The 141,768-nt window shown below is 42.0% G+C and overlaps 11 protein-coding genes, 1 long non-coding RNA gene and 1 pseudogene across 21 annotated transcripts; 5 read left to right on the forward strand and 8 right to left on the reverse strand.

Moving 5' to 3' along the window:
* The first annotated feature begins 10,060 nt into the window (after positions 1 to 10,060).
* LOC127785144 (disease resistance RPP13-like protein 4) lies at positions 10,061 to 19,149 on the forward strand. The gene is made up of 3 exons (XM_052312568.1): positions 10,061 to 10,215; positions 10,754 to 11,084; positions 15,480 to 19,149. Exons 2-3 carry the CDS (start codon positions 10,797 to 10,799, stop codon positions 18,354 to 18,356), a joined length of 3,165 nt encoding a protein of 1,054 aa, XP_052168528.1. The 5' UTR covers positions 10,061 to 10,215; positions 10,754 to 10,796; the 3' UTR covers positions 18,357 to 19,149.
* Positions 19,150 to 31,820: 12,671 nt separating this feature from the next.
* LOC127785199 (uncharacterized) lies at positions 31,821 to 34,909 on the forward strand. Of its 3 annotated transcripts, none has more exons than XR_008019687.1 (4): positions 31,821 to 31,906; positions 32,241 to 33,477; positions 33,722 to 33,808; positions 33,901 to 34,909. It is a non-coding gene; the product is annotated as an uncharacterized LOC127785199 (long non-coding RNA). The 3 variants fall into 3 exon arrangements; XR_008019686.1 differs by having other exon boundaries at positions 32,241 to 32,470; XR_008019685.1 differs by having other exon boundaries at positions 32,241 to 33,808.
* A 1,176-nt stretch (positions 34,910 to 36,085) lies between these two features.
* LOC127784913 (uncharacterized) lies at positions 36,086 to 39,373 on the reverse strand. Of its 3 annotated transcripts, none has more exons than XM_052312327.1 (4): positions 38,614 to 39,373; positions 37,054 to 38,544; positions 36,652 to 36,927; positions 36,086 to 36,506 (listed from the first exon to the last, which is right to left on the reverse strand). In XM_052312327.1, exons 1-4 carry the CDS (start codon positions 38,623 to 38,625, stop codon positions 36,318 to 36,320), a joined length of 1,968 nt encoding a protein of 655 aa, XP_052168287.1. In that variant the 5' UTR covers positions 38,626 to 39,373; the 3' UTR covers positions 36,086 to 36,317. The 3 variants fall into 3 exon arrangements, with proteins under 3 accessions (XP_052168287.1, XP_052168288.1, XP_052168286.1); XM_052312328.1 differs by having other exon boundaries at positions 37,054 to 38,317; positions 38,424 to 39,373; XM_052312326.1 differs by having other exon boundaries at positions 37,054 to 39,373.
* Positions 39,374 to 40,543: 1,170 nt separating this feature from the next.
* On the forward strand, positions 40,544 to 46,443 carry LOC127784014 (putative disease resistance RPP13-like protein 1). Of its 5 annotated transcripts, none has more exons than XM_052311189.1 (5): positions 40,544 to 43,974; positions 44,711 to 44,839; positions 45,121 to 45,291; positions 45,805 to 45,887; positions 45,959 to 46,171. In XM_052311189.1, the coding sequence occupies exon 1, from the start codon at positions 40,837 to 40,839 to the stop codon at positions 42,808 to 42,810; it is 1,974 nt and encodes a 657-aa protein (XP_052167149.1). In that variant the 5' UTR covers positions 40,544 to 40,836; the 3' UTR covers positions 42,811 to 43,974; positions 44,711 to 44,839; positions 45,121 to 45,291; positions 45,805 to 45,887; positions 45,959 to 46,171. The 5 variants fall into 5 exon arrangements, with proteins under 5 accessions (XP_052167149.1, XP_052167148.1, XP_052167147.1 ...); XM_052311188.1 differs by having other exon boundaries at positions 45,966 to 46,171; XM_052311187.1 differs by having other exon boundaries at positions 45,974 to 46,171.
* On the reverse strand, positions 46,101 to 47,057 carry LOC127784735 (coleoptile phototropism protein 1-like). The gene has a single exon (XM_052312083.1). The coding sequence runs from the start codon at positions 46,767 to 46,769 to the stop codon at positions 46,101 to 46,103; it is 669 nt and encodes a 222-aa protein (XP_052168043.1). The 5' UTR covers positions 46,770 to 47,057.
* Positions 47,058 to 50,082: 3,025 nt separating this feature from the next.
* On the forward strand, positions 50,083 to 54,125 carry LOC127784085 (peroxisome biogenesis protein 3-1-like). The gene is made up of 7 exons (XM_052311272.1): positions 50,083 to 50,312; positions 50,450 to 50,611; positions 51,232 to 51,437; positions 51,541 to 51,671; positions 51,863 to 51,990; positions 52,558 to 52,797; positions 53,467 to 54,125. The coding sequence occupies exons 1-7, from the start codon at positions 50,296 to 50,298 to the stop codon at positions 53,723 to 53,725; spliced, it is 1,143 nt and encodes a 380-aa protein (XP_052167232.1). The 5' UTR covers positions 50,083 to 50,295; the 3' UTR covers positions 53,726 to 54,125.
* Positions 54,126 to 54,707: 582 nt separating this feature from the next.
* On the reverse strand, positions 54,708 to 57,174 carry LOC127784086 (GDP-fucose transporter 1-like). Its single transcript, XM_052311274.1, has 2 exons — positions 57,029 to 57,174; positions 54,708 to 56,047 (listed from the first exon to the last, which is right to left on the reverse strand). Exon 2 carries the CDS (start codon positions 56,027 to 56,029, stop codon positions 54,998 to 55,000), a length of 1,032 nt encoding a protein of 343 aa, XP_052167234.1. The 5' UTR covers positions 56,030 to 56,047; positions 57,029 to 57,174; the 3' UTR covers positions 54,708 to 54,997.
* A 5,929-nt stretch (positions 57,175 to 63,103) lies between these two features.
* Positions 63,104 to 69,815, reverse strand: LOC127784084 (probable protein phosphatase 2C 67). 2 transcript variants are annotated; one of them, XM_052311270.1, is made up of 11 exons: positions 69,711 to 69,815; positions 68,907 to 69,334; positions 68,728 to 68,836; positions 68,357 to 68,393; positions 67,280 to 67,324; positions 66,246 to 66,298; positions 65,636 to 65,797; positions 64,995 to 65,078; positions 64,391 to 64,480; positions 64,234 to 64,281; positions 63,104 to 63,896 (listed from the first exon to the last, which is right to left on the reverse strand). In XM_052311270.1, exons 1-11 carry the CDS (start codon positions 69,711 to 69,713, stop codon positions 63,789 to 63,791), a joined length of 1,167 nt encoding a protein of 388 aa, XP_052167230.1. In that variant the 5' UTR covers positions 69,714 to 69,815; the 3' UTR covers positions 63,104 to 63,788. The 2 variants fall into 2 exon arrangements, with proteins under 2 accessions (XP_052167230.1, XP_052167231.1); XM_052311271.1 differs by having other exon boundaries at positions 63,105 to 63,896; positions 69,719 to 69,815.
* A 3,978-nt stretch (positions 69,816 to 73,793) lies between these two features.
* On the forward strand, positions 73,794 to 79,034 carry LOC127785335 (polyadenylate-binding protein-interacting protein 8-like). Its single transcript, XM_052312767.1, has 10 exons — positions 73,794 to 74,272; positions 76,178 to 76,300; positions 76,451 to 76,495; positions 77,129 to 77,204; positions 77,312 to 77,424; positions 77,532 to 77,591; positions 77,688 to 77,735; positions 78,015 to 78,083; positions 78,747 to 78,808; positions 78,904 to 79,034. The coding sequence occupies exons 1-10, from the start codon at positions 73,874 to 73,876 to the stop codon at positions 78,980 to 78,982; spliced, it is 1,074 nt and encodes a 357-aa protein (XP_052168727.1). The 5' UTR covers positions 73,794 to 73,873; the 3' UTR covers positions 78,983 to 79,034.
* Positions 79,035 to 86,437: 7,403 nt separating this feature from the next.
* LOC127784736 (L-type lectin-domain containing receptor kinase SIT2-like) lies at positions 86,438 to 88,561 on the reverse strand (annotated as a pseudogene).
* Positions 88,562 to 89,291: 730 nt separating this feature from the next.
* Positions 89,292 to 94,536, reverse strand: LOC127784473 (phosphoenolpyruvate carboxylase 2). Its single transcript, XM_052311788.1, has 10 exons — positions 94,145 to 94,536; positions 92,891 to 93,282; positions 92,721 to 92,805; positions 92,384 to 92,606; positions 92,126 to 92,229; positions 91,953 to 92,040; positions 91,688 to 91,842; positions 90,601 to 91,599; positions 89,902 to 90,288; positions 89,292 to 89,776 (listed from the first exon to the last, which is right to left on the reverse strand). The coding sequence occupies exons 1-10, from the start codon at positions 94,340 to 94,342 to the stop codon at positions 89,480 to 89,482; spliced, it is 2,928 nt and encodes a 975-aa protein (XP_052167748.1). The 5' UTR covers positions 94,343 to 94,536; the 3' UTR covers positions 89,292 to 89,479.
* A 12,658-nt stretch (positions 94,537 to 107,194) lies between these two features.
* Positions 107,195 to 113,933, reverse strand: LOC127784791 (uncharacterized). The gene is made up of 8 exons (XM_052312167.1): positions 113,389 to 113,933; positions 112,486 to 112,620; positions 110,813 to 111,001; positions 110,557 to 110,618; positions 110,061 to 110,218; positions 109,839 to 109,987; positions 107,675 to 107,815; positions 107,195 to 107,525 (listed from the first exon to the last, which is right to left on the reverse strand). The coding sequence occupies exons 1-8, from the start codon at positions 113,779 to 113,781 to the stop codon at positions 107,343 to 107,345; spliced, it is 1,410 nt and encodes a 469-aa protein (XP_052168127.1). The 5' UTR covers positions 113,782 to 113,933; the 3' UTR covers positions 107,195 to 107,342.
* A 3,521-nt stretch (positions 113,934 to 117,454) lies between these two features.
* Positions 117,455 to 120,484, reverse strand: LOC127784239 (plant cysteine oxidase 5-like). The gene is made up of 6 exons (XM_052311432.1): positions 120,396 to 120,484; positions 119,530 to 119,735; positions 118,841 to 118,989; positions 118,500 to 118,650; positions 117,944 to 118,147; positions 117,455 to 117,852 (listed from the first exon to the last, which is right to left on the reverse strand). Exons 2-6 carry the CDS (start codon positions 119,627 to 119,629, stop codon positions 117,737 to 117,739), a joined length of 720 nt encoding a protein of 239 aa, XP_052167392.1. The 5' UTR covers positions 119,630 to 119,735; positions 120,396 to 120,484; the 3' UTR covers positions 117,455 to 117,736.
* Between the last annotated feature and the right edge of the window lie 21,284 nt (positions 120,485 to 141,768).

Below are 141,768 nucleotides of genomic sequence, written 5' to 3' on the forward strand. Positions count from 1 at the left end.
GAAATAGTAAATAAGAATTATTTGGTGTAATATTTTATAATTTTTGTATGAATAATGATATGTCATTATTGTATGACTGTTGAAAGAGTTTGTAGTTATTTTATAATTATTGTATGACTGCCATTATTGTAAGAATAATTATTTGTGTACGATATTTTTTCATGTCATGTAGATGGATCGGCAATGGATGTACGCTGACCAGCGGTCCAAAGAGTTTATTAACGGCGTGCATTATTTTTTGCGAGTGGCCGAAGCTAACAGGCATAAGGGTTTTGGGTTTTATTTGTTGTCCATGTAATAAGTGTAAGAATCAAAAGGAGTATTCTACATCCAGGACTATTCATATCCATTTGTTTGAGTCGGGGTTCATGCCAAGCTATAATTGTTGGACATCCCACGGAGAGCAAGGTGTTGAAATGGAAGAAGATGAAGTGGAAGACGACAATATTCCGGACTTTGCTCAGTACGTTGGATTTGAAGGAAATCAAACGGGCGAGGAGGAAAGGGATGCTGATGGTAACGACGATGCGGATGATCTTGGTCAGATGTTGCAGGACGCCAAGGAGGACTACGAAAGTGAAAAGGGGGCCCATAAATTGGACAAGATGTTAGAGGACCACAGAACGTCGTTGTTCCCAGGTAGCGAGCAGGGGCATAAAAAGTTGGATACCACTCTGGAGTTCTTGCAATGGAAGGCAAAAAATGGTGTTAGTGACAAGACATTTGGCGATTTATTGAAACTCGTCAAGAACATTCTTTCGGAGGGAAACAAATTGCCCGAGACAACATACGAGGCTAAGAAGATAGTCTGCCCTCTAGGACTGGAAGTTCAGAAGATTCACGCATGTCCGAATGATTGTATCCTATATTGCGGTAAGCAGTACGAGAACCTAGAAGCATTCCCTGTTTGCAAAGCACTACGATACAAGATTAGACGAGACGATCCAGGAGAAGTTGACGGGCAGCTAACAAAGAAGAGAATTCCTGCTAAGGTGATGTGGCATTTCCCTATAATACCACGGCTAAGGCGTTTGTTCAGGAACAAGGGGAATGCTAGAATGATGCGATGGCACGCTGAAGAGCGTCAACAGGACGGAATGCTGAGACACCCCGCCGATGTTCGCAGTGGCGAAACATCGATAGAAAATTTAAAGACTTTGGAAAGGACGCATGAAACATACGGTTTGGTTTGAGTATGGATGGCATGAGTCCTTTTGGAGAGATGAGCAGCGGCCATAGCACTTGGCCCGTTACGATGTGTATCTACAACCTCCCCCCTGGCTATGCATGAAGAGGAAGTACATAATGATGCCGATTATTATTCAAGGCCCCAAGCAACCTGGTAACGACATCGATGTGTACCTAAGGCCACTGGTCGAAGATCTTAAACTGTTGTGGAAAAAGGAAGATGTCCCCGTGTGGGACGAGGACAAACAGGAGAAGTTTAACCTATGAGCGCTGCTGTCCGTAACCATCAACGATTGGCCTGCATGTAGCAACCTTTCCGGTTAGTCCAACAAGGGGTACAAGGCTTGCACTCACTGTATAAATGAAACAGAAAGTACGTATCTTAAGCACTCACTGTATTCTCGGGCCTGTGTACCTACACAACATGTTTCCTTTCGAGAGGTACATGGGCGTTCTGAAGAAGTATGTTCGTAACCGTGCTCGTCCAGAGGCAAGCATCGCCAAGGGGTATGGAACAGAGGAGGTCATCGAATTTTGCGTAGAATTTATTGAAGACCTTCGCCCAATCGGGGTACCTGAATCACGCCATGAAGGGAGACTACGGGGAAAGGGAACTCTCGGAAGGAAAGCAATAATGACAGTAGACAACAATTTATTCTGTAAAGCCCATTTCACGGTTGTGCAACAATCTTCATTGGTAGCTCCTTACATCGAGGAGCACTTGGCTCTAGTTCGCGTCAGAAACATCGGTAAGTCCGATGCATGTATTACACGGCATCACATTGATACTTTCCCCGCGTGGCTACGACAATATCTCATGGGTAACGAGACGATCAACCAACAACTGGCCTTCCTGGCGAGGGGACCATCTGGGTCGATCGCGACATTCCAGGGATATGAGATCAATGGGTACACATTCTACACGAGAGCCCAAGACATGAAGAGCACGAACCAAAACAACGCTGTTCGTATCGATGCCATGGGACACGATGGAACAACTGGCACGTATTACGGTGCCATCGTGAACATATGGGAACTTGACTATGGTCTGCTGAAGGTCCCTCTGTTCCGGTGCCAATGGGTTAGGTTGACTGGTGGATGCGTAATGATTGATGACAGTGGGATGACAACGTTGACCTTAACAAGGTTGGATACTCGGACGAACCTTTTGTCCTTGCCAATGATGTAACGCAAGTCTTTTACGTGAAGGACATGTCTAGTAAAGGAAAGAAGGGCAGAGGGCCTGATGAGCCGAAGCGTCACGTGGTTCTCCCAGGGAAAAGAAAAATCGTCGGAGTTGAGGACAAGACTGACGAGGATTACAATCAGTTGGATGGGCAACCCCCTTTCACGGTGACGATTGACCCTAGCATCCTCCTATCAAATGAAGACACCCCTTACTCACATAGCGATCACAAGGAGGGAACAATAGTGAGGAGAAAGTATGTGCGGTCAACTGTCACCGCCGATGTATTGCAGTAATTATTGTGTACACGATGTAAACTATTTTGGATGTATTGGTTATCCATATAAATCAATTGTTGTATGGCATATGTTAATTTGCGTACGATTATTAGAGGTTTTAACAATTTTTAATCATGTAATTGCTAGTTATATGCGATAATTAGAATTTTTTAAAGTTTTAAATCATGCATGTGGCATTTACATATGTTACTTAGAGTTTTTAACAATTTTAAATCATGCATATGCTAGTTATATGCAATAATTAGAATTTTTAAAAGTTTTAAGTCATGCATGTGGCATTTACATATGTTACTTAGAGTTTTTAACAATTTTAAATCATGCATATGCTAGTTATATGCGATAATTAGGATTTTTAAAAGTTTTAAATCATGCATGTGGCATTTACATATGTTAATTAGAGTTTGTAACAATTAATTTAATATCATTCATATGCTAATTATATATGATTATTCGAATTTTTATTAATTTTAAATCATGCATGTCGTATGTATTTACATATGTTAATTAGAGTTTTTAACAATTAATTTAATATCATTCATAAGCTAATTATATATGATTATTAGAATTTTTATTAATTTTAAATCATGCATGTTGTATGTATATACATATGTTAATTAGAGTTTTTAACAATTAATTTAATATCATTCATATGCTAATTATATATGATTATTAGAATTTTTATTAATTTTAAATCATGCATGTCGTATGTATATACATATGTTAATTACAATTTTTAACAATTTAATATCATTCATATGCTAAGCATATATGATTATTAGACATTTTATTAATTTTAAATCATATATTTGCTTATTATGTTTTATCCACTTAATTTACTACAGACAACAATAATTTTTCAAAGTAATTGTCATTAATTTTTTGACTTTAAATAATTTTAATGCATTATTTTCTATTTTAGAATCACATATGTAATAGAAATTAATATTCAGTGCGTTTATCAGTAGTCTCGGGTTTAAAAAGAATTTGGGAATAGCAGGAAAATATCTTTAGTCCCGGTTGATGAGAACAACCGGGAGTAAAATATCTTTACTCCCGGTTGTTCTCATCAACCGGGACTAAAGATCTAGGGATATATATATTCCCGATGCGCGCCCTCGTCTTCTCCACCAACACTTAGAAGTTTTTTCCCTGATCGATCTCTCTCGGCTTCTCCTTCGCCGCCACTGCCAAGGGCATCCCCGCGCCGACACCGCCGTCGTATCTCGCCGTCGTCTCGCGCGCGTCGTTGTCGCTGCCTCCGCCGCCGCCGCATCTCTGGGGTGAGAGCTGCCACCGCCTCCCTCTCTCTCTCTCCGACCTCGATCTCTCTCTCTCTCCCCAAACCGCCGCCGGCCGCCTCGTTGCCGACTCCGCCGCCGACGTCATCGCGGCCGAACATGACTCCGCCGCGCCAACGATGCCGACCCCGACCTCGATGCGGCCGGTACCGGCAACCACGTCGCGCTGGTAGTGCCGAGAAGCCGCGCCATGACGCCGGGACTCCACGACACCGCCACGGCACGCCACCGCCGCGCCGCCACGCCGCCGCCGCGCAACGCCGCCGCCGCGCCACGCCGATGCCGCGCCGCCGCGCCGCCACGCCGCCGCTCCGCTGCCACCGCGTGAACGACCGAATGATCGTGAACGAAAACGAACGAACGAACATGAACGAGAACGTGAACGAACGAACGAACGAACGTGAACGAGAACGTGAACGTGAACGAACGAATGAACGAGAACGAGAACGCGAACGAACGAATGTGAATGAGAACGTGAACGAACGTGAACGAACGTTAACCTAACGTGAACGTGAACGAACGTGAACTTAACGTTGTATGTGAACGTACGTAAACGAACGAACGTGCGTGAACGAAAAGTGAACTTAACAAGAACGCGAACATTACTTAACGTACGTTAACGTGAACGCACGTGAACGAACGAACGTAGGTGAATGAAACGTGAACTTAATGAGAACGCGAACGTGAACGATCGTGACGAAACGTGAACTTAACGAGAACACAAACGTGAAATACAATATATGTTACTTTGCGTTTATCCTAATACATCTTTTTGTATGTTGCAGAAAAGACATTGTCGTCGTTGTCCCTCAAGCCGGAGTGGTAGCTAGCCCTCGAAGGAATTCGCGCAGGCAAGTGATGTAAATATATGATTGTTAGATTTTTAATGCAATTAAGACTATTAGATTTAATATACGACACTTAGACTTAGCATTATAATTAGAGTTTTAATACAATATTATTTGAGTTTTAATATAATATTATTATAGTTTTAATATAAGATTATTAGATTTGTAATTAGACTTAGCATATAAGATTGTGTAGGGTTCTAATATACGACAGTTAGACTTAGCATATATGACTATTTGAGTTTTAATATAAGATTATTAGAGTTCTAATACAAGATTATTTGAGTTTTAATATAAGATTATTAGAGTTCTAATACAAGATTATTTGATTTTTAATATAAGATAGACTTAGTATATAATTATTGTCTAGGGTCCTAATATACGTCACTTAGACTTAGCATAGTTGACTATTAGAGTTTTAATACAATATTATTTGAGTTTTAATATAAGATTATTAGAGTTTTAATATAAGATTATTAGAATTGTAATAAGACTTAGCATATATGACTTAGCATATATGATTGTTAGCATATAAGATTGTTAAAGCAAAAATGACCTATAGACTTAGCAACTATTTCTTGTATGAACAGATGGCTAATCGCGATGAGGAACAGATATTGTACGATACAATCGCGGAGGGAAGCAGCCAGTACTGGAACGAAGAAGAGGGGAACGAGGATCCATACCAGTACTTGAACGAGAAAGGGAACGTGGAGAGGGATGCGGAGGGGAACCAGGAGGGGAACGTGGAGAGGGATGTGGAGGGGAACTAGGAGGAGGAGGCTAGTGGAAATCAACCCTCCGCTGGACAGAAGAGGGCACGCGGGCAACGAGGTGCCGCGAAGAAGCTAGAGGGTCGGCACATCATAACGAAAGTGGACGAAGACGTCCGACCTAGTTCCTCGGAGGAAGCAGCCAAGAACTACGTACGACACAGCGGTTGGGTTGTGCGGGATAACGTGCCTGTCAGTACGGTATACTGGCGCAGAACAAGGGCACGCGGAGATCATGAGAGCTTTGTCCCAGATTCGGAGAAAGAGATACTGTGGACCACAATGCTCGAGACATTCACCCTTCCCGCGGGTACAGAGGACAAAGTGAAAAGGTGGACTCTAAAGAAAATGGCAGAACAGTTTCAGAGCTTCAAGGAAGATCTGTACCAGAAATATATCCTGAAGGGGCAGACACCGAACTTCAACACATTCCCAAAGCTAAGGGATCACTGGGATGAGTTCATTGCATATAAGGTAGGTCAACAAGTGCAAGCGATGATGGAAAGAAACAAAGAAAATGCCGCCAAGAAGAAGTACCATCACCACTTGGGGTCAGGCGGCTATAGCGTCGCGATGCCGAAGTGGGAGGAGATGGAGGCAAGCTTGCTTGAGAGGGGTATCGAACCGGCCACCGCTAAATGGCCGGATCGATTGAAGTTCTGGTACTATGGTCACGGTGGAACGCTCAATCTAGTTGATGGCTCCCTGGTCTTCAGCGATCAGATACGCGAGGCTGCGTGTCGACTAACGGACGCAGTGGAAGGCTCTTCTCAGGGCACGTTCCGACCCGACAGAGAGAAGGACGAGCTGTCACTCGCCCTACAGACTCCAGAGCATCCAGGACGAACACGAGGGAAAGGGGTGATTCCTTGGAAGATTGGGTTCAAGGAGGACATCCACACGTACAGGAGTCGGATGAGGAGCAAGAGAGATACCGAAGCGAAGATTGTAGATCTTGAGTACAGGGTATCGAGCTACGAGCTCAGCATGCAAGAGGAGGTGGCAAGGAAGGTTGATGAACGCATGGCCGCACATCGGTCCCATGATCCCCAGCCGACCATTCCTCCTGCAATGGTGAGCCCTTCAGGAAATCGTAGCAGCTGCGCCTCAACGGGGCATGTAGGAACACAGAGCATGGACGCCATGCAAACCCAGGACGAAACCACCTGCCCCGTTGATGACATCACTCAGCGGACACCATGTGAGCTGCATATTCCCTTCAAGAACTTATCAATAAAGGTAAGCTCGTAGTTTGTAGATTTTATATTTGTCCATTCCGCTAGTTGCTGCTTATATATGTTGATTACTAATAAATAACCTCTCACCACGTGAAGGTGGCGTCGGGCATGGCCATCCCAACGGACCCTTCAGGTACTTACCACTGCAGGCCGATTCCAACAGGATACTCCAAGGTCGAAGTTGAGTTGGTCGAAGGCGCACACGAGGACCTCGAGTTGGATTACCCTGGAGGAGACGGTGAGACGCATCTACGAGACACAAGCCACGCCATTATACTATGGCGCAAGCGGTACATCATCCTCCTTGGGCGACAAGCGGCGTCTCGTGCACCATCTCCTCCGGCTCCGCCATCTTCTCCTCAGGATCCTGCACCGTCTCCTCCTCATGCTCCAGCACCGTCTCCACCTCAGGCTCCTGCACTGACTCCTCCTCAGGCTCCTGCACCGACTCCTCCGCAAGCTCCTCGTCCGGCACTTTCCAAGTCAAGGGCCCCCCAAGCTCCACCGCCTGCCCCCACAAGGGCAACGAAGAAGGCGAAAGTTGACGCCGCCAAGAACAAGGACCCGGGGTACGATTGCACGCAAGAGGAGCTTGACGCTTATGTGGCATCAGAAGTCAGGAGACAGTTGAAGCCTCGATGTCCAGAAAAGAAGATTCCTATAGACCCGAGTGTCAGGAACTTCTTCAGGGGTATGTCTGCACCTGCCAAGGAGGCCATAAAGCTATCGGACTATGAACGAACACTCAAGAAAGCATCTTCTGGAAAGTCCAAACCAGTCCCTCAGCTTGGAGAGCAACCAAACTAGGAGATGAGCCATTGATGACCGGTGAAGATTTTGGAATACAAGAATTTATTAATGACACCGGGCTAACTACGGATCAATTGCTACGAGGCGCACCAATCGAAAAGGTTGAAGTCAAATACATGTATGAACTCGGTAAACCGCTTGTCAAGCCTGAGCAGCTGCAGTCCCTACCCACACAACTGTACAAGTTCCATCAACTGTACATGGAGATGAGCACCACCGGTAGAGAGATGATCGGAGCGAGGATCAGGGACACGGACTTCTTGCAAGGAGATGACATTCTCTGGATCAATTTCAAGGGTATCTACGAACTATACCAGCTGGACGCCCTCGACGTCTCTATTATGAGTTGCTGGATTTTGTAAGTATCATTCAATTAGATTTCTTATTACGTTTCCTTTAATTAATTAGGTCCTTGTATATAAGTAGACTATATATAATATATACTTCCTTTTATCGTTGTAGAATGGAGATTCAAAGGGCCCAACGGCGGGGGGTTTTCGATACTGGATTCATCAACCCTCGGAAAGTAAATGTCGCAATGCTCGACCAGTATCCGCAAGCCACAGAGGACAATCTCGTCCATCTCCTGAAGGCGCAGCATTACAAGACGTTCATACTGTTGCCGTACAACACAGAGTTAGTTTAATTTTACTGTCTTCCTATACCAAATTTCATTCCCGTACGAACATGCTAAGTGTTTCATATGTAATGCATCCCACGCACATTGCAGATTCCACTGGGTCCTTTTACTCTTCGACCTGGAGGCCTGCACCATCAACGTATATGACTCAATGGATAAAAAAGAGTCTACGTTTGACAAGGTTTTCGAACTTATAGACAGGTACTGTCATAAGTTCCTATGTTAATTAAGAATCTTGTTATAATTAATTGCTACTACGAATCATAGCTTTAAACTCCATGTAGGGCTTGGTATCGGTTCCGTCATTTGGTCCGCGGCAAATGGAGAGAAAGACTTAGGCGGAAGTTTAATTTTCCTGTGAGTACACATGCTCTACATTTATATTGAATCTCCTATTCAAATACATACAAGTGTATATTAATTAGATCTCTCGCTGTTTGTCATTTATTTATAGTGCGCAAAGCAAAAGCAGGGAACTAACTTGTGCGGCTACTACGTGTGCGAGTATTGCCACTGCCTTGCAGACCAAATCATCACTACAAGAGAGCTCGATGTACGTACAAATAAATTCAAAATTTCATTGCGTACGTATCGATTTGTTGTTTAATTACTAATTAATTTCATATATTCATATAGTTTATTCCCATGAGGGATAACTTGATCACACACAAGGAATTTATCGCGGCGGTTCAAGAACAACTCATGGGATTCATCAACGAACAAATCCTTGATCTCAAGGGTGAATTCTACTACGACGGAAATACAATTCATAGGTCCTTAGCTTCTGAGATAACGACTACTACTACGCCAAAATTGTAGCTAGCTAGGACATCATAATGGATTGTAATTAATACATGTCTATTTTTCTATATGCATGTACACATTTTCTTTAATGTATATATATATATGCACATAAAATGTTAAGTGCTTTCATACATACATATATATATATACACACACATATGCATTTGCATAACATATATATGTATAAATACATATATAAATATAATATATATATATATATATGCATATATATGTATTGAAACATATATATGCATGGTTTATATATATATATATATATATATATATATATATATATATATATATATATATAAACCATGCAGCAACAGGTCCATGCAAAAAAAAAAAGGTCAGCTCGATCCTTACCAACCGGGATTAAAGATGGCTCAGCCGGCCACGTGGCTGAGCCATCTTTAGTCCCGGATTGGTAGTCCCGGTTTGAAAACCGGGACTAAGGGGGGTTACGAACCGGGACTACAAACGCTTTCTCCACCAGCGCATAGAGTAATCTTACCATCCAGCATTTTGTATCTCGAGATACCACAAAATTTTGGTACCTCGAGATATCAAAATTTCATGTGTAAAATATGGTATCTCGAGATACCGAATGTTGGATGGCTCTTAACCATAATGACATCTAATAAGGATAATCAAACATGGTCACTCAAATGTGATATTCGGCGAGCACATGTGACATGTGCATGTTCTTATTTTTCTTGCATTGGACACTTAAAAGTATTGTAGATGTGGACGACGGTAGAGTTAATTTCAGTGTCACGGGGGGTGCATGGTAGGTGGTTCAAAGGTAACCTATCTGCCATTAATCACTGACTCGTACATCTGTCTTGCTAGAGTCTTTCACAAGATTACAAATTTCACATAACACGAAGGAATCATCGCATGAGAGCGATGTGCTGATCAGTTGACCTGGCAGTAGTTGACTTGAGACGAAGATGAACACAGGCCTAATAAGAGCGTCAATACTTCTAAGATGTGCCACACTTCAATTCCTTGCGAGCTGAAACTGAAGCTAAGGTTGAAGCCATGGGATATTGCTTCAAATTTTGAAGTTAATGAAGAAGCCAAAGTTTCTTGTTCAGTGAGAAGAACATTTCTGTCAGAGTTATTCACAAGGTAACTAACTAGTAATCCCCATTCTTGCTGTTCTTTGAATGCTGCAAGAGTGTGTTGTTTCGATTGCCTTGAAAGAAACGAATTTACAGCTCCTTTATGTCTAGATATAGTTATCTGCTAGCTAGAACAGAGCACGAGATTACTAGTTAGCAGAAACGAGTACTGTTACATGAGCAAATTCTTAACACACACTCCATGGGCCATGGCTTAGGGTCTCAGACACTCACAGTGTCTTATCACCAATTAGGTACATGAGCAAAGATTTGATTTAACCTTTGAGATACATTAATTCGTGCAAATTGCTATGAAAAATTAAAAAAATATTTTATAACTTAGCTTGTGTTGTATTGTAGCTTAAGACACAATTCGTATAAGTAGAACAAAAGAGATGCCATTATAAAATTAAAAAATAGTGTTGAACAACATGGGAGCAAATGCCGCACAAATTTAGAGTGTACTGGTGTAATTTTGCCAAAACAGTTTGCCCATATTCCTGAGCACTTCCTTTCTAAAAGTTTCATAAAATCGCCATCTGCAGAACGAAGAGAAGGATATCTTTGAATATATCTTAGTGGGATATTATGGAGGCAGCAATTGTATCAGGGATCACCAAAGAGGTTATCACGTCACTGAAAACTTCAGCCGTTAATGAGATAGCTAAATTGGTGTGTGTCAAAAAGGAGATCAAGAACCTCACCGTAACATTTGACGATATCTGTGCTCAAATAAGAGGCGCAGACCAGATTGTTGCACACTCTGAAGCAACAAACTACAGGCTCAAGCTGCTGAGAGAATATGCCTATGAGGCAGAAAACATCATCGATCTCTTCAGTATTGAACTTGGGGGAATGCAAGAACCACGACTGCAGGTCAGAAACATATCATCCTTCCCATGCACTCCTCTTCTCTTATGCCCTGTTTAGTTCTCAAAACAAAAAATTTCACGCTATCACATTAAATACTTGAAACATGCATGGAGTATTAAATATAGAAAAAAAACAATTACACAGATTACGTGTAAATTGCAAGACGAATCTTTTAAGTCTAATTGCGCCATGATTTGACAATGTGGTGCTACAGTAAATATATGCTAATGACAGATTAATTAGGCTTAATAAATTCGTCTCGTATTTTTTTGGAGGAATATGTAATTTGTTTTGTTATTAGACTACGTTTAATACTTCAAATATGTATCCGTATATCCGATGTGACAACCAAACCCAAAAATTTTCCCCAACTAAATAAGGCCTTACTCTCTTGGGTTGATATATTATGCGAAGAGAACAACATACTTGAAACTTGAATTGACCCCGGAGCATAACTTTAGAGAGCATTTAAACTATTCACCCAATGATGAAAATGGCATTGTACCCAAGCCCCTAGATTGACCATAGTATTTTACCTAAACCCATTTAACTACATATACAATGATGGATTCAACCGAATCCACTCTTTTGTGATGGTACATATACAATTTTCCCACCCTTAAACCCAATTAAAAGTGGATTTGTGAAGAACCCTTTCCACCTCATTGTCACTGGTGAGAAAGAGGGGAGAGATAGAGGAGAGGAAGGAGGAGGAAGAATACTGGTGGAAAGAAAGGTAAAAAAATATATGATGAGGGTTGTTATGCTACAGGATACCATCCGGACGGGATGATACCAGTTAAATATCAAGTTCTGATACGGATCAGTATTAGATGATACCTATAAGGTATTAGGTGTGATACTTGTGAGGTATGTGCGATACTTGCTAAGTATCAGACTGATACCCATAGGAATCGACTTATTCTTGTCTGATACTAGTGGCAAGGAGGAAAGCTAGATGTACATACATGTTGCCGGTGGGGAGGAAGAGAACCAAATCTTGTGCATCCGGTCGCCGGTGGCAAAGATGAAGAGAGAGAAGGGGAGGACAAAATTTGTACTTCCAGCCAAGAGAAAGACCACCAGATCTCACGCATCATGGACAACCAATGCTGAAATCCTGATGGTCTCTGCCATCATGAGCGCCCCAAAGCTCACCGACCTCCAAGAGACGCGAGCTGCGGCTTTAGGTGCCCTCACACAGTCACGCGGTGCACAAAAATATATAGACTGCGTGAGGTCTAGTTCTACCGTTGCCACCACCAAAGTCGAGCAAGGTTTGACTTTGCCAGTCGACACGTGGTCCGCCTCTTTATGCATTGAGATCTGAAGAAGGTGGGAGGAAGCAGTTTGATGGAGGAGATGGGGGAAGGATGAGAGCGAAGTGATAGAAAGGTATGTGCGTGGGAGGGGGGGTGGGGGGTGGGGATCCCGTCTGAAATAGCTAGAACGGTGTCCAAGTTAGTAGCATTTGCATAAAAAATAGAGTTAATTTCATTTTGGATCATCTTTTGTTACTGATGTTTTATTTTGAATCACCCTTTAACCAACGTTTTTATTTTGTGCCAAGCATTTTTACCTTTGTGACACTTAAAACTACTCTTAACTCATTTATCTATCTACATCTAATTTATCATATGTCAAATAAATTATCTTGCATATAGTTGTGATAGTTAATTGACGAGTAGGAGTGGACATACTTGACTCGGTAGTCTAAATTGAAACAAATGTAAGATTATCTAGTCTAAAATGAAAACCACCATTAGTTAAGGGGTGATCTAAATTCCAAAGTAACCATTTTTAAAAGGCCATTTTTAGTTCCCACCAAAAATTTTACACCCTGCCACATCGAACTTTTGAACACCTGTATAAAGTTTTAAATATAGGCTAAAAAATAACTAATTACATAGATTGCGACTAATTTGCGAGACGAATCTTTCAAGCCTAATTGCTCCATAATTTGATAATGTGATGCTACGGTAAATATTTGCTAATGATAGATTAATTAGGCTTAATAAATTTGTTTCGTTGCTTATTGACGGTTTATGTAATTAGTTTTTTATTAGTATCCGAACACCCTTTACAGCACCCTCTATAATATACTCGACGTGACATGCTCGGATCTAAACACCCCAAAACGTGACACAAAGGGAAATTTTTTACTTTTAAAAAAAAAGAGAACATTTCGCCCCCATCTTTCGTAGAAGAAGAGAGAATATTCTCCATAACAGGTGACCTCATCGACGACCTCGCCGGAGACCTCACCGGCGAGTGGGCGACCGCGCGCTGATGGGCGGCGACGGTGACCCCCCTCACCTCGTCTTCTTCCTCCCGGACCACGTTCTCGTCTTCCTCCTTTCAGATCCTGGCATCTCCATCCTCTCCGCGCCGGCTAGGCTACCTCTCGAGGCCACCGCCTCCACCGGAGCTCATGCCGACCGCCGTTGCAGCCGGAGCATCCCACTACGACCGCCGCCGGCGCTGCCGGATCTACTGGGGGCCTGCTTCTGGTTCGTTTCTTTGCCCACACCAATTCATTTGCAACAGTTGCATCCCAACAGAGATTGAATCGAAATGCGGCCTCCATTTCCGTCCCCGATTTCTGTGGCAACCACAAACTAAAATTGGAACTAAGAGCTGATTTAATTCAGTTTGGATTTGAATTGGAGGCTCATTTCAATTATTCTAGTCCAATTCCATAAAACCAACTGGAGCCAATAAATCTGTTCGCCTTTTTTCTCTAGCCAATAATTTTTTTTTTTTTGAGAAACACAGTACAAACGCAAATATGTTCCCAAGTATTCCACGAAATTCATCAGTGTGGAATATTTATGCAATGCATGCATGAAAACTTCAAATATCCATGTCATCAATAACCAAAGAGATAAGTAGATAAAATTTTAAGAGTAAATTAACCATCATATCTATATAATTTTTTTTACTATTTCCCCAGCAAGTTCACGTATTGACAAACTGCCATTTACAGTCAAATTGTGCAATATGTAAAATAGTAGACCATGGAAAAATGTATAAGCTTAATATGTGCCAAACTACATAGCCGTGTCATTTGTTCTGTTCTTTTCTTTCCTACTAAAGCCCATCGGCATGTGTGTAAATATGGCCATCAGGATCTAGACCCTACTAGGTGCTATTGACAGTTATTATGTACCACTTAAATGATGATGGATTTAGACGGCAGTTAAGAAATATCATGCAATGATAAAGTGTGACTCAACAAAGATATTGTTTCAACCACTTCAAAGAAAATATTTGAAGGACGGTTAGTGATGTAGTTAGCAAAATCAACAGTTCAGGTGACAAATTGCTATAAATTAAATGGACATATTGATGGCTGCTTTTGGCTCAGGTTGATTGTATGGCGTCATTAGTAACATTCATCTCTATGATTTGCATCAACTAAAATGGTTCCAATTCAAAACTACATTGACTAAATTATGCACATTTAAATTATATTAAAATTATATAATCATGATCTAATCATCCTTGTTAACACTAACTATTGTTATTCATTACTTATTTGTGTAAAACCCACATTATTATTCGGTAATTAACCCTAAACATGGTAATTATCACTATTCATGGTTAATTTGTGCGGGGCGGAGCTAGAACGAAATGGAGGGGGGTGCCATTTGCTTAATGTACTCTACTTTATATTGAGTTTAAGCTAATGCGGGTACCTAAATTTGTATCGAGAGTAGTGTATACATGGTGAAAATAGGCGAGTTCTAGCTACGAAATTTTCTTAACCGGGTTTCTGGGCACCCCCCCCCCCCTCTTCAATACCCTAGCTCTGCCCCTGATTTGCCCTTAATGAACCATCCTGAATCTAAGTACTACGATTTTTGGGACAATACTGTCATCAACATAACGGGAATATTCCCTAAGTAGAAGGAATGAAGACAAGTACCCAAAACACCTTTATATGCCATTGCTGTCTACCCTCCATATTAGCCTCACTGTTGAGTGCAGATGAAGGTAGAAAAACACCGAAGACACTAATATTTCCACGTGATGTAAGTCCACAAGCCAGGAAAAGAACAACAGAGAAGGCATAAACCCTTGGTTGTCCCACCCAACCTCACTCTTCGATTTGGTGTGTCAAGATGTCATCCAGTAAAAAATCACTTATTTGTCACATAGTTGGGTGCTGTCCTCAATTTTTCTACAAAGTTTATTGGCTTTGCTGAAATCAGTACTAAACTTGAAGTTTTGCGATAGGTGGTTTTCGTGTTGAAATAGTTTTGTCGAAGTATGTGTATTTTTGCTAAACTACTCTTCATGTACTGTAGTATGTTGAGTTGCATTATATAAGCATGTGTATACAGTTTTGACATGTAGCCATGTACTAAGACAAAACTGAACAATATTTCTGTGCAGGAACGAAATGCTTCATCTGTATGTAGATGCTGCAGAGAAGTTGGTGTCAGATACAAGGTGGCAAATGATATCCAAGAACTAAACAAGAAATTGGAGAGAATTACACCAACACTGCTCCAGGAACTGTTTAGAGAAGATCGACAAAGCAATATTACTACTCCTCAACATGATGAGTTCATTACTATTGGCAGAAATATCGCAAACGAGTGCGATAATCTCTTCAGGCTACTGCGAGGTAACCAAGCCGGTCAATGCCTTTTTGCTATAGTTGGTGCTGTTGGAGTTGGCAAGACCACACTCGCTCAAAAGATATACCATGATACAAGGAATAATTTTAGAACCAGGTTATGGGTGCACGTCTCGAACGACTCAAGGAACCTGGGGATATGGCGGGGGGAGAGTTTCTTGGGAACAGGAGAAACTGCAGTGCAAAGAGTGGTGTTGCGTGAATATTTAATAAATGACAGATACAGAAGGCTGTTGCTAGTGATCGATAATGTGTGGGAAGAGAATGGCTGGAACCAGTTCTTGGGGCAGGATTTCTGTCACGGTGGAGACACAGTGCTGCTTGTGACTACACGACATGAGTGTGTTGCGAGAACCATGGGGATAGCCCGTTGTCACCGTATAAGAAGGCTCAGCGAGGACGATGGTTGGTTGCTGCTTCGCACAACGGCTAACCTTAGAGAAACAGAGGCTACAGGCAACATTCAAGATGTTGGGAGAAGAATCGTGCAAAAATGCAGTGGCCTTCCGGTTGCAGTAAGGACAATCGGGTATCACCTCAGGGGAAAGACCCTAGAAGATGAATGGGAGAGTGTGTACTTGGAGGATTTTGTTGCCACTTACCCAGAGATACGGAACAGCATCGATGCAAGCTACATGAAGTTATCTTATCTCCTCAAGCGTTGTTTCCTTTACTGCTCACTGTACCCAGAGGGTTATGTGATAGAAAAGCAATGCATCATGCAGCAGTGGATTGCAGAGGGGTTCTTTTCTGAAGTACTACTACAAGTACAAGAAGAGGAAGCTGAAAGATGTTACCAGGAACTGATAGACAGATGCCTTCTTCTGCCAGAGGACGAAGCTCATGGTGTGACGGGGGCTAAGATGCTAAACCTCTTCAGATCATTTGCAATTTATCGGTCACAAGATGAGAACTACGTGAGCAATCCTCGTAATATCGGCAGAAATTTCAAACCATGGCGCCTGTGTGTCACAAATGGAGGTAGAGTAGAAGACATCCCAGATGACGCTACAAGCTTAAGGTCACTCTTTTTGTTTGGGAGTCCACAGATTAATGGAAAATCCTTGGAATTTATCTTCAGTAAGTTAACAAGCCTAAGAGTTCTGGACCTTAGACATACACAAGTTGATAATATTAGCACCTATCTCAAAAAACTACACAAACTCAAGCAACTCAGGTATCTAAACCTTTCTAATACTAGGATAAGCTCACTTCCTGCTAGCATTGGGAGTTTGACAATGCTACAATTTTTAATCCTTAAAAATTGCCCACTTCTAAAGTCTCTACCAAGATGTGTTGGCCACTTGAAAAAACTGAGAAGCCTTGATATCTCAGGAACTCCAATGCTAAATGTCATCCAATTCAACCTTCTCGAACTTACAGAACTCAACTGCTTGCAAGGTTTTGTCCCAACCACCTCAGTACAGCAAAACAATAATGGGGATGGTTGGAAATTTGAGGAGGTAAGACCCCTGGGTAATCTGAGGAGCCTCCAGATGGTAAAGCTAGAGAGAGCTTCATTGAGCAGAGATGACCTGGGCCAATCGAATCTGCATGGAAAGCCCAATCTCAAAGAGCTCGAGTTATGTTGCAGCTCTGCTGATCCTCAAAACAGAGACCGTGATGCAGAGCATATAAAAGCTGTCTTTGAGGCACTTAAGCCTGCTCAATGCCTCGTTTCTCTTAAGATAGCTAACTATTATGGCGATCAGTTTCCATCTTGGTTTTCAAATTCCCATCTGACAGTGCTGCAGCGGCTAACCCTTGACCTTGATGACTGCTTACCTAGTTTGGATCTACCACCCCTAGGTCAGATGATGAATCTCAAGTTCCTGAAAATAACAGCTTCCAATCTCTTACCTGATGCCAATAACAGACAACTTCGAGGTGAACCAAGAAACGGCGTGGCATTTCCACGGCTGGAGCAACTGGTTCTAGGCAAGATGGAAAGCCTGGCACCATGGTCGGTTCTTCAGGAGGATGACTTGCCTTTGCTTCGTGTTTTCCACCTTGATGGATGCTCACAGCTGAATTCAATTCCTTCATGGCTCCAGAGCTGCGGCAAATTGACAAGCATGAAGATAAAAAATATTGATACTCTTCAAGAAATTGCTAGCCTGCCTTCACTCAAGGAACTAGAGGTTCACAATAGTGGCAGGCTACAAACAGTCCTCAACATCCGCAGGCTTGAGGATCTCACAATTTCTGACTGCCCAGTTCTTGCAACTGTGGATGGTGTTCCTTTGCTGTGCTCTGTGCACATCAAAGAACAGTCGGCCCAGCTACCACAGTGGCTGCAGCAGAAATCGTTCGTACTCAGGAGATTGGATATCATTGGCACCGAGGAGCTACTCGACAGATGCTCCTCGCCTATTGCTCAGTACGGGTCTATCATTCAAGCTACTGCTGAACATGTTTATGCGAAACTGGTTGATGGTTCCCTCTACTTCTCCTACAACAAAAGTACCGGTAGTTTCCAGAGAAGCCGACGATGCATTGAGCGCCTTACAGTGGATGGTTTACATAACAATGCTGTGCCTCCGTATAATTGGAGAGCATGGATGGTGTACACGCTTTACGCTATCCTGGTGATTGCTTCTTGTTTCCTATTCAATGGATTTCCGAGATAAGTGGATAAAACTTCGCAGCATCCGCAATGAAGAAGCGCTTCACGGTGTCAAGCATGCAAGAGCAAAGCATGCTGCAGTTGGGACAAGCTACGTACAGGTAGCAGATGAAGTTCAGTGCCAAGCATGCATGGTTGGAGCCTTGGAGGAATCAGGCTGGACTACTGTCTACTGCGATGAATTTTCGATGAATTGGCTTCTTTAAAAGTCTAAGCAGCTAAAGTTTTGTTTTGTTCCCGTGTTGCAGTAACTCTGTAACTGTGGTCAGGTGTCCTTCTGGTTTTGTGTCAGGGTTGCTTGACCTTTGCTAACATGTACTATCAGGAAATGATAAAGGAAGAAGGATAACTTTGCCATTTTTACCAGCATAAAAATATAAAATTTGGCAACGAGTGAATTTCCAACGAACACTCTAGTTAATTATCTCAGGATTCAGTCTGTTCCATATTTTGGTTCTTCTTGTTTTTGCCTTCCTTTTCTTTTTGTTAACCTCATTGCTGTAGATGTGGATTCAAGGATTGGAGAGTGCATACAGACCATTTTGTAATCCACATTCAGAGAGATTGAAATTGATAGTTTGGAATTTTGATCTGGAGTCAGGCTTTGGCAAGATCTAGCTAGGCAAATCTCTTGTTCTCTTCTTGATAAAGTTCCTGATATATGATGCATTTTTAGTTGTGTTCCTAATGTCAGTATTCTCCAAATTCATTAATACAGAATGGAGTTGAACTGGCTGCTGCCTTTCTAATATCAGAAAACAATACTACCTTTAAAAGTCTAAAAGTTTGACCGTCCTAAACATCAAACTTCAAAGGTTTCATGGGACATATATAAATGAAGATAGATAGAGCAATATATATAGACATTTCCAATTAGAGATGGCCTAATCAAACTAATTGAATACACCTAGATCAATAGTACTTTCGGAGTAGCTTTTCAATTATCAGAAAACAATACTAGCTTTTTTAGCATTGCCAAAAAAAACCGAATCTACTAGAGAATCTTACCAAATTTTGATATTAATAGAGACCTCAAATGAACTCATACCGCCTGAGTAAACGAAAGAAGCTCACAACACTTGTGCCTGCAGTTTTTGGTTTCAAGAGTTTAGACGGGCTGCTGGCTACCCCAACCACGCCATCCCCTCTCCCTTGGAATGGGGAATGGCAGATCGGCAGGGCGACGGCAAACGCCACCTCCGGCCGGTGAGCCCAACCGGCGCTTCCCACACCACCCCCTTCTTCCTCCTCCTCCTCACCTTTCCTGCAGTGTTTTCTTCTTCTCGCCGTGGATCTTTTTTTTTTAACGACTCGCACGATATGGTGCGAAGTTTTATTGATAGAGAAAAAAAATTACAAGATTACAACCCTGGAAGATCGTAACTAGAAAAAAAAAGTAAAACCCGCGCCAACAGGTCCGGGAAAAGGCTGGCACCGATATATTTGTGTGAGACTAGCTTTTAGGTTCCTGTGCTCTCAGTCCGTGTGTGCGCGCCACTTGGGTTCGTCTGCCCGGTTTGATTGAGCTACTGCTAATCAAGACCTTGTTAATCGAGCTCAACGCTCACCTCACGCTAGCACTAGTGTTTTTATGCTATTTTTTCATGTTCTGGAAATCGCAGTTCTTCTTCCTCATTTCTGTAATGAAATGGATTAGGAAAGCTAGCTTTGGGGAAGTTAACACCTGGATTGTTCTTTACTCTTGAGTTACTTGGATGAATGCAGGGAAGGACGGCTGCAACAATCCAGCATCACGGGGGCGGTACTAGCATTTCTTATTGGAAAAAAATCTACGTTACCCCCTAAACTATTGGTGTTTGTCTACTTAACACCTAAAATATGAAACCAACACTATTACAGATCCTTTCATCTGTGACGGCCCATAACAAGACTGGAATTTGCGGGCCGTCACAAGGAAGTAATCTCAATCGGGCCGAAGTTTCGGCCGATTGAGATATGGTCGCACAGCCATGGTATATCGGCATAAAACTAAAGTCCGTCACGGATGACACTTATCTGTGACGGGCTATAGTTGAGGCCCGATTGAGATGAGGGTTCCATATCTCAATCGGGCCCTAAAAGAAGCCCGTCACAGATGAGGGACAGATGACACTCTTTTTTGACGGGCTTTTATTAAGGCCCAATAGAGATTACTTGTATGCCTGTCACGGTTGATTGTTTTAGGGCCGTTACAGATATTTGTTGCACAATATAAATACCCCCCACCACCTAGTGTAACTGTATCCCACTGTTCACTATTTTGGTGGGAGGCTGTAGGGGGCGATTTTTTGTCCTTTTTCCAAGGAAAACAGTAATTAAATTCCCAAAAGTGATCAAAATGGATCAATCAAGTGAGTAATATTAATCATTAATTGAGCAATTTCATCACGTCTTACTTTTGCAATACTGATCTTATAATATGTGCCTCTAATTTGTTTTTTTATTTTGTAGCAATTGATCGAAGTTGGATGTATGCGAAAAATTTGAAACGTCATTCTACGGAATACAGAAAGGGCGTAATAAATTTTATGAACGCCGCGGAGGAGGATCGGATAAGAAGAAACAGTGATTACATGTGTTGTCCATGTGCAAATTGCAAGAATGAGAATATGTTTGATAGCGGAGAGGACGTACACGGTCATCTGATACAACAAGGATTCATGGAGGGCTATACATGTTGGGTGAAGCATGGAGAGTAAGAATCAGGAAGTGGAGCAGCAGCAGACAGAAGTAGTGCGCATAATCAGGAAGATGAAGATGAGCATGACATGTTTATACCTTCTCCATTGGGCGGTGAAATGGTTGATGTGGATCACGATCTGCTGCAAGACATGTTACGTGACGTTGAGGACCCAACCCAGAATGAGAGAGATGGAATGAAGTTCAGCAGGTTGGTCAGTGATTCCGAGACGCCTCTGTACGCTGGATGCAAAGCAAAAACACTAAGTTGTCAGTTACTTTGGACCTAATGAAGCTGAAGGCAAGTAGTGGATGGACAGACAAGAGTTTCACAGATCTTTTAGGAATTTTGAAGGCTATGCTTCCTGTTGAGAACACATTGCCCGAGACGACATACGAAGCAAAGCAGGTTCTGTGTCCACTGGGGTTAGAGGTCCGTAGAATTCACGCTTGTCCCAACGACTGCACATTGTACCACAAGCAATATGTGGACTTGGATGCTTGTCCTGTCTGCAAGGCTTCTCGATACAAGCGAAAGAAAAGTGCTGACGAAGGAAATAAGTCAAAGAGGGGTGGTCCGGCAAAGGTTGTGTGGTATCTACCTATCATTGATCGTTTCAAGAGAATCTTTGCTAACCCGAATGAAGCAAAGTTAGTACGTTGGCACGCCACGGAGAGAAGGAATGACGGTATGCTTAGACACCCAGCAGATTTGATTCAATGGAGGAATATCGATTGAAAACACAAAGACTTTGCTGCCGACCCTAGAAACATGAGGATATGTCTGTGTACGGATGGCATGAATCCTTTCGGTGACATGAGTAGTACTCACAGCACTTGGCCAGTTCTTATTGCGAACTATAACCTCCCGCTATGGTTATGCTTTAAACGGAAATATATTATGTTGTGCTTGTTAATCCAAGGTCCGAGGCAATCCGGCAATGATATCGATGTATTCCTGGAGCTTGTTATCGACGATCTGGAGATTCTTTGGAAAGAAGGTGTGGAAACTTGGGATGCATATGGTCAAGAGAACTTCAAGCTAAGAGTTCTATTGCTCTGCACCATTAATGACTACCCTGCACTCGGTAATCTTTCCGGACAAACTATAAAAGGAAAGAAGGCATGCTCCGATTGCAAGGAACATACACGAAGCCGGTGGCTGAAGAAATCACGAAAGATGGTATACATGGGTCACCGGAGGTGGCTCCCGCTATGTCACGCATTTAGAAGAAAGAAGAAAATTTTTAACGATAAGAGAGAACTTCAGCTTGCTCCCAAAGATTTGTCCGGAGATGAGGTCCACAATATGGTCAAGGACATAAGCAATGAGTTTGGGAAGAAAAGAAAACGTAGCAAGACAAAGGAAAAGGGTATGTGGAAGAAAAAATCCATATTTTGGCGGCTACCTTACTGGAAAGATCTTGATGTCCGTCGTTGCATTGATTTCATGCATGTAGAAAAGAATGTGTGTGAGAGTTTGGTTGGCCTGATGTTGAATATTCCCGGGAAGACAAAGGACGGGTTGAACGCGTGCCTTGATCTACAGGACATGAATATTCGCAGTGAACTCTAGCCCATACAAGATGCAGAGACAAGTAGAGTGTACCTCCCTCCAGCCTGCCACACACTGTCGAAGGATAAGAAGATTGCAATGTTATAATGCTTGAAGGATATTAAAGTTCCATCGGGCTATTCAGCGAGGATAAGTAAGTATGTTAAATTGGACGATCTAAAACTTGTTGGAATGAAGTCTCACGATTGCCACGTGCTAATCACACAAATCTTGCCAGTTGCTATCAGAGGCATTCTACCACCAAAAGTGCGTCACATGATCCAAAGTCTGTGCGCCTTCTTCAATGCAATTGGACAGAAGGTTATAGATCCAGAAGATCTAGATGGATTGCAGACCGATATTGTGAATACCCTCTGTCACCTGGAGATGTTTTTCCCACTGTCTTTCTTTGATATAATGGTTCATCTCCCTGTTCATCTGGTGAAGCAAACAAAACTATGTGGCCCGGCTTTTCTAAGGGAAATGTGGCCGTTTGAAAAGTACATGGGAGTTCTGAAGTCGTACGTTCGTAACAGAGCTAAACCCGAAGGGAGCATCATTGAAGGTTACACGACCGAGGAGGCTATTGAGTTCTGTGTCAATTACATGTCCGATGTCGATCCTATCGGAGTTCCTGCGTCTCGTCACGAGGGAAGGTTGTCAGGTGTTGGCACAATCGGAAGGAAAAGAATTAGGCCCGATCAAGCGTCGTACGCGTAGGCTCATTACGCTGTGCTCCAACATATGGCAGAAGTTGGCCCATACTTTGAGGAGCACTTAGCGAAAATCCGAGATGAGAACTTGGGGCGATCTGATGCATGGATTAACAGAGAACATAATTCTCGGTTCAACGAATGGTTCAAGAATCGTGTGACAATGTCCACGGATGTCCCAAATGAGACAGTACAGTTGTTGGGGATGGGACCGTCTTGGACCGTAAACACATGGCAAGGATACGATATAAATGGATACACATTTTACACCGTCAAACAAGATGACAAAATCACAGTGCAAAACAGCAGCGTCCGTATAGATGCATTCCAGGATCAAGTTGGGTCAAACACATACTACGGCCGCATTGAGGAGATCTGGGAGCTAAACTACGTCAAGTTCAAGGTTCCTTTGTTCCGTTGCCGTTGGGTGAATCTACGCACTGGTGTCAAAGCCGACAAGGAAGGTTTCACTTTAGTAGATCTATCCAAGGTGGGATACGCCGATGAACCATTTGTACTTGCGAAACAGGTCGAGCAGATATTCTACATAAAAGACCCTTCAAACAAGAAGATGCACATCGTGAGGGATGGAAAGCACCGAATTGTAGGAGTTGACAACGTCGTCGATGAAGAAGAATACAACCATAATCTTCATGTAAGACCTCACATTGACCTTGACAATGATCCCCAAGAGCCTGTGCCATATGCTCGTTCAGATCATACAGAAGGCATAACCTTGTAACTGATGCATTTGTACTTATCTATTGTAGATCCTGATGAGAGGATCAACTTTGTTGTTGACCATATTTCAATCTGAAATCATTTAGTATTTACAAATGATGTTAATTAGATTTGTCATATTGTCAAAATCAATTTCAAGCTGTTGGGAAAAAATTATATATAAAAATGACCAAAATAGAACTAGTAGATCTTGAAAGGCTCTACAACTTTGTTGTTGACCATATTTCCATTTGAAATCATTTACTATCCAAAAATGTATTATAGCTAATAAAATGAATTATTACACAGCAGCTATAAATTTTGCACTCACAACAAATGAAAGATGAAAAATGAGTCATCGGTGACGGGCCTTAGTTTACGGCCGATAGAGATTAATCTATCTCAATCGGGCTTTGCGGTAGGGCCCGTCACAGATGACTCATCGGTGACGGGCTCCATACTAATGCCCGATTGAGATGACATTCAGGCCCGTCACGGATGACTCATATGTGACGGGCCCTAAGATAATGCCCGATAGAGATAGATAATCTCTATTGGGCTTGAACTAAGGCCCGTTACCGATGACTATTTTTCCATTTTTCCAGACAAGTCTTTATATTTGTGAGTACAACAAATATAGCCGGTGTATAATAATTCATTTTATTAGTCATAATACATTTTTGGTTACTAAATGATTTCAAATGGAAATATGGTCAACAACAAAGTTGATCCTCTCATCAAGATCTACAACTTTTATTTTGGTCATTTGTCTATATAACTTTGTTTCCAACAGCTTGAAATTGATTTTGACAATATGACAAATCTAAACAGCATTTGTAAATAATAAATGATTTCAAATGGGAAAGCCATAAACAGCTAACTTGTACAACTTATCAAGATCTACAACTTTTATTTTGGTCACTTCTTCATCCAACAAAGTGATAGTACCAATGTTTACAAAATTGACATATTTGTGTTGATATTTATAAACTAGATGAGAGAAATGTGATTTTTGTGAATAGTATAACTATCACTTTGTCGGATGAAGAAGTGACCAAAATAAAAGTTGTAGATCTTGATAAGAGGATCAACTTTGGTGTTGACCATATTTCCATTTGAAATCATGTAGTATTTACAAATGCTGTTTAGATTTGTCATATTGTCAAAATCAATTTCAAGCTGTTGGAAACAAAGTTATATAGACAAATGACAAAAATAAAAGTTGTAGATCCTGATGAGAGGATCAACTTTGTTTTTGACCATATTTCCATTTGAAATCATTTAGTATTTACAAATGCTATTTAGATTTGTCATATTGTCAAAATCAATTTCAAGCTGTTGGAAACAAAGTTATATAGACAAATGACCAAAATAAAAGTTGTAGATCTTGATAACCTCTACAATTTTGTTGTTGACCATATTTTGATTTGAAATCATTTACTATCCGAAAATGTATTATGACTAATAAAATGAATTATTATACAGCAGCTATATATTTTGTACTCACAAATATAAAGACTTGTCTGGAAAAATGGAAAAATAGTTATCGGTGACGGGCCTTAGTTCAAACCCGATAAAGATTAATCTATCTCTATCGGGCATTATCTTAGGGCAGTCATCCGTGACGGGCCTGAATGTCATCTCAATCGGGCATTAGTATGGAGCCCTTCACCGATGAGTCATATGTGACGGGCCCTGCGGCAAAGCCCGATTGAGATGACTCATCACTCTACTATAACTAGGGTTTCTCAGATCGGATCGAAAATTTTTCTAAGTCCCGCTACAGTTTCCCGCCTCCTTAGAACCCTAGCGCCGCCGTCGTCCTCCCTCGCCAAGCCCGCCGCCGTCGTCACCGAGCCCGCCGCCACCGCCGTCGTCCTCCCTCGCGGAGCCTGCCGCCGTCGCCACCGACGCCGAGGCCGAGGCCACCGCCTCCCTCGCTGAGCCCGCGGCCGCCACCACTGAGCCTCCTCACCGACGACCCCCACCGAGCCCGCCGCCGCCACCACCGAGCCTCTACACCGACCGGACCGGTGTCGGCCTTCCTCGTCGTCGCCAATGTCTCAGCAAGGCGAACCAATGTCGACGACAACTAGTGGGTCCTCAAGGGCACGTACTCCTAGGACAGGGAACAAATTCCCTAAGGAACGGTTTCGCACAACAGCGGTGGATGCCGTAGGGTTGCCGACATCTCCAAGGAAAATATTGAGCCGATTTAGGTCTATCTGCGGGGTCATAGGGAGGCAGAAATTCAATATTCTGCAAGATGACATCAAACTCGTGCCGGCCGCAGAGAAGGACATTGCTTGGCTAACGTTTAAGGAGAGCTTCGATTATCCTACGGAGCATGAGGACCATCTCAGGCGGGCTGCTTTCAAGGTTATGGGCAATGCTTGGAAGAACTTCAAGACTAAGCTAGTCGGCGAGTTCGTCTACAACCTGGCGGCGAATCCAGATCCAAGAGAGAAATTTCCTTGGATCACGGAACAGGTCTGGGAGGAATTCCATGCGAAGAAGTCGACCCCCGAGTCCAGAGCTAGAGCGAGGCATATCGCTTGCTCCAGACCAGGAACCAGCATCCGCACTGGCTTGGCACCGCCGGATATGCCGGTAAGGAAGAGGAATGGCAGCGTGAGGATGAAGAAGCGGAGGAATCGAACACGCCGCTCGTGTTTGGCGATATCCCACACCCTCGGGCTAGGAACTGGGCCAGGGCCAGGTACCAGAAGAATGATGATGGCACAATCTTCATGCCAAATGCAGAAGATCAACAAGTGTACGAAGCTATAGTAAGTGTCTAGTCAAACTAGATGTTCGCATTGTTTCCCATCGTGCAGTTTATTTAACCCCACTAAATTGTAATGCAGAAGGAGTTGGTTGCCGAGCAACAAGCCTCGCAAGAGGCCTGCTCTCAAAGACGCGAGGACGACCTCCTCACGAAAGCGTTGGGCAACAAGGAACACCGTGGACGGACACGGGGCGTTGGGTCTTCTGTTCCTTGGAAGTATGGATTTCCAGACTACGTGTGGCAGTACAAGAAGCGGACTTCCAACAAGGTGGAGAAAGATGCACGCCTTGAAGCCAAGATCCAGGCGTCGATAAGAGCTGAGCTGACATCTGAATTCGACAAAAAGCTCGAGTCGATGAGGGCCAAGATTAGGCAAGAGATCCGAGAAGAGCAACAGAACCCCCAGGCCGTCGCCGCTGCTGCGCACGAAGAGTTAGGAAGTCCCACTCAAAAACGCAGCAGTTGCGCATCAATTGAGTTGGCGGAAAATCCAACATCGGTCGACACCGCCGTCGACAACATAACGGTAAAAGTGAACTTACTCAATACATGAAAGACTTAACGAATCCATATGATATATAATATTCTAAAAAAATTGATTAATCTATCGCAGGAACCAACGAGCTGCACCCTCACAGTTAGGGTGATGCCGACCTTCACGGTTCCAGCAGCCGAGGGACTTGCGTACAAGCCGACCCCAGAGACAAGAGTGCATGGAGTGCAACTCAGGGCCGACTGTGCAAAAGTTCAAGTCGACTCGGTGAAGCCCGAATACGAGCTGTTCCCTCTGAAGTATCCACCGAACGACGAGGTCCTCTCACTAGGAAATGCCTGTGTTACCTTCATCCAATGGCCCAAGGACCTCATTGAGATCAGGGTTACAGCGAGGCCAACCACTGCACCAGGCGGTCGTCCACCAAAGAGACCCGCCTCTGCTCCTTTAGCCCCTCCTGCTCAAGATTGTCATGCACAATCTTACGATGTGCAGTTGCAGTATGACACGGATTTTGGGGAGGACCGAACGGAGGCCGATAGCAAGGTGATTCATGAACCCCCACCGATGAAGAAGAGCAGGAAGGCACACTCTTCCCCTCAGAGAATTACTCTCGATAAACCCGAAGCAAAGGAGAGAGGAAGGGGAGGAAAGGTGCAGGCCTCACTTCTAGCTCCAAGGAAGCTAGATCTTGGCAAGGGCCAGGAAGAGACTAAGGGCAAAGAGGTCAAGAAGAAATACGTCGCTCCACAGGAGTTCCAACTAGGCATGCCATTGGTTGGAGATGATGTGCTTGCCGCAATGGGCACCACTTGTAAGGACCTTCACTTATACTACATGGAGAAATCTAACGCCAGGAAGCCAAGTAAAGCTACCGATATCCTTGGAGAGCACGATGGAAATCCATTCCTTGGTCCAACAAATTATATCGTGGCCGATTTCAAGGATCTTTTTGACCTCTACAGGCTCCGAGCGGTGGACACAAGCCTCCTTAAGTGCTACTCCTTGTAAGTATTGTCGCCCAACTCAATCTGAAAATAACAATCGGTTTAACTTGCTTACAAGATCGTTTATCCTGTGTGTAGGTTAAGTTGGCAATGGTGTCAGAAGCATGCACCGGAAGTTTCCTTCCTTGATCCACAAGTGGTCACTGTCACAAATCTCCAGAATGACCGTCAAGGAATGGTCAACTACATCTACGATACCTTGTGGTCCCGCCGAGACAAGGAGTACATTATGTGCGCCTATAATCAATAGTAAGTGTGTTATCTAAATATACACAACAGCATGACACATTCCTTGAGTACTTAATTAACTTTCACTATATTAATGCTGCAGTGCCCATTGGATCCTTCTGGTCATAACACCTAAGTGGAGTACATGTCACTACCTGAACTCTAGAATTGATAAGAACGCATATGATTGGACCCCAATTCAACTAGCGATAGATGAAGTGTGGGCCCAATACGTGCAAAGAGGAGGCCTCAGGAAGACAGGACATGACACCCTCATCCACAAAAAAGACTTCCCGGTGGACCAACAAATAGGTGACCAGTGCGGATTCCATGTGTGCCACAACATGCGCCTTCTATATAGAGAAAAGGTGAAGACCTTAGCTGAGTTTGAGGTCGGTGGTCTCAATTGTGATAGACTAACTACATTTTAGTACTTATATATGATCGATCAACTAATCTGGAATTATGACAATGTAGGGCACAATAACCAAGTCTCTGCCTACCAGCTTTGAGGAGGTTCGCGAGGAGATAGCCAGCTTCATCCTCCGCAAAATAATTAACCCCAAAGGAATGTTTAGGCTTAAACTAAAATGATGAACACTTATTATGCAATTGTGATGATGTAACTGTGATGCTTATATTTATGTATATATATCTCATATGTTTATGTTAAGACTTGCTAAATAAATATTTGATCCAATTAACTCGGTTTTGCAGGTGAAATATGATAAATATTTGAATGGATGTGAAATATGATATGGTTGTGAATGTGTGGTTGTGTGAAATATGTTGATGTCTGTGTATGTGAATGCATATGTATATGAATGGGTGATGCTGAGGAGCTGGGGATATTGGATATCTGTGTTTGTTTCTGTCATTTTTGCAGCGGGCATGGCTAGCAAAGGCCTGAGGCTAGCCAACAAACAAAATTTATTTTTTTTGTGGATTATAGCCATCTGTGACGGACCATAACTAAATGCCCGATTGAGATGAGGTCATCTGTGACGGGCTCTAGTTGAGGCCCGATTGAGGTCAGTAGTCATCTGTGACGGGCTCTAGTTTAGACCCGATTGAGGTCAGTAGTCATCTGTGACGGGCTCTATTTTAGGCCCGATTGAGGTCATCAGTCATCTGTGATGGGCTATAGTTTAGACCCGATTGAGATGAGTATCATCTGTGACGGGCTCTAGTTTAGGCCCGATAAAGGTTAGTAGTCATCTGTGACGGGCTAGTTGTGGCCCGATAGAGATAGGTCATCTGTGACGGGCTATAGTTTGACTGGTCGTCTGGGTCAAAGCTATCGGTGACAGGCTTTACTTAGGGCCCGATTGAGATAGATTCATTCGTGACGGCCGTTTGCCCGATTGAGATAACTCTTCACATCAGTGACTTCTAGCATGTGACGGACACTGTGCCCGATTGAGATGGGGCTTACCGCCCGATTGAGATGAGGATATCCATTCTAGTGCAAGTATTCTATCCTCTGAAGTAATGTAAACTGGATGGAATACCCCTATGTAGTGGTTTTGTAGGTGGTTTTGCCACGTAGATGATAACAATGCAGTGCTATTGCTTGCATGACACAAGATCGGTCCATATGGATTAAGCCCAAGTTGATCCAACCCTTTTTTTTTCTTCACTGATTGACAAACCAAAAAAATTACAGATTAGCACTAATGTAAATCATTGTCAAACTGTTCTACTTGTGAAAAATACTTAACCCGCTTTGTAACCATGTCACTGTCCCATATATAGTCCACATGGCCAAAACCACCGGTCCACCGCCATGCCATCGTATAAACAACAAAACCACCTATAAAACAGCTCTAGGGTTTATTTCTACTAGTTTCTATACTTTAGGGAGTATATAATATCCAGTTTCATACTTAAAGGGATTAAGTAAATCAATACTTTACGGGGCGAAGTAGATTTTTTACTTTCTTGTTTAAATTAATCTTTGAACAAGCAGAGTTCTGCTATTCCAATTGATAGAAGGAGAGCAAAGTTTTCAAGAAGCATACTCTATATATATTATTTGCAAAGCCAAAGGCGGCTTTAGAAATCCATTGCCTGGTGTAAGTGTAACGCGCACTTGCAAATTTGTGCGATTAACATCACGCTTCTGCATCAAATTGTTCTAGGTGCTTGTGCAGAGATTAAACTGTTTCAGGATGATGATGCTATCATAACCTTGTAATTCACTTGAAATCAGCATCACCAGTATGTGTACTAGTGGTTCCTTATAAGGCTGTGGTCGGCAGTGAAGGGATGGAACCCCATCCATCCCTCTGCATGTAAAATGGAGCAGCCTTTTAACACGTAATTAATTAAGTATTAGCTATTTTTTTTTAAATAGATCAATATGACTTTTTAAAGCAACTTTCGTATAGAAAATCTTTTTGGAAAAAACGTACCGTTTAGTAGTTTGAAAAGCGTGCGCACGGAAAACGAGATTAATGGGTTGAGAAGATGGAGTGCCGAATTCAATCTTAGGGCCCCTTTGATTTGGAGAAAAAATATAAAAATTTTGGAGGATTTTAATCCTATAGAAAAATTTCCTATGAGGCCATTTGAAACAAAAGATTGAATCCTATCAAATCCTTTGAAATTCCGATGGAATGGACAATCCTACAGAGATTTGGAGAAAATTTAGTAAGAGCTTCAACCTCTTGGTAACTTTCTTTTCAGTCTATCTCTTCATCCAATTCCTACGTTTTTCCTGTGGTTCAATCAAACGGTCATTCCAGTGTTTTCCTTGCGTTTTGCAATTCTTTGTTTTACGCTTGCATTCCTATCAAAATCCTATGTTTTCTCAATCCTACGATTCAAAAGGGTCCTAAAAAGTGTTTTTGTCCTCTTTCACGGTCCTTGTTCTCCGGATTTTTTTATGCCAGAACAATTCTTTCATCTCATAAATATATTCCAGTAGTACTTTTTCATCTCTCTCCTATTTTTTCAGTTGAGAACTCTCTCACTTCAGCTTGCATGTCCAAGTTGTTTAATTGTATTTTAGGCCTCAGGGTATCCTTTTCTCTCTAGTCAGCTCTGCTCATGTTCATGCCCCATTCTCTCAAAAACCTTGTCAAACTGGATTGTTTCTTACCTTATTCTAGTACTCAAGGATATAGGAATCATCTCTTTCCAACATCTCATTTTTCTCAAGCGCCAACTCTCTGAAACCATCTCCCCAACATCCAGGAATATGTGCCCTTGTTGGGCCTAAATTTTCTTAGGCCCATGAAGAAAATGCAGAGCCCTGCCTGTGAAGACCTAAGGAACTCGCAGCAAAGTCTGTCGTCTAGATGGGCCGCCGCCCGCCGGCCAACACAACCTCGCCACCCTCGTCGCCGGCGCCGGCGCCGCCTCCGCTGGTGAGCCCCTCCCCCCACACTCCCGCAGTCTGTTCATCTTGTCGCGAATCGTGGATCTGGTCCGCCGGGCAGGTTCCTGTTGTCGGTGTGCGCCACGGGAGTCTTCTGCTCGGTTGTTTTGACGGCTAGTTCAACTGCTGCTGCTGTTGCTAATCAAGCCCTTGTTGATTGAGCTCAGTGCTCACCTAGCACTGTTTTTTGAGCTGTTTTTCATATTCTGGAATCGCAGTTCTCCTCCTTCGTTTTCGTAACGAGAAAGGATTAGGCAAGTTTGGGGAAATCTATACTAATATCTGGATTATTCTTGACTATTGAGTTACTTGGATTAATGCAGGGAAGGAAACGCAACAGCAATGCAGCATCACGGGGACAGTACCAGCATTTCCTTGAAATTCCACCGGCAACAATAATTTTCAGTCAAGATTTTTCATGAATTCGAACTACTTGCTTGAGTTTTCCTGTTGCTGATATTCGACAGGCACCATATCGCGCAAGAACCATATTATATATATTATCTGGATCATTCTTGACTCTTGAGTTAATTGGTTGAATCAGCGGACAACGGTAACTATATTGCTTTTTTTTTTTTGAAACGAAAAGCGGCAAAAGACTTGCCGAATATATTAGAGGGAATAAAAGGTCAGAATACATAAACAGAAACGCAGAGACTGTCTAGCGGTCGAACGAAGAGGCTTGCCAACTAGGCAAAAACCTCAAGATACAAGCAACTTAAAGAACAACAACATTTAACATCTGGACAAATTAATTTGGCTTATATTTTCCTTGATTAAGGAGGCCACCTGGTTCTCGTTTTGTGAAGAGTGACAGAAAATCCTTCTGTTTCGTTCTAGCCAAATATTCCACCACGTTATTGCAAGGTCTGCAAGAATTAGCTTCCTTGTAGCTACATGCCTTACCTTGCATAATGATTCCCACCAATTTTTGAAGGTGCAAGATGAGCTCTGAAGAGTATAGGCATTATGTCCTTGCCAAAGGCAAATTTTGTTCCATACCATAGCTGTGAAAGGGCATTCTTTGGCTAGATGATTAGCATCTTCAAAGGCATTCCTGCATAAGCAACAGATCCAATCGCATGGCCAATGTCTTTTTAGTAAATTATCAGCCGTAAGTGCTTTCTGATGTAGGAGCAGCCATCCGAAAAAACGTTGTTTCGGTTCAGCAGTCGCTGTCCAGAGGGGTAAGAAACTTGTGTTTACAGTCCCTCCTTGAAATTGTGTTAAGTAAGCGCTCTTTGCTGAGTATTGGCCATTTGCAGTCCATTTCCACGCGATGTCATCTGTTGTATTTGAGTTCAAAGTAATATTCTGTAAGATGTTTCCCAGCTGCACTAATTCATCAATTTGATCAATCGAGATGATAGAATGAAGTGACGTCATCCAGTGATTATTATCTAGCCCCTTTTTCAACGATGTTGTTTTCCTTTTTGCTAGAGAGAAGATCGCAGGCACTATTTCTTTGAAACATTGTCCTTGCAGCCAGTGATCTGTCCAGAATCTGGCTTTCTCTCCATTTCCAATGGTGATGGTAGTACTTGCACGGAAAAGATCTCGGTCAGTGTTATTGCATGGCGTTTCCATGTTTGCCCATGGCTTGGTGTCCTCCTTCCAGCTCTGCCATAGCCATCGAACTCTTAAAGCTCGCGCAAATTTTTCTAGATTTAGAATTCCTAGGCCTCCCAACTCCTTTGGCTTGCAAACACAATTCCAATTGACTAGAGAACTGCCTGCACTTACGTTGTCTGGATCTTCTCCTTTCCAGAGAAAGGCCCTCCTGAAAAGATCAATTCTTTTGTAGAGCCATTTGTTTTGATGAAGGACAGTGAGATGGTAAATTGGGGCCGCTGACAAAGAAGATTTGACTAGGACTTCGCGACCGGCCGAGGTAAAGAATCGACCTTTCCATCCAGGGATCCTTGATCCAATTTTATCTACCAAAGGTTGCAAATCAACTTTCCTTAATTTCCTAATATGCAGAGGAATGCCCAGGTATTTGCAAGGAAAGGTCTTTTTGTTTCCCGGGAAGGAGGGCAAGATTTCTTCTAGAATCTCCTCTGTGCAGCAAATTGGGTAAATTTCTGTTTTAGTCATATTTGTGTGCAGCCCGCTAATGTCCGCAAAGAAAAGAAGAATCTGTCTCAGCACGGTGAGTTCTTCCTCTGAAGATTTAGCAAAAATGGCAACGTCATCTGCGTAAAGGGGACATCGGAACCTTTGCTGTCTTCGAAATAAAGCAGGAAGAATATTTGCATCTTCCACCTCCTTCATAATTTGCTGAAGTGGTTCCATAGCAAGAATGAAAAGCATAGGTGACAGAGGGTCACCTTGCCTTAGTCCTTGCGCATGGTATACATGGTCTCCGGGCGCACCATTAAGCAGGATTCTAGAAGAGGAGGTTCCCAACAGATTTGCTATCCAATTGCACCATTTCGGACCAAAACCAAAGTTTTGGAGAGTTCCAAGTAGAAAGGCCCAGCTTACAGTATCAAAGGCTTTGGAGATATCTACTTTGATAAAGAGGGTAGGTTTCTTTTGTCGATGGAGCAATCTGACCATATTTTGAACATAAAGGAAGTTGTCATGGATCGCCCTTTTGTGGATGAAAGCACTTTGGTTTTGGGAAATTAGGAGGTTAAGCTTTGGGGCTAATCTGTTTGCCAAAATTTTTGCAAGGATCTTGGCAAAGCTGTGCATAAGACTGATTGGCCGATAGTCTTCCACTTTGTAGGCTTCTTCTTTTTTTGGAATTAAGCAAATGTTCGCCGAGTTCAAATCTTGAAGCCTATCTAAATTTTGATGACCGAAATGAAGGATTGCCTGTGTTAGATCAAACTTAATGATTTCCCAGGCTCTCTTGAAGAAAATGCCAATGAAGCCGTCAGGCCCCGGCGCCTTTTCTGGCGCAAGGTTGGAAACAGCCTCCTTTATTTCCTCTTCATCAAAGTCTGCATCCAAATCTGTGAGGTCGATTTCTGGCAACCGAAGTCTTTCCCAGTTTAAGCATTTTGTTCTTGGTGAAGGAACTCCTAGTCTTTGATTAAAGAAACGTTGAAGCTCGGCTTTCTTTTGGTCGCATGTAACTGCAATTCCAGTAGGAGTTTCCAGACTGTGAATGAAGTTTTTTCTTTTTCTCAAATTTGCTTTCATGTGAAAAAATTTTGAGTTAACATCTCCGCATTTTAGCCAAGTTAGTCTCGAACGTTGATGGATTCTTATCTTTTCTAAGCTTGCTAGGCCAAGGACCTTCAATTTTAAATCCTTTCTAAGCCACAATTCATCGTCAGAGAGGGGTCTCGTTTCTTGGGCCACATCAAGCTGAAAAATCACCTCATTTGAAATTGCTAGTCTCAATCGAAGATCACCAATACCCATCTTCGGATATCTCATGCTAGGAGGCAAAGTTTTAAATGAAACTTGGCAAAAGGATTGGTGGATCCAATTGGTCTATTCCAGGAGTTTGAAACCACTTCCAAGAAGTCCGGCATTTTGAGCTAGTAAGCTTCAAAGCGAAAACTTATGTTAATTTCTCTTTGTTCACATCCCACAATGAAGAGGGGTGCATGGTCCGAACTAGAAGAAGATAGGGCTGACATTTGAGCAGATCCAAAAATAAAATCCCAATTGGGGGTATAGAAAGCTCGATCAATCTTAGTTTGGGTTGGGTTCAAACCATCTTTGGCCCAAGTGAAGCGTCTACCTGAAAGCGGCAGCTCTTTAATTCCAAGCCTGTCAATTGTTCCTTTGAAACGTTGCATCATTCTTCTGTTCAAACGATCATTGTTCTTGTCAGACGCTTTGTAAATCAGGTTAAAATCGCCGATATTAGCCATGCTGAGTTCATGACAGGTTCCAAGTTCTGAAGTTCATCAAGGAAGAGAATCTTCTGCTCTTCTGACTGTGGACCATAAACCACAGTTATCGACCAAGTAATGTTTTCATTCTTCATTGTAATCGAAGCAGACAGGCTGAAATCTTTGATTAGAACATCTGAAAGGTTGAAATAGTTGCTGTCACAAGCCAAAATAATACCTCCTCTGGTGCCGAGCGCAGGAAGAAAAGTATAGTTTGAGATAAAGCGACCTCCAAGTGTTTGGAGCACCACAGAGTCTGAGACATCTGCTAATTTTGTTTCCTGAAGACAAACAAGTGTGGCTCTCATGTCATCAACTAAGAATTTAACATTAGCTTTCTTGGCCGGGTTGTTAAGCCCCCTTACATTCCAGTTGAGAATAAAGCAATTTTGCTGAGACATTGACAAAAGGAACAGCAGCTAGCATCTCGAATAATTGTCGAGGAGGTCTGGGTAGGAGGAAGATACATGCATTCATCTCTGAAACACAGCCAATACAATTGACAGAAACACAAAGAGATGTCATATGCACTGGGGACTTCCATCAAAGGCCAGCATCTTCTACAGTGCATGAGCATTGGCGCGGTCGTCTTTGAAGCTTTAAACTTCTTAAGGCTGGGACGACAGTTGACTTCTTCTTCGCCCCACCAAGGCGAATCGATTTGCAGCCCCCCTTCTCCACCAGTGCCGCAATAGTCTTCACTGCAGCGGGTGAAAGAGGCTTCTTGTAGTGCTGTAGATAAAGAGATTTAATATGTGCATCAAGTTTTTTGTTGTCATCAAGAACACCAAATTTATTTGCAAGAATTTCTTGTGCAATGATTTCAAGCTTTGTGTTTTTCTAGACGCACGCTGTGTCGCTATGAGGAGATTGTCACCTTATTGCGGCATGGGCGGCGAGTCTTATCTCCTGGGGCTAGAAGCAGAGGTTGCTGCATGGGCGTTATTAGCTCTTCCAAGAAAACATCAACTAGTTTCTCCCCTTTCCACTCCGGCTTTGCGATTGCAGCATTCCCTGCAGTAGAAAGCACAAACACAGGAGAGACCGGCCTAGGAAGAGAAGTGTCAGGAGAGTATAAAGAGTGAGCCATCTCTGCTTCATGCACCATCGGGTCCAAGTGCTTCTCCAAGAGCTCAAGCACAGTGCCCGGATCCTGCATGAAGTGGACCAGGTCATGTGAGGAAGAGTCAGTAGCTGGAGGAACAGAAAGAGAAGGTGTTGAGCCCGCATCTGGACTCTTGCTTCTACTGCTGTGCAGGATCTTGCAAGGGGAATCGACCTTTGAGGCGGTCTGCGAAGACGGTGGGCCTTGCTGATCAGGTGCTGCTGCTTGACGTTGAAGCCTTGTTTCACCAGGCTCCTGCGAGTGAGAGAGATTGCGGCTTCGGCTTCTACTCATGCTGTCCGCACGCTCTCTTTGTCGCCCTCTGTTTTCTTCATTGAAACCTCCCCTGTCCCCACGATCCGGCTCTCTGCTCCTGCTGGAGGAACGGCCGCCCAACCGTCCCCAGAGCGATCGGCTTCTATGCCTCTGTCTTGAGCGCTGGTCACGGTGGTCATCTTCATCATCAGAGCGATGTTCTGGCGCCGGAAGGGTTCTGCAAGGGTCGAAAGGGGCAAAGATCATTCTTGCTCTTGTAGCATCATCTGGCACGCCATATCGCCACTGGTAACCCCTGCAGACACGCGCCACCAAGTCTTGGACTGAGTCCACATGGATGATGATGGGATAGGTGAGGCCTTTCTTGTCTTCTCTTGGCACTGGCTGTTGTGGCTCCAGGTCCGGGAAGGGGGTGTCAACCGGCGGGCTCTCTGCATCAGGACGAAGGATGGTGAGGCTTTCGGCTTTCGGAATGGAACTAGGGTCCAACGTCCAAACCCAGGCATCAAAAGTCTTATTGTAGTTCCTTCGGCGGGAGTACTCTTCCACATAATGCACAGAGCTCTTGGGGTCGATGAGCTTCGTCACCGCTTCAACTGATCTGCCATGCATCGGGATTCCTTCAATGCAGATGCGAACTCTGAAGCGAACGTTGGCCACCTCAGCACCTCTTCGATCATCCCAAGGACGGAAGAAGTATTCACGACCGCTGCGAGTCACCAATCTTGGCTGCTGCAGAACTGCTTCTCGGTCGCCATGGTTGGTGAAGGTGAGGAAGAAATCTTCTGGGTGGAACTTTGTGACTTGAATGTCGCTTCGGTGGATGCGGTGAGCAGCACGAACATCATCAGCGAAGGTGTTAAGGTCAACACGCTCTCCTTCTGTCGTCCATGCCACCACAGAGCGTGCGGCGAAAAGGGCTCGCAGACACTCAGATTCAGCTGTCGCTGCCACCATAGCATGGCCCGAATCCGGCCTGGAGACCAGGTCACTGGGGACCCCAGCCATGGAGGAAGGGGCTGCACGGACTTCTTGCGGAGCAGGGGCACTGGGAAATGAAGAAGAGGTGTTCTTGGTGGTGGAAGTGTTTGCACTGAGGGGAGGGAAGTCAGATGTTGTGGGGGGTACTTGTTGCTGATCCTGCAATTTATAGCGCCTTTTCCTACAAGAGGAGGAGAGATGGCCAAAACCCAGACAGAACCAGCAACGAAGGGGATCTCTGCAATCAATCACCTTATGTGAAGTACTGAGACAACGGAAACATTTACCTTCCATATGGCTAAGAAAGCGTTGTTTCCTTGAATGCTCGTCCTTCTGGTTGTTGGAAGAAATGAAGTTTGAGGGGATCGATGCTTCTCCTCTCCTCCACCAAAATTTTGGTTTGACTATCTGCCAGGCTTCATTCATGGAGGGATCAACTCTTCTTGAGGAAAAGTGTTGCTGAGATATAACTCTTACCTTCCTTTCCATCTGCCTCCCTACTCTAGAGAAGCGATAATGCACAGGCAGCCGGGAAGAGGGTGGCTGATCATCAAGACTTTGGTCAGAGGATCTGCTTCCATAACGTTACAAGATCTTGCTTGGAAAACGCTGGATTTGACGCGACGGCTGAGGGATTGCAGCGATTGGGGGGGCATCCTTGCTCAGTACAAAGGAGTAAAGCTCACGATCTTTACTTGAGTGGCCTCGGATTTCCCCTAGCGAAGCGGATCTTGAGTGATGAGAAGGAACTGCTGTAGATCTATCACCAGCTGTCTTCTTCAAATCTTGAAGATTTGAAAAAACTGGCGCTGCGGAGCAGTAAAGTCCCGAGTCACTTCCTTGGGGGCGACACCACCATTGATGGCGGACGAAACTCTACTGATCTTGAGGAGGGTAGCTGAAGCGGGTGGAATCCCAGACTTCAGAGATTGGGGCGGCGGGAACTCCGCCTGGGAATCGCTCACGGGGGGGATTGGATCTGGGATTAGTTCGCCCTCCTCAGGTTGAGAGCAGGCTAAGACAGGGAACAGCTGGGCAGAGTGGTTTGGAGAGACAGTGGCGGAGGAGAAACGCTCAAGAACTGGAGTGGAAAGAGGGAGGCAGGCTGCTGGGGAGGAGACGGAGGTGGTCGCCGCCGGTCGGCGGCGGTGGTGGGTGTCGGGGCTAGGAGACTCCATGGTGTGTGATGAATCTTGAAAATGTTAGTGGAAAGGATGAAGCCACATAGTCGAAGTTGCATCAGAAAACTCGTCTTAGAGGTTTACGGTAACTATATTGCAGGGCAGTTGTAGCATAGTACTAACATCTCTTGTTTAATTTCAGTTAAGATTTTTCTGGAATGCTAACTACTTACTTGAATTTTTTCTGTTGCTGGAACTTTGTATATTCCACCGACGTAACAGGGCACAAGAAGCATATTATATATTACTCCTTCCGCTTCTAAATATTTGGCACCGTTGACTTTTTAGCACATGTTTGACCATTTATCTTATTCAAAAACTTTTGTGAAATATATAAAACTATATGTATACATATAAGTATATTTAACAATGAATCAAATGATAGAAAAACAATTAATAATAACTTAAATTTTTTTAATAAGACGAACGGTCAAATATATTTTAAAAAGTCAACGGCGTCAAATATTTAGAAACGGAGGGAGTACCTACAAAAGCCTAATACAACTGTAGAGAATTCATTTACCTGGTCTAACATGTACATGAAAATTTATTTGTGATTAACATCACTGCTTCTGCATCAAATTGTTCTAGGTGCTTGTACATAGATTAACCTGTTTCAGGATGATGCTGATTTTAGTAACCTTACAATTTACTTGAAGTCAGCATCACCGGTATGTACTAGTTGCTCCTTATGACTTTCCTAGTAGCCGCTTGGTGGTCACTGGTCAGCATCACTAACATGTATTAGTTGGTCCTTATGACTTTTCAGGCCCAAATCAACTTCAAATTCTGGTTTCTCTGCAGCCTGCAGGTAACCACCCATTTCTCACTTCCTGCCACCATTTTGTCTGCTGAAAGGGGATAATTCCAACCATGGAAATAAAATTCAATCTAAAACAACACCGATGCTTTATATTTGCAATTTCCAGGAACATTATGTGGCCTTATCCTGTATTCCTGTACCATGCCCTCATTGAGAGGTCAGAATATATGAATTCGCAGTTTTACCGCCGTGCAATAGTTTTCTACAGACTCATAGGAGCTTGTTGAATATTGCAAAAAATATATTTTAGTCGCATGCTTAGGGGCAACACCGTAAAAGCTCATTTTTTTTGGATCGGAGCCAGGCCAGGCATTGACTTGACCCAAACGACATTTTCCTTATATCAGTTTCTTGATCTGAAGATCATATCATATTAAATCTTTAGTTTTCCTCGGCCACTATCGACAGTAAATCGGTCCCTGAGAGGCCTCTGATCTGCTACAGTATAATAGTACCCTTTCCCCACATCAGCCGTCCGATCCGGCAGTCACGGCACATCACAACCGTCCACCTCCCCATCACCTCCCCCAATTCCCAGTCGGTCGTGCCCTAATCCCTCATTTCCTCTCCCCTTCCTACGCGCCGCCGCCGCCGCCACCGCGACTCCTCGCATTCGTCCCCACCACATCCGAGCCAGCGGCCGCCCGCCCGCCGTCGCTACCTCCTCCTCGAGTTTTAGTATTTCTCTTTGAGTTCATGATGTCTTCCTCACTGTTCTCCTACATTTTTGGGATGAAACCCAGAATATTATCACCTGCGCTTCCTCAACAATCATATCTGTCATCAGCTGAACTACCATCTCTGACTGATCATGTCAACGAGGAGGTGGCCAAGCTCGACAGAACTGTGCGTCGAATCACTGTGGTTTTGGTTGATGCAGATGAGAGGGAAATCGCTGATGAGACTATGAAGCTTTGGATCTCTGAGCTCAAGCAAGTGACATGGGAAGCTGAGGGGATACTTGAAGATTACAGCTATGAGTTGCTCTGCAGCACCACTGTCCAGGAAGAAAAGGTAACAGATTATACAGACTTTCCAGTAAACAATCCCTCATTTCAACAGAATATACTAGACAGGATAAGCAAGGTTAGGAAATTTCTTGATGAGATCTGTCGTGATCGTGTAGACCTTGGGCTAATTGATCAGGAAGGATTGTGTAGGAAAGAATCTAGGATTAGTAGGTGCACCAGTTCTTTGCTTGATCCATTGGAGGTCTATGGCCGGGAGGATGAGAAAAAACTAATAATATCTTCTTTGCTTGATGGGTGCCTTACATTTAAGAAGAGAAGATTGAAGGAACATGAATATGAAACTTGTAAAGCTGGTGCTGTAAGGCTTATTTCTATAGTTGCCATGGGTGGAATGGGGAAGACAACACTTGCTAGGCTCGTCTATAATGACGCAAGGGTTCAAAATCACTTTGATATACAAGCATGGGTTTGGGTTTCAGAAGTATTCGATGAAGTCAGACTAACCAAAGCAGCAATCGAGTCGGTCACCACTAAACCCTGTGATCTGACTGAGCTAGAGCCACTCCAGAGGCAATTGCACAAGGAGGTCAAGGGTAAGAAGATATTGCTTGTGTTTGACGATGTTTGGAATGAGGACACCATCAAATGGGAGACGATGAAACGGCCATTTTCTGCTGTTGCTACAGGGAGCCACATGATCATCACTACTCGCAACGAGAATGTCTCCACAATTGTGCAGGCGAAGAAGGTAATTCATCTAGGTGGGTTGCAAAAAGATGACAGTTGGGCGTTGTTCTGTAAATTGTCATTCCCTGACAATGCTTGTAGAGAAACAGAGTTGGGACCAATCGGGCGGAAAATAGTAGAAAAGAGTGATGGAGTGCCACTAGTCCTGAAGACTCTAGGTGCAATGTTATCTTTAGACACAAGCTTGGAGTTCTGGAATTATGTACTGACAAGTGATCTCTGGGAGCTGGGCCCTGGATGGGACCACATCCTTCCAATTCTGAAATTGAGCTATTACAGTCTGCCTGCAATTCTGAAGCAATGCTTCACATTTCTTGCTGCCTTTCCGAGAGGTCACAAGTTTGACTTAGAGGAGCTGGTCCATATGTGGTGTGCTTTGGGTTTCATTCAGGAGGACGGTGCGAAAAGGATGGAAGAAATTGGGCACTTGTATGTAAATGAATTGGTTCGGAGATCATTTCTTCAAAATTTGCAGTTGGCTGGTTCACGGGAGAAGTTTGTCATAGTGCACGACCTCATTCATGACCTTGCTAAATCAATTGGGGGTAAAGAGATCCTTGTCAAAAAGTGTTGTGGTTCATCTGTTGGTGATTGCAATACTAGTGCCAATAATCATCTTCGATATTTAGCTGTTCTTGTTGGAACAACGCCCTTCTACTCAGACAATAAATTGGTGCCTTTTACTCTTCCGGTTGCTGGACACTTTCCCCTAAGATCACTGTCTTTTCAGAGTAAATGGAGAACTTATCTCAGAAGCTGTGTTAGAAATAACTTGAGGACGTTCTTTCAGGTGCTTGTTCAGAGCCAGTGGTGGTATAACCTTGAAGGTTGTCTGCTGCATTCACCACACCTGAAGTATCTACGAATCCTAGATGTATCATCAAGTGATCAGATCAAGCTGGGTAAATCGGTGGGGGTTCTTCATCATCTCCGCTACCTTGGGATCTGTTAGAGAGAAATTCCGGAGGCTATTTGCAAAATGTACAAGCTGCAGACTCTACGAAACACATACCCTTTTGACACGATATCTCTTCCCAGAAATGTGTCGGGACTGTCCAACCTGCGTCATCTTGTTCTTCCGAGAGAGTTCCCTGTCACAATACCATCAGGAATCCACCGGCTGACCAAACTTCAGTCACTATCAACATTTGCAGTGGCCAATTCAGGGAGCGGAGCTGCCACGCTGGATGAAATCAAGGACATTAACACTCTGCAAGGGCAGCTCTGCATCATGGATCTCCAGAACATCACACATGACAGAATTTGGGAACCAAGGAGTGCAAACCTGAGCAAGAAAAAATTAACTCGCTTAGAACTAGTGTGGAATCCTCTGCCTTCCTACAAAAGCATACCCCATGATGAGGTTGTACTGGAATCCCTGCAGCCTCACAACTACATCCAACAACTCGTAATAAGTGGTTTTAGAGGATTGAACTTCTGTTCATGGCTAGGAGACCGGTCCTTGTTTAGTTTACAAGAACTGGAGCTGTGCAAGTGCTACTACACTGATCATCTACCACCACTTGGACAATTGCCAAACCTGAAGCAGCTCAAGCTGACAAGCCTGTGGAAGCTGAGAAGCAAAGGGCCTGAGTTCTACGGCGATTGCGAGGCCCCATTTCAGTGTCTTGAGACAATGGTGGTACAGAACCTGGTTGCATGGGAGAAATGGTGGCTACCTGAAAACCATCCACATTGTGTCTTCCCTCTCCTTCATACAATTGACATCAGGGGCTCACACAAGCTCGTGTGCCTTCCACTGTCAAACCTCCATGCCCTTGCGGCAATCACCGTGTCGTCGTGCAGCAAGTTAGAGACCATAGTTGGGCTCAAGGAGCGCTGTGAAGTGACTGCTGGGAACAGTGGATTGAAAGCAGGTCAGACTAACGTGCTTCCCCCCCTCGGAAGGGTAAAGGTCACTGCTTGCCCTTCACTGGAGGAGCCTCTGATATCGATGCTTCGCCGGCAGACGGAGATCGGCTTCTACTGGGAACAAAGCCCCAGCACCTCTCCTACCGACATCGATGATTTTGGCAAGACCATGGAAAGATTGTGGCAAGGTATAGTACCACCGACATCGATGATTTTTGCAAGACCATGGAAAGATTGTGGCAAGGTATAGTACCTTATGTGAATGTGGATTTCTGTTTGGTACCAGATGCTCCTCTTCATTGCACACACCATCCTATGCATGTAAAAATAGCGTTCCTAATTCTACTTGTGTTGAATTTTTGTGGGCGGCATTGTTTTTAAGTAAAACTAGATGAATACCCCGCCGCATTGCTGCGGGAAATTAAGTTGCATAATATGTACAAATAATATGTAATATGATCAAAACCAAAAACAAATTGATAAAATTTTGAGCCTAAAATAATTAAGATTGCATGGTTTTATGAGAGAAGAAGAAGAGACAATTTAAACCATAGATGTATGATCCAAAGGCTAGAAATATTGAGGTGATGTGGCTTAATGAGAGAAGAGAGAAATAACATTAATTACACTTAGTGGGGATGAACTATATAAATATATAGGATTTCACACTGCCTACTGCTATGGCTTAATTGATGGACTCAAATTACCACCTATACCATGCATTTATTTTTTTGCCAAACAAGAGTTGTTAAGGTTCATTGAGCTGCTGCTTTTAGGATTCAATATGTTTACTGGTCCTACCGATGCTTCCTTTATGCCTGCTGTTTATGCATTTTGGCGGGACATGAATAACTCATCGAATTATGTTTGACCTACGAGATTGATATGCGCCATGATATATACCGATTTCATCATCTTGGAAACTAGTAAAGGTTTAAAGATTGTTTCTCATCAAGATGCTTTTTCTGTCTCTGTTGCAGTTTTGCACTTACCAGCTTCAGTCATAGATGCGATGTCAAGAGATGAATTAATTCCAACAATTTCTTTCATGGACCACAAAGAGACCGAATTTCTTCCTGAGTTCTTTTGGAGATTATTGCACTGAGTTGGTAAGTTTCTGTTGCAGTAATTAAGTTCTTTTGGCCTACTAAATTAGCGTAGCACTGTAACCCGCCTTTGCGCTCTGTTTATTAGGCTTTCTTTGGCCTACAAAGGTTCTTATATGCTTTCGTTTCTCCTTAATAATCTACGCCTGGCAAGATTTCTGCTAGACCTTCTGAAAAAGGATTCAGCTAATGGTTATTCCGTACACTGCAGTATATACAATAACTTACTGTCATGCCTAATATAAAGATCGGCAATGAACTACTCTTCCTTAAATATTGCGCAGGATTTCAGAACAATAATATAGCGAAGATGGTGAGGGTGATGCAAAACCATTGCAATATGAAGCGCTGCAATGACATCATGGACATGCCCACGAGGAGGGGACTCTCTGAGCTGCTTGAAGGTGAATCAGAGATGCATTGCGATCGGCTGGTGCACCGGACAGAGCTGAATGGTGAGTGCAAAATCCATACGCTTTACTGTATCCTGAAAAGTTTGCAAGTCTTGGGCATAACCCAGTAGTGTTCTTTTTTGCTTTATCGATGTTCTTTTTTACTTTGAGTTATATTTGGTCATGTGTGTTATTTTGTGGTGGCGCGAGTTCCTGTACTTCTTGCTGTTCTTTAGCGTGTTTGGGTGCCTCTTGCGCATTCGGGAAAAAAGAAATCTTACTCCCTACTGCCTCTAAAAAATAAATATTCACTGCGTGCTGGTTTGGTTCAGTTCCTGTGTTGTAAGTTTTGACAAAGATTAGGGTATGCAAATGCTTTGAAGTTGTTCTTCCCTAATAATATTGGAATCCAGGATAATCCCTTTTGGTGTGAAAATATTCAGTCTAGTTGATTAGCTGAGGAGATGATTTTGTGGTTTAATTTCATAATATTGCACTGTGGTATTGCATTTTTCTGCTTATATACCGCCTTATTTGAATGTAATTTCATCCTAAATGCTATTCTGGTTCTTGCAGAAATTCTCCAGATTGTTGGGGTATACAATACCGTTGGGGAGAAAATTGTATTATTTCCAGAAGTAATGTAGCTTGTGCAGTTGGTAAGCTCCATGATGTCATGACAATACTGATGACGATGGCTAGAATTTATGATGATGTGATCATCTAGTAGTTGTTAGTTTTGCAGGATTCGAATTCAGTGACATTGTTATGGCATGGCATGGTGTGACATTGGAGCGATCTGGAGCGTTGAAATCTAATCGAACGGTCTGCTGCGCCGGCCCACCTGCAGCCTCCGTTTTCAGCCCACGCTCTCAGTTTCCTGCCGCCCGACGCCCAAATCCCCCGTGGTCGCATCGCCGCCTCGCCGCTTCGCCTTCCTCGCCCGCGCCAGGCCACCGCCACACCAGGCCGGAGAGGCGCCAGGCCGCCGCGAGTGGGGAGGGGACCAGGCGGCCGCCTCGCAGCTTCGCCTCCCTCGCCCGCGCCAGGCCGGAGCTAGCTGGAGCCGCCGCCGCCACGCCAGGCCGGAGAGGTGCCAGGCAGCCGCGAGTGGGGAGGGGACCGGGCGGCTGCCTCACAGCTTCGCCTACCTCGCCGCGCGAGGCCGGGGCCGAGGCCTTGCCGTGCCGCCGCAACCAGGGCGCCCTGCCCTGCCGCCACGACCGGGGGCGTGTGGAGGCGTCCGGCCACCGGGCCAACGGCGGCTGCATGTCGAGGAAGGCAGAGGCGCAGAGAAGCGCGGCCGCGTTGCGCACTGATAGCTGGAAGTTGGCACCGTAGCAGTCGCGCGCGGCCTTGTCGAAGGCATCGACGCCGCCGGGCAGCGTGGAGAGGTCAAACTCGACGGTGGTGGTGATGCCACCACGCGCCGCCGCGACGGCCTTGCGGATGTAGCCGCACTTGGGCACCATCACCGCCTGGTAGGCACGTATGAAGCAGTTTTTGTCGATGCCAGTGTCAGAGTTCTTAGTTTTTGTCATTTTGTTTTTACTTCTCACACTATAATTTGATCCAAACTGTTGATGGTTTGCTTAGGAAAGTGGTATGGCATACCTGCTGAAATGTTGAAAATACTGATCAACACAGTACCAAACAAATATCTGAATTTGTATTCCAAATAATTCATCTCTTTTTTGTACATTGTGTCTTGATTGTGTGAAATGAGAAATATACCTTACTTATCTTACTTATCTTGTATCCATGGCAATATGGCATTTCTAAACCATGTGAAAATTGGGCTAAGCAATTGCTTGAAGTGACTGAACTGAACTTTCTGAGAAAAACATTTTCAGGTTTAGCTTGAACTGTAGGGAAATCCAGGATAGGAGTTGCCAGTTTGTAGCTGCTTACAATCAGGCTAATGTCAGTGGTGTCAAAGTGAACACCGTGATTGGGACCTCCGCGGGATTGGAACTCTGCCGGCAGCCCTGCTTTGGTGCGGGATCGGGCGCGCGCGGGGCAGCGAGACTGGAGCGCGTGTGCGGGATTGGGGAGAGCCGCGGGATTTGGGCATTGGGCGGCAGGAAACAGAAAGCGTGGGGTGAAAATGGAGGCTGCAGGTGGGCCGGCGCAGCAGACCGTTCGATTAGATTTCAATGCTCCAGATCGCTCCAATGTCACACCGTGCCATACCATAACAATGTCACTGAATCCGAATCCAGTTTTGCAAGGATGGTTCTCTAAACTAACAAATCACTTTTTGTATATACAGTTGTGATCATATCCTTACATGGGATATTGCCCTATGTAATCTGAAAATAAAGAAGCTGACATGTTATTTGGTTTGTCTGTTCTCTGTAATATATGATAAGCATATGACTTGTGAATATATTTGGGGGATATTTTGTTTTTTAGTTCTGACAGAATTGGGTGGAGCACCGAGCCATTGTTTAGTTCCCAACTTTTTCTTCAAACTTCTAACTTTTTTATCACATCAAAACTTTTCTACACACATAAACTTCCAATTTTTTTCTTCAAACTTCCAATTTTAGTCAAATTTCTAATTTTGGCGTGGAACTAAACACACTCTAAAATGGGGTCATGTCTAGTCAAGTCAATTGTGCAGAAAATAAATGAAAACTGAGTTAAAATTCTCGTAGCACTAAGGTCGTATTCTTTACACATTTTACACGTGGATTTTTGAGGGAAAACGTGTAATATGTGGAAAGAATAACATTTGTTTTTCTAACAAACCTTATTCATGACTCTCCTTCGCCCATATCTAGAGGAGCTTAAAATTCTAAAAAAACAGCTGGTGAGAATATAGTGGTAGTAATATGGAAAAAATGGGTTTCCCCATTTCTGGCTTCTAGTTTATTTTGTAAATTCTACAACTATATATTCTCAAAATCTGAGTGAAGATCTGAACTGATTGGAGAGCTTCTGGCAATTGAAGATTCTAGGAGAAGCTGCAGTTGCCAGAAACTCCCCCAAACATGCCCTTAGTTAGCCAAACATATATAATTAGTTGAATTGTAAACTAATGCTGGCTAAATCGAATAATCTTGCCAGTTGGAGAGGATACCATTTGTTACAGGGGTAGAATAAAATCTAATGCTGAACATTTACTCTGATACTACAACCAACTACTCTAAAATCACATATTATATTAGCCCTATCATATAAGTGGCGGAGAAGCAAGCTACGACCTAGCACCACTGTCTTCTGGGTTAGTTCTTGGTATGACAAAATTAATGTTTACCATGATATTAAGTCAAAAGACTGAGTAAATTGCGACATAAAGTACTAGCAAAGAAAAGTTATTACAAACCACAGTTTACGATATTAAGAATAATGGACAGCCGAGCCACCACCCCTGCTAAATTTGAGCTCAATAATAGGGTAGTAGCTATTAGTGTACAATTAATTAAATTTTGATCATTACAAACTTGAAAAATAAATTTATTTGATATTTTAAAGGAACTTCTATATTAAAAATTTCTACACAAAACACATTATTTAGCAGTTTTAAAAAATATGCTAATGAAAATTGAGATAAAATTAATATCTTAATCAGAAAAATAAAAAAAGAACGAGTTACATAATGCATCACGACACCTAATTCTGTAGATTTTACCATATTTCTATGTCCACAACTATCAACATGAAGTACTCCCTCCATTCCATAAAAAACCAACATACTGCTAGATGTGATACATTCTAGTACAACGAATCTAGATATACATATGTCCAGATTTGTTGTATTAGAATATATCACATCCAGTTCTAGATTTATTTTATTTTTTTGACGGATGGAGTAATGTAAAAGAAAAATAACTGATCCAATCAAATAGATGTGTCCAATCTCGGGGTTTTTAACTATTTGCCACTCTTACGGAGTGGCACTACTGAGATGCCACTCTTCCAAATTTTGTTATACAAACACTATATGAGAGAGGTATTTTCCTAATTAAAGTGCCATATCAGCCAGAGAGACTTAAAATAACCTTTTTACCCCTAGTTTAAGAAATATGAGAAATTATATACAAATATATATAAGAAAATATTATTTAGGAGTATATCTTAAAAAAGAGTTATCATAGGCAAATATACGGCGAACAAGTTCACCATAATTTAATAATAGATTCAACATAGGGTTAAACATGTGAACTTGTTTAACATATATTTGTCCGTGATAACTCTTTTTGAGATATAATATAGTACTTACTACGTTGAATCTATTTTTAAATTGTGGTGAACGTGTCCGACGTATATTGCTTGTGATAACTCTTTTTTAATATAATATACTGTATTGAATCTGTTATTAAATTGTGGTGAACTTGATCAACGTATATTTGCTCGTGATAAATATTTTTTGAGATATAATATACTATGCTAAATCTATTATTAAATTGTGGTGAACTTGTTCAGCGTTTATTTGCCCGTGATAGCTCTTTTTTAAGATATAATAAACAATATTTTCTTATATATGTTTGTATATAATCTTTCATATTTCTCAAACTAGGGGTAAAAAGGTCATTTCAAGTCCCTCTTGCTGACGTGGCATTCTAGTTAGGAAAAATACCTCTCTTATGTGGTGTTTGTGTAAAAAAGTTTGGAAGAGTAGCATCTCAATAGTGCCACTCCGTAAGAGTGGCAAATAGTTAAAAAAAAACCTCAATCTCCCCGTGATAAACCCAGCCAAACACGACACGCAGAACTAAAATAAAACACAAGGTACAAACAAATCCACTCAAAAAAAAAAAGAAAGAAAAAACAGGGTACAAATCCACTGCTAAACACACAGGGTTTTAGCAGAGCTTGTGTTGTGTTGCTCATCCGACACCCAATCCCAGATGGCTCTGCTCTGTGTCTCTCCTCCGCTACCTTTTGCGTTTTCCCCCCTCCAACTCCTCTCTATTTCCTTCGAAGCCCCTCGTTCCCCTCTCTCTCTCTCCTCCACCTCGCTCCCACCTCCTCCTCCTCGGCTTTGCTGATCCAGGACGAGCCAATCGAGCTCGCCGGCGGGCGGAGCCACCACCACCACCACCCATCCCCGGCGCCGCCATGCTGGCTTCCGCGAGGTGAGGGTTTCTTGGGGGGGATATGTCGGACTCCTCCTTTTGCTTTGCTCTTGAGGTGTTCGGCGAATTGCTTGGGTGGGATGGGTGATTGATTGATTGATTTGATTTGATTCGCTGGTGGGGGATTTGTGTTGCAGGGGGTTCTGGGGGCGGCACCGGCGGAAGATACTGGTCTCGCTCGGGGTCGCCGGCGCCGGCTACGCCGCGTACAGGTACTTGGACTCGCACCGGAGGCAGCTCGTCCGGGTGGAGCAGCGCGCGCTGGAGGAGCGCGCCGCCGAGGAGATCATCAAGAACCAGTAAGATGCTCGCGGCCTCGTCGCCTCCGTCTTACTTGCTACCTACTTGAGTGGGGTTTAATCGGGGGGTTTCTTCTTCTTGCATTGCTATCATGCTGTGTTCGTCTTTGATGGGTAGCCTAGCAACAGCAAAGTTGGGGGTTTGAGGGTAGGATTATAGATTCTACGGTTGGGGTTTGAGGAAAAAATAGAAACCTTTTGTGGTGCGCCTATTGTTCTAATTGCAGGGGATTAGTTTCTTAGTTGTGTTCAGTTGGGTTGGGGATTTCTGTTCTTGCATTGTTACTTTCCCAAGTCATTCTGGTCCTTTTAACTATTTTAGACGATTTACATCGCCTTTTTTTTTATAAGAGGGATGGAGAGAAAATCTTATTCTCTCTTATTTATGCTAGTTAGATGAGGACTGCTGTGATTGATGTTCATGGAGTTTATGTTATTGATCCTACATACCTTAAGAACAAGAATCAACTATAAGGTATCAACATGTTAGAAAAGGTGTGATTTGGCTGTTGTTGTAGTAATGTACTGTCTCTGATGTATAGAGAATAGTGAAATCTTGAGTATACCATTGTTTCCAAAACAGACTGCTTTGTGATCGTTTTCTATGCTTCTTTTTGTAGATTGCAGACCCACTTTGAAAATGTGCAGAAGATCTCAGACACGACCACACTGCCTTTTGCTATGCATTATCTCCGTTCAAGGATCATGGAGGAATTGGATATTTCACACCTGACTGAGAAGCTAATGCACGGGAAGGGAGAATCCAGTGCCCCTGCCCTGACACCAAAGGAGAAGTATGACACTTGGGAGAAGATCAAAATTTTGAGTACGCTTCTTCTTATCTTACATGGTTTCGTGTTGCATGCCTTGTTGAATTTTTCTTTGTCCAATGAACTATGAGAAATTATGGATTTATATTGTTGTTTTAGGTTTCACAAGGACTGTTTCTTCAATATGGGCGATGACGTTGCTTAGCTTATATGTTAGAGTCCAGGTCACCATATTAGGCAGACATCTCTACTTAGATTTTGCTCGTGTTACGGATGGTGCGCAATTACAGGTAATATTTACCCTCCATGTCCTGTTCTCAGTCATTTCTACTATATGAAAGTTATGAGATGCTTAGATGATATTTCTTTATCTTAATCATCATGTATTGACGCTTGTTCTCTTGAAGGTTAAAATTCAAAATTATGCTTGAGTGATTTGAGCCCAAGCTATTTGCTGATATTGAAATGTCTCCATTTGTAGGAGGGTTCTGACACCTTTAGCAAAAGTGGGCACAAAGACTTTCTTGCAACTGCTGATTACCTTGCCACATATGGTATCAATGCATTAATTACAAAGATGCAGCATGCTGCAACAGAAATCTTGAAAGAGTAAGTGTTTCTTTCCCTGTCCATATGGTCATTACATCACCAATTTTTTATTTATTACTCTATCCTTCCAAAAGTCTAAGTCCTATTTCATTCTTTGGTTTTTCCAAAAGTCTAAGTCCTATTTGTAGTCATTATGTGCTATATTAAATTTTTGATAGGAACTCAAGAAGTCATTTTAGTACTTATTGGTTGCATGTTCATTGGTTTCGTCACATGATGAATGAGTTAACTACACCTTGGTCTTGGTGCAAAAAGAAATAGGACTTAGACTTTTGGAAGGAGGGAGTATTGTATAACCAACATGATCAGCACTTTAGCATTTAATGTATAAAGAGAAAAAAAGAAGAGTGTTTCAGTTTTACTTGCTGAAATAAGCATTACACCTTCCGTCCCAAAAAGACCTGTCCAGGTGCATAGCCAGAAATCAAGTCTTTTTGGGACAGAGGGTGTACAGAAACAGCACTGATTCATCAGAGTGTATCCAGACTTCCGTGTTCGCTTCAAATTACCTAGAATTATATAACATGGTGTGTTTCTCTTAGTAATACTTCATGGGAAAATATGCAGGAAACAACTGAAAGACCCTATGGGCATTGATGAAGTCCTAGAAACAATTTTACAAATATTGAAGCAGTTCATGGGTCTTTGTGAAGATAACTCTTGGATAAACTACCTTGTACCTGAGAATGCCAATGTGTATGCACAGTTGATGGCTGTGTCCAGTAGTGGCTTTGATGATTCTTCACTTCTGAAGGATGTTAGGAAGCTTGATCAGTTAATGTCTGAGACACGTATAGTTTTGTCAAGGTAAAATGCTAATCCTCTGCATGTTTAGCAATATGGTAATTTGCACTGCAAATTTGTTTTCTCAATCTTTCACATGGCTGCCCATTATTTTCATCATCAGTTTTGATTCCTTCAAAATGCTTCACAAATACTTTTGATCTCCTATGAACTAATCTATATCATATGGCATGTGCTATGTAAGCAACTAGGTTGTTGTTTGATGTTTTACTCTTAAGAGGGGATTAGGTTGAAAACTTGAAACACATAAAGATGGAATGGGAGTGATGAAATTGAAAGTATTTAACATCAATATTTTCAACACAATCAAGTGGTACAATAAATTTTCCTCTTGTCATCTGTACACATAGCATTATTATGACATTGCTTCTGGACAAATAAAGGAGCTCTGTTTCTATGAGATTGGATTTTCTCATTTGCTATACATATACGAAGGAATGCAGTCTCATTTTGTATATAAGAAATCATCAATACAATTCATAGACCAGTGGGACTACTTCGGATTGAGAAAGGAAATGTTTGGTTGTGATAGGAAGGTTGTATCCTTTTACAGTAATTATTGCAAAGTTTGAAGATCAGTGGCACATTTGCGATTGACTCTTTTAACAACTGTATTTATTTCTTAAAAGGGATTCCATGAATATCCTACATAATCGAACATTGTGGTTTCAGTGATGATTTCAGAAATATCATGGATAGATCATTGAAGAAGATAGCTAGCGTGGTGGTAGAGGACTTGGCTGTACAGATTGGAGCTCCAATTCCTCCACCTGGATTGCCCTTAGCAAAGCTCTTGGCCAAAGTAGCTCAACTGAGTTTGCCATTGCTCGAGGAGCCAGATAAGAACAAGCACATTCAGATTATCCGAAGTATGCCTGAAGTGGAACTCTTTTACACTTTCCTCTACGCAAACATGCCACCAGAAACATAATGAAGCACACTGATGTGGAATGCAATACATTGGTCCCGAATTTTGCCATTAGAACAAGTCTGATATTTTGAGCACTTTCTGAACTCCGGAAACAGAAGGCGGAGAGAAGACTGATTTATGCTCCTTGCCCCTATGTATGCTGGAGATGTCCAGTTGTCACTAACACGGATCTAACTGAGCGCAGTCCTTTCTTAATTCATTTCTCTGCTTGTGTGCTTCTAGCTAGAACCAGCACTGTTTCAGCCCTTTTTTTATATATATTTTTGAGATCTTACTATGGAAATTGTACTTGACCAGGGTTTCAATGGTTTATGTAAAGTGTGATATACATGTTACTATTTCTTTGCTCCTTCATTCAGAATGTAAAATTTTCTACCCAATGGTTTTGAGATTGCTGATATATACATGCTTCCCCAATTGCGCGGTGAAAGTGACTGCATGAATTGAAGATTCTAGTGACATCTCATCCAATTCCAATTCATGTAAGATCAGCCTACATGAGCACACATTAGCACTTGAAGATTGTACTTGACAGAGGTCTGGTAGTTAAACTCAGTAGCAACTGGGAATAATCTTTGTTCTGATTCCTGTGCATGAATTGCTTATGGTAGCCTCTAGACAAATTTCATTAGGATGTGTCAATTTTGACTGCTACTTCTTCAGATATCATCAGTTAGAAAAGAGGATTGATCTTGCACATTTCATTACTAGTGCTTACCTTCCATCAACTTCTCAATGATGAAACCCGCAAATAAAGAAAAACTTGACATTCCGAGGAATTAGCCAAATGCTGGTGTACATGGTTAGAAGGACAAATTGTTGTAATATGCCCTTTTTTTTTCTATGATATTTTGCAACATGCGAAATATTTTCATAGAAATTAGCACTGAAATATTGAAATGCCCATCACAGCACAAGTAAAAGAAAGACCATGTTTAATTGAATACCATCACAAGACAGAATCAAGAAGTGCCAGTAACTATTATCTATCCAATAGAAACAATAAGAGAAATCCATGTTCAATGATAAGTTTTGTCAGCTATGATATGTCCATACTCCATACCAGCAGTGTATTACAAGTTTACAATTGGCATAAGCCATTCCACGAAAAAAACAACAGCAGTGCTATTTGTATTCAGTATTCCTGAAGAAATTGGGTGACACAAGGAAGTTGCTTCTAGATTAACATTGTGATTTGTTGCAGGGATTCACACTACACAAAAGCCTATTTCAAGATTAAAGGATCTCTGAATGTAAATCTAAGCATGCAAGTCAAGCATTGGAGCTTTTAGAAGTTGGAACCAAACTTTGTTTCTCCTCATCAAGCTCAATGCCCTCATTGTCATCTTTGGTTTGCTCAGATGATTCTGGTTCATGCTGCGGCGCGGTAATTCCTTTCTTTGTAACCGATTGCTGGTAGAGAACTCCACCAGCAATGGTGAAGAGCAAGCAGATCAAACCGAACGGGCTCGAGTGCTTGTCCCAGATCAATACATTGATCGCCACGGTGAGGAACTTGTTGACTACCCCGGTCACTGTAAATGCTGTTGCTGAGATAGCTTTCCTCGTCGCGAAACCGAAGAAGCTGATGAGCAATCCAAACACACATGACAATGCCACCGCCACAAATGCATCAACCTGAAACCACCTCTCACCCCTTGATTCTATCGCGGTGAAGAGCGATTTGTACTCCCCTGTCAAGAACCAAAAGAAGGGGGCCATCATCAGCGAAAGAAGGTTGTTGTAGAGCACAAAACCCCAAGTGTTGAGCCCCAAATTTGTCACAATGTGCTTGATGTACACCATCTCAGTTGTTATGATCACCAGATAAGCAAGCGCCCACGAGTACGCGGTGAGGCTGAATGCTGAATCTGTTATCACATATCCAACTGCTCCTCCCAATATGACCACAAGGGACAGGAATGTGAGCTTGGAAGGACATGGCTGCTTCCGAAAGGCGGTGTCAGCGATGGCAACCAAAAGCGGAGTCAAGGATCTGAACACTATGAAAGTGTCGACATTGGCATGGTAGAGGAGGTTTGTGTTGGTGAATATGGCAAGGTAGAAGACAATTGCGGCCGGCGCGAATTTCTTGGCATTCTCCAAGTTGAAAGGATCATGGCAGAGAAAACCTAGCTTTCCAAGGATCCACACACCACCAGCAGATGTCAAGTACTGCAATGCAGTCAGGAGAGCAGGATAGCCGAACTTTGTGACGGCATACTTGTTAATGATTGCAAGCAAGCTTGAGCATAATGCATAGCCTATCACAAGGCTGCTCGTTGCGTAGTACTGTTTCGCCATTAAGAGTAGAGTGAAAACCTGCAATTGCGTAAATATCAGCAAAATATTCATAAACCTGCAATTACTAATGCAGGATGTTTGAATGTGCTATATTTTCCAAGTATTTTGTGGTCGATCTGGCTCCTAAAGAAAATAAAAACAAGAGTATATGTATATGCTTTCAAGTAAGTCATTCTTGACTAGTAATTATAAACAGGCAAGGACATGTGATGATGTGAAATGACTACCTGGCTACTGCAAACTCTCAAGATATCCAATATATGCGAATTAGATAAAGATTGTTTACAACTGATTGATAAAATAAATTTAGGATGGGCCATGCTATTTCACTTTGCTTCTGCATGTAGGACTAGCAAACCTAAGGCATTAAAATCAAAAGTAAATCACAACATGTCATATTGCTTGGCAGCTGCAGAGTTGAGAAGAAATTTTTTCTGTCTAGAGCTCACATCCACATGAATGAACACAGCGATGCCGTGTAACAAAACAACAACTCCACACTAATCACTTCATTTCCCTTGTGAAGAAGATCCAAATAACTCATCTTGTACTGGTAGACAGTATTAAACACCAAGATGAACACAAACCCCAACTACTCAAATTAATGCACACAATTCGGTTTTGTTCCCTTCATTGCATCAATCAGAACTGTAGAAAGAATAACCCACTAGTTACAGCCATTGGAAACCGCAGAAAATCTCCAAAATTGGCACATTTTACCACTGCCGACAAGCCGCACAATAGCAAAGAGAAAAAAGGAAACTATCAACCCACAAGAAAGAATGGCGGCAAAAAATCCTATTTTTCGGCAAAAAGAACCCATCCAAGAAACCCTACGAACCCCCCCGATTCCACGGAATTTCCCCACAGATTTTCATTTTTTTTCCTCGAGCTCGCCTCAACAAGAAAGAACCCAAAACGACAGCAGTGACAGAAAAAAGAAAAGAAAAGAAAAGAAAAGGACAGCAGCTTCAGATCAGGAACAGAGAGAGGACGAACCGAAGCAAATTAGGAGGCAGCAGATGCGAGATGGAGAAGCAGCAGGGATGGATGGAGACCGCGTGCTCCGCTCTCGCAATGCGATGTGAGATTGCGAGATGTGAATGCGTGTGTGGGTGCGCGTGTGTGTGGCTGGGACTCGACTGAATTTTATACGGGGAAACGGAGGAGGAGAAGAGAAGATTCAAACCAATTAACTGACTTTAATTACAGTGATTATCACGGCTTTGGCAATTTGATGACAGATACTGGGGCATTAATCACGGCTCTAGTTTGGGTGGTTTACCTCTGTGGAATTTTTTTCCCACTGTAAATTTTTAGGTCGATTTTTTTAACTGGTATTTGTTTTTTTTTTCAATTTAACCGTTCAGTCAGGGGTGGATCCAGCATGGGGGCGGCAGGTCTCGAGTCCCCACTACTAGCGTGAAGACTATGAGAAACCTCACGAAAACCCCACTAAAATTTTTTACCATATGTAAACGGGAGGAGGAGGACTATAACTCTATCTAGTTTGCTCAGAACACACTGCTATTTCTTTTTGGATCCACCACTGCATTCAGTGGATGTTTGAAATGAAATTCAGAAATTGGATGGCACCTTATTTCAAGTCCTTGTTGATTAGTGGCCTTTTCCGTTAGATTTTCGGTCCAGTTCAGACGAAAGAATTTATTAACAAAAAAAAGAGGATGTTATTAAAGTGTGTAAATTGTAACGTTGTAAATATAAGAACTTATGCTCATTTTAATATAATCATTTAAGAATATTTAGTGGTGAAAATTTATTAAATAGTAAAGTTAAAGCTTAGAAGTATTCTGGCTTTTGGGATAATATGTACAGTGGAGAAAAACTTTAAGAGGACAGTAGGTAAAATGGTGACAAAGCTACTCCCTCTTTCCATATTATAATGTTTCGATTTTTTTCTCGTCAAACCTTTTTAAGTTTAACTAAATTTATAAAAAAATATAGTAATATTTTTAATATAAAATAAATATATTATTAAAATATATTCAATGGGTCTTTTGTTTTAATTAATCCTTTAACTGCCCTTTGCTTCAAAGTTCAATCCACTCTGAAGACTTTAGAACTACCACTCTCTACTCTAGTGTCTTGATGCAACGTATCAAACAAATTATTTCTGCTTTCGCATAACTACAATTTGTAGTATTGACTTGAAAATTAGGAACGAAATTACTTTCTTCCTTCTCTAATTTTCAGGAAGAAATTGGTTACTTTCTTTTCCAAAACCAGTTAGGAAATACATTTCCTCCTACTTAATTCGAAATGGAGAAATCATTTTCTAGAACTTATTTAAACAAAAAGTACATCTCCGTTTTATTTTGAAATCTAAACATTCAACTGTACCACCTAAGATCGAGTGTCAACTACTAGTGTATATGTCGTGCCAAAGAGAATACAACGTGCCATGCCATGCCAACGACCGTGGTATCACCCTGACAGGAAATTAAATAAATCCCTAAATGAATATACAAGGTGGTGGATCTTATTGTTCTACTCAAGGGTGCACCTGCGCACATTCTACGTACATGCAGTGCATAAATATCGTACACACATAGTATGATTTAATTGTTTGTGAAAAATTAAAACCCTATTATGATGAAAGAAGACCAGATTTAACTACTATATTTTCTAATCATATTAAATATATACAGGAAAAGGTCCAAATATCCCTCCCGCTCCCTCCCTTGAAAGAAAACTGAGTGATGATATAACCTTTTCTTTTTTAACGAATAGCATCAGACATCGCGGTTGTTTCATTGCATAGAGTAAAAAAAAATGCAAGAATGACACCCTGAAAAGTAGTTAATGTCATGGTTATGGATACCACATATCTAATGGTTAAGGCTAGGAACGAAAAAATAAATCTGCAATCACGCACTAATAACACCTACATAGAACCAGGAGAAGACTAGCATTGGACCAATCGCCGCTAGGCTAACAAATAGGCTATAGTTGAACCGCCCAAAACCAAACCCTAACAACCGAGCATTGCAATTAACTCTATCCATGCCTTTAGGATTGAAGAGGAGAGGGTGAAAGAGAAGAATGGATCCGCCCTACTACAAGAAAAATACTTTGTAGAGATATTTTTCTAGTATTATAGAGACACTTTTCAAATGCCTTTACAATACTTTAGAGGCACTTTAAAAAAGTCTAATAAGTGTCTTATGGTGAATTATCTCTACAAACGAAAAGACATTTTATAAAATGTCTATAAGATGGTAGAGGCATTTTCTAGAGACACTAAATTATACCACAAACATATGAAACCAGCATTTTCTAGAGACATTAAATTGTACCACAAACATATGAAACCAGTCTAAAAAAGAGACATTTTATAAAATATCTATAAGATGGTAGAGGCATTTTCTAGAGACATTAAATTGTACCACAAACATATGAAACCAGCATTTTCTAGAGACATTAAATTGTACCACAGACATATGAAACCAGTCCCAAAAAGGAGAATAAAATACTTTCTTTGCTTTTGTCAAGCCTTGAACACAAACATATGAAACCAAGTCTAAAAAAGGAGAATAAAATAGTTTCTCTGCTTTTGTCAAGCCTTAAACCCATGACCTCTTGGAGAAATCTTTTCTACCTTTAATGCACTAACCAACTCAACTACATGTCATTACTTGTATGTTTGTGCCTTTAGTTACTTATATTTACTCCTTCAGTATACATTATCATTCTAAGAAGTGTCTTTACATAGTTTAAAATGTCTCAAGAAAATACTTTTACATATCAGTGCCGAAATATTGCCTCTACAAGATAAAATCTAATAAAATGAGCTGAAAATATCTCTAGAGTAAAAGTTTTCTAGGTAATTTTTAAAGTGCCTCTATAAAGTGTCTCTACAATATAAAAACTCATGATCTTAGAAGAAATTTGCAAAACACCTCTACAAAAGTATCTCTATATGAGGTTTTTGTTGTAGTCCTCTTCCACAAGGATTGTCAACATGGCCAACTTGCATTAGCTAGGGCACCACTGTAAGAGGACAAACATCTAGAGAGAGCATGCACAAACTGTTTGAGAGAAGTTTTGGCAAGGAAGCCTCCTAGAGGACGTCTCTAGGGAGAGAAGAGACGATGAGTACCGCCGCCATCCGTTGAGGTCTTGAGGAGAACCAAGACAAGGTTTTTACCCAGCAGTCCACTAGAGGGAGAGAGACAACTCAACAATGCCCCTAAGATGGAAAACGACACCTAAAGCGGTGTTGTTTTCATCCCAGCAAGGTCGGGCTAGGTTTTACACCTATTGTCCGCCCTTTGCCGATCCGCAACTATCGCTTCATTACTCCATCACCGGCCATCCTTCGTCAGCGGGTGGACACCACTATACCGACACCTTCCGTCGGCCAGCCTCCGCATGCCTCTATGGCATACCCATTGTCACCGGCCTCTCTGTTGTCACTGCGTCAACCTCTCGCGCCATTAGTCGGGCTGGCTTCCCTACCGTCGCCTACACCGACCTCCTGACACCACTCGCGCTAGCCACCCGCAGTCGCCGTGCCGATTTCGACCAGAAACTTATACAAGTCTAGCTAAAACTTGAATATGGGCAAACAGGTTTCACTATAAGGAACCTATCCGTTTGAGCTACTCCCTCCAGTTCTATAATAATTGACATTTTGGATAAGCTTAAGGTCAAACTTTTATAACTTTGACCATCAATAACTTTAAAAATATTTAGTTTAAAGAAACTATAACAAAATATATAGATTTGTCTGTCAAAGCACTATAATAAAAGTAAGCATGCATTTAATTATTGTATATATTATAATAGAAAAATAAGGTCAAAGATATATTTTATAGACCGTGTCATTGTCTAAAATGTCAATTAAAATGAAACCGGAGGAAGTATGTTTACTCTGCATTTAGTGTCCTAAATATTGAAAACTTTTGTATGACTCCCAAAAGTGGTTTCGGATGTTGGTACTGTATATGGAAATTATCTCTAGCTACAAAAGAAGTAGTCCAATCTCCTCCTATTGCTTAAGGATGTGGCACTGTTTATTGTTGATTAACCATGCGTCGTCGTCACTCGTCACTGCTCAGTGCTCACAAAGAAACCTCATATAAATCACAAAGACTTTCGAGATTTGTATTGGAATTAATTAATCCTCTACTTGAATACATTTAATTGGGATCTGGAACCCAGTGAAGAGGGGCGTGTCGAAGGTGTCCATGGATCGAGAATCAATCAAGGCCGAGACTGCAGAGAATGATAACTTTATAGCTTGGGAAGCACATAAGTCAGCTCTTGTAAGATTAATGATGTATATAAAAAAATTAGATATAACAATGTTTAAGTGTTACACCTTCATCAGTCCACAGTTTGCACTTCAGCTTACCAGCTACAACCAAAGGCCCCATCGGTAGGTTCGCCTAATAAACCAAAGGAAAAAGTTAAAATTTGAATTTTTAAATTTAATTTTAAAGTTGATTTTGAGATATTTTCAACGTATTGTATCCCTTGTAATAATATGGGATTGAGGGAAAATATTAGCAGACGTTAAAATAGAAGTTCGATGGCACATTTTCTAACATCATGGGGAGCACAATGCAAGGTGTCTAGTTTTATTTGTTCAGAACATTGGTATTTGGTGTTTGTCTATTAAAATGAAGTTAGTATTCCGAGATGACCCAAATTTCCCATGGAAAATGCTGCGTGGGCATTATGCTAACATGGATCAAAATAATAGTAACTCCACTAACTTTTATAAGGCTGACGCTTATTTTTTAAAAAGAGTGAAAACACAGTGCAAATGCAGGCGTCCACAACTCATGCACATTTACCCCTATATACGTATATGCACACACTATCTCTATGAGTATCTCCTGTAAACTGGATTGGCACCATATCTTAAGAAACCAAGTCAAATATTAAACTTTATCGTTGATTTACCACAAAGTATATTATTAATACTTTTAAATATGAGCGTACTGGTATATGTTCTCTCCATATATTAGATATGCTCATAATTTGACTAATTAACAGGTGTTCTACTAGTAAGAAATTAACATTACTAGAGATTTCCAGCATATTAGTATACTAACGTATACTCAATCCATCCATAAATATAAATATTTCTAGTGTTTCCAATTTGTCAACAATTCAAAGAACCAATGCATTTATATCGTTGATTGGTAGTTGTATCGTTCGGTGTGATATTGTCCAATAAAGTAAACTCCTAGGGATATCAAATAATTTCATCGTATTTTAATTTCTAAAAAGAAGCCCTTGTTGAGGGGAGAGTTTTTGGGTATGGAGGATACTGCTGACCTATACCAGATGCATTGATTAGGGACAACGACCTGATATTTCAATTATTATTTTTAGAACTCTCATATTTAAGTCAAGGCGATGTATTTCCTCTTCTACCAATGCAATCCGGGAGAAGTGATAGTTGATTAAGTCATAATTAAAGTTGATACTCCTACTATCGCCATTAGAGCAGGTACAATAGTAAGCTATAAGCCAGCTATAAACATATTTTAAAAAGATAAAGGAAGAGAGAGAAAAGCAGCGGGCTACAGATCTGTACCCAGTTGCAGCACGGACTCCAAGACATAATATGTGTATGACAAGTGAGACTAGGTATTAATAGTATAATAAGCAACTATTGTATGAATTGACTGTTATATTGACTATAGATAATTTGGAGCTAGTAGTGGACTATACTATTAAACTTGCTCTTATAGTGAGTACAGTAGATAAGGTAAGCGGGTTGTATATGTTGTAACATCGGATTTGTGCTTATGTAAAAGAGAGAAGAAAATCAAGCTACATATGTACAGCCAGCTACAACATGACCTCTAATAAACTATGAGAGATGTATGGATTAGTTTTTTTTTCGGGGAATTAGTTATTAATGATACAATATATATTTACAACTAACTATTGTATAATAAGTGGCTATAGATAATGTTTAGTAGTTTTTAAGGTTAATAGCTGACTATATTATTAAACTTGCTTTAAAGGAGACTCAGACGATCACCCCATTGCCTGGTGTACGGTATTGTTACGTCGAGTCGAGAGCAAGTCGTCTTCTTTCAAGTTGTTGCATTGCGGTACAAAATGGGAAAGGTACTGAAACTACTTCGATTTACACGGTATACAAGGTTGCAGGTAGCAGAAAATGAAAACCCTACAACAACCAGAGGACCAGGCTGCTTGTCTGACCATTGGCACCGCACATTACGTGGTTTCATTTGCACATCTCAGGGGAAAAAAGGCGCAAATTGACAATGCAGATCTATGATCCTTGGGAATTCAGCAACTTTATAAAAATCTAGTAGTACCAGGAATTACTCCAATATCTAGAAAAATACTCCCTCCATCTCAAAAATCTCAAAATATAGCAACCTAATTTACTGGATTAGTCATACCATAGTGCAACGAATTTGAACAAAGAACCTATTCGAATCGTTGTTAGGTTGTATCTAATCTAGTACTATAAAGCTATATTTTGGAGTGGAGGGGCTCCAATATTTCATTCATTCCAGAGGTGGCATAACCGCATAAGCTACAGCAGTGCACAAAGGTCTCGATCACAATACATACACGGCTACAGCAGTGCACAAGGGTCTCGATCACAATACAGACACGGCCAGAACGTCGCAGTGCAGGATAAGGTAACAATAGAACTAGATATTGTTCGTTGTCAGATGATTCGTTTCCCCAGTTCAGCTTGGTGAAAAAACGAAAACGGTCGCAGTGGGTGAAAAGAATTCTAGTGCTTGAAGACGATCAGCACGGCAGTGCAGTTGTCCTTGCAACGCCTCTCACGAACAGCTTCCTTCACGAGCCGCCGCACTGCCAGAGTCGCTGACGAGGTCTCCTGCAATGATTGACGGTTGAACAAAGTTTTAGGGTTGAGAAATTTGGTGTTCATATACTTCATCCATCCCAAAATATAGCAACTTAAGATAAATAGGCCCCCTAGGATATGTTTTCTCCGATCCTAGGTTGCTATATTTTGAAACAGAGAGAGTAATGCTTTGCGGAATTGATCGTATTAAATTCAATCATAATCGGGTCACATGGCTTTAGATTTTGTGTGCCAGCGTAATCTGATCATAAATGCTTTCACTACAGTAGATAATTGCTGCTAGATGGAGTAGTGGGGAAAGGAAACGAATGCACTTGGAGATGCAAATAACAGAAACAAACAGCACCTTCAATTGATTCTGCACAAATTCAACAGCATCACCTGGTCCAAATACCTGGCACATCCATTTACAGCACATGTTAAAACAACACGGAAAAAGTATATTACTGAAGCAGACCACAAGAACGATTGGCGATAAAGGGGAGAAGAGAAAAAGGACATACTCCCCATAAGCCATCACACCCAAGAATAATAAAATGATCTTTTCTCGTTACTTCAAAGGAGTGGACGTCTGGTGTAGCAATCAGCCCAACCTGCAGAGTGGGGCACATAAGAGATCGTAATATAAAAATGTAGCAATTTCCTATGGCTAAAGCAGGCTTTCCAAAAGCATGTCAAAAGAACATAGGATTTCACATTTTATCTTTGAAAGAACTTCACAAGACCAGGCATGGCCAGTTGCCCAACAGAATTCATACACTACTATAATTCAATATATGCAAATGGCACATTGTTAGGTTTGCCATATCGAGAAAGCCACTGTTAGTTTATCCAATTATCCAGACAAAGAGATGAACAGAGAAACAGGGAAATATACTAGTATCATAATTTTGTGAAGGCTTGCAGCCTCGCAAAGACCTAAAAAATGCTAGCAAGCTTCCACAACGTCTGTTTACAACTTAAATCCCCAGCAGTTAATAGGGTCGAACGTTCGCTGAAACAACAGTGCTAGCATATAGCCAGAAATCTGACACTTCATAGTTGGTTCAAAAAGCAATGTGGAAATGTGCACAACTGCTTATGAGAAATGTATCTGCAACAGCAAACCTTCTTAAACTGACGATCACCCAAAGCTCTAGATACTTCAATGCGACCTTGTAATCTGCCATTAGGGCCAACAGATCCTCCAGCCTTTGTAGGGAAAACATGTTAAAATGAATCAAGAGTCAACACAAATCAAAATCAAAATCAAAATATAATGATAGAACTAACAAGCTCATATAGTAATTGCCAATTCATCAAAACCACAAGGGACTAAACTAAATAAACGACATGAAGCAAATCAAAAAAGGATCTGAAACCTTTTGCAAAGCAATAAATCAAGAAATGATAACATACTCATAATATAAACAAGCTAACTGAAACCACATAAAAGTGGGGTAATCACCGGCATATGATTGAAGCACAAATGCATTAAGTTGTTCAAGGAATAACCCATAATGAAAACGGATATTAACAACGCCAGAGCTACATTCATATTTGCAGTTGTGTAGCATAATCAGATTAGGTTTAACTGGTTACGGTGCATGCAGCATGATTACATTGGAAAATCTAGAGCAAGAAAGGACTTCATTATATTAAATAACAGTGCACAAAACAGAATATACATTTTAAACTTTCAAAACGAAACTGAGATGAAATTTGGCAGGAAAACTGAAATAAATGTTGAAAGTAAAGCAACAAGTTACCTTTTGGATTCGAGCACGTTCTTGTGGAAAGATTGCTTTATGTTCTCTGGTCAAAACAATAGCCTTCAGTTGACTTTTGGCATCATCCACTGCACCTTCACCATCAGCTGATGTGGAACGAGCTAATACAGCTTTAGCATCTCCAGCATTTGCAACAACCACCTTTTTTTCAAAAATAAAATAAACAACAATCACATAATCGACAATATATTTCACTACATAAACAATAGAACAGTTGTGATCCAGTAGTTCAAAATTTAAAACTATAGAGCACAGAGCTGAAACCAAAGCACATAGCATTGAAAGAAACAAAATAGTAAACCACATGATTTAAGCTTATACAAATAAAAAGTAGATTGGACCTACGTACAGTAAACCACATGATTTAAACAACTCAGCAAGAAATGACATGCAGATGATCACGATATAAAATATGGGCCCTCATGAACCATCGAGAACCTCTAACTAAGAGGGCTGAAAGTAAGCACCAACACATTTCTATCACCTCTTAAATCTTGTCACTATCGATACTCCCAAAGTCAAAATCCAAAAATATAATAATGTGAAAATATTATGAGTACACAAAATTCCCTTGTTACTGAAAACTAACCGTCTGCCCCAGGACCCAGACACAGACAGCTGTTGCACCATCTTGCCAGTTTCCTATAGTATAATAAGGAAATAGGTAGAAATTCAGTAGTATAGAGTAAAAAATCATATGAAACAAAAATGAAACTAACAAAATTTACATAATAGAGTTTCAAAATCTACCTCAATGCTGGGCACAATACAATGTTTATTATTAGTTGTCACCAAAACAGAAATGTATTCCTTTTATTGTTGTGAAATAGGAAAGTCGAATGAAATCCAATCTGATTAAATAATAAATATCTCTCCTTGTCCAAGCAGAAGGAAAAGGAGACAATTTGAGCAGACCTTTAGTATCTCTAATTAGCTCTGCTGCTCACCAAAATAATTATCTCATTATATGCATTTTGTTGACAGCATCAGCTAAACTATACACTACGAACCACTAGCTACAAATTTTAACCACCAAAGAAGGCTATTTATGGTCAGGTAACTGATAACAATGCAGAACATTAAGTAGATTTGCAATAACAATTTTCAGCCAATATAGTAGAATGGCCAGATATTATTCTTATCTGGGCCATAAACACTATATTGGGTCAGAGGTGACTGTAAAGCAGAGGTCTATGGTAAATGTGCAGGCCAACTTTTCCACACGAATTGGATATTGCAGAAGAGTAATGGAGATATGGGAAAATATGTAGTGGAACCTACAACTTAGCTGGAAACTTTTGCATGGAATTTCAGAAAATATATAAGGAAAATCACAAATGTAGGGAAGATGTAATTAGACAACCATACAAAATTTTTAACAACAAATTCAGACTTCGTTTGTGAGGTATGAAATTAACAATGGCAATGAAGAAACACTATACCTGTTTTTTTGTTATTTTGTTTTTCACTGTTTCTCGATTTCCTATCTCATAGATGGAGAGGAGTTTCATCTTGATATTTTGTATGATTGTCTAATATCACCTTAGCCATATGTGATATTTTTCAAATATTTTTAAAATTTTATTCCATGGTTTCTGCCTAGATATGAATATATCCTCGTACCTTTAGTACTTTCTTGCAGTAAGCACTCATCAGTTCTACGAAAACCTGAAAAGATCCAACAAAGTAAGTACCAGAGCATAAAATCAGTTGGTGTATCAGTAATGTACTAATTACCGATGGAAAATAAATACTTACTGAACAGAAATTAAAGAGCTTGAAACATCAAATGTGTGGAGAGATAGATATAGTAAGTACAGAGAAGAGTAGTGCTATACGTAAGATTCTTTTAAAATGCCAACTGTTTGATTTAATAAGTTGGTTGATGGAAAATCAAAGATGCGAAAGTGTACCATTTCAGTACTGGTAAAAAGTTTGTAAGAATTTTTTTTGTAGCACATCATTTTCTTACAGGGAATATGCTAATATGAAGGAAAAACAATAATAAACAGAGAAAGCTTGGAATTGAAATTGTGTTCCTCTTAGCACTGGAACTACACGTAAGATGGCAATGCCTGTTGTCGTTTTCCATAAACAATATATTTCTTCTACCAAACCAGACAGTGAAATTAAAACTAAAGGATTGCACCTGGACTCATCATCATAAAGTACTTCCTCCATTCAAGTTTGATCATCATTTTTTTTTAAAAAAAAACGGATTTTCAAGTTTGATCGTCACATTTGCAGTTGGCATGCCGTTGCATCTCGTCCGACGCGCTGGCTGTTTCAGTTCGCACGTGAAATTAATCAGCCACTGCATGGACGCCTCAGGAGCACTGCCCGTTGCATGCATGTGAAATTAATAGCATTTACAATTGGCTACAGATCATTGGTTCCGCTGCGATCATCATGCATGCATGGGCTGTTACAATAGGCATGCCGACCCATTGGCCTGGGAGTAGATTAGGAAGATGATAAGCATGTTTGCTGTCCTTGGTCTTTGTGTCAGGCCAAAATATGACAGACAAACTTGAATAGAGGGAGTATATGGGATGCTAATGGAATCAAGGTCAATGTGTCTATGTACAGTACATAGGACAGTTTAGCTGACCAGGGGAATAATCTTAGCCATCAAAAATCAACAAGTGTAATCCTAGTCTACAGTTATCAGCAAGTAACTAAGATTCATGTAATAAATACCTTCAATGATGGCCTTCTTTGCAGCTTTAACATCCATCTGTAAATCCATTTTTAATTACTATTAGGTAACTCACAAACCAAATTACTGTGTGCATTGCATTCAAGCAAAAAACGGATTAATCTAGAGATACCATTGAAATAAATCAAGTGACGGACCTAACTGAAATGACTCATTAATGGAAGGTAGCATAAGAGGAAATAAAACATAAATCTAATGATGGAATACTCCCATATGATAAAAAAAGAAAAATAGAGAAACAATGAATGCGCAATTTTGCTAACACTAAACTATCACTCAGTGAAGAAAACAGAAGTTCAGATAGAACATGAATAGTGAAAACATTGAAAGGAAGCAGATAATGTAAACAGACCAACTCACGTGGTAATCCTGCTGCAATAACATTCTGATGCAAATGTTTCTGTGCATACTCTGCAGCCAGGCGACCACCATGTCCATCATATATTGCGAAATGAGCGCACCTGCATCAAGCTACACATCAGGCTGCAAGTATTGGATGCTAGGAGTTAAACTGAACAGAAAGAGGCAGACCTCAGGTTTCCCGGAGATTCCATGCTAGCATCAGGAAGCAGCACCCATGCATCTTCCATAGTATGCCTGCAACCCTTGTCTTCTGCAGCATCAGCTTCCACACTAGTCAAAATCACCCCATGGCCACTTGAAACATTCGAGTTGGTTGCTGCTTTCTCATCTGAAACACACGGGTTCGTCGACACCGTGTTTTCCTTTCGAGAGGCATCTCCTCCTTGAGCCTCATCGCCATTCGTTTCATGCGAAGCGTCAGATGTCAGAATGTGCTCCTTTTCAGCAGCAGCGCCGACAACTTTGGGGCGTTTTGATGCCCACTCTTCATCGCCACCGCCGTTGTCGCTGGTTGCTTCACGCTTTTGATGAGCCATGACGACCTGAACTATACAGCTTCCAAGTTCCAACAGCCTCTTATCAATTTCACTAGCGCACTGAAATGCACAAACAAACAGAAGGAAATGAATCAAATGTGAGTGCATTTCGCTATATACTTTATATATTTGCTAAAAGCTAAATCAAAATATGAGCCCCTCTTCATCATCTGCATCTACCAGATCCCCACCCCTCTTCCCCAATCTCCCATGAACCAAACCCTTCCAAATCGACCCCCCAAAACCTAGCACTAGTAGCCATTCTCCCACATACCCACCACCCGAACCCTTCGTTCCCAGCATCACTCCTTTGTCCCCAGACCACATCGAAGCGATCGAGACGCGCTCTAAGAGCGCGGGCGAGCGAGCTCATCGCAGCAGAAATCGCAGCGGCAAAAACCGTAAAAAGGGAGAGGAGCTGAACAGAGCGCACGACCATGAAACCTGAGGAGGAGGAGGAGGAAGCGGAGTACGGGAGCCCGCCGGCCGTCGTAGCGCCGCCGCCGCCGCCGCCGTCGCCGGTGAACGAGAGGGTCGGAGAGAGAAGAAGAAGAAGAAGGGATTTGGCGATTTTAGCCTCGTTTGGGTTGACCCCAATGTTGGCCCATCCACGTATTCGGGCCGGGCTGGAATCTCGGCCCACCGGAGTGGATGGGCCTGGGTTTCCGCCTAACCAGGGCCGGATTCCGCCCACGCGGGAACAATTCCTGGGCCAGATGAACGGTGGAGCCCATGTCACAGGGATTTCATTCTATCCTTTTCCTTTCTTGTATATAAGTCTTTGCTCTTCATAACTACTCCCTCTCTGTGCCTCTGTGGTTATAAATATTTTATTTTGAAGAATAAGTTTGGATCAAATTTCCTAAAATTTTACTACCAATTCTATATTTAAATAATTTTAGAAATATAATAAATTAATGATACTATGATAGTACTTGTAAAACAGAACTAAGGCTCTGTTCAGGAGGAGGGTTGGGCTGGCACGTAAAACAATGTTTGTATTAACGCATGATTAATTAAGTATTTGTTATTTTTTTCAAAAATAGATTAATATGATTTTTTAAGCAACTTTCGTATAGAAACTTTTTTAAAAAAACACATCGTTTAGTAGCTTGAAAAACGTGCGCGCGCAAAACGAGGGTGGGGAGTTGGGAACCCTGGGGAATGAACAGAGCCTAAGTAGGGCTCAATTTCATGTATTTGACGGATCGAGTTTAAAAAGTTTGACTAAATTATGCATTAGTCGCACAGTCCTTCCTCACTGGTAGTGTAGCTTGGCAGCAGATTATGTTACGAACCCCTTTTAGTGCATATTAGATCGATCAGGTTACTCAGGCTCTATTAGGGCTTTAAGATATTATTGTATAAATTAGCCATCACATCAACCTAACCTACCCTCCTCTTTTTATTTGCACTAGTAAGGCTCAGGGGCAATGATTAGTTTTTTTTTACCACCGTTCATGGCATATCTTTTTTTTCTTTTGTTGTTGTATGAGAGGGAACAGTTGATTTTATCCCCCTTTTAGCACGTATCGGTTGTTTGATGATGCGAATCAACCAAAAGTAGCCACGTGTAGTCCTTACTGGTTTATGGGAGATGAGAGCACACCAATGCTCAGAAATCTCAGCTCTGCTTACACAGATGGAGATCCTCAGCAAGAGCTTCATAGACTTCAATTTACATTTTATTAGCCGAAATTGTAATAGGGTAGCACATGCTTGTGCCCGGATGGTATCCCAGAACTCTCGGGCGGTGGAGTGGCTTATAACCCCCTTATAACCCCACCTGGACTTAGGGATATCTTAATCCAAGATTGTAACCCTGACCGTGATTAATGAATCTCCGGTCGCCCCCCCCCCCCCCCCCCCCCCCCAAAAAAAAAACCAATATGCAATTTACTCTCTTTCTCCTTTATGTTTGTTATACTAGTTTATAATATTGTGGTTGAGAGCATCCTCATATGCTTGCCCATCCATCATTTTCGGTGGATAGTTCCTAGAGTCGAGACAAAACCCACTTATGACACATCCTTAACATTTACTCCCTCCGTACTCGAATTAGAAGTCGTTTTGGACAGGATTGTGCTTACCAAGGAATCATTAATTAAGGGGTATTCTTCCATGTTTGCTCTTATTAAATGAGGCTGCGGGTTTCCTTTTACAAGAATTGTTCATAGTTAGATTGGTTAGGCAGCCGCACCCAGTCTGGGCGGCGAGTGTAATGAACAGGCGCTATTAATGTGCATGATTACTGCGGACGGCGAGCATGCGCACGCAGGGGCAAACACGTCCACCTTCTATCCTCTGAGCGTGCCGCGACATTCTTTGTGAAAACACCATCGACACCCAAAACGACTTCTAATTCGAGTACGGAGGGAATATGCATGGTTTAATTATCTACGACATGGCTCTTGATCCACCACTTGTTGTGTGTCGACGAGCAGCCCCTGTAGCTGTTCAAGGCGGCCGGATGCTGGTTCCCAAAGTGATTCTTGCAATTTCACACAAATAAAAAAGAAGAAGGTAAAGATCATGCATACAAATTAACTGAAAAAACATAATTACCATGCATTATATGATGCATTGTCTTCATTGTAAAGCACTAAGGCATATAGATGATCCCAATTAAGATGACACTTTTCCTTGATAAAAGATCAGTTTCCCCTCCAATGTCTCTCTAAAAGAAAATAAAGATCACCAGGTTTTAGAGATAAGATTCATTTCATGTTACAGCGCAGCTGATAACGGCAGCTAGAATAATGGCAGTTGCTGCTGATGACTCTACATGTGTATTTAGGGATAAAAACGGATCGGATATTTTCTTGACCGTTCAGCCGTTTCTACTACAGTGACCAAATATGGCAAGTATTTTTTCTAACACCAGGAATATTAAATTAAATAGGATATGCTTTTATCTTAAAAACGGGTGAATGGGTTACCTAATACTTTTTTAGGTTATCTAAAACTCGTACTATTATCTAAAACCGATATTCGGATTAACAGATTTCTAGATTATATCACCATACTATATGACCGAATCTCACACCATCTTAGTCTAGGCTTTTTTTAGACTTATAAGCTAACTTATAAGATAAAAAGTCTACTCCTAACGAACAAAGCAAGTTTTTTGTTTGGTTTTTTTTAAAGCCATATAAACCAAAAGCTCCATCATTTTCTTCAACAGAATGCATTAATTGTCCTGCGATCTCATTGTTGAAGAAGCTTTTTTGGTTTACGTGATGAAAGTGGAGGTATGACTCAAGCATTAAATAATTAAAATATTAGGACTTTAAATAATCGACTGGCTTATAAAACATATAAGCCAAAAGGTTAACTTGAAAAGCCAAGCCAATAAATCTAAACCTAAATAAAGAGAGCCTAAGCAAGTAGCTTATTGCTCTTTTTAACTTCCGAGGCCCTCCAAGCACGTGGATGGGAGCATAACTGGCATCATTATTTAATGCATGCTGGCCTATCCGATAATTTCGACATGTTCATAAATCGAGCCGTTCCACTCCCATATCATTTCCGACATCCGTGTATATATCCAAAAATGTACGGTGTAAGATATAGTATGATTATAACCGTACGTCTAAGTACACTATGTTTTTATCCCTACATATATTGATGGATGCTATCTTCCTAAAACTAGCTACTACCCTTGTCCTAAAAAGATTTATTTTTCTAGATGAGTTTCCATAGTTACGTTTCCACATTTTGTGTAGAAAAGTGAACTCCTTTTTGAAACAGAGACAACACCAGAAATAGTAATAATATATCAGTATATATGGAGATGATTTATCCCGTCATGATATCATTCTAGCCTTAGCTAGCTTTGCAGATAAAATGGATATGGATTACTCCAAATCAAAATGGTTCTTTGGCATCATTAAATCTATCTCAGAAATTTATACTGCATCAATTCACTCCAACCTAAAACTAATCTCATTTCCCCCATTTTTTTTTTCTTTTTCGCTTTTCCAGACGACCAAACGAGACGCACGCATAGCGTCTCTCGTCACGAGAAAAACCAAAACGACAGTAAAGAGCGCTCGCGTCATCACTGACATAAGGGCCCCCACCCCCCTGGTTGGCCCCTAGTGTCATTGACCTAGTCAGATGGACTTCCTGACCTCGGAGACCGCACACGCGACCCGACCCGCGCCTCTCGCTGACCGCCCTGGCCCACGCCACCCGTGGGGCCCGTACGTCAGCGACTCACCCCGCCCCCACACCCCTCCTCCACAGCTGTCGCGTGCCAAACAGAGAGACGGAACTCTTCCTCTCGCCGACCGGTGGGACCTCCCGACCGGCTCACCGACCCACCGCGGTCGCTGACAGTGGGGCCCACATCCTCGCGTACCCCACCTGTCGGTGAGTGTGGCGTGCGTGGCCACCGGTGGCGGCGCAGGGCGTCACTGAGGGTGAGGCGCTCGCGCTTGCGGTTGTAGCATATAAAGCACGCCGCGTTCACATCGTCGTAGTGCCAAATCTACCAACTCTTCTCCCCTCCCCCTCCTCGCGATCGAGCTCTCGACCTCGTCGCCGCCGCCGATCGCCGCCGCCGCCGCCGCAGCCGGACGGAGAGTCGGAGACCGTATGGAGGTGATGGGAGCGGAGGAGGCGAGGACTTCGAGGGTGGTGGTGGCGGCGGCGGGGCGCAGCCTCAACCCGAACGCGAAGGAGTTCGTGCCGCGGTGGCACCGCCACGCCGCCGCCGCCGACGACGACGACGCCGCCAGGAGGACGAAGCTCTCCGCGGACGCGCCGGAGTTCGTCTACGAGGGGTTCTGGCGAGGCGTTGATGGTCTCACCGGCTACGGCTACGGCTACGGCTACGGCTACGGCGATGGCCACGACGGCGCGCCGGAGGAGCTCGTCGTCGTCGTCTCGGAGCGCCTCAACCCGGACGCGCCGGAGTTCACCGCCGCCGCCTCGATCCGCCGGAGAAGATCGCCGGGGAGCGGGAATGGCATCTCCTCCACCCGCCACTGGAGTGTAAGCAAGAGCCGCTTCTTGCACTCCGTAATTTCTTCCTTCGATCTCTTTCAGATCACAAATCGTCGATGAAACTTGATTTTGGTTTCGATTTCGATTTCTCGTTTCAATCGTGTTCGTATGATTTTGATTTCGATTTCGATTATTTCTCGTTTCAATCTTGTTCGTGGCGTCTTGGTTTACAGTTTTTTGGGTTTACGCTTTCCTTTTCGGGTGGCGGTAGTTGCATGTGTTGAAAATCAGGGCGAAGAGGCGCAGATCGGTGGGGGAGGGGGTTTATGTTTTTGGTATAGGGATAGCGTCAGATCGAGGTGGTTGCTTATTTACTGTGAGCTGCAAGAAAGACAAGAGGGAGTTGTTGCATGCTTTGAGTGTCTCTCTCTTTGTACATTTGAATACAAGGAGGGTTTATCATCTATTATTGAAGACAAGAAAAGGAAAATTCTATGCATACGTACTAAATTTTGTTTTACTAAACTTTTACTAACATCACGTGTCACGCTGTGAGTATATCTAGATTTTCTCTAACTTCCATCTACCTAACTTGAACGGTTGAGATCATTTTTTGTAAGAGTTTTGTAAAAGAAAATTAATACGTGTAGCAATACTCAAAAGAAAACTAGTGAGACTGAGAGAACCTGCCCGAGAGGACTTGAGAGAATCTGTGTTCGAGAGGACTCGTTCTCTTGAGTACTTCTCTCTTGTTGGTGATTATTATTCATTCCATGATATATATATATATATATATATATATATATATATATATATATATATATATATATATATATATATATATATATATATATATAGGATACACATATGGGACTCCATGGTGTCCGGGCTCCAAGGTATAAAACACACAAATTCTCTCAAATTTTTTAAAATTTTCAAATTGTGAGTATATACCTAGGTATATGAATTTGATTCATACAAATACCTAACAACAAAACAACTCAAACTCAACTTTATTTCACAATTCATTATTACATACCTAACGAATTATATATTTGGATGTTATATATCTAGAACCAAAATCTAACAAAAAAAAGTTCAAACTTGCTTGAACTTGTTAGTAAAGAAGTTAATGTTCATATTTAAACATTTAAAAAAAATTTCATACTCATTCAAATTAGGTATATACTCAATTTGAATCTTGGAGCCCATACTCCATGTAGCACCAGTTAATTTATCTATATATATATATATATATATATATATATATATATATATATATATATATATAAAGAGACAGAGATATCATGCATTTTTTTTCTAGGGTTCAATTTTTACGGGAGATAGATCCATGTTTGGGGGCATGATCTGTGATATTATCTGTTTTGATGTGACGGTCACATGAAAGAAACTACAATCTTTAGATGCTTGATTTGATTTTGGTTCTTCAGGCAGGGTGGAAACTGAAATAGTCTTTCCCCTTGGTTTGGGACTTTTTCTTCTTTGTCTTAATTAGATCTTTTCCTATTTAGTCCGTTTCCACTTTTGGTTCGTCCTTTTTCCCCCTCTTTTGGCCATGAATAGCTACTTTCCTAAAGTTCCATGGATGCATGCATGGTGCATATATATGTCACTAATGCTCTCTCTCTCTCCTTCACTATGATCTACTATATACTTCCTCCATTTTTTAATAGATGACGTCATTGATTTTTTCTCACATGTTTGACCATTCGTCTTATTTAAAAAAATTACGTAATTATAATTTATTTTGCTATGAGTTGTTTTATCACTCATAGTCAAACATGTGACAAAAAGTCAACGGCGTCATCTATTAAAAAACGGAGGCAGTATTATATTACTGTGCCATCATATGTATATTCCATCTTAGACAAATTCCTAAAATTTTGAGGTCCCTAATTAATTAATTCCTATCTACTGACTACATTTTTACAGAGGAGGGGTAGTAGAAACTTCTCCAGACAAGGAAGATCAGCCCCGTTTTCTTCTAGGGTGCGAAGGGCCCAGAAGGAAGAGTTTGTGAGAAGAACAATATTTGTCAGTGATATAGACCATACTGTAAGATACTGATATTTCCATGGATTGCAATGCGATGATTTTTATTTTCTATGGCTTGCATATATGGAGTAATTTGTCACATCCAAATATAATGTGTGACACTTCATTTGTTTCTGAAAGATAATAATGGTATGCATTTGTGTGTTTCAGGTTACTGAGGACATGTTAGCTGAACTGTTCCGGAGCTATTGCAGCGTACGCCTCTTCCTTCCCATGTGTATATATATGTGCCTGAGTAAACATTTTTTTAGCTCCACTATTTTTTTTATCCTTTTCTTTTTGCGAAACACAGTGTAGATGCAAGCGTTTATATAAACACGCGCACACTTAGCTTCACTAGTTTTCTAGGTATATAACTGTGATATGTATGGTGATTGAGTAAGACTGCTTTCGATATATATGAAAAACTTTTGATATTGTGATATATATCATTCATATGCATATGTATATAGTGACCAAAGCATCATCATTTGCAAGTGCCAAGCACAATTATGTTCATGTGACGCACTAATTTCTTTTTTATCCTTTGAAAGGCTTGAATCAGGTGGTGGAACGTACTCTTTAGAAGTATGTATATGCCAGTTTGTAAAATTTTATGGACATGCATGTTTACTTCAGAAGATTTTTGTTTATAACAGGGTCCTCTTAATTATTTGGTTCTAGCTAGTAAAGATAGTGTTTTCATAAAGTTAGATTTTAAGTGAAACGAATAATAGCTTCGTGCTATGCTGGGAGCAATCTAAAATAACATGATTTTCTCTAGTTTGTAATGTCCTAAACGCCTTAAAATTCGTTGCTCTAGTTTAATTTGTCCATATGTTGCAACAGGTGGTGGTGGATTGCCGCATCTGTGGAGATCACTCATCTGGCCTTAGGTTTGCATTTATTGAATTTCAAGATGAGAGTAAGTGGCACATTTCAAACCTGAATCTTGTTTTTCATCAATACAAGTGAGAGGTTCATACAAATATAATCTGGAGATATAACATGGAAGCCCCCTTTTATTTTCAGGTGATGCTTATGCTGCATTGGATCTTGATGGGTATGTTCTTGGCATTTGCCCTCTTAGGGTTTCACCTTCCAAGACTGCAATCATGCCTGTGAACCCTTCTTTTCTTCCTCAGGTCAGTACAGCCCAAGGAACCATGTTATTGCCATGATTTATAATCAAGATAGATCATCCCATTTTCAACATGTTGTGTACTCACTCTTAAATTAATTTGTTCGGTAGTCTGAAGCTGAGAGGGAGATGTGCTCAAGAACAATCTATTGCACAAACATCGACAAGAGTGTATGCGAAACCTTAATCCTCCTTGAGAAAAAATTCTCCAATAATTAAGCAGTTGTCTCCAATGTTAATAATTAAGTTCCTTGTTAACTTTTATAGGTCAATGTAACAGATTTGAAATACTTCTGCGAGGAACACTTTGGTCAGGTTAGAATATAATCATCTCATGAATTGATATTCCTCTTCATTAATTATTTTTCAGCAGCACACACTGTATATATTTGAGATTTATTCTGGTCCAAAAAAAAATACCTCGAGGTATAGGCACCTCATAGTACCAAATCGTTTTTAATCGTTGGATCTACCTAGATAGGATTGGCATTGTTGGACTGGAACAAATCTCATATATATTTATCTGAATTTTTTGTACCGTAATATATTTATCTGAATTATCTTGCTTTCTTCCATTTCATGGATTATATGCAGGTTTTCCGCCTAAAGCTTTTAGGAGATGATGGTCACCCCACCCGCATAGCTTTTATTGAGTTTGCTGAGGTGACTCTCTCAAATATGTCAGTTCTCAATGCAGTAATTTTCGCACATTGGTTGGCTTGAATTTAAGTATAGTAGATGGTGTAGGAGCAATGTAATAATAAACATCCTCATTAATTTCCTCATCCTAATAAGCAAGCTGTTCTTCTTAATGATCGATAATCGATCACTAGCTCTTGGTTTAGATCGTCCTAGCTTACAGCCCATTTACATGCATATATGTAAATGCCATGCACATACACTCGAATAATTAAGATTCTGTACTTCTATTGCTCATCATTACTTAGTTATAAAAAGAAATATCAACAAAAGGTATACTAGATAGCTTGATTATGCTAACTAGTACTAGAATAACCGTCAGACCTGTAATTTATAATTTGTTCATTCAATGGCATTTTAATTAAGACCTACATCTCATTCCTTAGATATATAGTATAACATGGAATTCAGAATATACATAAATATGAAATCTCCATATAACACATAAACTTTTCATGTATTCTTTAATTTGAAACTAGAGGGTGCGAGTGAGTGTTTTTGGCTATGTGCACTGTGTAGTTATGCAGAGGCTGGGAGTGTACGCACTTAGTAGAGTTGTATATATCTTCTCAATTGTATAATTGGTTAGTTCAATAAAAAACTTATATTATCTAAAAATATTTTCAGGTTGATGGTGCTATTAACGCCCTGAACTCCAGTGGCATATTTGCAAGTGGCCAGCCTATCAGGTTCAATAATCCTTACTATACCGGATAAAATTTTACATGCACATATCACTATGCATGTCCATGTAAACAACCTTTTGTTTGTGATCTACTTTCAGGGTGTGCCCTTCAAAGACGCCGATCAGGAGCGTCGCGTCCTACTACTCCACATCAGCTAATACCATGACATCGAACTGACCGTCGTCTGGCGTGTCTCCATTGCCGTTCAATTGATCGACATCGCCTGGAGATATCTGCTACATACATACATATATATATATATATATATATATATATATATATATATATATATATATATATATATATATATATATATATATATATATTTATCAGTTCATCATATGCTGCAGTACTGCATGTATGGTGTTGCTTCAGCTAGTTGTAGTTTCGATCCCTGTTGAGTTTCTCCTTCAAAGAACCTGCATACTGTGAATCTGTGATCGACCGGCCTGAAGACAGACAGCTGAATCTGAAATGGATTGATTTCTTACTTGTCCCTGGTCATGTATGTGCATGTGTGATGAGGAGATTGCTTGGTTGTAGTGTACCTGAGACTGTATCCATTGTTAATTCCTCCAGAGAGTTGTGTTTTCTGTTGTCTCAGCTGTGTACCAAATATTTATACTTGGTCGGTTTTAATTTCTTAATTAGTCTCTTTATTGATAGCTTGGCATCAAATGGTTTCACCAGCATGGGTAGTAATTCTTCTTTTCTCTGAACATGGTGAAAATTATAGCTGAACTTCGAAAGTGCAAGGCTGCAGACACATGTATTGATACTTTTCTTTGTAGGTTAACTAATGTTTATCTATGTGACTTTAATTGCTTAGAACATCAGGCAGCCAAAAGTACTGTAAAGGAGAAAAATGGCAAAGGTCGATGTAAGATAATAACGTCAGTTACAAGAGCATTTGTTTTGTCACTGACTATCTAGGTATATATATTCTTGAGTAATTTTTTTTAAGAAACGACGCTCACAATACGTGCACACTTAGAGCATTTGTTTTGTCACTGACTATCTAGGTATATATATTCTTGAGTAAATATATATTTTTTAAGAAACAACGCTCACAATACATGTGCTCTTACCCTATGATAACACACACATCTTGAAATTGACAAAGTTAGAAACCGAATGAGCAAAACATGAACGAGATATATTTATCTTCAACCTAAGTATGAGTTATGTTGGATTGCTTGAGATTCATTCGAGGGTGTATAGATCTTTAACATGGAACAACAATTGTACCCTCTTGTTACATATTATAAGACATTTTGGTTTTTTCATCTCTTGTCTAATTAATATTCATGTAAATGTGGATATATACATATATGAAACATATACATAAATCCATATATAAATCTATTCAAAATCTAAAACGTCTTGTAACGCGAAACAAAGCAAAAGTGGCTAGTACTTCCTCCGTCCCTAAATATTTGACGCCGTTGACCTTTTTTAAACATGTTTGACCGTTCATCTTATTCAAAAGCTTTTGTGAAATATGTAAAACTATATGTATACATAAAAGTGTATTTAACAATGAATCAAATGATAGGAAAAGAATTAATAATTATTTAAAATTTTTAAATAAGACAAACAGTTAAATATGTTTAAAAAAGTCAATGACGTGTCAAATATTTAGGGACGGAGGGAGTACTAAATTTGAAGTTTAGAATGAACTGATGAGAGCATCTCCAACAAAGGGCTAAAATTAAAGCCCCAAAAATCCTATATTAGGGACAGCCAAAAACTAATTTGGCCTATAAAACACCCCCTTCTCCGAGAGATGCCTAAAATTTTTAGTTCCCAAAATTTTAAAATTTGCCACATCATCACTGGTGGGCCCTTCTCAACTAATTTTGTGCGGATTCGTTATTATGACGTGCGATCACGGAGGGGAGGTCGCGCTGGACGTTGTCAAGTACAGAGTTGTTTGCAATTTGCAAAAGCTTGGATGCAGCACACAGCCAATCAATACAGGTTTAGGGAAAAATTGCTGACGGTGACATGAAAGACCAAGGCACTCGGATTTGAGGATCCTGAAGATTGCAGAATATTTCATCAATGCTCTGCTTATGTGAAAACTATGTCAAAATATATTTGTCAGTGATTGATCCAGTCGTCTCCGCCATGTTGCTGCATGCATGCACTTCGCCACTCCTGTCGTCGGCCATCCATGCTTTGTGGCATGAGGTGCCATACAATTTATTTCCGAGATCGCGCGGAGGGGACTGGGCTTTGGTCAATCGCGAGATCGCGAGTAATCCTAGTCGCGTGCGAGATCACGACTGAGCCCGTTCGTGAGGCTATATAAGGCGCAGCGATATGATATCGAACGAAGGACACAGTGCTGCAGACGCACACAGAGCTGTTCCTCTCTCAGCGCCGGCGGCATTAGCTTTTCGCTTAACTAGGCAACGGCAGCGAGCAGCAACGATTGGTGACAGGTACAAGCACTTGTACAGTGCGTATAAACTATACGAGCACAGGTAAAATTTTTTGCTAGCAACCATGTTTTTGCTTTGTTGAATTTTTTTTTATGTTTTTGGTCTCACAATGTTTTTATGGAATAAAAAACTTAATTCGATATGATGAATAAATATTTGGAAAAACGGAAGGCCTAGCTAATCCTCTACACGATCGTGTCATCAATCTGCAGATTAATATATAGACGACCCTCAATGTTATGATTTTTTCTGGTCAATGACATTTTTCTTTAATTTGATCTGACAACGTCGCAAGGGAAAAACTTAATTTGTTGTGACGAATAATGGTTTGGCAGTTGATTTGATCCAAGATGAGTCGTCCTCGCTCCTCGTTTCAGCGGCTTGTGGATGAATCATCGTCTGACGATGACGATGATTTTTTTTTCCGCGGCACAAGTCGTCCATAGCTATTGACACTCTGTCAATGCACCAAGACATGGTGGGTCTGTCATGGGACATAAAGTGGTTGATCGCAATAGAGAAGCACGGCACTTGAGATTATACCAAGACTACTTTTTCGATAATCCTACCTATGGCCCAGTTTTATTTAGGTGCAGGTTTGTATGTCGTAAATTTTATATGATTTATTTTTTTGTCATATGCATATATATGCATGTCTAGTTATGATTGCGCAGGAATAGAATGAGCAGGCCTCTGTTTCTCCGCATAATGAATGCGGTAGAGGATCACGATGACTATTTTGTGCAGAAAAGAAATGCAGCCAGTATAATTGGTTAAGTTGTCATCAAAAGGTCACTGCAGCAATGCGTCAGTTGGCTTATGGTACAGCAGCAGATGCTTTGGATGAATATTTTGGTGTTGCAGAAAGTATCGCTATAGAGAGCCTGAGAAGGTTTGTGAAAGCAGTTGTTGAAGTTTTTGAACATGAGTACTTAAGATCATCCAATGAGAATGATACAACTCGATTACTTAAACTTGGGGAGAACAGAGGTTTCCTCGGCATGTTAGGCTCCATAGACTGCATGTATTGGAAGTGGAAAAACTGCCCTACGGAATGTCATGGTATGTACCAAGGGCACGTGCATGAGCCTACAATAATTTTAGAAGCCGTTGCCTCAAAGGATATCTGTATTTGGCACGCTTTTTTTTTATGCCTGGGTCTCATAACGATATCAATGTACTTCATCGATCCCCGCTATTTGCAAAGATAGCTGAAGGCAAGGCTCCTGAAGTGAACTATAGTATAAATGGTCACGATTATACGATGGGATATTATCTTGCTGATGGCGTATATCCTTCTTGGGCCACATTTGTGAAGACAATACCAGAACCACATGGCAACAAGAGGAAATATTTTGCCAAAGCACATGAAGCAGTAAGGAAGGATGTTGAACGAGCTTTTGGGGTTCTACAAGCTCGCTTTGCCATTGTTCGAGGGCTAGCTTAATATTGGGATGAAAAGACACAGGGATACATCACGAAAGCTTGTTTTATCATGCATAACATGATTATTGAAGATGAGGGAGAAGTTGATTGGGAAGAATGGTCAGAGTGTCCCACGATGAAATACCTGATCTTGATGATTTTATCCAGACGCACAAAAAAAAAAAGGGACAACGAAATTCACTGGATGGGCTGCCGGCGGCGCCCTGGACGGAGGGCTGGCAGTGACCTAGATGGGCTGCCGGCGGCGCCCTAAACGGAGCTGGCGCAAGGAGGGGAAGAAAGGCGCGGCTCCTCCCGGCGAACGAAGAGACGGTGGTTGAGGGAAAGCGCGGGCGAGGAAAAAAATTGGCGCGAGGGAAAGAAAAAACAGTGGCACGGGCAGGAACAATTGCTTCGATTGGGAGCACTTCTAGTTGCCCAATATTTGGTTCAGGTTGGTCCTGGTTTTGGAGGTAGGTAAATTTTGGGACCATACTTAGAAGTCTGTTGGAGGGCTGATTTTCACCAAATTCCTAAAATTTATGTTTTAGTGACATGTTTAGCCTTCTCTTGGAGATGCCCTAAAATTTATGTTTTAGTAACCTGTTTAGGTGCGCTAAGTAAGCCATGGGATGGTCGATGAGTGGTTTGGATGCAGACTACTGCTCAACTTCCGATCGCTCAACCTCTCTCTCCACCAGCCGGCGGCGGCGGAGATTCGCCGGAGATCAGGCGGAGGCACTGCGGGCTGCTCCTCTCCCCGCCCCGCGCCGCCGCTTCCTCCTCGTCGGGCCACCGTCCGTCGCCGCCATCAGATCGTCGATCCCGTGCCACCACCAGGAGGCCGCGCGCCCGAGCAGGTGGATTCGGGGCCGCGCCCTCCTCTCCTCCGAGCTCACCGAGGTGCGCCTCCATCCTCCGATCTCACCGCCACGCTTCTACTTCTACCCCCCATTTTCCTTGTAGAGTAGAGTAGTAACTTGTTGGAATCAATTGGTGTATGATTTGCTCACAGTAAATGGTATGCGTAGTGTAGCGCTGTCAATTTACAACAATTGATTTATTATTCTGTCATGCAAATTGTACTGTGATTTCATTTCGTTTTACCTGAAATTAGTGCCACCGCCTGGTTCAACCGTTAGTTGGTGCTATTCTATATCACAACCGGTATGGATACTCGGCAATGTCACTGATTGCTGTCCATCTACTGGTAATTACCAAATGACAGAATATCAAAATGTAGTTGCACCAGACAGAGATAATAATAATCTACCTCAATTCCAAACATACAACTAAGTATATGAAGAATTTGCTCACTGAATTAACTTTTAGATGATTATTTCTGCATCCGTCCTAAAATATAAGGAATTTTGGATGGATGGGACTCATCCTAGATTTGTAATACTAGGATATGTCCCATTCAACCAAAAATCCCTTATATTTTGTGACGGAGAGAGTAGTAGATTACTAGTAACATGTTGCACATGTAATTTGGTATGTAGGTGCAAAATCGGACAAATGGTTGTCTTTAGATCATATAAACAGTATACTTTAGTTAAAAGAAAAGGAATCAAATCAATACTTAAAAAAAACAAATATGTACTAAATTTTCAGTGCACATTTCGAGCTATACTAACTAGTGCATGAAAGTAACATATTTGGGTACTTTATTTCCTTATTATGCTAGTTGTATTTCTTGATTTGGGTGATAATTAACAACAGCAAATAAAAAGTTCGTATCATCTGAATTATGCTGTTAGGAGGATTCAAAAGATAATTAATATTTGGATTTCCTGATCAACAGTGAGGATGCATAGTCAAACTAACAGTGCATAGTATATAACTTTCTAACAAAATCTGAGCAAATCGATAACAGTGTTAGGAGAATTCAATAGATAGGGTTGCCCATTTTAAGATGGTGCCATACAGAAAATGAACACTCTTTGTGTGAAAAGGGTTCAGACAGTGAATTATTCGCCCAAATGGAGCGAATTTACAATTGTTTTAGATAATAGAAATAGTTTGTATACGAGCCACTACCTTTAATTGGGCACACGACCAGCATTGACACTGAAAACATATAAGCAACAGACAGACACAGCTATAGTTTTAATTTTTTTTTTAGCAAAGATCAATCGTACTGATCGACCCAGCTTTATAAGAAAGCCAAACAGGACCAGTCAAGAAAAAAGCACCAAACAGAACAGAACCCATACAGTAAAAGAAAGGAAATCAACCTGCTAACATCTTTTTTTTTGAAACGAACCGCACAAGACAGTGCGAGTTTCATGTATTGATAAAGCAGGAGAAAAATACAAGTTATAGTCCTGGAAGACTATAGCCCAGAAAGAAAAAAACAACCACACCATGCGCCTACAACCACAAACGCTGCAAGAGCAAAACAGGAAATCTTTGCGACGACGCCTCCAAGGAGGAAACGACACCAAGGATGCCACCGTCGCCCGTCCCGAGAGCCAGGAGAAGGTTTTCACCCGAAGAATGGGAGAGGCAAGAGTTACAGCAACACCCCAAGGAGAGAGCAGCGCCCACAGACGTCGTTGTTGCCGGCCCGAAGGCAGGGCTTTCGCCCGAATTTCGTCCCTTCCCAAAAAAACTCCTGCACGCTCCACCGCCACCACCGTCAAAAGCCTTCGACGCGTGGCCACCGCGCCGGCGCCATGCCGTCGGCGAACCGTCGAGGAGCTCGACCCCCGACACGCTCCAACGACATCCACACAGTTGGGTTGGATGGGGAGAGGGTGAGATGTGGTCATCTTTGTCGGCAAAGGCGCCGTCGCAGGAGGACGAAGTCTGGGTTGGAGCCCGTCGAAGAACCGCTGCTCCTCCTTGACAGTGCAATCCGTCGACTCCGCCGCGATCCCGTTGCCCGCGCCATCCTCGGGCTAGAGGACTGCTTCGCCATCGCCTAGCCACCCTCCGCGCCATGCCGATGACACCCTCCATCACAGTGCTCCGCATCGGTTCACCGAGACGTCCACTGTAGCACGGCGCTCTCGCTCCAGATCCGGCGGAGGGGACCGGATCTTGCAGAGAGAGAGAGGCCAGGTGCACACCACACAAGCCAAAGCCGCCGCCAGGGAGGACACCGTCACGTCGCCGCTGCAAAGAAATCCACTGGCGCGGCCTGGCAAGCGTGTTGAAGCTCTGGTCAGCCACCCTGGCTTGGGCTCCGCCGCCGCCGCCGCCACCACCAGTCGTCACCATCACCACCTCTTGAACGCACCGCTGCCACCGCTCATCCCCGCCGCCAGGCGCCACCCCCCCAGATCCGGCCGGACGGCATGGATCTAGACGGAACGTCGTTGCCAACACCACCAGACGCCGCCACCACTACTCAGCCCCGCCGCCAGCTGCCGCCCCACAAGATCCCATCGGCATGGATCTGGACGGCCACCGCCACCACCGACGCCGACGCCGACACTGCCGCTGCGCGGCCCTCCGCGTGGGCCACACGCCGTCGCCGCTGCCTCCGCGCGGCCCTCGCGCCGCCACGCGTCCCAGCCCAGATCCGGCCAAGGGGGGCCGGATCCAAGCTCGCTGGCGCTGGATCCCGGCGTCGACGCTGGCGCCGTGCTCCCGTCGTCCGGTCTCGCGGTGCCCCAACCGCTGCACCAGGGCGAGGGAGAAGAGGAGCCCCGTAGCCGCCATCTTTGCAGCCGGCCGGCTTTGTCAGCAGCTACTCTGGCGGCGGTGAGGTGGGGAGAGAAGGGGCCGGGAGAGAAGGGGCGACGGCGTTTTCACCGCCCGCGTCTTCCCTGGGGCGGAGCGACCGAGCGCGTTGTGGGGGCCACCTGTTAACATCTTAGCTAACAACCTGCTAACAGAGAGCACTATGACAGACAAAGCTATACTCCGTAGTTTACTTAACAATACACTAAACACCACTACCTTCCTCCAGATAGACCAGTTAATGTTGTTTCCGGACATGACATCACATATTGATCATAGGCTGCAGTGTCATCACTGTGAACCTCAGTGGTGAAGAAACTTGGTGAGTAGTCTGACAATGTAAGAACCCTCTCTAGGTACTACACAACTTGTTGCATTCTTGGCCTCACATTGGGAGAGGGATGCGAGCACAGTAACCCAATCTTTAGAACTAACTCTGCGTCCTCTGCTACACAATCCTCCAGTCTCGGGTCTATGGTGTCGGTGATCGAACCATTTTGCCATGTCTCGAGCACCCAGTCCACCAACACTACAGGGTCGTCATGAGCACTCCTTGTAATGCAAACACATCGGTTGCCTTGGTTGCCTTGCCCAGTCTTGATAGCTCAGGGGCAATATATCCCCATGTACCAGCGAAATGCGTAGTGTGCGCATCAGTTCCATGGTCATGCAACCTTGCAAGGCCAAAGTCACCAAGCCTCCCGTTCATGTCAGTATCAAGGAGCACGTTGCTCGTCTTGATATCACGGTGGATGACTACGTGCTCCCAGTCCTCATGTAGGTAAAAGAGGCCAGATGTGATACCTTTGATTATGCCAAGCCTCATAGCCCAACCTATAGTAGGTGTGTTATCCTGATCATGTAAGTACTTATCGAGGCTGCCGTTGGGCATATAGTCGTAGACTAAGAGAAGCTCCTTTTTTATCGGCAGTAGCCTAACAATTGCACAAGGTTATGGTGGCGGACATGGCCAAGGATGGCAATCTCCGCCACAAACTCCTTCATTCCTTGCTTTGACTCCGGAGAAACGCTTTTTATAGCAACATTCTGCTTAGTAACAGCGAGCACCCCTTTGTAAACCCTCCCAAATCCTCCTCTGCCTAAAAGGCATCTTGTCCTCAAATCCACTAGTGGCTGTCACTAGATCTTTGTACCTGAAAGAGCATGGCCCACATTTGGCCTCCCAATCTTCACATTTCCCAGCTTTCTTCTTGCGGCATAGCAAAACAACAATAACAGCAACAAGGACAGACATGGCAACCAGTACTGATAATATAACAATGGCTAATATGTTATGGTTAGGAAGTTGACAACGATCTTGCTCCTGTCTCTGATTGTTTGGAGGTTTAAGATTATCTTGCTTTGCAAAATCATGAGCCACTTCGAGAGGCAGTGCAGAGTGGTTAAGTGGCTGAGCTTCCCCATCTGTGGTGAAGCTCCAACCGAGAATGTAATGGCCGCTGTGTGTGGGGCCTGTTGCAGATGAAAACCCTATAGATGCTAATTGATTATCTTGCAATATCATGGAGATTAGACTGGAATCTGACAATGATATCAGTGGACGTCGAGGTTTATCCATCAAGTAAGGTGCTAAAGTGACATTTACCGTTTTTGCTTTGCTGTCATACTCCACCCATGCCTGTATTGGTTCACCTGATCAAAGTGTCAACTCCTTGAACAAATCATCAGGGGTGTAGTACTCTGCGGGTTGAGGCTGAAGGGAAATCAAGCTGCTGCTGTCTAACCCAACATGGTTGTTGTTGATGTCGAAGAATTCACTGTCTCTTTTGGTATCGAATTCGACAGCAAACAAGAAGTTTTCATCATCAAAGGGATCAAGTCCCATGTACATACCTTGCAAGTTGTTCTGTGATCTAATGTTTGTAGATATTACCAATGCAAACCCATTAGCACTCCTGTTGGCATAATCAGAGGAGATGACGAACACAAAACTTGTCGAGAAAGAAGGTATTTTTCCAGCTGACGAAGGGAAGCTCCGGGAAGCATGGCTACTTTTTTGGGGGATGTTGCCAAGGTTCAGGAGTCGACTTGTGACTGAAGCTTCCCCGTTAAGACTAAGATCAGTATCTTTAAATCCATTGCAGATGAATTGGTCAGAATCAGCATCTAGCTTAGTGGCATGGAGGATGAGGAAAAGGAGAAAGAAGAAGGGCAGCAGAGAGGAAGGAAGCATGGCTAGTTGGCTCTCCTTCCTTCTGCAAGAGATGGGAGGGGATGAAAAAAGAAGAATGCAGTAAGTAGATGGATGCATCACAGGCTACACCAGGCAGCTTTTAGAGAGTTTATCAAACTTTTAAAACTTAGGACTTAGTTTAAAAACAGGAAAAATGGTGTATGCGTAGATTTTCTTTGAAAAGTCATACTTAAACTTATTCTAGGTGATGTAAAATTGTTGGTCAAATTTTTAAAGATTTGATAAAATCTTGTTGGAAGTCCTAACCGTCGAATATGACGGGAGGGATGATCTTCTTTGGCTGGTGCATGAAAGCCTGCTACATTGTACAATTTTCGTCAATTGGTGGGATACACATAGTTAAGCATTCTTGGGACCGGCTGTGCAATAGTGATTGGCCAATTTATTTCTTGAGGGGATCAGGTTTATTTGTTCGTTGACTCCATTGACTCCAGTTTCTACGGTATTTTTCTCATGGGACATTTTGTACATATGTTATTATGTTTCTTTTCATCCTTCGAAAAATGACAGTTCACTACCTTACCTCAAGGTAGAATGTGACTAATTTGCTGTTGCCAAACAGTACATGTATTCATTCATATATGCATCTTGACTTTGGACCTTTTTTTTTCGTTTATATGGAACTGTAGAATGATCATGGTCTATCTTTATTGAACATGCCAGAAACAAGAGCTCTGTTAAGCATAAAACACGAGAAGAACATACTAGGTTATTATAATGATCATGGTCTCCTTTTATTTCAGTAATAATATACATAGGCAAAAAAACGCCGGTATTTGTTACCCCTCCCTCAGTAAGGAGACCAATATTCAGCAGTATCCAAAATAACAGGGCCCAAGGCAAATGATCAAAGGAAAGATACAAAAAAGATGGCGCTCAGGCAATCTCTCCTAAGCCTTAACCAGTGTTCTGCAACCCTGCAGCAATGCCCTTCATGGTCAGGATGAGGGTGTCCTCCAGCCCTGGCGCGTACTCGCTACCCGGGTTCAGCTTCACAAGCTCCGCGGCCGGCTTGCTCCCATCCATCACCTCCTTGGACAGGTGAGGGCGCAGCGTGACGTGGTAATCCGGGTCGCGGATCCGTTTCAGCGTGTAGGCTTGGCAGACATTCAGGGTGGTTATGTAGGCGTCGCGGAGTCGGAGCCGCTGCTTCAGGTAGGGGTCACCTTCAAGAAGATCCCTATGGCCAGCAACCTGAAGTAAAAAAAAAAAAATAGCCAATCATTGTACTATCTTTTGTATGATAACAAGGAGTAATCAGGAGTTCAGAGTACTGTAAAAGTTGGAATTGTACTGGTTGAAGTTTTTAGGGAACATACCTGAAGAAGCAGCTTTTGTGTCTCTACATAGTTGGCTCTCAGCTTCTCACCCAGTGGCTGTAGATCCTCGGAAACGAGGAGTTTGTCGTAAAGGGCAGCAATGCCAGGATTACCCTTGGCGAAAACCATCTCAATCAGGTCGAGAGTGACCCTGAAGAACGGCCACTCGTTGTACATCTCCTGGAGCATGTGGAGATTCCTGATGTCCTTCTGAAGGGCGTGCTTGAATGCAGCACCGAATCCAAGCCAGACGGGAAGGTGGAAGCGGGTCTGCGTCCATGCGAAGATCCATGGGATCGCACGGAGTGATTCAATGCCTCCACTCGGCTTCCTCTTGGATGGCCTGCTTCCTATGTTCATCCTTCCATACTCTGTCTCAGGTGTTGCCTGCCAACCACAAACAACACAAATTATAATTTTGAAAAAGTCTAATAAGTCTAATTCAATGGCTCCAAGGTTATCTTTAGTCTAGTTTACACTGTTCCATCACAAAAATAACAGTGGCACGGTATGCTACTCCTAAGTTGCATTAGTTCACTATCTTACAATTATTTCATCAAAGTATAAGATTGCCATGGTAAATCATTGCACAAAGCAAATAATTACTTTTAAGTTTTAAGTTTTCACTTTTCAATCTATTTTAGAGGTTTTACTAGTCTGATGAAGAATTGAAGATGATAAATGGGAGAAAGGACTTACAAGGCGGAAATACTCCACAAAGCGTGGCTCTTGGAACACTACGGATCGATACTCCTTGGTTGCCACCACAGCCATCTCATCAAGAAGAGCTCGCCATTCTGGCTTCGGTGCACTGGGTGGATGCATGCCGTGCTCAAGTGTAGCAGCGGTGAAACGCTGCAGTGTCCTGAAACACAAGTGCTCCTCACCAAAGCTCTGCTCAATGACTTCACCCTGAACAGTGACACGGAGCGATCCGTTGATCGTGTCTGGAGGCTGAGACAAGATGGCAAGGTGAGTCGGCCCACCGCCCCTACCAACGGTTCCACCTCGTCCATGGAACATCGTCAACTTGACCCCGAAATCCTTCGCTACCTTGACGAGCTGCTCCTGAGCCTTGTACATCTGCCAAGCTGCCGAGAGACGGCCAGCATCCTTGCCTGAATCTGAATACCCAATCATGACCTCCTGCTTACCATTGATCCTCTGCCTGTACCAACTTATCGAGAAGAGCCTGGTCAATGCCGCAGGGGCAGACTCAAGATCAGCCAACTTCTCGAACAGGGGGACAACTCTAAGCGGTGTCTTGACATGGCACTCGCGTTGGAGGAGCTCAACAGCAAGGACATCCGAGGGGGCTGTTGCCATGGAAATAACATAGGCTCCAAAACTGTCAGCAGGGAGCTCGGCAATCACATGGAATGTGTCTAGAACATCAGCAACCTCATCTGTCCTGGGAAGGTCTGGGCCAAACAATGGTCGCTTCCCGTTGAGTTCGGACAACAGCCACTCTTGACGGCGTTCCTCGGACCACTCACGGTAAGATCCTATGCCCAGGTATGTCGTGATGGCATCAAGGACATCGGTGTGTCTGTCGGATTCTTGCCTAATGTCAAGCCTCACAAGGGAGAGTCCAAAGGTGGAAACTTGGCGCAAGAAATCAAGAAGGCTTCCATCAGCGATGGCACGGTCACCACAGGCGCACAGCGACCTGTAGCATAGCTCCAAGGGCTCCAATAGCTGAAACAGAAGATAAATATGTGTTAAAAAAATCGTTGAACATAAGTTATACATGGAAATTATTGATTTTTGCTGGGAATTTCTATACCTGCTCAACATTTGTCAGAGTTGCTTCCTCAGGGATGTCGCAATATCCGCTGGACAACAACTCCCGTGATCGTTCACGTGTATTGTAAAGCTTATCTCTCACATCACTCAGTATCACCCGGTATGGTTCATTCGGAGGAACCTTCTTCCAAAACTCTGCATCCAAGATTCAACAAAAAAACAACAATTAGAATATTTTTTTTTCCAAAAATGGCCTCTTGTAGCAACCTACATCATTAGTTAAGCCCAAAATGCTGTAACTGTACCTATGTAATGCTTTGCGTCTTTCTTAGAAGAGTGGTGCAGATCATCAGCTCGTGAGCGTAGCTCCTCGTTACATCGCCACATAGATAACTGAAATCATTTAAAGCTTTATCAATATCCAACAATCATATGCATAATAATTACTGTACTTTAAAATAGTCAAATCAAATTGTACCTCAAACATGAGATCCTCAATTTGTGAGCAATACAAGTTTGCTGCCATCATTCTTGCAAGCAAGCAGACATCCCTTGTAACCTCTGGTGTGACTCTTGGATTTCCTGTAAAGGTCATTTGAAATTTAGAGTGCATACAGACATGGTATCTCCTAAGTGGTAGTAATTTAAAGACAACATCTAAAGAGGATTCATTGTGCTGTAATTATTTATAAGGCATAGTGCTAAGAACCAACAACAAAATAGATATGTTTCTCACCATCACGATCTCCTCCCATCCAAGATGAGAACTGAATAAGAGGAGCATTGTAAGGAACACGCTCGTCGATACCGATGTTCTTCAATGCAGTATCCACACGGCGCAAGAACTTTGGAACACCCTTCCATATTGTTTCATGGAAGTAGCTCATGCCAGCACGCATTTCATCTTGGGGAGTGGGCTGTGTTCTTCGGATCTCATCGGTTCTAAAGGCAGCTTGGATCTAAAATAATAGGATGTCAGGTGAAGCATAAGAATGGATTATGGATCTTTCTGACCTCATGCTGAAAATAATGCAAAGCATTTTGTAAATGAACATAATGTTTGCAACAAGTACCTCTCTCTGGAGAGCCTCATCAAGCTCTTGCTTGTCATCTGGAGTGATATCCTTTGAATAAAGCTGAACCAGACAGTTCCGAATCCTGAAATAAGAATGTTACAATCGAGATTAGAGACTAGAAACTACATCATGTGGTGTGAGCAAATTGCGCTGTTTCGCCAACTAACCTGGAGTGTTTCTGGAGCAGTGACCTCCTCACAGACTGTGTTGGATGTGCAGTCAAAACAAGGTCAACAGTCTGACTCTTGAGGGCATCAAAGACCTCAGCAGGGGATTTCTTCAGGTCAAAAACAAGCCTCTTGAGTGTTTCCTCAATGTCGGATTCAGTCATTGCCGAGTTTTCGTCAGCGAAATCACCCTTCTTGAGCTTGATCCTCCTCCTGTATGCGATCTGGACTTCTTCAGCCAAGTTGGCCAAGTTAAGCATGTGCGAAAAGGCTTTCGCAATAACAATCGAGTCGCCCGGATCCAAGCTTGTTATCATGTTGCCGAGTTCATCGAGCTTTTGCACGTCGTGCTTTGTTTCATACTCCGCGGCCACCTCATAGCATTCTTGAACCTATCATGTAGCACGCAAATTCAGTTTAAAGGTGGCAATCCCTTCTAATCAAATCATAATAAACAACAATGAAAAGATGAACACGGAAAGAATCAAAATTATTTGTACATTTGCTAAAATTATTTGTATGGATTCAGGTTCAGTTTACAGGAAGGTATATAAAGGAAGAAGACTCTGCAATCAACTCTGTTTCTTGAGAAACAACACACCCATAACCCCATGCATACTTGAACAGTGTGTTTTTACTGAGAACCAAAATTAATTGATACGGTCAAACTCTGCAGGCTTCATTACTAGTATAGATCCTTGTCAGTAAAAAAAAAAACAGTTATTTTAATTGATTCAACAAGAGATCCCAAACAGATGAGGTAAAGTTTGACTGACACAATTTACAGATCAGCTATTATTAACCCCTAAGCTAACCACGAGTTTAGGAAAAAAAAAAGAAGGGGCCTAATCAAGAACAGAATCCACTGGTATGCTCAGTCTCAGTACCCAGAACACTAAATCAGCACACAAACAACTGAACAAATCAGAGAACACTAATTCACCTCCAAGATTCAAGCTTTACACTAAACCCATACTAATAATTAATAAAGCACAGAATTAACCATACACAAATTTACCCCCCACTAAAGATTAAAGAGTAGTAACAAATCCAAACCCAATCTGCACACTTAAAAGTAAAACCTACTGAACTAAAAAATCCCAATCAAAACAATGCCACGTGTTGCCCTGGAACGAAAAGCTCAGTTGGATTCACATACTCACACTCATACATAGTATTGCTCCAATCCAAGATTGCAACCAAAAAAAGAAAAAAGAAAAAGAAAAAGAAGAAGAAAAGGGTTGGATAAATTACGAGATCCTTGAGGTCGTCGCCGTGGAGGCCATGGAGGACGTCGAGGAATCGGTCGAGGAGGAGCGCGTCGTACTCGATGAGCTTGTCGTCCTCCGACAGCTTCGCCGGCACCAGCTGCCGCAGCTGCGCGTCGATCGACGACAGCCGCTCCACCTTCCCCACGCCGCCGCCGCCGCCCGCCGCCGACATCGCCGACATCGCCAACAACAACAAGAAGAAGAGGAAGACGATTGCTGCTGCGAACTTGGTGAATCCGCTATCCGGGGTAGTAGTAGAATTTATAGGCAGAAAGAGGTTGGCCCGGGTTGATTGGTTTCCGCCCCGGAGGCGACAAGAAAATCTTTATTTGCAGAATATTACTTAGCACGACTCCTACTCTACTGGAGTAGTAGTGCTAGTAATTAGTATAGGAAAAGATGATTCTTTATTTTATTTTATTTTTTTTTTTGCCTCCAAGACCGAGACGGATGAGGAATGAATTGCGGTGGGCGTCGCGAGGGGGAGGCGAGAAAGTTCGCGAAACTATTGGAGTCCTTTCCGGATTAGTAGTTTATTTGGTTTAGCGATAATAACAATAATCGTAATCGAAATGGGAGTATAATCTCCAGGTCAGGGATTACGATTCCGATTGGCCCTTCCGTTTCGGGCATTGACGGAATTCGAAATTTCACAAAATTCGGTGAAAAACTGGTAAATTCCGAACAAATTTCATAAACCAAAATTTGAATATAAATTCTCTGAGTTTGCCGATAAGTTCTCGAAAACCGATCGGTTTTGACGAAATTCCGATCGAAATCATCGAAATTTCGATCAGTAATTTTCCTTTCTTTAATTCTTTATTCTTTTCTTTCCAGATGTAAGTTTAAGTAAATACACACATTACATATTTTTTTCAAAAATTTATAACCTAATAAGTTCTATAAATATCATAGTATTTATAAGATTTTATTTGATTTTTTTCTTTTTTTATCAATTTAAATTTGAATTTGAATGAAACTTCTCGAAATCTCAGATGGTTTCTACTTTCGAGCCTCGTCGAAACGTCGAAATTTCGCGAAATCCGGTCGGATTTCATCAGAATCGTAAACCCTGGCTCAGCTCGTGGAGGTGGAGCTTAGCAAAATACTCAATCCGTCCCGTATTAAGTGCAGTCATGAATTTTCGTATCCAATTTTGATTGTCCATCTTATTAAAAATTATTGGTATTTTTATTATAAAACAGGAATACTACATTTTTACGCGACTTATGTATTTTAAATTTTTGAAAAAAAATAAGACGGACACTTAAAGTTAGACATGAAAACTCATGGTTGTGTTTAAAATGGGACAAATGGAGTAGTACTTTTAACTTCATCTAAAAAGGGAGAAAAATGGCTGAAGTATTTTCATAAAATAAATTAAAGAGGCTTTAGATCTACTAACTATTAAAATTTAAAGTTGGAGTTTAGACAAACAATTTTAATTTCATCTAAAATAGGAGCAAAGATGGTTAAAGTGTTCTTATAAAAGAGATGAAACTGGGTTTTAGTCGTTTCATAACTTTACTTCAGACCGAACTATTAAATTTTGAAGTTGGAGCACTACAAAGCTATCAAGCAAGTCATGAGACATGATATTGTTGATGTAAAAATACGAGGCCTAGGAGATCTGCTTAACTCCAGTGAAGGTCCAAAAGCTTGCCTTTAGGTATATGAGCGTGCCAGTTGATTTGATCCTACAATCAACAAGAAACAAAGACAAGAAACCGCGGTTAAATCCATAAACGATAGCCGATCGGCTAATTGCCGATGACATATCATTTATCTTTGAGCCGATGTCATATGTGCATCGATCGGCAGTCATGAATAAGTAAGAAAAAACTAAATCTATTCGATCGGCTGTAGATATTATCAGTATATAATCCTTATGTCGATATATACTTAAATCAAGTGATTGGGATAGATAGGTCGCCATGCCGAGACAGTATAAATCACTTAGATCGAAATATATATTAACAACGAGGCTATATATGTTCATAGCATAGCCGATCAGATAGATCTAGCATATATCGGCTAATACTCTGATACCACTCTATATTAAGATATCAAAGCAAGTAGAATATACCAAACGAAAGCCTAATATATTTAAATGCAACAAGATCTTAACATAAAGGGCAGATTTAACATATCAATCAAGCATATAGGGTAAATATAGTTAAATCAGATAAGATCGACTGAAACCCCGATGCTACTCTAATCGGCAACCAAAGACAGGCGAAAAGATTGAGATTCTAATCACGACTCACAAGATCAAACTTAACTGATGCAGCTATAAGTATGAAAAGAAAGACAATATCTAGACAATCAAGCCGTTGGATGTTTTATAGAGTGGTGGATATCCTATATAATCTAAGTCAATATCGGTGCTTAACCTAATCGGATGCCTTCTAGTAATAGACGTACGTTAGTCGATTGAAGGTTAGATAGCAATATTGCTAGAGATTATATAAGATATATGATAACTCGACGAATTACATAAACAAGATTAGAGTATCATGAAGATGAAAGCATTAATCCCGAGAACGCAAGCCGCCATAACAAGTTTTACCTCTTGTTGAAGATCGAAACCGATGCAGCTCAGCCCGAAAGCAAGAACTCGTCGAAACAAAACGAAAGTAAAAAGGGTGGCGATGCGCCGAGATTGTATTGAACATGTGTTATTTTAATTACATGGGGCTCGGGGTCTATTTATACCCGAGATTACAAAACATATCCATGTTGGACACGACTCTTATCTCTAACAAACTCTAATATACCATAAGTCTTTGCGGCAGACTTTTGCCCAAACATATCTCTAAGGAAATTACATAAAATATCCTAATTAATAGATACAATTGCCTTCTTAGGACTCTATCCACGCGTGGCAATCCTCATGAAGCACACCAACCCAACCTGACAATGTATGCCGTATCATATTGTCGAATTCAGCCCAATCGGCTAACCTTGTCCAACTCGGACTCTGCCGATCCTGATCGCAGCTGATTCGGACTCCAGACGATCCTTACTCTGTTCCCGGAACGACCTCCATCTCGAACTCCGCTTCGATTCCTTCTTCATCTCCGATACTTGGATTACCAAATTTGGTCATTAACTGATGTACACGATGTTTTATTGACGAATGGAACTATTGCTAGTTCTAAAAAAAATCTACTCATCTATAGTGATGTGTTGCCTTCGACCATGTGTGCCTACGTAGGGGTGAGAACGGTACGGAAACGGACGGAAACCATCTTTATCGTTTTTGTTTTCATATTTTTTTTTCGGAATCGGAATCGGAAACCCCGGATACGAAAACGGAATCGAATATTATCGAAACCGAAAATGCAGCGAAAACAAACCGGCGTGAATATGGTAACGAAAATTTATCGGAATAAAAAACCCCTCAAACTGATAAATCCAATTCTCAAGTCTCAACGATCAACAATTCATTACAAAACATAATTATATAAGTCCAATTGTTAAGTATCAACAGTACATCACAAAACACAATTTATGGAATAAATTATCTATGTTTAAGAGAGCAATGCTGTTGATAAATCCTAATGCAGGAAAAAAATATTCTTATGTAATTTTAGATTTGCATAACAAATATTTTTTAAAAAATAACAGACAAACGCCATGGTATTCACTATTGAGTGCTTAAAAAAAGAATCTAGGGTATTTCAATCTCAAAATTTCTGGTAATTCTGAGAAAATTTCCGAAAAGTTTCCGACCGATTCCAAGTTGCGACGGAAACTGCCCTTATCATTTTTGATTTCGTTTCCGAGAAAATATTTCCGGATTCGTTTCCATTTCCGAAAAATTCCGACTGATAGATTCTGTTTTCGAAAATAGGTCCGGGATCCGGAAAGATTCCGTACCGTTTTCACCCCTATGCTTATGGGGTAAATTCGGTTCAAATAGTTTGTAGGCATTAAAGAACAGTATAGTTTCCAACCAATAATTTTATTCAAACGGAGTCTTATACATAACTTTATCACGTAAAGTCTGATGAAGATAAACTTTGTATCAATCAATATTATAGAGCTCGATAAAATCTATAACTTTGTTGTCAATGACTTTATCATTTGAGATTATTTAGGCTCTAAATATTCATTACAAAATCTTATATCTATTTTTTATAATCTTAGACCTGCGAGTGCTCTATATCAAAGTTCATAGTTGTAGTCAAATAGTTTATGACTTTATTTGACATTATTTTAAGTGCAAAACAAACATTGCAAGTTTTCAGAGGAGAAATAAAAAAAAAAAGAACCTCCAATTTAGACAACAAGAGTTTGATAAATGAGATGATAAAAGTAAGCTATATACTGAGTAAGAGGTCTTGGTTTCGATTAAAAGACCAAGAAGTAAATAATTGTTTTCGCAAGCGGGTGAACTTATGATGAAAAATGTTTTCTTATAAATCGGTGTGGAACCACTTATGAAAATTGATGATATAAAATTTGAAAATGTTGACCTATTTTTCTAGAAAAATAACATGCCATGTCTCCTCGTTGATTAATGGAGCTTAACTAAGGGGGTTTTATATTCTGACAAATATTTGTTACCATGTTCATTTGGTTTCATATTCGCTCCATATTTGTATTCGATTTTATTTTCATTTCCAGGGTTTTGTATTCGATTCCGATTCTGATTAAAATAAATTTAGCTTCCATTTGTTTTAGTCTTTACTACTGTGTAGCTAATTACTACTAGTAATTTATACTCTCTTCATGTCGAAGGGTCAACTCTCTTTCTGTCGAAGGGTCAGACCTAACAACAGTATTTTAGAGACATAAGGTAATATTTATACTAGAGTAAAGTCCATCACCGGTCCCTAAACTTGTACCGTTGTGTCATCCCGGTCCCTAAACTCGCAAATCGACCGTTCAGGTCCTCAAACTTGTTCGACTGTGTCATCCCGGTCCCTAAACTTGCAGATCATTTGTTTAGGTCCTCCAACTTGTTCAGTTGTGTCACCCCGGTCCCTAAACAGGACGGTCTAAAACTTTATATCAAAAAATAATTCATAACTTTTTCATGTGAACTCTAATGAAGACAAACTTTATATCAAAATTGTAGCCCTCGACGCGACCTACAACTTTGTAGTTGAAAAGTTTCTGAATTAAAACTGTTTAGCGTCCCAAAATATTGCGTTCACATAAAGTTTGACACAACTGAACAAGTTGGAGGACTTAAATGAGTGATATATGAGTGATATGCAAGTTTAGGGACCGGGATGACACAGTCGAACAAGTTTGAGGACATGAACGGTCGATTTGCGAGTTTAGGGACCGGGATGACACAACAGTACAAGTTTAGGGATCGGTGATGGACTTTACTCTTTATATTTTGTAACTAGAGTACTTGCTACCTTTTTTCTCTCTTAATTGACCATCTCTCTCATCAACGTAAATCTAATGTGGTGACATTTATGGTCTACTCATTAATGTATATACAATGGAAGTATACGCTTTTTCTTATACTTATCAGCCAAAATTTGAATTTTTATCCTTAAATTTAAAGTTGATTTGGGGGGGAGGGGGGTTATCGAAGTTTATTTTTCAGCCTTTGCTTTTAAATCACTAAGAACACGTATATAAAAGTTTTATTTATAAATTATTTTTCGTTTGCAAATATGTCCAAACAATGAGGCAATAGATTATGTGGGTCATGCTTACAAAGTTCATATTTAGGGTATACGTGCAATCGTTCATTCATGAAGCTGGACTCTCTTTTTTCTTAAAAAAAAAACGTGTGAAGGTGAAGTTTCGTGTTGATATAATAGAAAGAAACAAGATTATAGCCTGAGGAGATTATGTTTAGGAAAAAAAACACCATCACACATCAGCGATTCCAACACAAGTACTCGAGAGCACAACTAACACTAGCTAAGTATCACTATGTGTGCCTGGTCGCAGTCAGCCCTTCGAAGCGGGGACAAACGTGTTGCCCCACTCTTCTCCAAGCATAAGGAAGCTTGTGGACCTCTAAACATCCCCTCGAAGAAGGGTTGTCAAGGGGTAAGAGTGAAAGAGGAGAAGATCTACTTGCCCCTCGTGCAAATGATGAAAACATCCAAAAGTACTGCCACAAACCAAACTGATTGGAGGCGAGGAAGGCAAACAACAAGATCTCCTAGACAATGCCTCCATGCATGGAGGTCACAACGCCAATGCACCATCGCCACCCTCCAAAACCTAGACAAGGCTTTCGCCCATAGGATCCCACTAGGAAGGGAGACGAGGACACCTCAACGATGCCCCAAGGAGGGAATGCGATGCCCAAAGGCATCGCCATAGCTGGCCTAGGAACCTAGGCTAGGCTTTCACCTGCTGCATGCCTCCCTTCCCAAACATCGCAACCCAATCTGCTCCTACTATCCGACCTCCGCCAACGTGCCTAACCCCACGACACCGGCGCCCCCTTCGCCGGCTAGGCCCCTGCCCTCCTCTAAGGTAGGGCCCTTTTTCTCTGCAACTACCACCACATCAACGTCCCTCTCCCAGCACCTCACTTCTGTACACCGACATGTCATGACCCATTGCAACTCTACCGATGCACCAACCACCAGGGCTAGATAGCCCTTCTAACCACCTCTACTTGCCAAGGAGCTCCCCGCAACTAGATTTGGAAGCAAACCAGCCCTAAGAGGGAAGGAGCTCCTCGGATAAGGGGGGACCGTCTAGAGTGGGTCCAACTATCGCATACATAGGTGTCGTCCACGCTGTAGGGATCCTGACAACTTCTCTGGTTGTCGCCAAGCCATGCTGTCACCGTCATTGGGTGCGGAGGTCCCTTACGTACGGCATAGTTGATGCATCCTATTGACCACGAGAGCATTGCCTCGGTGCAGCAGCCACCGCCGTCACCACCATGATAGTCTTGCTGCAGTCATCGTCACCGCCGACAAGCCTAAGGCCGCCACTACCTCATGCCACTACACCATCGTCGTGGCATCTCCATATAGTTGTTGTGCTCTGGCAAAGCTGCAGGCCGCCCCCACCTCTTCGTAGCTCCACCAAGCCACCGCGTCATCCTCATCGTGGTCCCAATGAGTCGTCGTGGCAGCCTCTGATCGGATCTGGCCAGGAAAGCATCGGATCTACCCAAGAGGTACCTAACTCCAGCCATCGGCCTACCTCTCTGGTGGCAAAGAGGCCCGCGCCACTCCACGGCCGTCATAGCCCATGGATCCGACCAAAGACCCGCCAGATCTACGCTGCCTTTTCTCCACAGTCGTCATATCACCCGTTGTCCTTTCGGAGAAAACATGGGAGGAAAGGAAAAAAGAAGTCCCCCTGCCGCCGTCATTGCGGCCGTGTAGTTTCCGACGGCTTGCTCAGGCGGGTGGAGGGGATGGGCATGGTGAACTACTCTCATCATTGGCCTTTCAGCTTATAAATTGCTGCTAAATTTTGGATTTCAAAACTTAATTTTAGGGTTGATTTTTGGTTTTCTTATTATAGTCACGAATAATTTTTTGATTGCTTAGATGTTGTTTTGTATATGGCTTATCAGTTGTAGAGGAACTTGTTAGACAATAGATTCTTAAAACAAACTGGCCAGCTATGAGAGAGAGAGTTGTCATTTTTGTTTCCTTGGATGGAAGAAGGTCAGGTACTTTGCAATGATACTGAGCAAATTATCTTTAAAAAAAAAATCTACGGATGACATTCTCCCTCCGTCTTAAAAAAAGACAAACTCTGGGTATGAATCTGGACATAATGCATGCCCAGATTCATACATAGTGTTTGCCTTTTTTTTTTTTTGAGACGGAGGGAGTAAAGCTCAAGATGTTGGTGTATTCATCCAGAGAAGAGAAAGGATTCCACTCGAACGTACATGGGTTTGACATGGACTTCTCACATTCTTGCACCTTTTCTCTAGAGGATTTCCATAAAGGCAGTGATACTTCTCGTGGTACTTTACATCAACTATTTATTACTCCCTCCATCTTTTTCTTTAGATGATGCTGTTAATCTAAAATTGAAAAGGTTTATGAACTAACTAATGTCATATAAAAAATTGAAGATAGTAGTATTTAAAACTTGGGTATTTAAAAGGTGGGTAAGTTTTGAAACGAACAAAACAAAGAGGGCAGAAATGTATATCATCTTGTTGACAACTTCATAAATGGACGAAAACCAGATTTCATATTCTTTCGGTACTGTTACAAGGAAGAATCATTTGTCCCTTCCAAAGAAACACTGGAATTTCTCCTACAAGTCTTCATCAATTTAATTTCCACATACAAGTTGTAATGGCAGCACCCTAAAAAAAGCTGTGATGGCAGCAATTTTCCGGTTCCAAATTCCAATCAATGTCTCCAGAGATTTGGAAATTTTCTCCCGTTTGGTTGATTTGTAGTTGAGTGCATGACCTTCCAAATGTTTTCAACAATATGACCGCAAAATATTTTGACTCCGAAATATTTGGATGTTCCATGCATGGACTTCCAATGATATTGTGAAGAAACAATTTGGATGATATGTTTATAATTGGTGTACATAAAAAAAAGTCAAGTGGTGACAACATGTTGCAAAATATTTCCCTGGTAATTCCAATGTTGCTTACATCTGTTTGACAATGCGGGTTGAAAATGCATTTTGGGGCAACGGGGTGCTGATCTAAATACAGAGCTCTCTCATCTCTCAACTTTTTTTTTCTACTGGAAATTAAGTTACTCTCTCTGGTTTTAATAGATGAGGTTATTAACTTTTGAACATATATTCGACCATTCATCTTACTTAAAAATTTTATAAAAATACGTAAACAATATATATCAGGTTTAAAGTGATCTTAATATAAAAAATAAGAAACAACAAAATAAATAATAATTATATATTTTTGTAATATTATGAATATATGGTTAAAAATATGTCCAAAAGATAAAGGTGCCATATTGAAACTCAGAGAGTGTAAGGTGTGTGTTTTTTTTTCTTTTTTTACTTACCATGGATTTCTTCCTGATGTTGACATTAGACAGTTGGAAGGGAAGTGATCGCGGTTGTCTGTGCTACGCAATGACCGACACTTTCAGTTGATTGGAAAGCAGAGAGCAGAGGCAGGCAGATGGGACAATGACGTAAAAGCATACTCCGTTCGTTCAAAAAAAAAAACAACCTAGAATAAGATATAACCCCTTATTCAGATTCATTCTTCTAGGAGGGGTCAATCCCCTCCTACCCTCCTAGGTTGGGTTTTTTTTTACGAAGGGAGTATACCTTCTCCGTAAAAAAACGAATAATTGATGTGACAAAGTATAGTCCAATAAATCTGGGCAGATATATGTTCAGGTTCATTATATTAGGAAGTGTCATATTCAGTACTAGATTGTTTTTTAGGACGGAAAAAGTATCTCTCAAGATAAATTCTAGTTTCTCTCATGATTTTAACCATCTCTTCAAATTAGGATATTTAAAGGCCAGACTTAATGTTCAAAAATTTTGAATTCAAGATCTAAATAATCAAAACACTCCATCCGGAACGCAAGAAATCGTTCTGAAGTTAAGGGTGTGTTTAGTTCACGCTAAAATTGGAAGTTTAATTGAAATTGGAACGATGTGACGGAAAAGTTAGAAGTTTGTGTGTATAGGAAAGTTTTGATGTGATGGAAAAGTTGAAAGTTTAAAGAAAAAATTGGAAACTAAACTAGGCATTACCTAAGGAAATAATCTACTCCCTCCGTCCCATAATATAAGGGATTTTGAGTTTTTGTTTGCATTGTTTGACCACTCGTCTTATTTAAAAAACTTGTGCAAATATAAAAAACGAAAAGTTGTGCTTAAAGTACTTTGGATAATAAAGTAAATCAAAAATAAATAAATAATAATTCTAAATTTTTTTGAATAAAACGAGTGGTCAAACAATACAAGTAAAAACTTAAAATCCTTTATATTATGAGACAGAGGGAGTAGTAGAATTTGGAGTTGCTGAATTCATATTTATGTGTTCCAAATAAAACCTCAAACTTTTACATGCGCGCGCATGTGATCGACAAGTGCTCTGAAACTTAGAGCTTAGGTGTAAAGTATCCCTTAATCCAGGGTGTACCCGCACTAAAGTAACAATCAAGCATAATTTGTTAAGATTTGCGTGTGCTATTATACTAGTACAAGAGAACCGCATCATCTTTAAGATAAAGTTTGGTCCACAAGATGCTCGTAATAAGATAAATTCATCAGAACATACCAATTATATACCTTCATGTCCCTTTTTTTTCCCTAAGGCATAAAAGAAGGATGCATACACTTTGCAACTGTAAGGTTTCCACTGGTCACATTCTGAGCAGCAATAATGGACCAAAATTACGCTTTGGAAATAATAGTTTTTTTTATGAGCAAATAAAGCTTAAATTAAATCGTCATTTATACATGCAAGTACTCCCTCAAATTATTGTACCTTCACAGTAGCATTTGATCATAAACTGTACACAAAGGAATATTCCTTGGCACATCTTTCTTTCTGCTGATCGAAGACTTTAATTGATGTTTTCATTAACTGGTATTGGAATTCTAAAATTTCTTCCATGGTTGTACTCTCTGAAGAAGAAAAAATGTGGCTACAATTGAATGATTTTATTTTATTTTGCCGCAATAATTGAACTCTAATGTATCATATCACACGGCTTATCATATCAACTAGTGATGATAGCTTATGGGGATGTGTCAAGTGTCAACTCGAGATAACATTTTTTTTAAGAATAAATAGGAAAGAATAAGTTGCGTCGGCAACGCAATCAGTTAGTACAATCTTGAATTTTGAATTCAATGATGGGCATTGTTTTGGCTTGGACAACATTGTTTGAACTTTAATTAAATAAGTCATTAAGAATTTTAGATGTTACTACCTCCGTCCCAAAATAAGTGCATGTGTGTGTATCCGTGTCTAATGTTTGACCGTCCGTCTTATTTGAAAATTTTATGTAAAAAATTAAAAAAATTAGTCACACATAAAGTATTGTTCATATTTTATCATCTAATAACATTAAAAATACTAATCATAACAAATTTAAAAGATGAACAATCAAATGTTGGACATGACAGTGCAAAACTGCACTTATTTTATGACGGATGGAGTAATTAAAAGCTATAGATTATTGCATGTTCGAACCAGAGTGCAAAGAGAGTGTCACTGTTGTTCGGATAAATGGCCAGCTGGAACTTGTAGTTGCAGAGTTCAATAATTGGTATTCTGTTACTCATATATATCCCCGTAATGTAATATTTAGACAATTTCGCTAACACAAAACTTTCTTGTTAAATAAATAAAATTTAATTTACATCCAACCTAAAAATAATAATTTACATCAAGTCTAAATTTGGTATGGTTGCGGCCCACGCCTGATAAGATAAGCACAATTTGAAATTGTTGGATAACATCAAAGATGTGCTTATATAAGAACTCAGAATAAATGCGTTTCTGTGGAAAAAGAAGCACTAACACTAACTTTTTTTTTGAACAAAGTGATCATTTTTTTCAATGTGCATTTATAAAACAATTATACAAGCAGCTGTCATGTTGTCATTTGTTAAGATGCCACATTCCATACGAAAGAAGAATAAAACAACCGTAAATATATACATAAATCTGAAATAGAGATATGAGCTCTGTTCTGGTATACACCTTCCTGGTCGACCATTTCTTGAAATATGTTCCAATTTTAATTTTTGTACTCCCTCCGTTCTATGTTGTAATGTATTTTAGTTTTATCATAAGTTAAAAAATTTTAACTTATGATCATATCTATAAAAAAATATATTATCATCTAATAAGTACATTTACCGTCAACTTCACGATGAATTTTAATTAAACTAATTTGGTGTTGTAGGTATTAGTATATTTTTCTATAGGCTTAATCAAAGTTAAAAAGTTTGATTTATGATAAAATTAAAACCCGCAAAATGAAACGAAAATGGTAATTTGAATTCTTGTCGATAAGTTGGAGAAATATGGTGGCACGGAACATATTCCAAGCAACACAAGATCTGAAAATCCTAGCTGTGTACAAAAAGAAAATTCCATAATGCTGCCCTAGTGGAATATCCAAAGCATCTCTGACAATCTAGAACACTCTAATCTCTTTGCTGATTCCTTCGAAGATACGATGCTGACAAATCTTTGTTGCGTCTATGAGATGACTTTATTAGTCTGACAAATATGTGGGTTTGTACTTTTCTGTTCTTAGAAAAAATTGTGTGGCTGCCCAATTATGTGCTATTATTTTATGGGAGTAGGTCTGATAATTGAGGTGAAAATCAAGGTGAAAATGAAGTTGGTACATCACATCACATGGGAGGAGAGGCCAACTTATCGTATCAAGTAATAGGTTACGTGATTGATCAAAGTCAAACGAGGCAGAGGGAGGTTAATATTAATTATTTATTACCCTAATAATGCACCGGCCAAAGTGCTTTTGGAGAAATTGCTAACCTGATAAAGTATCAAATTGGTTTATACTACAAGCAAAAAGGAACATTTCAGGTGATAAGGTTAAGATTGCAGATTACAATAAAGCAGCAGGTTCGGTTAGCACTAACGGATACCATGTTTGTTCCTGGAAGGAATAAATAAAAGAAAAGAAGAAAAGTTTTCAATCTCTCGTAATTGAGAAGGAATTTCTCAAATTCTTCTGCCTTTTTTCTCAAGTGTCCTTCTCACTGACATTCGTACAGAATTGAAAACTCTGTTCCTTACATTGAAATTATGCCCATCTCTTCGAGTCCGCAACTGCAAACTGCACGCTGCAAATACTTTGATTTCACTGGCAGTCTTGTTACATGCAAATCAATGTCCCCAAAATATTTAGGCCAGCTTGTCCATAAAAATACTCCCGAGATATAAATGATGAAATTAAAGCGTTGTCTAAAAAACATGGTATGCATTTGTGAAACGAATGTGCTATCACCAAGTACCCTATACATCGGGCTGTGTACATCCTTCGAGTCTAGAGGACGGTTTAATCCATTATCTAGAAAAGAATAACACACTACATGCATGGCATGAGGAATTCTTTAGCTTTTCATATATTGGCAAAATCACACAAAACTAGCTTTATTTATTTATCTCCTTGAAAGGCCAAATCATAAACACCTAGCCATTCAGGAATTAAAATAGTACTGTACAACCCTGGGCGGTAAAAGAAAAAAGGAAAACAGCACAAGAGAAGAGATATTTAACCAATGTGCCTATTCAATACAGACAACTGCCCAGAGTCACCGTTGAACAGGTAAACCTCCAATGGTGAATACAACGATGAGAAGGGCGATGACATGAACCTCGTCGATGGCTGTAAGATCCTGCTTCCCTTGGGGCACGGGATGGTCAGAAGACGTGCCCCGGTACGCATTTGCCAGATCTGTAAACACAGAACAAAACCTCGCATTATAAGTTTCTGTCGATAATCACATCGACATCCATAATGCCATTTACAGATGAACAGATGTTTTTTTCTTCTTGAGGAGAGCCATGTTGCAGGAATATCATTTGGGGCAAGCGTAAAACTACCTCAATGATGCCTTTCCGTGGAGCATGGATCGCTAGGCACAGGCAATAGTCACTCTTTGTATATTCTGTGTGCAGTGAGCTCGATGCTTTATCTTTGTTCAGAAGCATCTCAACAAAAAGACATGAAGCATCACGGTAACCCTGGAAACATGAAACAATAATGTTATGCGATAAAAATAATGATCCAGACAGTACAGGATGACTTAAATCTTACGAAGGTGGTTAATTATAATTGTTCAGCACTGTGAAGGACTTGAGGGTCTGCTTGCTATTTCTCCCAGGTAGCCATGGCAGAACAAACAAGCATAGACTCAGGCTGCCTGACCGGGCAAGATTCATGAACTTATGATAAATAGAAATTTCTCAGGTATCGTGCTCAGGGCACCGACCAAACAGCAGTTATTCCAATGCATTGCTGAGCAATTGATTCCCACTGTTCAAAGTTCCCACAGCTGGATCCATTATTATTTTTCTAGATTTGGAGTAATAAACTTATAGTTACAGAAGAAGATATTGCCATATTGGAGATATGGCTATTCTGAAAACAAGATAACAAATACAAAAAAGAAATCTGGATGAGCTGCACTTGATAACCACCTTATCTGAATTCTATTTTAAATTAGGTTACAATTTTTTTTGTTTCAGTTGTACTAATTAGGATCTCTTCTATTACATGCTTCGAGCTAGAACTTCCATATAAATAAAGTTATTATATTCATAGTGGGATAAATAAGGCAGAGAACGAGACCTTTTTAAGAAAGATACTACAGACTAAATACAGTTAATGTCTTTTAATCCATTCTTCTTGATCAACTAATATTTGATAAATAGAAGTATGCATGTTTAGATATGTTAGTCTCAAAGGTAATTTAAAGAGAAATATATAAGCTACTACTTCCCACAAGGAATACGCATCAATATGAATGTTTAGATCGCCCATATGAAATTATTTGTAAATTTGCATAAAGGAGCTTTCATAACATTCAACCCCATCAAATTTTACAACATTTTTTCAGTACATGTAGATGATGGAAGTTTTATGCTGAACAAGGCGCTATGAACAAGAAACAGCATTTATTTGTGTCATGACAGAGTATCTAACCAAAACAAATGACTCATATGAAAACTAGCCAACCTAATACCTAATGAACATTGCTGTCACAGATTGGTTAATTGCTGTTACGCAAAACAAAAGTGTCACCCACCACTATAACATAACTGTATAAAAATAGGTAACAGCAGCAGCAAGTAGTAAATGAACAAATGCTGCCACAAACTGACTAGCTGCAGTAATTGCGATAACACCACGCTAAGATAATGGTTAGTGGTGCAAAAGTTAAGGTATAGCCACAAAACAGTACCCTCCTACTCCCACAAAAGTAATGCTTTAAGCCTAAGAGGGAAATTCTACGATTTGCAATGGACAAAGGCTTCATTCCATAAAATTCCATCAACAAGGTTGAGTTCCACTATCTGCCATCATACAAACATTTTCTCCCAATTCTGCATCTCTCTATTTATTTATAATGCCCAAAATACCCCAAGACGTGCCATTGTTTGCCAGAGAGCCACTCTACTGAGGGTTTTGGGCATGGACACTGACGAACTACCAGAGCTAGACATGGAGCACACGCCAAGCCCTCCATCTGTCATTGCTAATAGAGCGGCCCTCAAAGGCACGCTTGGGGGTATTTTGAACATTATGAAAAAAAAAAATGGATGTCTAATGGCAGAATTCAAAGCAAAATGTTTGCATGATGAAATATTATAGAACTTATCTTCGTCAATGTCATTTTTGTAAGTGTCAATGGCAAATCGCAGAATTTCTCTAACCTAAGATTATAAAGCTCAACAAGCTAGGATGTGAGAGCAGCAGACAAAGCAAAATACCATTTTATGTGCATCAACCTAAGCCTCGCACAATTAACCACTAAAGGTGGTGCAATCCAGAAAACCACACTAGAACATGGTACCAGGCTACCAGCACATCGAGAGCAAAACAAATGTGTCACCAAGATGGCAACACAGCACAACCAACAAATAAATGAAAATTGCCTTATGCCCTTATCATTGCATTTTATATCAGTATCGATGTAGAACACAGTTCCTGTGTTCCATTTCAAAATTTCAGAAATAGAAAATGAAGTTATACTCAAGTAATTACCTTCCACAGCCGTACAGCCACAAGGGCATGAGTATCCAATAGTAGAATGCGGCCAAGAGAATCAGTTATGGCAGCCAATGTACCACTTGGAGATAGTGTAAGCCGTTCACCCTTCCTCGGTGAATCTTTCAAGCAAGTTAGTGGTGATGCTGCAGCAAATGTAACCATGAGAAATAAATTCTTTTTTTTAAGTAAGAGGAACATAATTATTTAGGCAATTACTTTTTGCAAAGGACTGAGGCTTAGGACGTGATTTCTTGGTTGGTGATGGTTCGCTCCGCCATATAATTTTAGACAGAGATGATATTGTTGAAAATGTTGCAGCAACACCTCTTGATAAAATTGCTCCAACAATTGACCTGCTTCTGTCTTCTGATAACCTGCAAAGCCATCAAAATGTCGAGGAAAGCCAAAACAGGAGTAAATTGCAACTCCATCTTCCCATTTTCAGCAATTGCATACATATAAGTTAAACACTATTTTAGTCAGTTGAATCAATACAAATCTGAATCAAACATATAAATGTCATTTATATTTGCAGTACAGTTAGAATTGGCAAAATGTGTGTCCATATAAATTTTACAGGGAAGACAGTGCCCAGATATGCCTTGGAAGCCCTAAACCATGCTGCTCCGCTCACGATGGAAGCACAGATACATTTCTAGAAGAATGATTACCCAGATTGGAAATGTTCAAGCCACTGAGTAATGGAACTCACCTATATGCAGAAACTACAGCATCCTCTCCAACTGTAATTGCACAATAATGGCGCTGACTCGACTGCCCAGCAATATAAAAGCAGCTGAATTCAATACGATAATAACTTCAGAAACTTCACTGAAGGTAACTTCTTAAATGAAGTAGGGTATAAAAACTGAAATAATACTGATAAAGGCAAGCTAGGTTTCAACTTTGATAACAATTTCTAACATAAGTGGGTACAGCAGTAAGAGAAAGATACGAGGGCAAATCACCTGAAGTTCCAGCAAGGGAGGTGGCATCAGCCCAACAATTGCAGCATCTGCACAAGAACTTAATTTGCTTACATTCCAAATTTGAAAAGGTATTCTTCCAAAGGAACTATCTTCCTCAGCATCTTCCTGTTCAGATTTGTCTTTCCACAGGTGCGATTTAACTTCATGTAATGATTTTTGAAGCATGTTCTGCAAATAACCAATAACTATTATTTGAATAGAAAAGGAAGACAGATAACAAAAGTACTGTCTACTGAGCATTGAAATGTTTCTGTGTATGGAATCAAAGAAGGTTCATCATGGCTGTAAAAGAAAACTGGCATATATTGCTTATAGGACCCTAGATAATACTGCAAGTGACTAAAATATTGCACTTTATGATTGGAATATAGGTTTGTGTCCCTCTAGAACATTGGTGATATTTGTAGGAAAAAGAATCCCACTCCAAATTCTCCCTCCACCCCGTTTTATAAGGATTATAAGTTTTTTCGCAGAGAACAAGAGTGGGTGTGTGTCATCCTGATATGACCCTAATTAAGCACGCTTTACTATGCAGAATTCCCATTGCAACTCCGGGGTAGCGCTCACATGCAAAACTGCTTTGACCGCCTGCTTGGCTCAACAAGTAATTGTGCTTATCCAAGCATTAACTATGGGCATGCATGCAAATGCTGGTAGGGCATTCTTGGGATAAAAGCTGAAGGGATAGTACAACCTATAATTTGGGATAGCAGCAGAAATTTTATACGCCCTATAAAACAGGACGGCGGGAGTATAATTTTTTCTTCATCATTAATGAACAGATATTTGATAGTATTTGAAGTTATTGCCATGCTCTTTTGTAGTTGTCTGTCTGGAACATTGTAAATGGTTGCATTTCTCCCAAGATCCTACTATTGGTAGTAATAGTAAATGGTTAACGACTGCTACATACTAAAAGCAAGACATTAAATAAAGTAATAAACAAATAATATTTCAGAGCACATCATAGGAGAATGAGAAATCTGATCTCAACTGTAGTATTAAACTTGGATGGTGAAAATGAAATAAATTTTACTCCCTCCTTCCCAAAATATAAGGGATGTGTCACATCCGGCCAAAATCCCTTGTGTTTTGGGACGGGGGGAGTATGTCCCTACAAAGTGAATGATTGAATGCACAGTAAATCAAAACGTTTTAACAACAGTAAGCAACTTTCCGTAGTTAACAAACAAAACTAAATTCTATTAAAAGGCCAATACTGGAAATTCAGTTTTTTCACTTTTTTAGTTTTAATTTCAAAGGTGTCCATGCAAGAAAATATCTAACTTAGGGTAATTATCAAATTTCCATTTTTTTTCAACAGGGATTACTAAAATTTTCCCTTTAAGTACTTAACTTCGAATACAGAACAATTGATGCTTTGGTCATTACATGCAGACTAAAATGCCGCAATACAGGATTACTGTTGCATTAGGTTCTGACACATCTTAACAGTATGGATGTTTTGGATATCTTTATCAAAACACATGAAAATGTAGTGAATAAAACTCAACTTAACACGCTTGCTAAGTACTGTGCAAGTAAAAAAGTTTTGATAATGTTTCTCTAAAAAAAATACAAGATTAGCACATCTATAAAAAATATGACATTTCAAACCCTAACAACAAAATAACAAAAAGATTTATTGAAACCTGAAGGTCAGCACCATCAAAACGTGCAATAACACCAGGGAAAACCACAGAAAGCTCATCTGAACCCGAATCTTCCCAGGCGTTTTCCTTCCTCTCACGGAAGTTAAGTTTCAGTATCTTTGAAGGATAAATACTCTGAAATAAGCAATACAATAATCAGAAGTAAGAAATAAGAAAAAACTAAAAGAAATATCAACTATGACCGTCTACATAGTAAATGAACTACAATTATCTATTAAGCAGGGTAAATTTGATGTCTACTTCTTTTGGGCGTCGCAAATACATGTGGTACCCAGTGCCCAGAGAACAAACCATAGTTAAAGCAGGTAGATTTCCCGCTCAATTACATGACTTACTCCCCTATGCTTGTTCAATTGTATGATGGAAAAAAGCATGCAGATAAATGTTGCAACTAACAATTTAAAAGCAAATACCTAACAATCACCCAGAAAAATAGTGCCTATGGTATTATCTTATAATTAGGCTATGAATTACACAGTAACTTAAACGGCGGTTAGTTAGAGAAGTACGAAGCCTGGAAGAGCATTCTTATATGTTGAAAAACACTGCCTGAGCAACTAATCATACACAAACCATAACGATTCATAGCAAAAACCCCCTATATTTGATGTTTACAACAACCACCTAGTCATGAACCTGCTCTCGCAAGTCGCAAACTATGGCTAAAATTCCCCCAACATTTCACCCCCCAAGTCTTTGCAGCTTCTTCTATCCTCGTCCCATCATCCAGTGCTTATCACGTACCGAAAATAATGCGATTTCAAATTAATAACTATGACCAGGTATAGATCTACTAAATCATGAAACCCCTAATAAAATTCAAAAAATTCTCCGAGGAACAAAACATCCACAGAGAAGAGATCGATCACACATCATAGCAACCTGCTTGTGCAGTAGATCGCCTGCGAGAGAGTAGAACAGAAGCCACCCGGCGTCGGTGCCCACGGCGACGGCCACTCCCTCCCCACCAGCCTCCTCGGCGTCCTCCCCGACGAGCGGGACCCACTCCACCGCGGAGATCCGGCCGTCGTCGGGCCCCAGCGCGGGCCTCACCGTGACCCCACCGCCTACTCCGGCGACCGGGACAACCGCGAGCACGGACCTCGCCGCGCTGGCGACGGCGAGGGCGCGCGCGCGCGGCGCGAGGGAGGGGAGCACGGCGGGGTCGTCGAGCCACCCCTCCCTCTCGCCGGCGCCCACGGCGGCGAGGTCCTCGGAGGCCGACGCGAGGAGGGCCACCTCCGCCAGGTGGTGGTGGTGGCCCCGCCGCGCCATGGGGAGGGGAGGAGAGAGGAGGAGAAGCTTCTGGAAGCTTCGAGGCGGGGGCGACGAGATGCCGCCGACGAGGGGTGGAGAGGAGGAGGCTTTTTGCAGATCCGCCCTCTGGTTATCGAGTAATGGAATTTTCGCTCTTGTGTACTGTTCTGGCTTCACGTTGTGGTTTACTAGTCAGCTTTTATAACAGAAGAGAAGTACATATATATGAATATATATGAATAGTAATACTCCCTCCGTTTCGTTATGTTTGACGTTTCCGACAAGGCCGTGAAAATTAAGGAAGCTGTGAAATTACGTATTTGCCCCTGTGCCTTCTCCTCGTCAACGCAGAAATCCCCAACGCCGAAAGAAATTGCAACGCCGACGACGTCGACCGGGCCTCCGACGCGCACGCCCGCAACGCCTCCGCGGTGGGCGGCCTCCCCTCCGACCTCCGCCTCCGCGGTGCGCGGCCTCCTCTCCGACCTCCGCCGCCAGGGAGGCGGAACAAGGCTACTTGCCATCAACGAAACCCAGCCCGTCAACGCTGTTGGCTACTTGCCATCAACGAAACCCAGCCCGTCAACGCTGCTTGCTGCTGAATCTCTCTCTCTTTTCTTGGTGCTTGCGCCGCCATGGCTGCTCCCAGCGTCGCCGTCGACAACCTCAACCCCAAGGTGGTGATTTCTGCTTCTCCTCATGCCCGTTTCTTGATTCCTCTTCTCTCTCTTTTTTTTTTGGTATATGATGTGATGCGGCGTGAGGATAAGGGAGCCTCTCTTTCTTGTCTGCCTTGTGAGATGTCGCAAGATTCCCCTTATTCCTCCTCTCTGGGCATGAAATAGACTACTTCATTGTTTAATTTGACGGCATAATCCGTCTAAACCTTCGGGCTTATGCATGTTAATCTTCTTGCTACTTTCAGAACTTTCAGTGAATGTATATGCAGCCTGTAGGAGTAGAAGTTTTATGCTTCACTTCACTCACCTGCTTTGAGAAGATCATAAGCTGTCATCCCTGGCATGCAGTGGTCAGTTAGCATGATGCCAATGGCTTGTTTGTGCAAGATTGACCATCTCAGAGCCCAACTCTTACTTTCAGAATAGAAATGAAAAGAAGAAGATTCTTTCAGACTGAAATGAGGCTACAGCAACAGCTTCTGATCGACCCGGTCACCGTGGCGACGCGGAGGAGACGCGGACGGGAGCGCGGCGTCCGGTGCCTGACCCGCCGTAGCTCCGGCAGAGCGCCCGCCGCACCGGCGCACGAAGCAGTCACCCCGGGAGTCAGACCACCGCGTGCACAGGCGGCACTCCTCCTGCCCCGTCCTGACGCACGCCGCGCACCGCGGCGCGGATGTCGGCGCCCCCACTGCAGCAACGCCGCCGCCGGCGACGACAACAACGACGTCCTGCTGCTGTTGCTGCTGCTCTTGTTCGGCATCACCACGCCGGCCAGCATCCCCAGCCCCGCAGACGTGAGAATGACAAGATGGTGCAGAGCTGCGGGAGGCCGGGGCCGAGGCCATGACGGAAAGTCGCCATCGTACGCGAGGCCGAGGTCGCTATGCTGCACGCCGGCGCCGCCGGAGACTGGGTTGCGGCCTTACGGATGGGGAGGGTGTGAGGGGCAAGGATGAAATTTCGCGTAGGATAGCAGGTGGAGATGTACTAGAGCGTCAAATAAAATGGATGTTTTCGGTTTGTACTGGCAGCGACAAATAAAACGAAACAGAGGGAGTAATTGAGCAAGCTGTAAATATTGTGAATATTTATTGTGGATAGAATTTCTTAAAATGTACTCCCTCTATTTTTAGGTTATAATATATTTTGACTTTGGTTAAAATCAAACTGTTTCAAATTTGACTAAGTTTATAAATAAATATAGTAATATTTATAATACTAAATTAGTTTCATCAAATTAATAATTGAATATATTTTCATAATAAATTTGTCTTGGCTTGAAAATGTTACTACTTTTTCTATAAACTTGGTCAAACTTAAAACAGTTTGACTTTGACCAGAGTCAAAACGTCTTATAACCTGAAACGGAGAGAGTAGTATACACCACTTAAATATTTTGTATATTTAGAATATACGATCCAAAGAGATATATTACTTAGTGAGATGGGATGGTAGTGTACTGTGCAGCGTTTGTGACCTAGATCGATCGATAGGATGTGGTGGATAACGTACATCATGGTGGGCTCGACATAGATGGGATGGATGCTTGCTGGATGAAATTGCCCATGTCAAATGGGCCAAATGGAATGGTTACATGGACTGCAAAACTCGTATTAACTACCAAAATTGTTCACCGGATAATCCGCATCCATCGGATATTACCAATACCATATCATCATATGCATCTGCACGTCATGATAAGGGACATGTTGTTCATCTAAAACACCAAGCAGCTGACGAAGTGGATAAACAACATGTTGCTCGTATATCACACCTTTTCATCTCGCCATTGCAAAACCACAATATGCGAAAGATAAATATCGAACCCTCAATCCCAGTAGAAAGCAAGCACGATCTTGATAGGATCACCATGTTCCCCTCTATGTGGTTGCGCCAAATCATTGGAAAAAACGACTGGCAAGACTCTCACATGATTGTAGCTAAATGCTAATTTTTATTCATATGGTGTTTGAATCCCCTAAAGATGAAGATGAAGATAAAGATTAAGTGTTTCACGCAAAATGAGGTGGTAATAACGTGTGATTAATTGAGTTTAATTATTACAAACTTGAAAAATGGATTATTTTGATATTTTAGAGCAACTTTCATATAGAAAGTTTTCGCACGAAACGCACCATTTAGAAGTTTGAAAAACATGCCACGAGTATCCAAATGTTTATCCTCTATTTACAGAAGAAACGAACAGGGCCGACCTTACAATAGACGCACACCTACTACTTATATAGTAATCCTAATACCTTTATATAATAATCCTAATACCTCTAAAAACAAGAAACAAACTCGTTACATGACTTGGACATGGAGAAAGAAACTTCTGCTGTAGCAACCGTCGTTTGGTTTGGTAGACTGCGGATAAACCACAGAATTCTAAGGTGAAACCAAAATCTTGGCGTGGGCTAGCTTTCCAACAAGTACTCAAACATGCAAAATGGAGTATGTATGCGAAATTCACGACTATTTTATCGTAGAACTGTCCAGGCCGTGTAAACAGAATCCGAATTGAATCCAAACCTTCTTACCTTCAACATTCTCACTAGGAAACAATTGAATTCGCATAGATGAGATATTTGCCGACTTATGGAGAGTCTGAGTAAATTTTAAAAGCCTTCACATTGTGAACTTCCTATTTGAGAAAGAGAATGGATATTAATCTTTCAAATCAAAATTAACAAACTTCGATGTTGTATTTTAATTAAAGAATATTCAAATGACAAGTAATGTATAACTTGTGAAAGTCAACGAAATAATGGAACCTTCATCTCAAATTTGAAAGACAAGCCACCACACGGTTAAGGATGTGAAAGCAGTATATAGTGAAGTTCGAAATCATAAGTAGCTTGGTTTGAAGCCAACAATACAAGTGGCTTGATTCGAAGACACCAATAGCTAGTTCACCAATTAATTTCTATTACTCTTTATGTAATTTTGCCCACCATAGTTTGCCAAGCTAATTTAATTTCTCACAACATTTCCAACCAGCAGGTCTGTGAACAAAAGGAAAGCTCAATAACAGCTTCCACTTTGTGTAGTTATATAAATATTATGTCATGAAGTTACATAATGGAGTGAACCATAACGTTATCTTACAATAGATATGCTAGATAACACATAATAGCTATTTCTATAAATACAAAATAAATAACAAAAAACCATGAAAATAAAATACAAGGAGAGCGGTGCACATCTATATACTTCTTGATAAATTAAACGCTAGAGTGAGCACAATTATCATGTCGAGTTGAGCATGATCTTGGCGGATTATGGTTGCTTCATAAATTTAAAGCAGGTCCTTTGTACAGGTCCCTTCTAATAACAAAGCTGTTAGGGGGCTGGTGTTCTTCCAGCCAAACAAATTCAGGTTCCCTCGATCGGTTTGATAAAATGCCTGGACAAATAATAGCAAATGGTAAGTAAGATTCCTGAACCTGTGGCAACATGAGTCTTCCAGGAAATATAAGGTAGTACTGATTACTGACCCGACGGGTCTGCTTTTCGGCATCTGCGGAAGTAGGAGCAATGCCTTCCATCTTCTGAAGAATAAGGAGGTGATAAGATGTCCAGGATAGCACAGGGGGTGATGGCTTTGAAAGCATGGATGTTCCCCCCATCTTTTGGTTGAATAACCATTGCGCCGCATGGTGCAGACATCTCACCATCCCTTACAATCTTGGCAGGTCTAACTGCAATAAGAAAAAGAAGAATGGAATCAATGGGAAGATACATTTATAGATGGAAACTTTTTGCGTTTTAGGTCCTTTTTTCTTGTATGTATGTAATGTAGGTGGATATGAAAATCTTCTCAAACTGAAAATGAGCCGGTGAATGAGCAGCAACAAAAAGTAACTTGTAAATATGGAAGTGATAATCAGAAATGAAATGATAAAACTTCATTTCAGAACCCGTTTCATGTAGCATACCACATGGGTAAAAATCTTATAGGCACTATAACTATGTTTTGGTAGAATATCAAAACCATGGTACATGTATGAACAAGTGAATGTAAATTCAACTTATGATTAATAAATAACATACCTTTTGATAATTTAAGCAGTTGAGTTGTATCCTCAACCCAATCGTACGATTTAACATGCACGGTACCATATAGAAGTTTACTGAATACAGTCATGCCTGGATGGTTGTGGAGTGGAATGATGGATGATGCTGGAATACAAAATATTCCAATCTGCATACACAACATGGGTACGTTTGTATGATTCAACATCTATACAAGTTTTTGACCAACATCAAATAAGTTGATTCAATATGTTCAAGCATAGAAACAAAAGAGGACTAATGAACTTTCAATTGATGCTGCAAAAATGTAGAAACCAAGTATGCAAAATAAGCTAAATTAAGTAGTTAATGGCTTGTACCGAGAAATTTTTGCACTCATATATGTGACGATATCTGATTGTGGTGCTCGAATGAAAAACCGCTTTCCTATTCAGAACTCGTGGACTTCTCCAAGAGCGTACAGATTGTGCTTCAGTCTCAAGTCCAACATCAGAAGGCATGACATTGTCTGCTAGGAAATTCTGAACCAATCAGACCCAAATAACAAACGGTTTAATGCTAAACATACTACATATGCAATTTAAACTTTATGAGTCTTCAATAATCTAAACAGGGCAAAATAGGAAACAAACATAACTCTGTAAATAAAAATACTGTGCAAAAGCGACAGATGAACCATACAATGAAAATGAAAAAGGCCCCAAGTTAATGGTTCTGGTTCATGAAGAAAATCTTAAACAATTCATATATGAAGGGCCTCTAAGGTGCTATACATGAGATTACAAAAATTTAATGTAGTTATGATTCATGGAACACAGAAAATGTGAAACAAGTTTAGTTTCAGAATCTTGACTAATCATAACTCATTTTGGACTGATGCTCGTGTTATTTCACAAAACCATAGAAACACAAACCCATAACCACTATATAATCCAATTAATAGTAACACACTTATTAACACTGAATTTTCATTGACATGTCCATCTAGCATTTCAGTTTGGTTGAAGATCAAGCCACAAGCAACAGCCAGAAAGGGGGCACTTCTTACCTAACACTGAACAAACACTGTCAACAGCTTCAGGAGATAACGACCCATTTGCAGATAATGACACTTTGCAGACCTCATAGAGCTTTTGTATTGTAGCCATGGAATTGGGAAAGGATATATAAATTAAAATTTCAACCCCACAAGATCCAATTCTAAAAGAAGAAATCCCTTTGACAACAGATATTGTTCGAACTATGCTTGGTCACCTGTTTCAGTAAGAAAAGAAAATTAATGCAATGATATTATTGATCAACATATAAACATCTTAATATCACCAACTTTTTGATTATTTCCTCTTAGTTCAGGATGAACCAAACATAAGAACACTAATGCACTCGATCGTTTTGGTGCTTAAATTTGCACTGATTTACCTCCATTTCTCCTGACTCTACTTCTAATATGTAACCAGTGACCTGAATTTCCCATTAAATTCCACTATCCTATTCCTGGTGCAATGCACGCAGACGAAAAACACAGATACTGTAGTTTATATATCATGTATCATCCAAAGTGAAAATCAAAGCATCTTACTAATCTACATATATCAGGAAAATAGGAGTTGATAAAAAAAACAACCTTAGTTAAGACCAAAATAATTCTGAATTATCAAGATCCTAGATGCTGTAATTTTCCATTCAGGGCCACCAAAATAGACATAAAAAACACATCTTTTACATGATTCCTACCAAATGGAGCACAAACTAGACCACTCATGGCCAAGGAAGAAGCCAAGATATCCATAAAAACCTAAACATGCCTTCAATGGTCATGACCTAATTTACCTGGTTAAGGTCTGGTGGGTAAAGAACCCCAAATTGCTGGATTGAAACAGGAAATTAATGGAGGCAATGGGATAAATTGGATACCTTGGGAGATGGAAGGGGCGATGAGAGGAGAGGAGGAAGAGTGCCCAGGGAGCTCTCCCCAGCTCAATGGGCTCCGGTGGTGATTGCCCTTCTTTTGTACTTGGCTACTTGCATCTTCTTGGCAGATAAAAGGGGTGGCACCAGAAGTGATGTTGAAAGATTTTCTCTTTGCCTTTCTTTTCTAGAAGATAGCTGAAAGAGACAAAAATTCATCAATGTTTGTGTTGTTTCTCACTTCTCTTTTGCTTTGGATCAAACGGTGCGGATAGCATTTTTTTGGGCACAAATTTTTACAGAGTACTTCTATTATCCACCAGCATTGTTTAGTTGACTTGAATTTGAATTTTCCTTGATTCACATAAGAATCGAACTATGCTAATTAAATCACTAATGTGACAAAATAGTCCAAAGAGTAAACAATGCTTAAAGAAAAGAAAGAAAATCTAGCTGTCAATTTAAGACAGAGAAATTCAATGTCCAAAGACTAAGTTCACAGTGAAAATTCTTAAAGGTCATCTATAATCAGTTTTTGTGTCTTAATAGTTTTAAGCTTGGAAATACGTACATGTAATTTCTTTTGTGCTAAGGAGAATTTATTATCTCCATAAGGAAGTGCAAAATGTTTCCTTTATATTCTTACAGATGTATCTTGCAAAATATTTCCTTATAGATGTATCTAAGCTTAACACCTTATATTCTGCTTCTGCTACTAGAAAGTAGAAATATTTCCATTTCTCAAAACAGCTAAATGAAAAAACAATATGAACATTTCGCTGTGAAGGGAAGTAAAACGAACAATCCTTTTAGCATATGAAGTGGAGTAGAGCACCATGGAGTTGTCCATTTAGATTAGATAAGCTGTCTAACAGGCCTTGTGTAGAAAGGACTTCCATTAATTATTTTGGTCTCCCTAGCTAACTTGTGCTTTACATAGAGTCAAAGATTGCAATTCAAGTAAACATCATTCTAAGCAAGATAAACAAAAAAAAGAGTTGTTCTCCATCACTTTCATGCATTTTCCTGTTAAATTTAAGCTCATGTGTATAGATTAAGATGGTTAACGTGTCAATCAGATAGCGGTTAATTTTATGCTCCACTTCAAAACAAAACACATGTGTTCTTAGGAGGAAAATGCATCACCCTACAGGTCTACAAAGAAGGTTTGTGATCAGCTGGAACTCTCTAATCATTGTTATAAAAAAGAAGAAAGAAATCCACTTTACATCTCAAACTTTCACTATGTTTTTTCAGTTGGTACTTCCTTTACCGGTGAAAATATTGGCGGATGGCAAAAACAGTATAGCAACGAGCTCAATCCCTTCTTTAATGCAATGATACGCAGCTTACCTATGTGTTTGAGAAAAAAAAATTAGCTCAAGTAAGGCACTGGAAGAGGCAATCAACTGAAAGAAGTAGAATTGACAGTTCACATGAAGAAACCAGAATTGGTCCAAAGGTTCATGTAAATTCGCCCCTAAACTGTCTTAAATTTGGCCCAAAACTGCGCTTAAATTCAGGCTGCAAATGCTATTAATTCAGCCCATAAGTGTTGTTAAATTTAGCCCAGAAGTAGAAATATACTTCGCCTAAAAGTTCGGGTCAATATGCCCAAAAATTGCGAGTAGAATGGCCCAAAGAGTTGGCGTAAAATAAGCCTAGGGGTTCGTATCAATTAGGCCCAAAAGTTGAACGTAAATTAGGCCCAAATAGGAGATGTTTGGACCAAAATATCTGGTAAATTCAACCTGAAGGTTAACATACAGTCGGGCTACATCTGGGCGTAAATTGGGCCCTCAAGTTTTAATTAAATTAGGCCTAAATGCAACCCTAAATTCAGCCAAATAGTGAGCTAAATTTCGGCCCGAAAATTAAGACCATAGTATGCCTAATTTTGTTCTAAATATGCAGGTGAATTTTGCTCAGAATCGCGCGTAAATTTGGGCTAATTCGGTCCAAACGTATTCATTGGCGGCTTCGCCTTCACCTCTACCGGCCGGTGCGCCATTGATTCTCCACCCCTTCTCTGCTTCTCCTGTTCTCCAGTCCTCCTCTTGGTTGGTAATTTGATGGCACAAGCGCAAGTGCGCAACACCATCACAAACTCACTATTACAGAAACGATTTTTTTTCGAACGAGCGTCCCTTAAGGTTGCAGACGGGTCATAACTGCTTGAGCAAGGTACTCTTTCATCTGTGTGCCCGCCAATTCATGTACAAGGGAAAGCAGATTCGACATCCCCTGCAATTATACAGCTTTTGCGGTTTCAGCTCATGCATTAATTGTGTGTAGTATTAATTTTCTTTCTCATGGGCATAATACGATCGAAATGTAGCAGGTCAGCATGTGGCACGTACATTTTCAAAAGCAGTTTTAATGGATTGGTTGCTACCTGCAGGGCAAGTATGTAGATGGTTGCTTCTCTTTATGCTCATCTAGCTATATGTTAAGATCACCTCTTCATTCTTCACCACCTCATGATGATGAAGGAAATACTCATGGTTGCAAGAGTTATACACTTGTGGGGTTGGAGTTAGTTGTTGGAAAAGGACAGACAACTGAGCTGAAATCAAGCAGCAAATGCTTATCTTTCGAAGCCAAATGTCAACTGGATTATGTTTCCTGGAAAGATTAATTTGCACCACATTAGCAAAGTATTGTTGGACATTCTTCTATCAGGGACACAATTCTGAGCAAGGACTATAAGTCTGTGGAACTATGCTTCTTACTGAACGAGATCATATATGGATTTGAGTACACAGTTTCGACTAAGGACCCTTGCACTTTGAAAATTCCAAGCAAAAGATGTCTATCCAAATTACTGTTCCCAGAGTTGGATTTCAAATCCATTTTCAGATTCCATTAAAGAAACTAAATCCATATGCTGACATGCTGTTGTGTGTACCCCGCATGAATGAATTTCTGTTGTTATGCAGTTTTAGTGTAATATGTGGTTTGGTTTGTGTAGTTCTTTGAGTCCGTATATATGTATATAGTTGGATGCTATTTTTTTCCCTATTATTTTCCTATGCGTGGACAACCCATGTTCATATTCTGTCAGTTTCCAGATCAATTTTGTGCAAACTTCACAATCTTGATGTATTGGTACCATCTCTCACAGTCTCTATGTCGTATGTGAGACAATAAAATTTCTTGTGTCATATCTGTGGATGGAAGTATCTATAATGGACATAAGAGTATAGTTTCTCTATACGTTTTCTCTACTAACAATTAATAGCATATGAATGAAGACCATTCCTTCCTGTACTGCCTTGGAAAATCCTTTAAGAAAAAGCAAAGTAAGTCTCTCTTCTTTATGTGTAGTATTTGATTAACTAGCACCATGCCCAAGACACTATATATACTCCCTTGTAGGGAAAGTTGTAGATTGTCCTGATCAGGGTCTTGTTTAGAAGATTAGCTCAAGGTTAATTTTGAGAGCTAATGTTTAGTCATAAATTGGTAGGCTAAACATTAGTCTAGGGTGGTATGTTTGGATCCATGGGCTAATTTAAGGCTAAAAGGTGGAGAGAGAGTAGAAAGAGAGGAGAGAGAAGGAGAGAGAGAGAGCTGTTTTTTTATGGTTCCCACACAAAATTAGCCCCATTAGCACCCCTTGGAGGGGCTAATGTTTTGAGGGGGGCTAATTCACATTAGCTCAAAATTAGCCCACCTGTTTGGATCCTTGAGGGCTAATTTGAGGCTAAAAGGTGAAGGCTAAACATTAACCCATGGAATCAAACAGGCCCAGCTATGATATGCAAGAAATCTCAACCAAATGTTCTCCAAATGTTCATGGTCATTCATTGTAGGCATTATGCAGAGAGTAGGCTTGGAAGACACCCGGAATGGAAGTTACACCACCTGTTTGGCTGTGCTGACTGGATGGTTATTTATGGCCTAAGCGTCTTGTCTAGGATTAACAGGGAGTGTCCCCACCATTCCTGTGGCTGCGGAAGACAGTATTCTACGGTGGTATTAGTGAAATGAAGTGAGGGAGAAAGGAAGACGATAGGTTTCAGCAGTAATTGATTATAGATCTATACTTGGGGAAGCTGAAGAACCGATCGATTGGGCTCTATACGGAAGCTGAAGAGCTCATTCTGAGATGATGTATTTTAGAGTATTATTTATGGCAAAATAGTGATGATACAATTTGTATTAAAAAATATACCCCTAATTGTAGTTAATTCGGGTTTACTAATAGTTGTTTATTAAAAGTGCACAAACGGTTGTTTCTTTATAGTATGATCGATTAATGCGACGTACACAACAGGATTGCTAATTCGCGTGCGCGCCCCAGCAACATCATCTGCGCTTCCTCCCCCACGCCTTTTTTCCCGTTGTTTCCCTTTTTTTTCCCGCTTTTTTCTGATTATTTATTTAATCTTTTAGCACACGTGTTTTTTCAAATATTTTGAGTTGAAAGTTTTTAAATTTTAACTTGAAAATTTCCAAATCTTAACTTAAAAATTTTCAAATTTGGACTTGAAAGTTTTCAAATCCGAGTAGAAAGTTTTCAAATCTTGAGTTGAAAGATTTCAAATCTGAGTTGAAAGTTTTCAAATCTCGAGTTGAAAGTTTTCAAATATGGGTTGAAAATTTTCAAATTTGAGATGAAAAATTGAAAGTTTTCAAAATTTGACTTAAAAAATTCAAATTTCGATTTAAACGTTTTCATATATGGGTTTAAAATTTTCAAAATTTGGCTTCAGATATAGATTTTATCTTCAATTTGTTAGTTAAAAAAATCTCACGGAAAAAATAAAATCTTATCTACTACCGTCATTATCTCATACTGTCGTTATCTAAGACTAATACTAGTCTAACCACCTTATCCCAGCAAAAACGCGCGTCGGCAGCGCATACGCGCCAACTAGCGATCCCCCGTACACAATCAACTCACAATGTCCTTGCTATGCTTATGTTGTAAAAAAAAACAACCATCTCTAGGCTCTGAGATGATCTAGTGCGGCATGAGTCCAAAACCACTGGATCCGAATGTGCCAGCCATTGTTGCCTGATCTAGCATTCCTAGGTGATCTCATTTCTATGTCTGGCCTCTCTTCTTTTAGAATGCAACTAGGAAGATAGCCCGCGTATTCGCGCGGGCATGGACGGTATACTATGTTTGAAAACTTATAAAGGTGAAATTTTAATTGGAACTTATAAAAGATCATTTTGTTTATTTGGATTATTTGAGCACATTTAGAAAAAAATATTAAGTAATTGGAATATTTTCTCTAATTAAAGACACTCGATTTTTATTGCATCGGCTCAAACTATTCTTATTTACGTAGTGTTTAATTTAGCTATACATGTTTCAAAACTTGTCATGGTGCGACTCCATGTTATTGAATTATTTCTTTTCCTTTTGGCAAATTAAATATGAATTTTTTTCAGATACTATTGATTTAATTTAGCTATGCATGTTTGTAGAATTTTTCATAATGATATATAATGTCACTTTCTTTTCATAATTTTTACAAGCCAAATAATAGTCTACAGGTGTATTAATTTCTAATTTGTGATTAATTCTAATTCGTGATTTTAATCATAAGTAACATAATGACACAAATAGAACGTATAATTTGGTCTAATAGAAAAAATAACTTCCTTAAAAGAGAAAAGGAGAGGAGGTATGTACGTTTGTATGGTTTGCACGCACGCTGCTTGCATTGGAAGAGGGGACATCTCTTTATAAGAATGAGAAAAAATCGATCTAATCCAATGACTGGACCTATTAATTTTAGTGAAATCAAAGGCTAGTAGTTATTTTTCTCGGATTTTCTAAGATTTTCTCTAATTTATTGGAGTGCCACATGGTGTTATCAGAGCATTTATATGAGTGTTATGTGGTGGCTTAGGAGCGTTTATAGAAATTTTTATGGACTTTTACTATATAATAATAGAATGATTGGATATCGTCGAAACATATTTGTAGAATTATTTAAGTTGACATATAATATATGTTATCAACTTCTTTAAATAAAAGAATAGTTCGTTGTTATACATGGTTGCCATGTAAAGAATATACCGCATAGAATAACATATATCTTGAATTAAATAAGATATGTTACTATTAAAATTGAAATTAGGAAAGGGAAGGGGAGATGAGGGGAGACAGGGAGTACGTACAGGAGGAGACCGTAGAGGAGCTCCGGAGGGGAACGTAGAGGAGGTGGGGACCGGTGTGGAGAGGAGGATTTTATTTTTTTTATTTGATCTAATGGTTGGTAATATTGGGCCTACCAATTTAAAGGAAAATCAACGGTTAGATTTAGACTGCCACTTGGCAACTTAGGAGCGTTTGTAGGAAGTTTAATGGACTTTTAGTATTGTCAATGGGGGATACGCTGGTACAAGGATCTACGTAATACGACATCAAGCAGACAGAAAACAAAGATTATACTGGTTCAGGCCCCTTGATAGGTAATAGCCCTAATCCAGTTGATATGGGATTATATGATGGAAATCATAGATTACAAAGGGAACAGTGGAACTCGATGGTACCGGCGAGATCGTAATCGAGCTGGTTCGACTAGATCTCCCGGCGACTTGGCTCCTGTAGACTCCGACTTCGTAGGCTGTGGTGGATGTGTTGGCTATGAGATTCGATGCCTTAGGTCCTCTCGGGGGGTCCCTTTTATATCGCAGGTCAGGCGGTTTCCAAGTAGAACTCGGAGACATCAGACCCTGCACGATACAGTGACGACCCAGTCCTGTCCGAGTAGGACTCCTTCCATCTGTGAACTCCGTGATGAATTTCCTTAATGTATGTAGAAAACGTCCGTATACGCGTAGGTATACCGTACCGATATGTGACGTATATCGAAGGGTAGAGGGTATACCTTACCCGTAACCCTGACAGTAGCCCCTTACTTCTGCTTAAATGAACTCGTGTAACCGATCACGACTTCTGATGTCGAGGTTGTTGTCGTTCTCGGTGTGAGGACCGTAGAGATAGGGAGTAATCGACAACACCATGTGAAGCTCAACGGTCATGAGTGAATTTAAATTGAAGTCCGAAAAACTGCCGCGCGTAACGGACCAAGAAATTTTCGGCGACCATCTCTCTCCTTTCCTTGGAATTCGCACCATCGGAAATGCGTCTATTTAAGGGGATTTTGGGGATCCATTTTGAAGTTTGCCTGTTGTAAAAAAACTCTTCAGCCTCCAAGCGTTCTTCGTCTTCTCCGGCTCCGCACAAACCCTAGTCTGCTTATCTCGGTCTCTTCTCCGGCGATCTCCGGCGGCAATGGACCTCGACAAGTCCACTTCCACTAGTGCGTCCCTGAAGAAGTTGCAAGAGGAGGGCGCTCTCCTCGGTCGCGGGACCATGGAGAGGGAACCAGGAGGTACTGAACCTGAACCTGTTCTAGGCCGTATGGTTGCGGTTGAGGACTATATTCTCTGTGGTATTCTCCCCCGGCCTTCTGAGTTTCTCCTCCTCGTTTTGAATTTCTACGGTCTTTCTTTGCTCCATTTGAACCCCAATTCCATCGCCTTCCTCAGTATCTTTTCGCATCTTTGTGAGGCCTACATTGGGGTAGAGCCGTTTCTCGACCTCTTTCGCTTCTACTACGAGTTGCGTCGGATAGAATCCACCAGGGTGTCTGGATGCGTTGGTTTCCGACTTCGGGATGGCCTAAAGTCGCGCTATATCCCCTTCCAGTGCCCTTCTTCTCGTAGCAAGTGGCGGGCGAGGTGGTTCTATCTTCAGATAGAGGATTCAGATCCAATCTTTGTTGTTCCTGAGGAACAACTAGACAAGATTCCGTCTTGGACTGCCAAACCCGCCTTGACCCCTTCTCTTCAGTCCTTCATTGATGCCATCGATGACCTCCGAGTACGGGGTTTGTCGGGGTATGAAGTCGCTGCTGACTTCATTGGTAGGCGGATCCAGCCACTCCAGGCTCGAGCCCACCCAGCCTTTGACTATTCTGGGCCGGAGGACGCGACCCGGGTTTCTCCTCGGGGTATTTTTCTTGTATTTAATTTGACTTCCTTATGTGCATGTTTCTCCTGACTTACCGAATTCTGGTTCTCGGTCTACAGGTATGAACAGCGAAACCGTGGAGCGTCGCGTCGGCCAATTGATGATCAGTGGCCCGACAACGGCGAGCAATGTCCCCGTCCCCCTTTGCGAGAAGGAGAAGGCTGAGCGTGAAGTTGCAATCAACGTGAGTGTATTCGACGACCCTTTTATTTTTGCTCCTGGATCGCATAATGACTTCATGCGGTGCAGGCTCTCCCTCTGACCGACGTCATTGGACTGCTCGTGGACCACCAGGCGGCGGCCTCGTTGAAGGAGGGCGTCGCCCAGGAGGCATCTGACATGGCCATTGCTGCTGCTGCCATGACCAGTGGCAGCCATGTCCCGAGGAAGGGGAGGAAATTTACCTCCGTGCTCGGCAGCCGCCGAAAAGCATCCTCCCCATCGGTAAGTCTCTTGGGTTGTTAATTACGTAGTCGGAAGGTGTCACCCTCACGTCGTACTCGGTTTACTTAGGCCTTGGATGCGTCTCCGCCACCTCCACGACGGCAGAGGCTGGTGACACTTGGCGAGAAGTAAGTGGACGAAATTTGAGGTCCTTCCCTTGATTGAATTCTGGCGACTTGTCTTGAGGGCCAGTCATGGTAATCTTTTGTAGGTCGGCGCGGGCGAAGGCGGCGCAAGACGGGTCCGGCGGGAACTCCAGCGCGTCTCCTGCGGTGGCCTCGATAGATGTCATGGTCGTGCCTAGGAGCCGTGAGGTGACGCCCAGCGGCCCTGTCAGCGATCTTGTGCCCGTTCGAGGCCCGCATGCTGACGTCCTCACCTGGGGGGAGCTCCAAGTCGAGATGGGGCACATCCTCGAGGCCGGTGCTTGCGGCATAAGTTGCGAGATTGCGGAGGCGAGGGCAGCGGCGTCGTCGGCAAACGAGCGTGCCGACAAGCTGGTGCGTGACCTGGCGGAGGTTCGTGAAGACCTCCAGAAAATGAGGGAACTAGTGGCCGGCAATGAGCGACAATGGCGGGGACTCAAGAACCGCATGTCGGAACTCGAGAACAACCTGTCAGAGATCTGTGGCTCGTTGCGGGTCACCTACACTAGCCTGCACCAGCTCGCCGGGGAATGTGGTGTTGCGACCACCATCCCGGTGAACCCCGACGAGTTCTCGCTGATGACTTCGCTCACAGAACTGGCCACGGCGATGGAGGCGATACCCTCCAAGCATGCGGCCAGGATCGGGGAGGAGACGTCCAACGGGATTTACACCGGGGCGTGTCACGTCCTCGCGTGCGTAAGGTTGGCGCACCCTGAACTTGATCTCCAGCAGATCTTGGATTAGGGAGCGACCAACGACGCGCGTAAGGGCGTGATGGAAGAAGTCGGCGATCTGGGAGAGTCTGTTCTCCCACTTTTTGAAGAGTAGGACTTCAGTTCCCTTGTACTCTCTAATCAGTCATGCTTTGTAAAACTTTTGTTGGCTCCAACTGCCTTTGTGTGTGTAGTCATCACCTTAATTTTCTTTAGCATTTTGATCCCGAGTACTTTGTTTGTCGTTTGTAGAGATGTCGATGTCGAGGATGTCCAGCAGCGCGGGCAGCCTGAGTTGCCAGTGATCATTCCGGCACTTGCGTTCGAGCCACATGTGTCGCAGGACGATGTAGATCAAAATTTGCCGGTGGAGACGGGCATGGTGACGACTTCCTTAGGTTGGTCATCTTTGTTTTCATCTCCTTTACTGTTCCGTCTGGATTGACTTGATTTGCTGTGTTCTCGGAAGAGAAGAGCAGCTTGACTTAGTTGTTTCCATGCTGAGCAGATCTTGAGAGTGCGCTTGCTGACCAAGATCGTCGCATCCAATATTGGAAGACGAAATTTGAGGTAGCGGAACTCAAGAGGACTATGCTGGATGTGAAGGAGCAGGCCGTGGAAACACTCCGGGGTCGCGAGGTATGGTTCAACTCGTACCTGAAGAGTTGCTGCACGTCCATGACAAGAGTCTGTAGGGAGCTCCGAGTACCCCATGGGGATCCCGAGGAGTCGGCAGCCGGATACATCTCGTGGCTGAATGGGGCCTGCACCCAGCTCGAAGGCATCGGCAAGCGTATTGACGAGGCTCTTAAGCAGGAGTGCCGTCGATCGAGCCGATATGTCGGATGGCATGTATTGGCTTGCATACGAGATCATCGCCCGCAGCTACACCTCGAGTTTCTCCACGAAGGGTTTTCTCGTTCTTGGAGAACTCGGACGGAGATAGATCACCTGGCGAAGTCAATGGTGCCGCTGGCAGAGAAGGTCTTCCAGTCTATGGACTGGCGGTGGCCTTCCTGGTAGTCTCTGTTCCCTGTGACAAATATCTTAGGGAAAAGTGTAATAGGATTTTTACGGAATTGTAGGAAGTACTTGTGAAATAGAAAAGAAAACTATCTTAACTAAGCTTTCTTACTCTGGACGTAGTGTGTAAGAGTGTCTTCTCACTTCGCGACTCCAATCAGTCGTTTGAGTTATACACTCTCCCTAGCCCCCAGCCTTGTCATCGGAGAATTCTTCTCGGAAGATAAGGCTCTTGGACCTTTGACCTGCCTCGGTTGAACAAGCACTGATCCTAGCCCCCAGCTGTGAAGTTGGAAAATTAATTTCCGATTACACGGCTTGGTTAATACGCACGACGAGAATTCTTACACGACCAGATCTTACATGGTCTTTCATCTCTACAGGATCCGACAAGGCCTTATCGGCTCTGGGCGTCCCCAGCTGAAGATCCCTTAGGTTCCTCGGAGGCCTTGTCAAGACGGCGTAAAGGGACATGAGGATAGGTTTCAACGCTAGGTGTCATCTGGGTTAGGGAACATCGGGAAGGAACACTTTGATTGTAATCTGTACCTGAAAATAGGCTTTATTGAAACTGTAAGATGTCTTGCAAGTATGGATACTATTGACTTATACATAGAATTTACGTAATTAATCAATGTTCCAGGAATTTGCCAACACGCGACCGTCGCCGTCTGCAATTTTGAATGCGCCTGGCCACAAGACTTGTGTGATCGTGTATGGTCCTTCCCATTTGGGTGAGAGCTTGTTTCGCCCTGCTTGGCTTTGAACCCATCGGAGGACGTAGTCGTCGATCGAAAGCGTGCGTGCTCGGATGTACTTTTCGTGGTAACGGCGAAGGGCCTGTTGGTAGCTGGCTGCTCGGACGGCAACTCGTTCGCGATGTTCCTCGAGTAGATTCACATCATTGTTTCGCTGCTCCTCCTGATCCTCATCAGAATACTTCTGTACTCGTGTACTTTGATGTCTTAGCTCGGTGGGGAGCACGGCATCTGAGCCGTACACGAGGAAGAAGGGTGTTTCCTTGTTAGACATTGTCGGTGTGGTACGCACTGCCCATAGTACTGATAGGAGTTCTTCGACCCACTTCTTGTCATGTGACATGAGCCTGTCATAGACGCGGGTCTTGATTCCTTGTAGTACTATGCCGTTTGCCCTCTCGACCTGTCCGTTGCTCTGAGGGTGAGAAACTGAGGCGAAGCAGATCTTGACTCTCAGCCCGATACAGTAATCCTGGAAGTCAGCACTGATGAACTAGGAGCCGTTGTCGGTTATGATGCAGTGTGGCAGTCCATATATGCAAAATATCCCTTTGATGAATTTGATGGCGTTGTCGGCCTTGATTTCCCCCGTCGGTGTCGCTTCGATCCACTTAGTGAATTTGTCGATCGCCACGAATAGGAACCTGTAGCCGCCCTGTCCTCGTGGGAATGGTCCGAGCATGTCAAGCCCCCAGCACGAGAATGGCCAAGTAAGAGGGATAGTCTGGAGCGCTTGCGCTGGTAGCTTTGTGTGTTTACTGTGAAATTGACAGGCTTTACACCGCTGAACCATGTCGCAAGCGTCTTTGAGGGCGGTTGGCCAGAAAAACCCTTGTCGGAAAGCTTTTCCAACCAATGTGCGTCCGGCTGCATGTGATCCGCAGATCCCTTCATGTATGTCGAGGAGGAGATGTCTGCCGTCGTCGGACGAGACGCATTTAAGAAGTACCCCGTTTGGCGCTTTCTTGTATAGATTGTTGCCGATCATACAGTAGATTTTTGCTTTACGGGTTATTTTCTCGGCTTCTGCGTCGTCCTCGGGCAACTCTTCGCTGCCTATGAATTTAATCAGTGGGGTGCGCCAGTCGTCTGTGGTCTTGATATCGGCAATGGCACGCTCTGTCTCTGTAGCCCCCGAGCTGATGTTGGGGGCGACTGGGCTATCTTCGCCGCTTGCCTCCTTCACTGATGGCTTTGTCAGGACGTCCAGAAAAGTGCCGGGTTCGAGTGGTTCTCGTCTGGACACACGCTATGCTAGATTATCCAGCTCGATGTTGTCCTTCCGGTATATGTGTCGGACCTTGATCCCATCGAACCTTTTTTCCAGCTTCCTGACCTCTGGGAGATACTTGGATAACTCGGGGTTAGAGCACTTGTAATCTTTGTGCACCTGGTTCGCGACTAGTTCGGAATCCCCTTTCACTACCAGTCGCTTGACTCCGTGTGCGGCTGCAGCTCTTATCCCGGCGAGTAGTCCTTCGTACTCGGCTGTGTTATTGGTTGCCCTGAAGTTGAGGTGAATTGCATGCTTGAATTGATCTCCCGAAGGTGATGTCAAGATGAATCCTGCCCCTACTCCTTGGCTGTTGAGTGCGCCGTCGAACGCCATTGTCCATGTTTCGTTGTCGATTTAGTTGTCTGACCTGTTATCAGGCATAGTCCAATCGGCTACGAAGTCGGCGAGTACCTGGGACTTGATGGTTGTTCGTGGCACAAAGTGGACATCAAACTGGCTTAGCTCGACTACCCATTTCGCAATACGGCCGACAACGTCTTTGTTTCTCACGACTTCACCGAGAGGGAAGGAGGAGACAACTGTGACCCTGTGGGCTTGGAAGTAGTGGCGTAGCTTTCTTGATGTCATGATTACCACGTAGAGCAGTTTTTGGATCTGTGGATATCGTGTCTTTGCGTCGTAGAGAGCTTCGCTGACGTAGTAGACTGGCCGTTGCACCTTCTCTCTCTCGACAACAATGATAGTGCTAACGGAATATGGCGTGGCAGCAATATAGAGAAATAATTCTTCATTAGGTTGGGGAGCAACAAGTACAGGGGGATTTGCTAGGTAGCGCTTGAGTGCAATGAATGCCTCTTCGGCTTCCTGTGTCCATACAAATTTGTCTTGCTTTTTCAGCAGAGCGAAGAATGGTTGTCCTCGCTCTCCCATCCTAGCGACGAACCTGCTTAGTGCCGCCATGCATCCGGTTAGCTTCTGTACTTCCTTGAGTCTTGTGGGCGACTTCATGTTGTCGATTGCCTTGATCTTCTCGGGATTTGCTTCTATTCCTCTGCCAGAGACGAGGAAACCGAGCAGCTTGCCCAATGGTACTCCGAACGTGCACTTCTCTAGATTGAGCATGAGGCGATATCTTCGGAGGTTGTCGAACGTTTCCCGCAGATCGTCAATCAATGAGTCGCTTGTCTTGGTCTTGACAACAATGTCATCGACGTAGGCCTCGACATTGTTTCCAAGTTGGTCGCTAAGTGCGCCCTGGACCGTGCGCTGGAAGGTGTTTCTTGCGGTTATCAGTCCGAACGGCATCTTAACGTAGCATAATACCCCGAACGGCGTGATGAATGCTGTCTTCTCCTCGTCCTTTTTCACCATGCTGATTTGGTGGTAGCCGGAGTAAGCGTCGAGAAAGCTCAACAACTCACAACCGGCTGTTGAGTCCACCAGTTGGTCTATTCGAGGAAGGGGGAAGTGATCCTTGGGAGACGCCTTGTTGAGGTCGGTGAAATCGACGCACATTCTCCATTTCCCGTTGGCCTTCCGCACCATGACTGGATTGGCTAGCCACTCTGGATGGAGTACCTCTCTGATGAAACCAGCTTTGAGAAGTTTGTTGAGCTCTTCTTGTATGGCTTGTTTTCGATCTGGTGCAAATCTCCGCAGTTTTTGCTTTATTGGCTTGGCGTCGGGTCGCACCATGAGTTTGTGCTCAATCACCTCCCAAGGGACCCCCGGCATGTCGGACGGCTGCCAAGCGAACACGTCAGCATTGTCGCGGAGGAAGGTGATGAGCGCGAGTTCCTATTTCTCGCCTAGTGATGCCCCGATCTTGACGGTCTTGTCGGGGTTGGCACTGGAGAGTGGAACGATCTTGATTGCGCCGTCTGGTTTCGGCGGCTTGTTTGTTTTGCTCACTTTCTTGGGTGGCTCAGCTGAGGCGGGTGGGCTGGGCGTGTGCTCGACCATGTCGAGGCTCCGCTTGTTGCATTGCACTGCTAGCTTAGCGTTCCCTTGAATAGTGATTGTTCCCTTCGGTCCTGGCATCTTGAGGACTTGATACGCGTAGTGAGATGCGGCCATGAACTTCGCGAGTGCAGTTCTCCCAATGATGGCATTGTATGCTGTATCGAATTCAGCGACATCAAAGGTGATCTGCTCCGTTCGGAAGTTATTTGCTTGGCCGAAAGTCACAGGCAACGTAATTTTGCCCAATGGTTTGGACGATGACTGGGGAGTGATTCCATTGAAGGGTTGATCGGTGGGTGTCAACTCGCTTCGTGGGATCCCCATCGCGTCCAAAGTGCTAGCGAAGAGAAGTTTGATTGAGCTGCCGCCGTCAATCAGAACTCGCGCGACCTTGATATTCTGAATAGTGGGTTCGACCACGATCGGATATCGCCCTGGGATGACGGCAGTCTTGGGATGGTCTTCTTCTGAGAATTCTATCTTCTGTTGAGACCACTTCATCTTGGGTGCAGCCCCCTGCCACGTCGAACAGACTTCACGTTCCACTTTCTTGTATTCTCGCTTTGAGGAGTACGCCATGGAACCTCCGAAGATGTGCGAGACATGGAGATCGGAGTCTGGGTATGCTGAGTCCGATTCCTGAGTAGCCGCCTCAGTGTCCTTCTCGACCACACGTACTCGCTTGCCGTTTTCCGATGCCATGTGTTTTGCGAGTGACTTTTTGAAGACGAGGCAATCTTCCAGAGAGTGTCTGTCCGACTTGTGTATAGGGCACCATGCTTTCTTCGCGTCGCTACCTTGTGGGTCTGGGCGCTTGGGAGGGTCCGCGTATTCTGCTGCGAGAACTTCCGCTTGAGCTTTCCTTTTCCCACTCTTGCGATTGTTCTTCTTTCTTGACTCAGGTGCGTCCTTGGCTGGTTTCATCTCTCCTCTGGTCTTCGGCTTGTTGTTCTTGCGTCTCAGTGCGTCGTCCGCGTGGGCGCATTAATCGACAATCTCGAATAATCTCCGAGTAGTCGTGATGCGCCTCGTTGCCAACTCCTGGGTAGTATAGCGATCTCTGACACCGGACTTGAAAGCCCGAATTGCAGAAGCGTCAGTGATTTCGGGGATTGTATTTCTACACTCATTAAAGCGCTGAACATAATCCCTCAAGGATTCACCTGGGTTCTGTGTCAACGCATGAAGGTCATCTTCGATCGCGTGGCGCTTGTAAGTTCCTTGGAAGTTGGTGACGAACTGCTGCCACAGGTCTGCCCACGAAGAAATCGAGTAGGGCGGGAGATGCATCAGCCATGAACGCGCAGAGCCTTTCAATGCAGTTGGCAAATAATTCGCCAACGCGTTGTCGTCTGCTCCGGCAGCGTAGAGTACCGTGGAGTAGACCTGAAGGAATTCTTCTGGGTCGATACTCCCATCGTACTTCTCTATTGCTCCTGGTCGGAATCTCTCAGGCCATCGGACATCGCGCAGCGAACGACTGAAAGCTCTACACCCAGCGCTGGGGGCGGTGGGTTGTCGGCGATCGTACATCCTTCGTGGATGTCTATCTGATGATGAGGATGAGGAAGATGATGACGATGACGATGAGTCACCTGGTTCCAGTGTACGATTACGAGGACGTCGGCCGGGTTCTCGAGAATCCTGTCGTCGCCCCCCGTTGTTGTCCCGGCGCTGATCTCCATCGTTGTCGTCATTATGGTGGCGTCCTCGACCAGCATCGCCCGGCACCCGCCGTTCGCGATCGTCGTGATCGTGGTGGTTGTGGCGGTTATCGCGGTCTTCGTCTTCGCTCGAGCGGCCTCCTCGTTCTTCGTTATCGTGACGTCGCGAAGAGACGCGATGTCGGGAACGGTTCCTGTTGTCTCGTGCACGTCGCGCCTGTCGGCGGCCATTCAGGTGATCGCGGAGATCGCCGGTGCCGCGAGGTGGAGGGGTGGCTCGATGAGGCGATTCCTGCTGTTCAGGGTTTTCGCCATTAGCACCGCCAATTGGTGGCTGTTCCAGGTGCGCTGCAGCGGCGGCCTCTTCGAACGTGTTGCTGAGGTTGGTCACTGATTCCCGTAGCCGTTCTGTCCACCGTGCGAGATCGTCGTTCAGAATGGGATCGTAGGGGGTTTCCCTCAGTATTGCGTTGACGGCCCTGATGTGCTGGGCTGGTGTAGTCACTTGATTTTCCGCTTCCGCATTAGCGCGCGCTGACGTGCTGGTCCCGTCGATAGCCAATACCTCGCGTGGCGTACTTGTTGACGATGAGCCATAGTCTTCGAGCAAGTGTAGAACTGACGGCTCGTGAGGATCGATGTCGATTACCCCAACGAATCGATCCGAGATCAGTGTCGCTCCTTGTTCCTTGTCTGCATCTCTAAGAGAGATACGTGATTGCTGGACCTTAGGAGGCGGCGTCTTCATGGCGCTGAGAAAGATCTTGCAGCTTGAGAGGTCGTGATTCTTTGTCTTGTGAATAGGACAATAGATAACACGAGTTGGAGAAGTACGCTGAATTCCACGCTCTTTGCAGGCACGAATTTCGGCGTGTATGTTGAGAAAAACCCAGCAGGCTTGCAAGGTGTGTTTTCTAGTTTTATGGATAGGACACCAGGACCTTGTCACCTCGGAAGTTATCCTCGTCGGCCCGTGATTCTTGTCGGGCTCGGATGTCGTCGACGTTCCGTTCTCCGCTTCGGCGGGAGGATCCTTCGACATGGAGTCGTCCTGGGTTGAAGCCACTGCGTTCTCGCTTCCGATCATTGATGGACCAGCCGAGATCGGCACCGTGGTGTAAACCGGGAAGACGATTTCACCGACTTGAGTCCACACCAGCATTGTTGAAGCAGGAACTCCTTGGTTGAGGTTGGTGTTGACGCTGTTGTCGACGAAGCTGGATGACATAGTAGTAGAACCTTGAGCACCAAGTCCCCCAACCTGGCGCGCCACTGTCGACGGGGGATACCCGTAGACCGGATATAGAGGGTATTAGGGTACGCTGGTACGAGGATCTACGTAATACGACATCAAGCAGACAGAAAACAGAGATTATACTGGTTCAGGCCCCTTGATAGGTAATAGCCCTAATCCAGTTGATATGGGATTATATGATGGAAATCACAGATTACAAAGGGAACAGTGGAACTCGATGGTACCGGCGAGATCGTAATCGAGCTGGTTCGACTAGATCTCCTGGCGACTTGGCTTCTGTAGACTCCGACTTCGTAGGCTGTGGTGGATGTGTTGGCTATGAGATTCGATGCCTTAGGTCTTTTCGGGAGGTCCCTTTTATATCGCAGGTCAGGCGGTTTCCAAGTAGAACTCGGAGACACGATACAGTGACGACCCAGTCCTGTCCGAGTAGGACTCCTTCCATCTGTGAACTCCGTGATGAATTTCCTTAATGTATGTAGAAAACGTCCGTATACGCGCAGGTATACCGTACCGATATGTGACGTATATCGAAGGGTAGAGGGTATACCATACCCGTAACCCTGACAAGTATATAATAGGAAAATCAACGGTTAGATTTAGACTGCCACTTGGCAACTTAGGAACGTTTGTAGGAGGACACGTGGAGGCTTAGGATTGTTTGTAGGAAGTTTAATAGATTTTTAGTATATAATAGATAGATAGATAGATACCAAGACACCATGTAATGACATGTCATTGATAAATCAGTTCGTTGTGTCACCTTACCCCCACTGCATTGCAGTTGAATCTTCTAGGATGTGTGTGGATGCTAGAATATTCAAATATACCATAATAAAGTTACTTCTGATTTATCTTTTGTTGGTGTTTATTAGTTTGTACTTACTTAATCTTATTTTACAGTGTATTTGTGAACTAACCGTTGTGAGAACGATTTTGGGCAATTTTTTAATAATTGACCGAAATGATATTTCATTATTAAAAAAAATACAAAGCCCTGCTTTATTTCAAAAATTGTATTGAACATAAAAAATTATTCCACAAAAGTTAGGAGATCAAAACTAATCCCTAATACCTGTTATGGTGTCAACCAAGGATTATAAAGAAAATTAAGCCACTACACCTAACCACTGAGAGGAGATATATAACAAGATACCGGCCCATTGCCATTTGCTAGTCTACATGATTTGAACCACTGAGGAGCTGATCACATAGAGTCACACATACTAGACCAGACGGATCAAACAGATGACCTGAGGTATTAGGATGGAGTCATGGAGGAGATCACAGAAGAAGTTAATGTGGACTATATATGGAAGGATGATTATTCCCGGTCACATCCCTTGGTTGAAGAAACTTTTGGCCAAATTCAGACACTGCATGCTATATTCAGATGGAAGTAATTTATAATCTTGACATGAAGCAAGTCTAGTTTAATTAGTTAGTCACATAAAACATTGTCATTTAAATTATTATCTTTGCTTTCCAGGTAGCAAATAATTTATTTAGGCTTGGGAGCCATCAATAAGCTAGGCGTTCAGTAGCATCAAGGATATTGAAGGCTAAGGTCTGCCACAGGCCACAGCCTATGGGACCTGAGGCCTGAGGTTATTGTGAAGGTCTCAGTAAATTCCCTTGGTACTTAACAAAGTACAATTGCTTGCTAGTCTTAGCTTGTGTAAGGACCAATGTTTCCCTAGTGAAACTGTTTCCCAAAATAAAAAAAAAATCTTGAAGCATCATTTATTCAAAAATACACATTTTGCAGATTTATTGTGTTTGGTTAATTCTTACAGATTTTCGTGAACAACAATATAATATACATGTGTTAATAACATATGCATGGATTTTAGCTCAGAAAAAAATGGAGTGTTCTAGCTAGCTAGGTGCAGTATAGTTTGGCAGAACATATTTGATTAAGTAGATATTCGACCGGATCGAGGAGGGCGGATGCGCGGCTGGTATATGGTTTATCATTTGTGGGGATGAGGTCCTGCCTTTTGCATCTGTTTTCAACAGTTTTCCTTTTCCACTTGATAATTATAGTTCTTTCAATCTCAATATATAGTTTCAGTCATGAAATGTTCACCTTTTCATTCCCTTGCTGTGTAAAATGTTTATATACATGGTCAAGTTGTGTTATACCGTACAAGCGCCGGGAACGGGAGGAGAAGCCGGATGAGCTGTCGCATGCGTCAGTTATGGTTAAGATTAGCGATTAGCTTAAGTTTGTTAGTTTTCCCTTTTAATAGCAGATTGTTAGCTCCTTCTAATTAGCAGATTGGTTCAATTGTAAGGCTATATAAGCCATGTCGTTCAATGGGATAGACAACAAGAAAATTATCCCAAAGTTCTCTGTTTCTTCATCACGGCTAGCTCCGGGGCGGCGAGGCGTGCAGCTAGCCTCGTCCTCCCGTCGAGCACGGCTACGTACTCCGTCGGCTTGGGCCGGCTCCTAACAATTTGATCTATACAAAACATAGTAAATTCTATGCTGCAATATGATTCATAAGCTGCTAACTGTAGACTTTCATTCTGATTACATCCCAGTCATATCACCAGGAAATGGTAAACACAAAGTAGTAGAGTTAATCCCATTAATTCAGGATACAGTTATGTTTGGGTTTTATGATTCAGATCCTGGAATTTGTTCTGCTCCCTCGGGAATTAGTGTAAAAATTGTCATATACTAATAAGCGGGGGGAGTATCAGTTTTTTTTTTTTTTCAAATTTAAGTAGGACTTTCAGCTAAAATGTGTCCAAATTATCAATCCCAAAGCTGAATATATTGAATCCATCTGCAGACTTTTTTGGGGCTGCTATGTGTTGGGCTTCGTGGTTAACAAGAAATGAGTGGGTGTACAAGGCTAAAGGTAATAAGTGAATGGATACAGTCATGATCAAGCTATGCCAACTCAAGCCGTTTGTGGAGATTATGGATACCCCATACCCACACGGCATGTGTATCCGACTGGGTATGTGATGCCATGTATAGATAGAATATCTTTAAAGGGACTCGGGTTAAATTCTAAACTTGTATGACAAGGAAATACCCGGGATCCTAGTCGGTTACAATTGTATCTAATCTGTAACTACCTATTCCGTTAGGGATATGGGCTTTATTTTGTAATACGGACCCCTTCCCCTATATAAGGAGGGGTCCGGGTGCCTCTAGGGGCACGATTTTGCTCCTAGATCATACGATCAATAATACACTCGGCGGATCAATCCCCGGACAGGAGTAGGGTATTACTTCTTATTAAGAAGGCCTGAACCTGTATAAAATTCCTTGTCTCTAAACCCATCCACTTTTCCAGCTTGATAGCCACCCCCTTTTAGTATTGCCGAAATCTTGTTTCGACAGTTGGCGCGCCAGGTAGGGGTAGCGTCAAGTTTTTCGCTGATTAGTGCGATGGGTTTCGTCTCCGGCATCGACGACTTCGTCTTCCCTCCCGGGCAGGCGTTCCGGTTCGGCAGCCTCGACTTCATCACCAACGACTTCGGCAAGATTTCTCTCCTCAACTCGGATCCGAACCAGTCGGGGAGAGGCCAGGTCTCCGCCCCGTTCGATACCCCTGAACTCGGTCGAGGTCTACCCCAAGATCATCTCGATCGAGTCGGCTTCAAACCACTCGGACGAGATCTAATCTACTCCAACACGACCTGATCAAGACGATGGGCCCTATCCCTCAATCCTGATGAAACTCCCCGATGATTTGGCCACTGTCTTCACCACGAGGGCGTCTTCTCCCCGTAAGCCTAGACGGGATCCAGCTTCGGCTCCGATCCAGTCTAACTCTAGGGAAGTCGGCGTCATACTCCAACCTCTCGGGACGGTTTCGATGGAAGAATTGGACGGCTACCTCAGCTCTCTCGGTGTCGATTCTCGACCAACGGAGATCCTCGAGTACGACGACTTCGGCTACCACTACGACTACAGCAATTTCGACGACTTCGACGAAGGCTACGAAGACAACTACACGCCTCTCTTCTTCGGCGTATTCATGGCTGATAACGAGATGGCAGAATAGCATCGAGCCCGAGAAGCGGAAGAAGAGCGCACACGACAAGAAGCCGAGCGTCGCCGACTGGAGGAAGAACGACAAGCACAAGAGTGAGAACGGCTGCAGTGTGAACAATAGGAGCGCAAGTGGGCTGTGAAGGAGGCTGAG

This window comes from Oryza glaberrima, chromosome 9 (assembly GCF_000147395.1).
Source record: "Oryza glaberrima chromosome 9, OglaRS2, whole genome shotgun sequence".
Classification (NCBI taxonomy): domain Eukaryota; kingdom Viridiplantae; phylum Streptophyta; class Magnoliopsida; order Poales; family Poaceae; genus Oryza; species Oryza glaberrima.

What these genes read in the sequence shown, in the direction of transcription:
- LOC127785144 (XM_052312568.1), top strand. Translation starts at nt 10,797, where the DNA reads ATGGAGGCAGCAATTGTATCAGGGATCACCAAAGAGGTTATCACGTCA. An exon ending in TGCAAGAACCACGACTGCAG is followed by an intron (nt 11,085 to 15,479) that starts GTCAGAAACATA and finishes ATTTCTGTGCAG; the next exon opens with GAACGAAATGCTTCATCTGT.
- LOC127784913 (XM_052312326.1), bottom strand. Translation starts at nt 38,625, where the DNA reads ATGGAAAGGAAGGTAAGAGTTATATCTCAGCAACACTTTTCCTCAAGA. An exon ending in CTTCGCAGACCGCCTCAAAG is followed by an intron (nt 36,928 to 37,053) that starts GTCGATTCCCCT and finishes CACTTCATGCAG; the next exon opens with GATCCGGGCACTGTGCTTGA. An exon ending in GCCGCCCATGCCGCAATAAG is followed by an intron (nt 36,507 to 36,651) that starts GTGACAATCTCC and finishes CTTTATCTACAG; the next exon opens with CACTACAAGAAGCCTCTTTC.
- LOC127784014 (XM_052311189.1), top strand. Translation starts at nt 40,837, where the DNA reads ATGATGTCTTCCTCACTGTTCTCCTACATTTTTGGGATGAAACCCAGA.
- LOC127784735 (XM_052312083.1), bottom strand. Translation starts at nt 46,769, where the DNA reads ATGACAAAAACTAAGAACTCTGACACTGGCATCGACAAAAACTGCTTC.
- LOC127784085 (XM_052311272.1), top strand. An exon ending in GCAACAGAAATCTTGAAAGA is followed by an intron (nt 51,991 to 52,557) that starts GTAAGTGTTTCT and finishes GAAAATATGCAG; the next exon opens with GAAACAACTGAAAGACCCTA. An exon ending in ACACGTATAGTTTTGTCAAG is followed by an intron (nt 52,798 to 53,466) that starts GTAAAATGCTAA and finishes TTGTGGTTTCAG; the next exon opens with TGATGATTTCAGAAATATCA.
- LOC127784086 (XM_052311274.1), bottom strand. Translation starts at nt 56,029, where the DNA reads ATGGCGAAACAGTACTACGCAACGAGCAGCCTTGTGATAGGCTATGCA.
- LOC127784084 (XM_052311270.1), bottom strand. An exon ending in TCTGGGTCCTGGGGCAGACG is followed by an intron (nt 65,798 to 66,245) that starts GTTAGTTTTCAG and finishes TTTGAAAAAAAG; the next exon opens with GTGGTTGTTGCAAATGCTGG. An exon ending in TTGTGCAGAATCAATTGAAG is followed by an intron (nt 63,897 to 64,233) that starts GTGCTGTTTGTT and finishes CAATCATTGCAG; the next exon opens with GAGACCTCGTCAGCGACTCT.
- LOC127785335 (XM_052312767.1), top strand. Translation starts at nt 73,874, where the DNA reads ATGGAGGTGATGGGAGCGGAGGAGGCGAGGACTTCGAGGGTGGTGGTG. An exon ending in TGTTCCGGAGCTATTGCAGC is followed by an intron (nt 76,496 to 77,128) that starts GTACGCCTCTTC and finishes ATGTTGCAACAG; the next exon opens with GTGGTGGTGGATTGCCGCAT. An exon ending in TATTGAATTTCAAGATGAGA is followed by an intron (nt 77,205 to 77,311) that starts GTAAGTGGCACA and finishes TTTTATTTTCAG; the next exon opens with GTGATGCTTATGCTGCATTG.
- LOC127784473 (XM_052311788.1), bottom strand. Translation starts at nt 94,342, where the DNA reads ATGTCGGCGATGTCGGCGGCGGGCGGCGGCGGCGGCGTGGGGAAGGTG. An exon ending in GCGACGACCTCAAGGATCTC is followed by an intron (nt 93,283 to 94,144) that starts GTAATTTATCCA and finishes GCTACATGATAG; the next exon opens with GTTCAAGAATGCTATGAGGT. An exon ending in AGACGCAAAGCATTACATAG is followed by an intron (nt 91,843 to 91,952) that starts GTACAGTTACAG and finishes TCTTGGATGCAG; the next exon opens with AGTTTTGGAAGAAGGTTCCT.
- LOC127784791 (XM_052312167.1), bottom strand. Translation starts at nt 113,781, where the DNA reads ATGGCGCGGCGGGGCCACCACCACCACCTGGCGGAGGTGGCCCTCCTC. An exon ending in GCGATCTACTGCACAAGCAG is followed by an intron (nt 112,621 to 113,388) that starts GTTGCTATGATG and finishes TGCTTATTTCAG; the next exon opens with AGTATTTATCCTTCAAAGAT. An exon ending in TTGATGGTGCTGACCTTCAG is followed by an intron (nt 111,002 to 112,485) that starts GTTTCAATAAAT and finishes GGTTATTTGCAG; the next exon opens with AACATGCTTCAAAAATCATT.
- LOC127784239 (XM_052311432.1), bottom strand. Translation starts at nt 119,629, where the DNA reads ATGGCTACAATACAAAAGCTCTATGAGGTCTGCAAAGTGTCATTATCT. An exon ending in ACTGCTTAAATTATCAAAAG is followed by an intron (nt 118,148 to 118,499) that starts GTATGTTATTTA and finishes TTCTTATTGCAG; the next exon opens with TTAGACCTGCCAAGATTGTA. An exon ending in CCGAAAAGCAGACCCGTCGG is followed by an intron (nt 117,853 to 117,943) that starts GTCAGTAATCAG and finishes TTATTTGTCCAG; the next exon opens with GCATTTTATCAAACCGATCG.